General features: G+C 41.3%; 1 protein-coding gene across 1 annotated transcript; it reads left to right on the top strand.

Annotated features, from left to right (window-relative positions):
• Positions 1-51,234: 51,234 nt before the first annotated feature.
• On the top strand, positions 51,235-113,349 carry wdr11 (WD repeat domain 11). The gene is made up of 29 exons (XM_085297420.1): positions 51,235-51,451; positions 52,363-52,474; positions 53,785-53,938; positions 54,129-54,302; positions 54,650-54,851; positions 60,151-60,316; positions 63,134-63,236; positions 63,918-64,113; positions 64,849-64,949; positions 67,141-67,317; positions 82,596-82,680; positions 85,556-85,662; positions 88,788-88,863; positions 91,608-91,716; positions 92,896-93,017; positions 93,534-93,681; positions 96,478-96,584; positions 96,950-97,064; positions 98,188-98,359; positions 99,169-99,277; positions 101,012-101,074; positions 101,392-101,457; positions 103,806-103,995; positions 106,725-106,820; positions 107,375-107,540; positions 107,811-107,908; positions 110,440-110,585; positions 111,056-111,138; positions 112,578-113,349. The coding sequence occupies exons 1-29, from the start codon at positions 51,366-51,368 to the stop codon at positions 112,775-112,777; spliced, it is 3,729 nt and encodes a 1,242-aa protein (XP_085153546.1). The 5' UTR covers positions 51,235-51,365; the 3' UTR covers positions 112,778-113,349.
• Positions 113,350-122,750: the final 9,401 nt, after the last annotated feature.

The following is a 122,750-nucleotide window of genomic DNA, read 5'->3' as shown; positions in this document are numbered from 1 at the left end:
ATCAGCTACTAATCAGAAAGTTAGCAATGTATCCTGGATACACTCACTGAGGAGTCTTTTTTTTTTTTTAATCGACTGTTGTTTTACAGTTGTGGAAGTTTTAGTAAAGGTTAGAGGGGCTCCTCCAATGTGAGTTATATCCTGTGCACTTTAGGAAAACAGTCAATAATTTTGGAGTGCTCACACATCTCCGGTTGACTGGTTTCTTAAACATGACAATGAATTGACTTTACTCAAATACCCTGTAGTGTCACTTACACTATGAGACAAGATAGATTATATAACTTTTTTTTCTCATTTCTGAGATGAAGAGTTTTAAAATCAAATTGTAAACAATGCAACAAAATCTCGACATCAGCAGTTTGCTACAAAGTCGATATTCCCTGCTGTTTAGGCTCACTCTCAGGGAATTGTTATATTCTTTTCTGTTTTATGGTCTCTCTTGATGACAGAATTACAAGTAGAGCTAGAGCTGTGTGACACCAAGAGAGAACAAATCCTACAATGTCAGCACAACTGAAGTTTAATGTCTCGCCCTTCTAACCTTTACTAAAACTTCCACAACTGTGAAACAACAGTCGATTAAAAAAAAAAAAAAGACTCCTCAGTGGCAACTGATGCTCTGCTGTATTGAACTAGCACCATCAGCACCACTGACAGTGTTCTCCCCTGTAGCTCAGGCCACTGGGAAATGTCCTGGAAGAGAGCTAAAGGATTACCCAAATTATCAGCTCTCACCAGGTACAGCAGCCACAGGTGAGCTGCATTATGCTAACAGCTACTGACCTAGTTGTGAGCATTTTCAATGACGAGGAAGACCAGAAGAGTGGCTGTGCCTGCAGAGACTCTTAACAGAAAGCTTGGCTCAGTTGCTGCTACAGCTGGCTGCTCACATATAGTCTGCCACAAGCTCTGTTTAATTATTATAACCTCAAACAAGCTTTCTTTACATGCACACTTCATTCAATGTGATTTTAATACAGTGTTGTGTTTACAGGCACTGAAGCATTTAATCAGAACAATACGACACGAAGTGATGAACAGATCATGGATTTGTCTTCCTCTGTAACGGCCACCTCGTCCGCATTCGTTCGATCAGTTCTCTGAAGATTATCTGCTAAGCACACTTGTTGTGTTGCATTTCATTCTGTAACATTTTATAAAGTTTGAATGTTTGCATTAATAAAAACAAACAAACTCATTGCAGAGAACTCTGTTCTGCTCTGAAACAATGATTTTTGGGCACAAAGAAACTTAAGCTTTTATTTTAAAGAAGGAATGCGTGAAGAGGTTCAGTGAGTTGCTTGTTATAATTTTTCTGCTTTTAAAAAGTTTGAAACCAACCAAGTTTATTCTGATTGTTCTGTTAAAATAAAGATTTTGCTCCTTAAATCTTTAAACTGATTATTGTTGGAATGCTAGGATCCATGAAAAAGTAGTCTTTGATCTGCATCTATTTGAGTACTAATGCACAAATTAAGAAACTTTTTTAAAAAACTCGCTATTTTTAGATCTCATAGATTCGCCTACATGCAGCAAGGTTCACTAAAGCCATATTAAATACCCACGGGATGTGGTTCTTTGAAGAAAGGAGCTGACTGACTATTTGCCAGTCATATTTTTTCCCTTCTTTTGCAAATTTTATGAAAAGAATTACATATGCCCTAGATTTTTTTTAAACTGACATTTTTTTTCCAAACTCTACTGATTTATTTTAGGAGCTGTATTTCAAATATGACACATCTGCCACATGTGATACCAGCTCAGCTGACAGCACAAAATTATAAATCTAGGGGAAGAAAATGATAGCAGGTAATTTCTATCTGCAGTTGACACAAGGATGTCCCTTTTACACGTTGTTGACACAGTGGTGTGTATTTTTGAGATACAGAATGACAGACATGAGGTAAGTTGTTTTTTTGGGGGGTTTTTTCAGAACAGAAGTAGGGTGAACTTAATCAGCATCACTGCTCTAATGTCTTATCTGGCATTTGCTGACCCGTAGGATGGAGAAGACGGATGCCTCCTCTTCTCCATCTTTCTTCATGTTCTCCCAAACACACACGCAAATGCTCACACATGTAAACGCTATGACTGAAGACAGATTATTTTTTTCCTTTTTCTGAACAATCTTTGGGGTGTGTTAGTGCCTTTTGCTGAGAGAGAGGAAAGCTCGGTGTGGAATACATAAATATTTAATGATCAACAACATGAAGCGACATGTAACGTATAGGTAGACCTGACTGCAAATGCTGAAGTGAAATCCACGAGTTCAAAGAAACCTGTACGAGCAATCCGATATAGAAATTATAGACCTCCACAGATATTTAAATTCCAATCATTGTACAAGTAACCGATATCAGCATAGCTTGCTAGATCTCTTTAATATTCAGTACACCAGCTGGAAACACATCTGCAGTCATCTATATGTGCTACATGCTCTGCGGGGGGAAATTGGAGCAAAAATCACCTCTCACATATCAGTTAGAAAGGAAAGAATTGGATTTTTCTTTCAACCAAAATTCAATGGGCTTGTTTTGGTTCATATCAAAAGGCAAACTCACCAAAGACAAGATGGAAAGATGTATCTTATTTAATGTATTCCAGTCTATGTTTTGGTCTGAAATCTCAAGCAAAAAAAATATTTCGGAAGTTAATATTAGGCATCGGCTGTATGAGATTTTCAGATCAAGTGCTTACTTTCCAACATCTTTTTAACCCAAGATTTCAAATTCTATTGTCATATTGCCAAGTACACTGTCTGTGCCTCAGCAAGGAAACAAAACAAAGTGGAATTTGTGCATTAAAAAGAAAATAACTCTAACTTCATATGCTTTAGATTAGCTTAGATTAGCTTAGATTAGCTTTGGCTACAGACAAAAAGAAAATATCCACAGCAACTGTTACACTGACTTAAAATAAATACACAAAATAAATGTGTAAAACAAAGACAGGCTATCGCTTAAAAATGGAACCAGTTAGCTCTGGTTTTTCAACAACTTGCCAGGTGTACACATTAAAGTTAAAATGTGTAAAATACAGTAAACTCAGTTCCATCTTCTTACATCTCAGAATTCAGCCAAGAGATCAAAACTGTCTCTCACCTCAAAACCTCTGCCCACTGTTCATCTGAGGTGAGTGTACCTGGTTAGCAGTGGCTCTGGACTGAATCTGGCCTAGAGTTTTTCGCTATCTGGGTAGACTGTCCGTCTCCTTTTTACCTCAGCTGTCAATCAATATTTACTATTGAGGAGGCTGTAGAACTTTATAAAAGGAGTCCAATATGAGTCGAGGAGTCAGTGATGTTCACTTCAGTTTGATGACAGAGGTGAGTTGTTGACCTGAACTTTTGCTGCTGTTAGCATCTGTTCATTGTTGCTACCTCTCGTTAGTGACACTTGCTTTGAAGGGAACATATTTGAACATATTTGAAGTTGGACATTTTCAAATTAACATTTAAATGATGTGAGAAGGTAACCAAACTGTTTATCAGAGGGAAATTGTGATTTTTAGGACACTTAAACCTAACAGTAGCTAACTGGCATAATGTTAGCTTGCAGCCAGTTGCTGTTGTTGTTTAGCCAGCTCATTATCAGCTGTCCAGAGACTGGAGGGTTGCATGTCTAATCTAATAATAACTGCAACAATATTGGGAGTAAATAAGTGTGTTTATGCATGTTTATTTATGACTTTAGTTCAAGAGATGAGGCTTGAGGTAAAAAGGGAGGGGAACTATTATGATGATAAAATAAACATATGATCCTTCATATCTTGATTCTGAAGATGCAGACATGAATTAAAATTTGCCTCCACGGCACCACAAACACCTAGGAGTTCTCTTCTCCTCAGCCTTTGACATATTTCGTATGTGGCCGATGTCTAGCCAGATACATAAAACACAACCAGGTGGAATGATGATGTCCATCTCAGCCACTGTATTCAAAATGGCGGGGAACATGGTGGCTTCCACTCTGAAAACCTACCATACTGCGAAACCTTCAAATATTGTTTACAATGCATCTCACAATTAAATAAATGAAATGAAATACCCACATAGCTGCATACAGGTGACACTGACAAAAAAGAAATGTGTGGCTAAAGGCCTGAAATTCAATCTTCCATCTGAATGACTTGAAGAACATTACAAACCGTGGGATTACCTGTCACTGTGTTTACACAGCCTTGAGGTACATGCAGAGTTTGCATACAGAGTCTGGGATCATGCTCACTCTGTGCATTTATGCTGTTAAGTGAGCACTCATGCATGTCTGTGTATCTTTCTGTCCACCTGCCTGACTACAGGTGAGGGCACCTAGAAAAAGTGAGAAAATTAAGTCAGCAAGAAAAGCTTGACACAAGAAGTGCCATCCGCCTCTTAACCCTCCTGCCATCCTTTAAAAAACTCACACCCATCACCCTAGGGACCATTCTCAGCCACGCCATAAAAAGACCATATATCCATATTTTATTCCACTTTAAATTAGCCAACCTTGTAAAACTACTTCTCCCTGAAATATTCATGTAAAGTTTTAATTATATTTTCGTTGTTTTAACCCTTCAAATCCCAGTGTTATTACATGAGCGCCCTGTGTTATAAGCCCCAAAAACCAAAAAACGAAACTAAATATTTCCACAAAAAACCAGTTGAAGTAATATGTGATTGTCATTATAAGTAGGCCTTTAGATGGACCAAAGATTGGCACCAACATACATTTTGACCTGCCATTATTTTTTTTGCATTTTTTTTGCAATTTAAAAATTAAAACTTCAAGGCCCTGAGTCTTCATTGACATCCAAGAAAAGAAGAAAAAATAAAATCATATGATGATAATTTGGGGTTGAAAAATAGCGTTTATAATGGAAGTCAATGGGCAGAAAATGGTCCCCAGGGTGATGGGTGTGGGGATTTCTGCTGCTCAGCCATTTTAGGCTGATTTAAGGAATTCACACTGGAATATTAACATTGACAGGTAAAAACTATCCTGTGGCAAGTTTGGTTATATTCCACTGAACACAGTGGAAATGGCAGCCATTTAGTATTAGTATTTATTTATTTATTGTCATTGTCAAGAACAATGAAATTGCGTTTGGGGCTTCCATACAACCCAAAAAAAAGAAGAAAATAATAAATACCCCTTAAAACCCAAGTGTACATATTTAACCCAGTGTGACTCCAATGCAATAAGACAATCCTTAGCAATAATGTTCGTAGAAATTCAGACAAAGACCTGAGAAACATGACAAAATACAACAATGCAACCCATTCAATATTATTGTACTGTGAGATATGATATCAGATATGATAGTTATCTATTTAAGAAAGAGGGGGGGGGGGGGCAGGAGGGGGAAGAGAATAAAGATATGATGCACCAATGCAGACCAGTTCATTGCTATTAAGAAGTTGGATATGGTTATTGTCCGTGAGAGGGGGGCAGAGAGTTCAGGAGCCTCACAGCCTGTGGATACAGGCTGTTGGCCAGTCTGGATGTTCTGGCCTGTATAGACCTGTACCTTCTCCCTGAGGGCAGCAGATGGAAAAGGTGGCACGCAGGGTGATGTTGGTCCCGCAGGATACTGTGCACCCTCCTCAGACAGCGAGTGGGGAAGATATTACTGATCTCTGGCAGACTTGTTCCAATAATTCTGCCAGCTTCTTTCACCACCCGCTGGAGTGCTTGCTGATCGGCCTTGGTGCAGCTGGGGAACCACACTAGAAATCCATACGTCAGAACGCTGCTGATGGCACAGTTGTAGAAGTTCAACATCAGAGATCTGGGAATGTGTGCGCTCCGCAGTCTCCTCAGGTAGTAGAGGCGCTGTTGGGCCTTCCGTACAACTGAGGTGATATGGTTGCCCCAGGACAGGTCCTCGGTCACAGTTACCCCCAAGAATTTAAAACTGCTCACCCTCTCCACCGCCTCACTGCCAATGAAGAGAGGCAGATGGTTGTTATGACCCCTCTTCCGGAAATCTACAATGATCTCCTTGGGAAAATTTAACACATAGCAGTGGCACAAAAAGGTCCCAAGAAGGCAGGAAGGTTAAAAGCAGAGAAACATCAATAATTCAGCAGTTACAATAGCTCATTCCAAGTTACAAACTTGTGCGTCGGGTTATATCTGTGCTTTAGAACAGCCTGCCTCTGTAGCTTTCCCCGACACTTTCGGCTTGCCGTCACAACATCCAGCACTGAGATCTAACAAACGAGTTATTTGTTCTGATTAACTGTGCAGATCTTTTCCGGCATCATAACCGTATTTGTACCTTATTTCTTGAAAAATACTACCTCCCATTGTTTGTAACTGATGACGGTTAGTGGGAGCTGGTGGCAGCATAGTACAATTCATAAAGTAGTTACTTTATGAATTGTAATGAATAATTTTGACTTTTTTGTCAGAATTCTGGAAAAGAAGATAAAAAAATACGTGCCCACTTTTTTTTCCAGTGGCCCTAATCCTCTTCTGTAGCTATCAAATGAATGGAGTCAAGTTGACAATTACATGCAGCCTGTTTGTGATAATACAGCAATGACACTTTGCAAAATATGCCAGAAAACTGTAACAACAAATGTGTTTCACCACTTGAGACATAAACACAGCATCAGATACAACCAGAATATGAAGGAGGAGATACTGGCACTCTGACGTGTGACCCAAATATAGAAAACATTACTCAAACAAGCAAGTTTAACTTCTTTCTTCTAACTTTTTATTAAGTGACAATAGTGCGGAACAACCTGAAGATTCGTTAGGTTAATTGACTCTAGTTGTATTTAAACTGTAGTGTTGAGCTGTTTTTATTTTATACTTAAAATTTCCAGCGAACCTAGGTTACTTTTGTAGTTTCATTTGACTTATGCTGTGTCACTGGATACAATGATGTGCCACTACTATTACACTATAGTAATGCTGCTGTTGGCACCTTATTTCAATAGATTCGCACTTGAAATTAGGTAGTGTGTCATCGGTGACAGTAGCTCATTAGAAAATAAGGATGGAAAATGCTCTTTATTTACTTGCATTTATAAATGCTGCTGCCTGCAAGCATCAATAAAATGTTGTTTATATTGTTTTTCTATATTATTATAAATGTAATTATACAAAATGTTTCTTACATTATTTTGTTTTCAGGCTATATGTTGCTCATCCCTAGTTGCCAAACATAAAAAAAAAAATAAAAAAAAAACCTTTTCTCAATCACAGGAGGTTACACTGCTATTTACTTTATTGTCCACCAGCACATTTTCACTTGCACAATCTTCTCTTAAATCATTTGCTGTGAAGTGCCAGCTGTGCGACATACTAAACTGGTATAAAAATTACACATTATTAGTTGTTTTTTTTAACAAATGTGATATTTTTAAGCTCTAAATGTTCAAAGCTGCATAAAAATCATCCAGTATGTAACATAATTAATCTTTATTTCACTTTTATAGCAATAATAAAGGCTTTTTAAAAAACCTCTTTCTTACTATAGTATATCATTAACTGGAAAATGTAGCATCTGTGTCTAAAGCATAAGCCCAAGGAGACTGATGACTGCCATACCTCCTAATATTACGATAACACCCACATGAAAAGAAAGTATTATTTATTTGCAATGGATAGGTGGCAGTTAACTTAACTTGGAAACACTGGGAGGAGGGAAAAACAATCTACTATCATAATAATAATGATAAATATTATAAATGATAATTTTGGTTGGTAAGATAAGATAGCTGTTGCCTAACTGTAGACCTGAGAATAGTAATAGTCTTTTTTATTATGCTCTTGACCAGAATGAAAATGTCCATCACATATTTCTTTATAAAAATTCTTAATGCTCTTGAATATTTCCAGTTAAATGCATGGTGGCATAGTCTCAAAGGCCTACTTTTACATTTGTGGGTGGAATAAATATATGTAACTCTAGTATAAAAGGCAAATAAAGCCTGTGCCAGATTTCATTGGTAAGCTGATGATAACCTTGAGATGACACACAATTTTCTCAAAGACTCCGAGTGCATGAAAAAGGTTTATCACAATAACTCATATGATTTCTCTTTGATACGTAAAAATGTTTTTGTCTAAAATTACTAAGCTCACAGGCAGTGAGACACTAAATGTTAATACATATTAGTCTTGCAGCAACAGCAAATCACATCTTATTCTTTCAGTTATGGTGATTGGTACAGCGTCTTACACCTAAGTCAGTTGGATTTGCCTATAATATCAGTAAATAAAACTTCTATTATTAAGGAACTGTCACTATTTTTTCCTCAAGGATTTTTTCAATAATAAGAAGCTGATGGAGAATGAAGTCAAAAAGCCAGTTCATCTAAATATTAAGCTGTGAACACCACTGAGAATATGTTGTGTATTTAATCATCTTCACTCACACAGCATGACTAGAGCCAGCCTAAGAAAACAATACTTTTGATTTGTGTGTGTTTTTCTAAATAAACTTATTACAAAGCATTATCTTGCCTGAGGCGAAAAAGAAAAAGTCTAAAAAAAATATCTGCCCCTGAAAGACGAGTACCTTGCCTGGCAGCTCAACTGCCCCAAGGCTACCCAAAGCTGTCCGTCTCCCAGGAATCATATATCAGACTTCACAAGTTAAGGTAAATACAGCGAGAAACACACCTATATGGTTCACAAAGGATTTTAATAATACATTATAGATAAATGGTGTTTGTTTTCTACCTACTCTTACTAGAGTTCTTCTAAAATAAAAGCAGCAACAGAGAAAAGCGTGTGTTTAAGAAAAGTGTTTAAGAAGCTAGGCAAGAGTCCTAAAGAGATTTGCTGAGTGACTGAGACAGGATACATAGAAAAACTGTCTCATCTTTTCCTTACTTGTATGTTTTATTCATTGACTTGCCTTTCAGTCCGTTTGCTTGGTTCCAAGTGATGAATCCCAAACGAATTCCAATTTTCACGTTTTATTTTTAGCTTTTCAAGATGTTTTTGTTGAAGAGTTTCCCGCTTTTTTGCCACAAACTTCGGTCGAATATGTTTGAAAACTTGAGAAGAGATTTTTAACAATATAGTGAAAGCAAAGAAATCCTGTGAAAAACTTTGTAAACCAGCAATAGTTTTCTGTGTGACTTCATCAGTCTATCACATCGTTGTGGAGGACGTTTGGCCCTCTCTTCTTTACAACGTTGCTTCAGTTCATTTTCTTTTTCAACCATTCGGTTGTAGATTTGCTGTCAGACAGATGGCCTCACCTTTGACTCTAGAATACTTTGGCACACAGAGGAGTGGATGGTCGACTCAGTGAGACTCAGGTTTTGTGGGAGAAAAACGAGCCCAAATCATCACTCCTCCACCACCATGCTGGTATGCAGTATTTGCGCTGATGTGCTTGCTGTGTTTGGTTTTCTTCAGATGTAGTGCTGTGTATTATGGCAGAACATCTGCACTACTACACTAATACTCCTGGGAAGTATGTGCTATTGTTTTAAAACACTCCTGTATACTCCAGACCAGCAAACTACCACAAGTTCTGTTTTTATAGAGCTTCACCCTTGCTGGTCATCAGTTAATACAGTGCGTTTGATTAGCAGCACCTGTTACTTCCCCTCTTATTATATACCATTGTGTTTTTAGAAATGACTGAAAATGCACAAGACAAGATTTTTAAGAACTCGTAAGCTGTTTTGTAAGTCTGTGTTTTTAATCTATGTGATTTGTTGGTCAACTCAATTAATCAGGAAATAGATATTCATGAACCAGCAGCAAATGTAATGCCCCTTTCACGGCGAACAAGGTAACCACATCTCCTCCATATTATTCATGCAGAGGAATTGTATCAGATCAGTTTCTGTCAGGCCCTTTTCTTATAAAAATGATATTAATGAAATCTGTAATTGCCTCAGTTAGTTAATTTTATTCGCATAGATGTACAAACAGTTGGCTGGCTCTCTGAAGTGGGGGTGATGTGTGAATCTGGGGCATGCAGTGACTGATGTTCAGTGCTGACAGGCATTGGCACTGCCACTGTGCCAAACCCATGAGGTGCCCAGCAGAGAAGAGGAGCTGCAGCTGGCCTGGATAAGATTTGCCATCAAGTACGATGGCAACCTGGAATCCGTTGTACCTGAAGCACATACATCTGGGGACACCTGAAGGATGCTGAAGCGGCTGTTTTCTTCTCTGCTGTGACGTATTTTGAGAAAAATGATATTGGTACTACTAACGGGGGTCTGGGTTGGGATGTGATAAAGATAGACTAACTACAAGTTAAGTAAAAACAAATCCTCTGAAAGACTGTAAATAATGTTTTTAGGTGTAACTGGCGTATTGTATATCCATCTTAACAGGCCAGTGAGAAATCCAAATGAAAGATTTGTTTTACACCAGGGATCTCAAACTCAGTTTACATTGTGGGCCACATACAGCCGACAATAATCGCAAATGGGCCCCGACCAGTGAAACATCCCACACATTTAACACATTTAAACATGAGATATCTTAATAAAATAAAAAGATGCGCAGTTTTGAACATGATAAATAAATGCTGCTGCAGTGAATGAAAGAAAACTGTCAGGATGTCTCTTTGGGCCTAAAATTGTAAGAAATAAATGTGTAAAATTAAAGAAACTTATTGCCCAGACTGTCATCTAATTATACAAAGAAAGTTTTTATTTCACAGAAAATGTTCTATTTTTGTTTTTAATTTATTTATTTATCTTTACTGTGAACCCAATGTATTCAATAGCAGAGATTGAAAAACAGAAACCTTTCTACCATTTAACTGTTAAACTGTTACTTAATTACTTTGGTTTAGTGTGAATGTCCATGGTGGAAGTCTTTATCAGCAGGAAAATGCAGTTAAATAAAAAAAAATCAATGCTCTTTTTCACATTTTCCAAAGCCAAATCCAGTGGGCTGGATTGGACGCTTTGCTAGATCAATTTTGGCCCCTGAGCCTTATGTTTGACACCCCTGCTTTAGACTAATTGTCAGGTTAAGATTATCTGGTTTATTGAATGATAGTTTTCTCTTTTAAAGTTAACCTGCTTAGTAGATTTGCATCTTGATCTGAGCCAAACTGATTCAGCATCTGACAACAGCTCTCGTGGTGTGTGGGGATCACAGCTTTATGCCGAGAATGGAAAAAAGCCAATGAGAGATGAGTTCATGTTGAGGTGACTTGGGCTTTTTTCCACAGTTTTTGGTTGGATTTCAGTCAAGTTGTACTGTGCCGAGGATTAGAGAATGCGTACTGTATTAAAACCCCAGCAGGGCTTTCTTAGTTATGTCAAATGTATTTCGTGTTGCCTATTCATTTAGTTGGAACAGATGTAAGTCTGAAAGACAATTTTGCAAGTATTAGTTGTGAGTGAGTGATTTCCTTTTTTAATACCAGCTGGAATTTTTTAATGTCCTGTCATCTTCTTCTACATTCAAGCTTGTGTGCCACTTTCAGGATGGATACTCTTGCCCTACTTCCACAGCTCTATTGTACTGCCCACATCCTCTGTGTTAAGGCAATATGTTGCCCAACGGGATTAATCTGTTGCAAGTCTCTTCATTTCTCTCCAGTTCAGTTCTGTCACTCATGACTCGTTACACACCAATACAAACACGCCATATTTAGACAGCTTCACATGCCTGGCTGCTTAAAAGTGCATACGAAATGACAAACTCTATCCCCGGGCAACTATGTCACAATTGCACAGTTTTTACTGCAACTACACACCAACCAAATCCTTTAGACTGTTCTGTATGTCAGAAATGTCAGCTTCATTCATCAATCCAGCCAGCAGTGACGTTGCTCACCACAGTATAATTGGGACAACTACAGGCCTGACCTTAAATCCCCAGCCTGGACCACTGCACATTTGGGAGGTGGAAACTTGTAGGTGTCAAAGTGTGAATTCCTCACTTAAATCCAAACTTCAGTGTAGTGACCAAGAAAACATCATTGCCGGAATAACCCAGGACCGTGCGGACCGAATTGACTTTTACTGTATTGCTTGTTGATTTAGAAAGGCATTGACAAAGTCACAGTAGGTCTGCTGTAGGGTCAGTTTACCTGAAATCTTATTGCTCATATAAAGTCAATTGGTTAGTATTTTGACTTGATTGAATTACTTTTTAAAATGTAAATTCTTTTCTTCATCATCATCATCATATTATTATAATGCTGTTATTTATACTGGTACTGATGCACAGTGTGTGTTATTGTTACTGATTAATTGTGTTGTAATTGTGAGGGACAGCCTGTCAAACTGTTGCCTTAGTTACTACTATGAATGGATTTCCACTCTATCAACTTCCATGTTCTTCCTCAGTTTTAATCTTATATTATTCATTAGTGTTAAAAAAAAATTACTATTGTGTTTTGTGAAATCAAAATTGATAGGAATGGATTTCTCTTCATTTGCTCGCCTGGGTCCATTTTCTAATGGAGAGAGCTTTGTTAGATGTTTGCTTAGCAAAGGGATGGACGCTCACAGGAAAAGATAGCTTTGTTTATCCCGTCATTTCCATTTAGGCATGCATGCCTCTCATCCATCTGAGAGGCTTTGTGAAAAACGAGCAAAAGATGATGCCTGCAGGCTGGTCGATGGGGTTCTGGCTGCTGAGAGCACCTATATATTCATTATCATATAAAGCAGAAGAAGCACTGGATCTACACCCAGGCTCTAGGTTTTTATTGCTTATGAGGCTTCATTAAATATGCATGAATCATAACAGTGATTTACACATCATTTCCTGTCCATGAATCTTTAATGCCTCTTACTATGTCATCTGGCAAGTGATACACCTCCTCTGCTAATCAGTATGAAAAACCTGTTACTTTTTTCAGCACTCTGTAGTCTCGCTCTCTTCCTCGTAACGTCTCGCTCAAAGACGTATCCTCAAAGATGCCATTTTGAGAAGGTGCGATATATTTTTTCGCAAATGTCAAATTAAGGTAACCTCAAATAATGAATAGAAGCTACCCAGTAAAAGCACTCTGGGGTAGGAGGAACAACAAAACGCGAGTATTTTACAGATGCATCTTCCTAAAAAGCTAAAACATGTTAAGGGTAGTCAAGATGAGTTCAGAATTTTTGAATTTTAACTCTCCCTGAACTTGTCCTGGTTTGCAGCTTAACTCAGCAGACTCCTGAGCAATATTTCCTCTGAATTCATACTCATCAGTGAGTATTGCTAATCTTCTTATTCCACTGCCAGTCGGATTACCTGCCTGCTGATATGTTGAATAAACCCCTGTCTGTTTTCTCTCTCCTTCCTCCCCTGAGCTCTCTCATCTTATGTGTGTGTGCGTGTGTGGCCGGGGACAAGAAGCAGTCAGTAATCATTTAGTTGCAGCTGGTAGCACTGCAAAATTGCACCATATCCAGGGATTCCATCTTAGACCAGCCAATGAATACTATCTAAAGACATCCACAGACATGTTTTACTCTTTCTCGTGTCTGCTGAAGAAGCTTTTGTTTGATTAACTGTTGAGGGGAACATTTCTGCGAAAACTGATAACGCATAACAATTATGCACATTTAGTGCACCACTGCGGGATAATCTTCCGCATCTTTCAGTTTTTGTTTGTTCTTTAAATTGGGCTTGCGTGCATAATGTTAGGGTAATTCTTGTGGCTCTAACCTTGTAGTGTTAATTATAAAATGCTTTCTTGTGTACTATAAATTGCTTCTCGCAGCTGCTCTGTCTTTGTGTCTGCTTAGTGGGGAGTAGTTGCCAGTAGCTGATTGGAGGACGGCAGTCTTGGACAGTGCTGTATACTGTGACATTCTTACAAGGACAGCCCTTCAGCAGTAGTCTCAGTCTAATGTATGTCTTCCTCACTGCCCTCCTCTTGTTTTTAGGCTGGTCTCCCACATACTCACAAAAAGCCTTTAAATGCACCCACAAAAACATGCTGGCCTTACTCTTTCATCTCACTCTGCATCCACTGGCAGCCCTTAAAAACACAGGAATTTGGCATTCAACCCAGTGACTGCAAAGCGAAATCTTTTTTGTTTTGTTTTGTTTTTTGTTAATTTACCCTGTTCTGCTCTAGTTGCTGCTATGGCTAAATTGCTGCTCATTAGAAGAGACGTGTCCCAGGTCCATCCTGTTCCCCTTATGGAAAACAACTCCACTATTAAGAGGAAAAGCATTAGGAGTGGCCATTAGCGACTGCACAGAGGAGAGACATAAAAAACAAAACAGCAGCGCACACTCTGGCAGAAAGACAGAGAGTTTTAGTGTTACATTATTCTCTCTAGCGTCTGGATAATGAAATTTACATTTGTTTTCCACTGAGAGTCTCCAGCTGTGTCACAAAAAAGTTCTGGCACTGGTACTCAAAAACAAGGACTTTACCATATGCACGAGAGATAACGCCGAAAAGGAAAAAAGTTTTGACATTGCTTTTTTGAAGCAATTAGAGCAACACTTGAAGACGAAAAAAAGTTCATTAAATTTCTGATGCTTTGCACAGTGGTTGAGCTGAGTGCTTTTTAATTAGTATAGACTGACATATTGAACCATTGTTACTGTTTGTCAAGGTGTCGATCTTTAATCAGCCGTTGCCTAATAAAAAAAAAACAAAGAGTCTCATTAGACATTAACATCAATCCATTTTCTTTTTGTGCTGGAGCCTATCCCAACTATCACAGGGCAGGGTACACCAATCTGTTGCAGGGCTAATACACACAGACAGACAACCCTTCACACTCACAGCCAATTTGGATGTCTTTAGGGTGCAGAAGGGAGACTGAGTATCTGGGGAGATCCCACATGGACATGGAAAACATGAATTCCACACAGAATCAAATCAAAATGTATTTCTATAGCTCATAATAATATAACAAAGTTGACCAAAGTGCTTCACAGTCGGTCAGAGCAGTAGCATAAGACAGAATAAAAAAGAAATAGATAAAAGAGGGCAGGAAACAATATGACAATTGTTTGAAACAAAAAAAAACTAGCCACAAAATAACATACTAGTTTGAATCAAAAGCCAGACTAAAATAATACGTTTTAAGACGCAATTTAAAAGACTGGATGGACTCGGAGGAACGAATATAAGGAGGGAGGTTATTCCAGAGTCTGGGAGCTACGACAGCAAAGGCCCGATCACCTCTGGACTTCAGACGAGACCTCGGTTGCGTCAGGAGCATTTGATTGGAAGATCTAAGTGCCTTATTAGGGATATACAAATGAAGGAGTTCGCATAGATAGCTGGGAGCCAAATTGTTTAAAATTTTAAAGGTAAGCAAGAAAAAATTGAAATTGATACGATATTCAACAGGGAGCCAATGTAGGTTGGCTAAAACTGGCGTGATGTGGGCATTATTTCTAGTACCAGTTAACTGGGTTTTGAACTAACTGGAGCTGGTAAATGGAGGAAGATGGGAGGCCGAGAAGAGGGAATTACAGCAGTCTAATTTGGAAGTGATAAGAGCGTGAATGAGCAAGGTCCTTCATAAGGAGGTATGTCTTTGCTTTAGATATCTGACACAGCTGGTAGAAACTGTTTTTTACCACAGAGGAGATCTGTTTTAATGAGCTGTCCAGGAAAACACCAAGGTTTCTAACAGTGAGTGAGAGATGGCTATCAGTTAGTTGTTCCAGCAGGGTGTGACTATCAAAAACTATAACTTCTGTCTTATCCTCGTTCAGTGTGAGAGAGTTACACAGAAAGGCTGCTGGATTTGAACGCTCGACCTTTATGCTGTGAGGTGATAACGCTAACCACCATACTGCCCCCTAACATCTGCATCATAAGAAATGATTGCAACATGCTGCTAATATTAGAGATAAAATGGGTGTTTTTAGATCATTTTCACATCACTATGTTAGTTCAGGGTGTTATTATTCTGAAATTTGTTGATTAACACTAAACACAGTCTGCAGTTGTTCATAAAGCTAAGTTCTGGCCAACTTTACAGTTTGATCAGAACATAGCAAAAGTTGAAAAGTCAGTGAATCAATAAAGCGATGCAATCGGCCGACATTCATGGTTTTCAGAGGTTTTCCCGAGGGAGCCGTGAATGTGTGCACCAATCCGTCCTAAGATATTTCACAGAACTGGTAAAAATGTTAGCATCACTGGGGTCAAGGGATTTTGAAGTCTTCTGGATACAATGTGGGCAGACCACAAATATCTAGATTTTCTCAGAGCTGTTAAACTGGACTGGCTGAAAACATCAGTGGTTATTTTTCCTGTTTTGTTTTTTGTCAGCAGTAGTGAGGGGAAATCCATGTGCTTCTTGTTTCATGTGAACTTTAACAACTCCTTCCTCGCCCACTGAGCAGCGAAAAGGTCACTGCTGCTTCTCCCATCGACACCAGTTAAACATCCGACTCAGTCTGGGTCACCGCGGAACATCGCTGCTGTGAAATGTTTTCCAGTGGCTGCCTCGTTCTTAATAACTTCCCAAGTTTGGCTTAATAAGCACTGTGTTGAGATGAAGGATAGACTTGTATCTGATGACGTACACAGTGCAAGAACACTGGGGGAAAATGTTTTCTTTTGTTCAGCTTTAAAGGTTATCATCAGTCTAGGTCGGCGTCTGCGTACTGAAAAAAACCCACTCCCTCACATTTGTCCATCTTAATGTTCTTCTGCTCATAGTGACAGCGTTTGAAAATTGCAAACATTCTTTACAGACAGTTACAAATGTATTAAATTATTCATCTGAAAGAGACAGCCTGAGCTCGCAGCCTACGTTAATGCGTTTTTCCACTGAATTGTCTTTTTATATATTTAAATATATAAAAATGTTAAGCACAGTTAATGTTTTTATCATACCATTCACACAAACAGCCTAAAAAATTGTGTCGACAGACTTGCTATTTATTCATGTTTCTGACAGGCCAGATGGTGGTGACCTCTTGAAGTGCACACAACACCACATTTAAATGTGTTTCAGCACTAATATGCAGCAAACTGTATAGAAAGTGGATTAGCGTCGACACCGCTGAGCTTGACGTCATGTTTTATTCAACGCTCTTGAAAAGAGAAGACCTTGGAATAAAAACATTTTGGCTGGAGAGACAGGGAAGGGAGGGGAGGAATCAACAGAAATGTTTCTCTTTTAAGGATTCAGCAGAAAATACTCAGGTTTCTCTCTTGATGTCCAATATCACCCTCTTAGCACAAACAGTGTAGGTTAAATTCAAAAATTTATTCCTTTTGTGTACAAAAGTCCACTGCTTCAGGCAGCTTTCAGCAGAGATATTATAAATCTAAGACCACTGAGCTGCGTTCACACAAGTGAAGGTGGGCAGCTCCCACGTAAACTACACAATTAAAAACCTCCCATCTAATCAGAAAGTCGCTGGCCACAAAGTCTGGCAGGTGATGAAAAGCTCTGGGGTACAATTTGCTTTCTGAATGGCAGTAAATGTCAAAAGCTGTAATCAGATTGTTTGATTTCACAGTTTTGATAAACAAATGATGAAATTCAGTCTTTCAGAAGGGTATGTGGCTTCATTACCTATTTTGAACCAGCCCCTATTTCTTTTTCTGCTTTACATTGTCATTCGAGACAGCGCAGAGGTTTAAAGTCTGTTTAAAGTTGAAGTTTAAACTACTACTTTCTACACTACTAAGCTCCTAGCTCACTCGGTCTTCCTTGTCTGTGTGGGTCAGGCCTGGGTTCTGGTGGGGATGTGATTAAACTTTTTCTTTGTCTTTTCCACTCTGTTGCACTTTATCTTACTAACCTTCTCCCTACTGCCACCCTCGTGTCTCTTCCCTTCTCCTCCCTTCCCATCACCACCTCAGGATCACTGCAGTGGAACCTGCTCTCATCTCAGCAGTAAGGATGATTGATTAGCCATCAGCAACCAGGCTCATCTACTCTTACCATTACTGCATTGCTGCACTCTTGCTGCTCATTTTTAGGGGCTAGCATTGGGGAGAGCAGGTCGCTAGAGCCCAAAACACAGGTGTGACAGACTCACATTTGATCCCAATGATATACAAATCCTCTAATTTTGGTGGTGAATCCAGTCATGTCTCATCTACTGTGACAGAGTTCAGTCATCTTGAGCATCCAGACGATTCCTGTTATGTGTGATAAAATGACACATTCTTTAAGATTGTACTGGAGTTAAAAGGACAGAGCCAGGGCCTAGCTTAAGAGCCTTTTAGAAATGCACTCCTTTCCATTAAGCTGACAGCATCTGAAAGGGTCAAGTTTGTGTCTCTATGTGTCACGGTCCGGGGCAGCGGCCGTGTGGAGAGTGGAAGGAGGACTCAAAGCGCAGCACTCATTCAGGTGCGAGGGTGATTTATTGATAATAACAAACATAAAGAGGAGATGGCAAAACAGAACTACGGATGAACTAAACTGGGTGAAACTACACAAAGGAGTGGCAAACCTGAACACGAAGGGAGAACAGCAGGGAGAGCACGCAGAGGATTTCACAGGGTAGATGCAGAGTACGCAGGGTAACACAGAGGATGAACACAGGTAGGAACACAGACGATGCGACGAGGAGCAGAGGAAATCACACGCTATAAATACACAAAGAGACACTGGGAAATCACACACAGATGGGGGAAACAGCTGGACCTGATTAACCTGACGAGACAGGGGAACACTAACACCAGGGACCAACAGAGGGAGCACAAACCCAGAACCCAGTGTCTAAAATCCCAAACACAAACCATCCCAAAACAGCCATGAATAATAATGAAAGTAATAACAATAAGTACATAAACATAAAGTCACTGAGTCATGGTCGCAGGACCATGACAGTACCCCCCCCCCTCAAGGGCTGGCCCCCGACAGCCACAGAAACACACCACCAGATCCGGGCGGGCGGCAGGGGGCCCAGGACGGAGGGACCGGACCACGACCACGGACGGAGGCCCCAGAGTCCCAAAACAAAGATGAACACAAAACCCACAGGGGAGCAGAGTCCAAAGCACAGTTCAGGAGGCCGTCCACGAAGAAGGCAGCGGCGGCGCGTAAAGAGTTCAGGAGGCCGGCCGTGCGGAAGGCAACGGCGGCGCGTAAAGAGTTCGTTCAGGAGGCCGGCCGTGCGGAAGGCAGCGGCGGCCACACAGGCGATGGCGGTCCGGGGGCCGGCCGTGCGGAAGGCAACGGCGGCCAGTCAGGCGATGGCGGTCCGGGGGCCGGCCGTGCGGAAGGCAACGGCGGCCAGTCAGGCGACGGCGCTCGGCCAGTAGCCTAGCCAGCGGTCCAGAAAACGGCCGTTTAGCTCCAGACCCAAACGAGGCTGGGCCAGGCGAGGCTGAGGGCACGGAAGCCGGGACCGCAGCAGGCGGAGATGATGATGCAGACACGAAGGCTGGACCAGACGAGGATGCAGACACGGAGGCTGGACCAGGCGAGGATGCAGACACGGAGGCTGGACCAGGCGAGGATGGAGACACGGAGGCTGGACCAGACGATGCTGATGATGCTGATGATGGACCAGACGATGCTGATGATGCTGATGATGGACCAGACGAAGATGAAGCCGGACCAGACGAAGATGAAGCTGAAGCCGGACCAGACGAAGATGAAGCCGGGCCAGGCGAAGATGAAGCCGGGCCAGGCGAAGATGAAACCGGGCCAGGCGATGATGAAGCCGGACCAGACGAAGATGAAGATGAAGCCGGACCAGGCGAAGATGAAACCGGGCCAGGCGAAGATGAAGCCGGGCCAGGCGAGGATGAAGCCGGGCCAGGCGAGGATGAAACTGTAGCTGAAGCTGGGCTAGGCGAAGCAGACGCTGAAGCTGAAGCTGGGCCAGGTGAGGATGAAGCTGGACCAGAACCAGGCGAGGCTGAAGCTTCAGGCTGAGGCGTGGCAGTAGCAGGTGGTAGCGCTGCAGGTGATGATACTGCAGGAGGCGGCGCTGCAGCCACAGGTGGAGAAGCAGCCACAGGTGGAGAAGCAGCCACAGGTGGCCGGACGGGATCCTCGGGCCCCCCAGCAGGCGAAGCAGGAGGCTGGACGGGCTCCTCGGGCCCCCCAGCAGGCGAAACAGGAGGCTGGACGGGCTCCTCGGGCCCCCCAGCAGGCGAAGCAGGAGGCTGGACGGGCTCCTCGGGCCCCCCAGCAGGCGAAGCGGGAGACTGGACGGGCTCCTCGGGCCCCCCAGCGAAAACAGCCGCAGAACCAGTGGGCACCGGGGCCCCCGGCACACATGAAACAAAGCCAGTAGGCACGTGGGCCTCTGGCACACATGAAACAAAACCAGCAGGCACGTGGGCCTCTGGCACACATGAAACAAAACCAGTAGGCACGTGGGCCTCTGGCACACATGAAACAAAACCAGCAGGCACGTGGGCCTCTGGCACACATGAAACAAAACCAGTAGGCACGTGGGCCTCTGGCACATGTGAAACAAAACCAGTAGGCACGTGGGCCTCTGGCACATGTGAAACAAAACCAGTAGGCACGTGGGCCTCTGGCACACATACGGAGGGCTGCAGCTGCGCAGAGCACTGACCCTGCTCAGGCAGTGACAGCCCGGTGCAGTTCACAGCTGGCATCTTGGCCACCAGGGGTCCAGAGTAAGCTGAGGGCAGCAACCCCGCCTCTGGGGAAGCCCCAGAGTGAGTAACAGTCACTAATGTTGCCAGCTGTTGAGGAACAGGTCCGTAATGTAACAGTTTGTCTCCCTGCTCAGAAACGGCGGTGGAAAAACAGTGTGAAAATTGTGGCTTAAGGGAGGCTAATGGTTGAGCTACAGACTGGGAAGCTTGTGGCTGGACACAGAACTGAGCCGGAGAATGGTGATAGAGTCCTGGCTCAGAAGGAGCGGCAGAGAAACAGTCTCTCGGTTTCACAGAGGGTCTGTACACGCCCACTTGCGAAGGGTCCGTTACCACGAAGGTGGGTAAGCGATCCGAACAGTCTCCCATCCCGCTCTGGATAGCCCCAGAAAACAGAGTCTCGGAATCTGGGGAAGCCAGAACATGTCGCTCGCTCACCGCCTCGGACTGCTCGGAAGTAAAAGCAGACGGGGGGTGAAGACCGAGGTCCAGAAGGAGGAACTCCCGCTCCCACGAACAAAGCGAGCCCAGGAGCCATGGGAGACCGGTCACCAGACGCTGTAGCCGCCTCTCTACAGCGCGCTGGGACGTGCCACCCGGGCTTTCCAGCCACAGGTCGATCAGCTCCTGTGTGGCATCGATGAGATTTTCCCGTAGTTCCCTGGATGGATTAAGCGCTGCTGGGTCCATGTTGTGGTCGCGTCGTACTGTCACGGTCCGGGGCAGCGGCCGTGTGGAGAGTGGAAGGAGGACTCAAAGCGCAGCACTCATTCAGGTGCGAGGGTGATTTATTGATAATAACAAACATAAAGAGGAGATGGCAAAACAGAACTACGGATGAACTAAACTGGGTGAAACTACACAAAGGAGTGGCAAACCTGAACACGAAGGGAGAACAGCAGGGAGAGCACGCAGAGGATTTCACAGGGTAGATGCAGAGTACGCAGGGTAACACAGAGGATGAACACAGGTAGGAACACAGACGACGCGACGAGGAGCAGAGGAAATCACACGCTATAAATACACAAAGAGACACTGGGAAATCACACACAGATGGGGGAAACAGCTGGACCTGATTAACCTGACGAGACAGGGGAACACTAACACCAGGGACCAACAGAGGGAGCACAAACCCAGAACCCAGTGTCTAAAATCCCAAACACAAACCATCCCAAAACAGCCATGAATAATAATGAAAGTAATAACAATAAGTACATAAACATAAAGTCACTGAGTCATGGTCGCAGGACCATGACACTATGCACACTCTCTTTACTTTACCATAAAAGCTGTGATGAAAAGTTTGCATATTACATGTAATGTAAAGTCTGAATGCATGCACTCTGAATGCAATGTACACTTAGAGATTGCCTTTGGTGCATCTTTGTTAGTTGCTCGTTTAATATTATTAAAAGGCATGAATGTTTTCGTGGAATCCCCTTCAGCAATATGAGTAGTGACCGGCTCTCAGTCTCACTCCAACCAAACTACTGTCACAGCAAATAACAGCTGCAAGTTAAACAGACTTTTCATTTTAAAAGCTTTTCGGTGCAAACAGTGCAAAGATTCTTCTGAACACTTCTGCAAAGAAAACAGAAGAAACACAGATTCTGGAGGCACATGTAAACTTCTCCAGTATAACCAAAGATTGAAGACCAGCTGGGACACAATGACCACTGACAGTAAACCAACAGAAGAGAATAGACATGGAATATGACTTCAGACAGTGGTTACAATATGATGATATATGTAATTGACTATGTGCTACAATATATCTGTGAAGGTTCTCAGTCATCCAGGTCATCGTAGTCTATGGAAATTGGAAGGAAAAGCATCTGGACTTCTAAGACATTTCACTTCTCATCTGAGAAGCTTCTTCAGTTCTAAGAGTAATTGGTGGACAGTTCCAGATTTTAACCCTCTCAGGCTCAAATTAAACTTTTTGTTGCTAAGTCCTGCAGTGGTACTTCTGAGTAAAAAAAACTCATGAAATATGTATGTGGGGTAATCAGGTTGTTAGTTTGTTGCAAATCGGCAACGCCTGCCTCGAGAGTGTTAAGCCGTATGGGAGTGTCCCCAAGAGGGTCATGGACCCCCTATTGGTCCTCTACCTAATCACATGAGCCAAGGTCTCTACATTAAGTACTGCCACTTCATAAACGCATGGCACAACATAGAAGAGCCACCTCGATAGGACAAGACTTAGTGGTTCATCTACATCTAAAGGACAAAGGTCACTCTTCCGAGGATGCCAGTTTTCACATTTTGGACAGAGAAGACAGATGGGTGAAAGAAGCCATCTATGTTCACTGTGAACGACCATCTTTGAACAGAGGCGGTGGATTATGACACCAACTGTCTGCCATCTATAATCCAGTTTTGAGATCCCTTCTGAGACACCTTAACGCCCTCTCACATCCTGGGCCATTTGACCACAGTAAATCACATGATAGGGTGGGGTTCACCCAAAACGATGGCTGATTGTGACCCACACCTGTTTTCACACGTTGGCTCATGTGATTAGGTAGCGAATCAATAGGGGGTCCATGACCCTCTTGGGGACACTGCCATTGGGCTTAAATCTGGGACTCTCCACCAATTACTTTTAGAACTGAGAAGCTTCTCAGATGAGAGGTGAAACGTCTTCAAGAAACCTAAAGAAGTCCAGGTGCTTTTCTTTCCAAGCTCCTTAGACTGTGCGCTACAATGCTCAACATTTAAGGAAGAATATAATGCTGGTATGGAACACAACTCGTTAAAAAAGGCTATTTTCTAGCTGGCTGTAGTTGATAACTGAATTACTGGTGTGCCTGTGGAGGATCAAGGCATTATGCTGTGACAGTGTAACATAATAGCAGATAGTAGGAGGAAGCCTGACATTAATCTTGGAGGCTCTATTCTAAAGCTTTGCTGTTGGTTCACCGATTAAAGTAAATTATTATAATAGAAGAGGCAAAGAAAGATGGTACAGAATGAGACTGTCAACGTTCTAAATCCCAGGATGATGTTTAGAAAAAACAATGTTTTACTTTATGTTCACTGCCAATTTTGCCAATGCCAATTTTTAAAATGAATGTTTTCACCAGCATAGGAACATGACCATCTATGTGGTAAATAAATGTATACACTGTGAAAAATAAACTATTCTGGTGTTCTCTGGTAAATGCTAATCAATCAGTATAGTCCTGGGCTGTGAGCACAGGTCTCGGTAAAGCGCACGGGGGCCTGATGCAACCCTTGTGAAGTCCATTTCCGACGTTTTTTATTAGAAACATACACAACTAGCCAAACTGGAGGTCACTTTTGGTTACCGTGGCACTGTACGTTGTATTCCTCCTTGCACAAAGCAGCAAGTTCTGGTTCTATTGTTGGATTTATATCTTTTTGCGGCCCTGTCCACCTTTCCTCATGTAACAATCTGTCTTCTGGTATCTCTACCACACTGTGACTGTGCTGGTAGATACAGCAAACATTCTTTGCAATGTCATGTATGACTGTGCTGTCCTGGAAAAGCTGGACAACCTGTAAAACCTGAATGTGTTGCAGGTAAGATATCATGCCATCATTTGTAACAAGGATACCAACAAGGCAAAAATTCAGTCAGCAGAAATAAAAAATAAAGCAAAGGTTATAGGGTGATCTTTTGTTGAGGATAAACATGAGGTATATCTGTTACCAGCTATAACTGAATTGAAACAATTTTGCTGTGTGCAACAGGCTGAACGTCTTGTTAAATCTCTTTTAATAGCTCCTTAGAGCACTTTAATTTGTATGCCAAATTTTGAAATTGCACATTGTTTTCATTGAATTCGGTTTCAAGTGTTGTCATTATTAATGCTGAAAGAAGGGCAGCTGTGTTATGTTGTGGTTTATTTGTTAATAGAATTAAATGATGGAGATGAGAAGCTAAATGCCTCTTTGTAGTTTTACGATGTGAAAATGCACATGAAGTGATAAAGTGGTCCTACAGTAGCAGTAGATGTTTTAAAATTTTAAAATGTTTTTGAAGATAAATATTGTGTGACTCAAAATGTAGCAATTTGTGTTATAGTAATATTATGATGTTATTTTTAAAAGTTAAAGCTAATATTTTAATAATTGTAACTTTTCCAAGGTTTGCATCCAATAAATACACATGACCTGATGAGAAATCATATCTTAGTAATTAATTTGTACGTGACATGATCTATAATTAACAGTATATTGCTAAAATAATTTCTGGACATTTGTGAAAATGTAAATCCATTAGATTTATATGTGGGAATACCTTTTTAACAGTAAAGATCTATCAAATATACAAACTTTTCATGCAAAAATCCTGTATTACAGTTCATATAATTAAAAATTAAGATAGATTTACTAGTTTTACAATGGTACTTTTTTATTTATAGTATCATGTTATTATATTAAATGTGAGCTAAATGTTCAAAATATTTAACATAATATTACCTAATAAAATTCAAATAATGACAGCACTTTTCTGTAATTTTAAGCCTGATTATTTGTATTACAGGTGTGCTTGACTGTACTATTAGGGAAATTTTGAGTTTAATTGTTTTTACACGTGTAAATACCTGTCATTTAACCTAAAATGTCCACAGAAATACCAGCTATCTCAGGTAAATTAAAGATACAAAACTATTTCAATTACAGACTTTTTACAGTCTTTTTACAAGGGTTCACTTACACTGGTAAGTTTTTAATATTTTACAATATTTTTCTGCTTCTCCAGCTACAGGAATATTTTATATTTTTTATGATTTTCTCAGTTTACGGTATACAAATTAGATAAAATGTGTGTATAAATCAGATTAAATTGCACTCCCAATTAATGTGATGGGGGGGGGGGGGGGGGTTTATAAGCATGTAAGAGAAAGTAACTGTGGTGTGATACATTTTATTCATGAAAAAGTCAAAAGCCATGAGCTGCCTGTAAAAAGGCTTCCAGGCTGCTTATTCCTCTCCTGCTCCATGCAGGCAAGTTGTTGATTTTTTTGCTATTTTGATTTTCAGCACATTGGTTAAACCAGACAGGGGTGAAAAGTAGAAAGAGAAAGTTTCAAGTTCACTTTCCACCAGGCAGTGAGATTTCCAATTATAAATATTCTTTATGTACTAAATTACACCCAAGTCATCTTAGAGTAATTTACATTCTCGACACCGTAATATAGGAAGAAACCAAACACATCTCTTTGAGCAAGCACTTGACAATAGTTGTGACCATATAGACATTTGATTTGATTGGTTGTGTTACAAATCATGCCGAATATTGAGGCCAAACAGTAATTTAAAACGTGTGTCACGTAAGAAAACTACAGTGTCATCAGCATCTAGAAATGTACCTGCATATGCTGGAGTATTAAAATATCATTAACTGGTACAGGAGCTTATATACACAGTCCAGAACATCTTCCACTTTCTAACTGTCCACACTGTGATTCATGCAGTTAGCCTTAAGGTCTTTTCATCTGCATTTGGCCTGGCAAAGACTACTGTGCACAAGAGAGCACAGAACACAGAAGTTACACGAACAGCCTGAGGTGAAATGAAGAATTACTTTTACTTTTACTACACTGAGCAAACAGACTTACTTAGTGTTCTTTCACCTTCCTTCGCCTTTTTGTTTATTTCACATTGTTCTGTTTTCTTACTCCCTCAATCTTGGAGTGAAACACACAGGCTAGAACACCACAGTTGTGCCAAAGAAGTGGTCAGTTGATATTGAGCTGCCATGCATTCCTGCTTTTAGAAACTAATCAGGCTAAATTAAAATTGGGATAATTAGTACATAATTCTTCCCTCGTCTTAAATGGAGTGCTTCTAATTTGAGTCCAAATATGCACCACTGAATATTTGGTTTGCTATAATTTATGTTGGAGGAGGCTTCAAGTAAAGAAAGTCCAACAGTATATTACTGTGTAGCTAAGATCCAATAATGAGTGTCTGGCTGTATTTTTGGCATCACCCCCTCATCCTTTTAAGTAGTCAGCCCTCATCTTCCATGATTCTCTGCATGCTTTTCTTTTACTGTCTCCCTTCAATCTGACTTTCACTTTCTATTATGTTCAGTCTCATTCCAATTTTACTTTAAATCAATATTCTTTATTATTATGAAGCCTGCATGATCAGCACTGGAATGCAAAACATGTTACTGAGATAAAGAACATTACTTCACTCTTTTTCTTTCTTTAGGCATCACTCTTTATCATCATTATATCTTTCAGGGAAATGAATTATTCAGCTGCACCCCTGGTAATAGGATCTTTATTATAGTCATTACCAACAACTATAGGGATGGAGTTATTCTTTTGTCTTAGGTGTATGCAGCAAGATGACCGATGATAAAATCAGTTCAGACCATCCAGCTAAATCACCTCATTAGGAGGACAGATAAACTCAAATGAGTGAAACTGCATAAATTTAAAACATGTTCTCAAGGTTCTAAAAGAGTTTATCACAGCTGTATAATTTGCCTCCAAAAGCAATCAAGTATGCACTGATGCAAGAATGTACCCCCCCCCCCCAAAAAAAAAAATAATAATACTTGTTATAGTGGTGATTAAAGAATGATTTGCATGACTTCAAGACATCTAAAAGCTTATCATGTTATTAGTGATTCGTAGGCTTCACGTTAAGCTACTGAAATATTTGGCTTTAATGCCCTTTATCATCCTCACACTTCTCTTCCTTGCTGTAACTAATAAGCCGTGGACTTTCATCTGCCCTGCGTCTCGAATATCGTCTTACTGTTTCACTGAAACACTACACAAGGTTTCCTTCTTTTTGTTTGCACATCTCTCGGTAGAGAGCGGTTTTCTTTAACAGTGTTTTGTGTCCAACCGTCCATCACCTTGTCATTTATTAGACGTTAATAAAACATCAAGAGGGAGACCGCAGCCAGAATGGTAATGGGTTATCTTGACAGCAATATTCAGCATATGTGGTTTGTGTTGATGAGGCATCAAGTGTGGCCAGGGGAGCGAAAGAACCACTTAACGTTTCTCTCGGGGTCAGGATTACGTGACACTGAGCTACCACTACATTAAGCATTCTTATCACAGTCTCCGAGATATGACACAGACAAATATGGGCTTTAGGTCAGGGTGCGGTACATCATTATCGTCATTGTTTGTAAGGGGGGGGGGGTCTTTTGTTTCTTCTGGCCTTGGTCATTGTGTGAATTCAGTTTCATCATTCACTTTCTTATTGCTCAGTAATGACTGACTTATTCCCTCTAATATTGAATGGCTTGAGTCTGTAAATGATGATTGTGATGGCTGCAGTTACAGCCACATGTATTGGGTAATATCTATCAAACATCAGCGCTACAATAGACTTATACATAACAATATTCATATTTTCTTTCTTTAAGTATAGGATTTAATTTACAGGGTAATAAAGAATTGGCTTTAGTTTAGAATTAATTTACTTATACAATTACATGAAACTGTATTCTTAAATAAGTGTGTACATTTTAGGCCACGCTGTTATGTGTGTTAATCTTTCTTTGTTTTCTGAGTTACCTCAGCAGCAGCTTCTCCCAGTCCCTCAGTAGATGAGCTAACAGGTGGAAAGGGGGCGGAGCAAGCCTATATGGAGCCCTGTGGGTCATACCACAACTCTGGATCATGGGGGGGAAATGGAATTTTTTATGTTGGTTTCGGTTAGGTTTGCGTGTGTTCTACCCCTTTTTGTGTCTTTGCGGGCTGATCACCCACTATTTAAGTTTTCCCTTTGTCTCATTTAAGTAGGTCAGTTTGTTTGAGTTAGTAGTATTGTTTGTTACCAGCTTTTGAGTAGAGTTCTGTTACTTTGACCTCTTTCATGGGTACAAGATTTAGATTCTTTTGTATAATTTAACCAATTTTATTGTGGGAGGTTACATTTTATTGGACTTAACCTGTACCTTCTTACTTACTTACCCCACGGTCCATCAGAGTGATTCAAATGTTTTAATGGCAAGGGTCATTCTTTGGTTAATTCAGCACCATTCCACTCATAACTCCAAATAGGAAAGAGAATGATCATACTCCTCTCAAATCTATAATATGGACCCATTTTTCCATCCATCCATCCATCTTCATCCGCTTTATCCAAGGAAGGGTCGCGGGGGCAGCAGCCTAAGCAAAGAGGCCCAGACCTCCCTCTCCCCAGCCACCTCCTCCAGCTTATCCGGGGGAACACCAAGGCGTTCCCAGGCCAGCCGAGAGATATAATCTCTCCAGCGTGTCCTGGGTCTGCCCCGGGGCCTCCTCCCGGTGGGACATGCCTGGAACACCTCACCCAGGAGGCGCACAGGGGGCATCCTTGTCAGATGCCCGAACCACCTCAGCTGGCTCCTTTCGATGTGGAGCAGCAGCGGATGGCCGAACTTCTCACCCTATCTCTAAGGGAGAGGCCAGCCACCCTTCGGAGGAAGCTCATTTCTGCCGCTTGTATCCGCAATCTCGTTCTTTCGGTCACTACCCACAGTTCGTGGCCATAGGTGAGGGTAGGGATGTAGATCGACCGGTAAATTGAGTGCTTCGCTTTTACACTTAGCTCCCTCTTCACCACGGCGGACCGGTGCAGCGTCTGCATTACTGCAGCTGCAGCCCCAATCCGTCTGTTGATCTCCGGCTCCCTTCTCCCATCACTCGCGAACAAGACCCCGAGATACTTGAACTCCTCCACTTGGGGCAGGAACTCATCCCCGACCCGGAGTGGGCACTCCACCCTTTTCCGGCTGAGAACCATGGCCTCAGATTTGGAGGTGCTGATCCTCATTCCCGCTGCTTCACACTCGGCTGCGAACCGTTCCAGAGCGAGCTGGAGGCCCTCACCCGATGAAGCCAACAGAACCACATCAGCCGCAAAAATCAGAGATGAGATTCTGAGGCCACCAAAGCGAAAGCCCTCCGCCACTTGGCTGCGCCTAGAAATCCTGTCCATAAAAATTATGAACAGAACCGGAGACAAAGGGCAGCCCTGGCGGAGCCCATCACCCACCGGGAACGAGTCCGACTTATTGCCGGCAATGCGAACCAAGCTCTTACAACGGTTGTATAGGGATCGAATGGTCCATAGCAATGGGCCAGACACCCCATACTCCCGCAACACCTCCCACAGGACACCCCGAGGGACTTTGTTTACTTTGCCTTGTTTACTTTGCCTTGTTGCCCATATTAGATTCTTGATGAATGTGTGTTGTTGTTATTCAGCCTGGTTCAATGTGCCCCTTTTTAACTTTGAGCACCCGCCCCTTTAAACCTCTCTGCACGGCCCTATCCCGGGCAGGGTAAACTGTTCCCTCGATGTTCTTTTCATAAGGGTCTTCTGAATCGCTCTTTGTCTGGTCCCTCACCCAGGACCAATTTGCCATGGGAGACCCTACCAGGGGGCAAAAGCCCCCAGACAACATAGCCCCTGGGATCCCTGGGACACACAACCCCTCCACCACGATAAGGTAGCGATTCAAGGAGGATTCAAAATGGACCCATTTTTTAAAATTATTATTATTATTATTATTATTATTATTATTATTATTATTATTATTATTAGTCCACCACTAACCATGAGAACAATGTTTGGCTGTTGTAAATCCAGCACTTTTATCTGGAGTCTCTCACATGGGTTCATGTATTTTCATATAGATGATTCAGGTTTACTTAAAGCCTCTCTGTAAAGTGTACTGCACACTTAAGCAAGTCTAAAAAAAAATCATCTTAGCCTATTTAATATTTGAGCTTTTGATCATATCGGTTGACCTTCAAGAATGGCTACAGCAGTCTGCAGAGGTATCATGGGAATTCCGATTCTGCTGGCTTTAAAAGTCTGGAAATTGCTTTGACAAAATGAAACACCGTGCAATAGGAAATTATTTACTGTAGGCCCAAATAATCCTATGAGGTGAAGAATGAAGACTTGGAGTTCAACATGCAAATGACTTTTGCAAATGTATGGTTTTTTTTCTTTCTTTTCAGACCACGGAACACATGCATACAGCAACGATGTAAAGCCATTGGTAATATCCTGGAAAAGCACCATCACCTCCTAATTTGCAGTCAGATGTAGTTCAGACACTTTTAACACTCTACAGAGATGTTGCACAAATATATAGGCTTCATTTGCATTCATCTGATGGAAATTACCTTGGTGTATGGGTCATTTTGGACAATTCTGAGGTTGTAAAACATCTATGCACGCACTCTCTCTGTGGGCTTTCATGAAATAACGATGCTCAACGCTGAAGCTCATTATACAAATATATTGTCAGCCAAAAGCTATTTTCATGCCCGTTTCACTCTGGAAAGGGTGAAACTGATTCATATGCAATCATATAGCAATTCCCTGAGGTTGTTAGCACCCTCGCTTTCCACAGGTCTAGGAGGTCAAATTATGTTTTATGACCTTTTTGGTTTATGTCATTATTCACTTTATACCCCTCCAGTCATTTTTTTTATTCTGCTCTATTTATGATAAATAAAACATGTCCATCATGTATCATTTGCTCTATGTGAAGAAATTATGCAGTCAGATCATAAAAGGATGACTCATTTTGCTGTTACAAGGCAGTAATTTAGAATCAATTTCATACAAGGAGAGGTAATAGAAACAGGGCTGCAAATTACACCAACGACAATGCTATTACTATACAACTCATTCGGTCTTTCATTAATATTCATATGGCAGATGTTCAATTGCCTGGATGACAGAAGTAAATCAGGGATATCTTGTGGGGATCTCTCTTCCTAAAGTATGACATCGTAACTCATCCTGACACCCAGCACTGAAAGCATCAGATGAGACAATTTAAAATATGGAAAAAGAGTTGTGAACGCACTCACAGGAGGTACAAGTCAAAGGCTTTGTCTGTTCATGTGGATCAAAAATGCTCCGTGAGCATCGACAACAAAGTGTGCTAAGACGTGACGTAGTAAAACGTTAACTTGAGCACACCATATGGACTGCTGTGGTTTAAGAGAAATCAATGAGAATTTTATGACCCTGTTGCCTCCGCTCGATTGTTCTCATTCCCCGTGCTCCATGTGGTTGCAGAGGGAATTGTGCTGACGGTAAGACAAAAAGGATGGCAGAAGGAACGAGAAAAATGAGAGCATATGGGCACTAGAGGAGAAGCTTCCCCTTGTGATTGATTCTGTGATTTCTGAAAGCACACATGATGGGCATGGATTTTGTTGTGTGCCATTTATAAATTAGGAAGGATAAAGTGGAGAAGAGTCACATCATAAGCGTTTTGGTTTTGTGGCTCAAACATTACCCCTGTTATTTGTTTTTTAGTTTTACCATATTTTTCTATACAGTATTAAACACGGTTAAATGTTTCAAAAGCAAATATTGCTGTAAATAAATCACATTACGGTGCAATATTTCATTGTGTGTATCCTTGACACTTCAGAATCAGAATCAGAATCAGAATCAGAAAGGGTTTTATTGCCAAATGTTGAGCAGGTTTACAACATTAGGAAATTGCTGCGGTGCTTCAGTGCAAACATACTGTCATAAAAATATAAAAATAAGAATAAGAATTAAAAGTGCTAAGTGGATAGATATATACATGATATATACATGAGTGCAGGTGGTGATCAGTGCCAAACATGGAATGATGCAGTGAACACAGCGTAGGGTCATGTGTTAGTGGTGGGAACAGTCGTACGTTTATTGTTCATGTGTCCGACAGCAGAGGGGAAGAAACTGTTCTTATGGCGAGAGGTTCTGGTGCGAATGGACCGGAGCCTCCTGCCTGAGGGCAGCAGGTCAAACAGACTGTGTCCAGGGTGAGAAGGGTCAGCTGAGATCCGAGCTGCACGCCGCAGTGTCCTGGAGGTGTACAGGTCCTGCAGAGATGGGAGTCTGCAGCCAATCACCTTCTCAGCAGAGCGCACAACACGCTGCAGTCTCTGTTTGTCCCTGATAGTGGCTCCAGCGTACCACACGGTGATGGAGGAGGTGAGGATGGACTCGATGATTGCAGTGTAGAATTGCATCATCGTCCGTGTTGGCAGGTTGAATTTCTTCAGCTGCCTCAGGAAGTACATCCTCTGCTGGGCTTTCTTGATGACGGAGGTGATGGTGGGCTCCCACTTCAGGTCCTGGGTGATGGTGGTACCCAGGAAGCGGAACGAGTCCACAGAGGTGATGGGGGTGTCAGTCAGGATGATGGGGGGGGAGTGGAGCTGTGTGCTTCCTGAAGTCCACAATAATCTCCACTGTCTTCTGGGCATTCAGCACCAGGTTGTTGTGGCTGCACCAGGACACCAGACGTTCAACCTCCCTCCTGTAGGCAGACTCATCCCCGTCCGAGATGAGTCCGATAACGGTGGTGTCATCTGCAAACTTGATTAGCTTGACAGACTGGTGGGTGGAGGTGCAGCAGTTGGTGTACAGGGAGAAGAGCAGAGGAGAAAGAACACAGCCCTGAGGGGAGCCGGTGCTGATGGTCCGGGAGTCCGAGACATTCTTTCCCAGCCTCACATGCTGCTTCCTGTCCGTCAGGAAGTCAGTGATCCACCGGCAGATGGGATCAGGCACATTCATCTGGGAAAGCTTGTCTCGGAGATGGTCTGGAAGGATGGTGTTGAAGGCAGAGCTGAAGTCCACAAACAGGATCCTGGCGTAGGTTCCTGGGGAGTCCAGATGCTGCAGGATGAAGTGTAGGGCCATGTTGATGGCGTCATCTACAGACCTGTTGGCTCTGTATGCAAACTGCAGGGGGTCCAGGAGGGGGGCCGTGAGGGTCTTGAGATGGGAGAGAACTAGGCGCTCAAATGACTTCATGACCACAGATGTCAGAGCCACGGGTCTGTAGTCATTTAGTCCAGTGATCCTAGGTTTCTTGGGGACAGGGATTATGGTAGAGGACTTGAAGCAGGCAGGCACATGACATGCCTGCAGTGAGGAGTTGAAAATGCCAGAAAACACTGGGGCCAGCTCGTTTGCACAGTGTCTGAGGGTGGCAGGAGACACACCGTCTGGGCCGGGAGCTTTTCGAGCATTCAGACTCTTAAACTGCTTCCTCACATCTGCTTCATGAATATGAAGAGTTGTGGTGGGAGGAGGTGGGAGGAGGTGGTGTTCACAATGATATTTTGGTGGAGGTGAGTAATATTATGTAGGCTGTTTTTTTCCCTTTGTAGTGGAAAGAATGTCACAGTGATAAGAAGGTCACAGCCTTGTTTGTAAGGTTAAGAGTTTTTCTGTGAATTTTGAAACGATCACAAACTACAAAAGATGACTGAAATTTCTGAAATATGTGAACACTTGAACCTGTGTTGAACATCAAAAAACGATTGTAATGTACTGTAGCTGGACCGAAGCATAAACATTTGAGAATTATGTAGATAAAATGGGTGTACGTGTGATGTACTATTCAGTACGCATTACATTATGACCACCTGGCTAATACTGTGTCGGGCCCTGTAATGAAGGTCATCTTCATTGCTTGACCGGATTAACATACATGAGTAATTTTAACATTTGTGTAAAAGTAGACACTTAAATAAAAACGTTGTACTTGTTTTTATTGGTTTTTCCTGTTAGCAGTCTTCCAGCTGCTACTGGTTAATGTCAACCTAGGAACAGAGATTTGGCAAGTTCAGTTAAGCTGATGGACAGTATCACTTTAGCATTTACCTGATGATATTTATGATATTTTAATAGGTAGGAGATCTTGTCATCAAAATATCCTAAGTGACTATTTTGATGACAGGATTTTGTCTTACCTGTGTTTTCACCCAATGGTGTGCCCCAGCCTTGCTGAATGCCTTTTAACGTTTCATGATTGAAGTTTTATTGTAGATTATAGGTGGTAGAAAAAGTGGGAAAATATTTGATTTAATAATTGTCATTATTTCTACATATTTGATTTGATGTTAATAAAGGCTAGTAAATGTGATGTGTGTGTAGTTTACCATCTTAGTTTAGCATGCAACCCCAGAAAAACAACATGGCTTGAGGGTCAAATTAGCAGCTGTCTATAAAAGGCTTCCAGTTGACAACAGAGGTTGTTGGAATTATGTCTCAACGCTGGGCTGTATGTTTGTGTTATGTTTTGGAATTTGTTAATGTAGGTGAACAAACACATGGTTGATCTGCACTAGACCCCTTAAGGTGTGATGTGGTATCTGGAAACAAGACGTTAGTGACAGATTCTTTAAGTCATGCTGTAAGCAAATACTTGTCAGGATGGAAGGCATCACATTGCCTTGGCTGGGGTGTCTTCTTCCCATAGTGTATCCTAGTGTAAGGAGTTACCCAGGTAAGTGATGCACACACACCAGGCCATCCGTGTGATGTACAAGAAAACATGATTCATCAGACCAGGCCACCTTCTATCATTGCTCTGTGGTCCAGTTCTGATGCGCTTGCCCATTGTTGGTGGTCGACGATGTACAGGGGTCAGCATGGGCATCTTAACTGCTCTGCAGCTATGCATCCCCACGCGGTTGGGTATATTCTGACACCTTTCTGTCAGAACCAGCATTAACTTTATTTGAAATTTGAGTGATAGTAGCTCATCTGTTGGATCGGACCACATGGGCTAGCCTTCACACATGCGTCACTGAGCCTTGGCTGTCCATGACCCCGTCGCTGGTTCCCCGCTGTTCCTTCCTTGGACCACTTTTGATGGATACTGACGTATGCAGACTGGAAAAACCTCACTCAAACCCTTATGCTTGCCCATTGGCTTTGAATGCATCGACTCTGAGGAAAAAAATGTTCACTTGCTCCCTAATCTATCCCACCCACTAACAGATGCCGTGATGAAAAGATAATCAGCGCTATTCAGTTCGACTCTCAGTGGTCATAACGTTATGCCTGATCGGTGGATGTCTTGTTTGTTTAGTCTCCATAGTGCTTTTTTCCCAGATTGTGTGTGCTCTTTAACTGCAGTAGATCAGATGTTAACATTCATTAACATCAATCACAAATAAAATAAATAAATAGAATGGAAAGCCATCTTCTCAGCAATTTGAAAGTGTAATGTCCATTAAGCTGCAGAGAACATTTGGTCTCTATGACTAACATTAAGTTACGCCAAGCTGGTGGTCATTCCAAGTCAAGACCATAAATGTTCTCCAACTTTTTACCTCATACAAATCATTGTATTCTGCAGTAATGAGATGGGAGTCACTGAGCTTGTGTGGAATAAATGTAAAGTGCTTACTATGCATCAATAAGAGAGAAAAAAACTTCTCAGCACGTTTTGAACACTTTCCATTGGACGAAAATTAGAAGGCCAGATGGGCAGCGGAAATAATGGAGATATTTCACAAGGCTTATGACCAGCACTCAAGCACACTCAGAGCACTCAGGCTCTAATTGAGTTTTTACATGACAAGAAGTGTGATTATTCCTGCTCTCCATTTTCGTTTAAGGATCTTCATTACATACCACTGCCCCAGCAGACCCTTTGCCTTAACAAAGAAATGTAAAGGTTGCAAGAAGAAAAATAAGTGAAAGAAATAAACAGCTGATTTATGACCTTTCAAATTCTCAAATTATTCCTGTCTTGTTAGAAATGCCTGATCAAACAGTGCCTTTCCAGTTTGACCAGGACAGACCTGAAGTGAACAAGTAGGTTTTATTTTAGCAGAATAAAAAAACATCCACGATGTTTTAGCTATAAAAAAGTGGAGAGAAATAAAAAAAGACTTGTGGTGAAAAGAACTCTTCTCAACAAAAACAACAGCATCAGTCATTTCAGAAAAAGCTCAAACATTATTTGTCACTGTTAGAGTTACACGCTTTGTACAGATTAAACAAAGCACACACATTGACTACAAGCTTTAGATGTTCTGGCAGGTAGATTTGTTACTTTTTTATGTTAGATAGAGTCAGACTAGCACTCTGTATGGCTTCTAGGCTTTCATGCTAAGCAGTTAACAGCGCTCTTGTAGCTGTCATGACAGATTCCCCCCCCCCCCAAAAAAAACTCATTGTTTAATGGCATATTTTTGGATATAACATTTGGATTGTTGTCTTTTTATTTATGTTATAAAAATATCTGAATACATGGCAATTTTAAATAAACCTAAAATGTGCCTGCAAAAACTGTACATATATCACAAAAATCATCCATTTAATATTACACAGTAGAAAACCTGAAGAAATTGTTTGACTACTACAACATATGGTGAAACGCAGCACAAATAAGGATGCACATGTTTCCCTGAAAAGAAATGTGCCAATGACGTCTTAGCTGTCCTGTACATGTTTTCAGACCATAAGCTGAACAGGATAACCATGAGCCAGCATTGGTTAAAAAAAAATAAAGACATTCTGCCTGGTTTGGGAAAGAGAATGAGGAATAACAATGGAATGAAGCCATATTGCAGAATATATTAGATAAGTCCAGAAGCAATTCATTAACTGTAAGATGCTTAATTAATCAATGCCAAGCAGCAGCATGAATTATTTTAAATTAGGATGCTGCCATGCTGCTGCTGTCCTTTAAAAAAAATCCAGAATGATGGTATGTGACTTTGCATCTGATATGAATTAAATAAATATGATAGAAAGTAATACATTTAAGCTTCTTAGTAACTTCCAGGTTAAGCCTCACTATGGATGCGAATACTGGTCAAACTTTATTCAGATGAATGCATTTAACTTTAATCTAAGTGTACTTACTTAGGTTGTGCTATATGTACTGTGTGTCTGCATATTAAAGAGTGTTTTGCACGCATTTTTTTCATTTAATCATTTGGAGCTGATTTTTCTGAGTGTGGTACACTGCTCTATGACAGGTGCAAAGACTCATGGGAGTTTTAATGTTTAACTCTGTGTCCTGAATTTAGCAGTGCTGTGATCATTATTTCAGTAATGCTGGGCTTAGACTTTGATTCTCATGAACATGTGATGTGTTTTCCAGTGTTTGAGCTGCCAAGAACTGTAAAAGCTTAGCTATTAATAGGCCACCGTGACTGAGACTCCTTGATCAACGTTCTTGTTTTGAGCTTGTTGTTCAAATGTTGACAAAACCAGCATTGCTATACTGCAATTTTGTAATGCATAAGGTACATTCATTTTGCAAACTTTTGCAGATTTTGATCCTTTACCACATTCAATGCAAAAATGTAAATAATGTATAAAACTCACTAAATGATTATACATTGCATTTAATTTATAATTAAATTGTTCTCTTTTGCAATCATGTCAAAAGGAAAGTTTTCACTACAGTAAGTACACCCTTGGTAGTTTAGTAGTAGCCAGGTGCTGCTGATCAAATAAACTTTATTAAATATGAGAAGAAAAATATGTGCAAGTTCTGTCAGTTTGCTGTTCTGGAGCTTTCATGTGTGTGTTAATACAATGTCCCAAAAACCCAAGGAGTGATCATCCTAGCAAATTCACCCATTCAGTGCATTTCTCAGGAATGTTAACATTTCAAATGTACATGACAGTGCACTTGGAGAAAGATTGAAACACGGTGGTGTTTGTGTTAAATAAACATTCAAGATATGATTTAAGTACCAGAAATCAGCTTTAACTCACTGTTTTATATAAAAAATGTTGTAATAACTTTATTAATTTATGAATGACACAGTTTTATACATAGTTCCCGATTTTTAGAGCTCCAGAAGTCGTTGGACAGCTGACTGGCAATCAGTTTTATGATCAGATGAGGCCTATTCCCTTGTTGTCCCCTCTGATTATCTAATTATGGAGATAGTATGGTATGGTGGTTTGAGCAGGTTGTTGGAGGGGAGAGGTTTAAAATGCTCCTCTATAATATTAACAATATTTTTTAAATGAACAAAAACATACATACATAAATACTAACAATGAAAAGAAAATTATATTTCAGTTAGAAATGCTTAATAAGATTAGACAGCATTCCCCTAGATTTGCAAATGACCGGAAAATTTTCATATACTTCAAAAACTATTTTCATAAAAATCTCAACAATCTGTTAAGTAGATTTGGGGTATAATACAGCAAAAAGACATCAATTTTGACAGGCAGTCTCTCAAAATAAATGCCTTAGCTTCCCATATGAAAAGGTTAACTGCTTCTCCGAGCTGCAACAGAAAATGACTTTACAATGAAATACTGTCATAGCCCGTCAAAATTATATTCACAGTTTCTGTAATTTTAATATGGAAGCTAGGTTAATGTTGGACTGAAATCCAAAGTTGTGTGCCTCCAGCAGGAATAGAAAATATATGATAACTGCATTCCAGCTCAGCAGTGTGGCAGACCTGGCATAATTACTATTAAAAAGACAGATTTGTGGTGTGTACACTGAATGTGCAGACAGCCGTAACAGCATCCTGATGGACAGTCAAACATTTATAGGATGTAAGGTGAGACGCAATCTCGAGTAAACCTTCTCACAATTAACATGCAAATCAGAAAAAGATCTGGAGGGGATTGTTAGCAAAATCCAATAACAGAAAGATAAAGAACACTATCGTATATGTTCATTTAGTCTGTCTGCCGCAAAAAAATAATTAATAAATACAAATATTTCCCCAGTTCCTGGATCTGCATCACAATATGAAAAAGCTTGAAAATCTCATTGAGGTGCTGAAAATGTCAGAATTATAATTTCAATCAATTGTTGTAACAGTGTGACAACTCCCTGAGGAATATTTAGCCTAAAAAATAACAATTAGTTCTCTGGTAAAAACACCATTAACAGTACTGCATTTGCAGCCAATGAGCCATAAGTAAATTAATAGTTACCCTGAACATTTAGTGCTTTTAAAAGTGCTTGACTATTAAACATGTCTTTTTTTTTCTCCCCCACATCCAATGTTAGTGTCTCTACAGACGAAAGAAAAATGGGCTTCATTGTGTTGTTGGAACCTGTGTTTTTCAGTATGTCACAATAGGCAAGTTGGAAAAACATCTTTCTTAAAGAAAATCTCTACTTCATGAGAATAAATCAAATGTTACTTAAAAAAAACCTTCAAGCCTATAAACTTAAAGTTCCATTGTATGTATTTATTTTTTATTTCAGTTGACTTGGACTCAGTATATGTTCTTTGTGTTGCACTGCAGGCTTTTTCTTTTTTCATCCTTCACTGAAGAATGAATCTCAAAACTGAAGGCCAACGTCTCAGAGGCTGGAACAAAACCCTCCAACTGAGAGAAGTTGTTTGTTTTTTTTGCTTTTGCAGTTAATAAAGCAAATTAAGCCTCTTATCACAGAGCTTAAGGAGCTTACATTAAATAAGAATGAACCTATGTAACTCTGTTTAGCCACATAAAGTGTAATTAAATCTGGCATATTGTATATTTCTGTGGCAGTTTTATGTACAAAGCTGAAAACAAATTCTTCTGATTATCAGTCGAACCCATAAGTTTAAGGTCTTTCCCTAATATAAGAATCTGCCAGGATGCACTTCATTCCCAGGAGGATGATATAGGCAGATTTATCCAAATATCAACAGTACAGATACCAATGCTGGTACAGGTATCAAATCGATGCTAGCACAGTAGGCTCAATACTTAATCAAAGGTCAGTATGTAGCCCACTGAATTGTATTAAATACAAACATTTTTTGGAAATGGAAAAAAATATACCTCAAAACCTACGCTATGAAAAATTACTGTTGCATCTATCCATCCATCCATCCATCTTCATCCGCTTTGTCCGGGGCTGGGTCGCGGGGGCAGCAGCCTAAGCAAAGAGGCCCAGACCTCCCTCTCCCCAGCCACCTCCTCCAGCTTATCCGGGGGAATACCAAGGCGTTCCCAGGCCAGCCGAGAGATATAATCTCTCCAGCGTGTCCTGGGTCTGCCCCGGGGCCTCCTCCCGGTGGGACATGCCTGGAACACCTCACCCAGGAGGCGCACAGGGGGCATCCTTGTCAGATGCCCGAACCACCTCAGCTGGCTCCTTTCGATGTGGAGCAGCAGCTGCTCTACTCTGAGCCCCTCCCGGATGGCCGAACTTCTCACCCTATCTCTAAGGGAGAGGCCAGCCACCCTTCGGAGGAAGCTCATTTCTGCCGCTTGTATCCGCGATCTCGTTCTTTCGGTCACTACCCACAGCTCGTGGCCATAGGTGAGGGTAGGGACGTACATCGACCGGTAAATTGAGAGCTTCGCTTTTACACTCAGCTCCCTCTTCACCACGACGGACCGGTGCAGCGTCCGCATTACTGCAGCTGCAGCCCCAATCCGTCTGTCGATCTCCGGCTCCCTTCTCCCATCACTCGCGAACAAGACCCCGAGATACTTGAACTCCTCCACTTGGGGCAGGAACTCATCCCCGACCCGGAGTGGGCACTCCACCCTTTTCCGGCTGAGAACCATGGCCTCAGATTTGGAGGTGCTGATCCTCATTCCCGCTGCTTCACACTCGGCTGCGAACCGTTCCAGTGCGAGCTGGAGGCCCTCACCCGATGAAGCCAACAGAACCACATCATCTGCAAAAATCAGAGATGAGATTCTGAGGCCACCAAAGCGAAAGCCCTCCGCCACTTGGCTGCGCCTAGAAATCCTGTCCATAAAAATTATGAACAGAACCGGAGACAAAGGGCAGCCCTGGCGGAGCCCATCACCCACCAGGAATGAGTCCGACTTATTGCCGGCAATGCGAACCAAGCTCTTGCAACGGTTGTATAGGGATCGAATGGCCCGTAGCAATGGGCCAGACACCCCATATTCCCGCAACACCTCCCACAGGACACCCCGAGGGACATGGTCGAATGCCTTTTCCAAGTCCACAAAACACATGTAGACTGGTTGGGCAAACTCCCATGCACCCTCAAGTATCCTGGAGAGGATAAAGAGCTGGTCCAGTGTTCCGCGACCAGGACGAAAACCGCATTGTTCCTCCTGTATCCGAGGTTCGACTAACGGACGAACTCTCCTTTCCAGCACCCTGGCATAGACTTTCCCAGGGAGGCTCTAGGAGTGTGATCCCCCTGTAGTTGGAACACACCCTCCGGTCCCCTTTCTTAAAGATGGGGACCACCACCCCGGTCTGCCAGTCCACAGGTACTGCCCCTGATCTCCACGCAACATTGCAGAGGCGTGTCAACCAGGACAGCCCTACAACGTCCAGAGCCTTCAGAAACTCGGGGCGGACCTCATCAACACCAGGGGCTCTGCCACCAAGGAGTTGTTTAACTGCCTCAGTGACCTCGCCCCCGGAAATTGGCGGGTCATTCCCCTCATCCCCAGACTCTGCTTCCTCCTCGGAAGACGTGTCAGTGGGATTAAGGAGGTCCTCGAAGTATTCCTTCCACCGCCTGACAATTTTCTCAGTCGACGTCAGCAGCGCTCCGCCAGCACTATACACAGTGCAGGTAGAGCACCGCTTTCCCCTCCTGAGACGTCTGACGGTTTGCCAGAATCTCTTCGAGGCAGTCCGAAAGTCTTTTTCCATGGCCTCTCCGAACTCCTCCCACACCCGAGTTTTTGCTTCAGCCACTGCCCGAGCCGCATTCCGCTTGGCCTGTCGATACCTGTCGGCTGCCTCCGGAGTCCCACAGGCTAACCAAGCCCGATAGGACTCCTTCTTCAGCCTGGTGGCTCCCTTCACCTCTGGTGTCCACCATTTGGTTCGGGGATTACCACCACGGCAGGCACCAACCACCTTGCGGCCGCAGCTCAATGCAGCAGCTTCGACAATGGAGACGCTGAACATGGTCCATTCGGACTCAATGTCCCCAGTCTCCCTCGGAATGCTGTTGAAGCTCTGCCGGAGGTGTGCGTTGAAGATCTCGCGGACTGGGGTCTCTGCTAGACGTTCCCAGTACACCCTCACTACGCGTTTAGGTGCACCAGGTCTGTCCAGCGTCCTCCCCCGCCACCTGATCCAACTCACCACCAGGTTGTGATCAGTTGACAGCTCAGCCCCTCTCTTTACCCGAGTGTCCAGAACATATGGTCGCAGGTCTGCTGATACGATTACAAAATCGATCATCGACCTACGGCCTAGAGTGTCCTGGTGCCACGTGCACTTATGGACACTCTTATGTTCGAACAGGGTGTTCGTTATGGCCAAACTGTGATTAGCACAGAAGTCCAATAACAGAGCACCGCTCGGGTTCAGATCAGGGAGGCCGTTCCTCCCAATCACGCCCCTCCAGGTCTCGCTGTCGTTACCCACGTGAGCATTGAAGTCTCCCAGCAGGACAACAGAGTCTCCAGGTGGAGCACCCTCCAGCACCCCCCCCCCCCCCCAGCACCCCCCCCCCCAGGGACTCTAAGAAGGCTGGGTACTCTGAACTGCCACTCGGCGCATAAGCGCAGATGACAGTCAGGACCCGTTCCCCAACCCTAAGGCGCAGGGAACAAACCCTCTCATCCACCGGGAAAAACCCCAACGTACTGGCAGCAAGCCGAGGGGATATTAGGATACCCACCCCAGCCCGCTGCCTCTCACCAGGGGCAACTCCAGACTGAGACAGAATCCAGCCCTTCTCCAGGAGACTGGTTCCAGAGCCCAAGCCATGTGTAGAGGTGAGCCCGACTATATCTAGCCGGTACCTCTCAACCTCACGCACTAACTCAGGCTCCTTCCCCACCAGAGAGGTGACATTCCATGTCCCTATTGCCAGTCTTGGCAGCCGGGGGTCAGTCCGCCAGGGCCTCCGCTCCTGGCCGCCACCCGGCACACAATGCACCCGACCCCTATGGCGCCTCCTGCGGGTGGTGGGCCTGCGGGAGGATGGGCCCATGTCTCCTCTTCGGGCTGTGCCCGGCCGGGCCCCATGTTGCATCTAATGTATTTATATAAATATACATTTATTGTATTGCCACAAAGTGCTTTAGAGACAAGCAGATTTACATTCCAGGTCTCCAACACACCCAGTGTCAAAATACACGAAAAGCTGAATGGAGTGTTTTGTTGTATTAGCTTATTATTGTGGAAGGTAAAAATCTCAGTGATTTCCTATTAAAATGTGAACAGCATTTTCAAATTAATGATCTCTGATCTCCTCTATAAGCTGCCTTTGTAGCTTGAACGTATTCATAACTGGTATTGGGGTCAATATTGGTAGCGGCAGTTCTGGCTCTGTGTTTACATGGACTTGGATCACTACCAAAGTTTGCTGTATCACACAGCACTACCAGGAGGCACCACTGGTGTGTTCAGCACTATCAACCAGTGTGCCAGCTCCAGAGGGAGTACTGGCAAATAAAAGTCACAAAGATTTTACTCTCGAACTGCAGACACTTAAATGAGGTAGTTTATATTTCAGTTTCACAGCTTTGGTGGCCAGAAACCATTCACTGCACTCCCCTGTGTGCTGCCTCCAAGCCCATCAGACTAAAATATGATGTCACCATCTTCCTGCAGGATACTCTTCACACAGTGAGAAATGTGGGGTCTCTACTGAACATGCATCCCGAGGGGAAATTATATGAAGTTGCTGAGTTGCTGCAGTAGTTATGACACTGGTTGTTGTTAAATATTAAATAAGCCACTAAACTTAAGCACTTTATTGGAGTACATAAGTCATTTTTGAAAACACAAAACATTTGAGGCATTTCATCATTCATTTAACTCATATGACATTAAAAAGAAAACAAACAAGACGAGTATTTGGGATAGTTTATGTATTTAATCTTTTCAAGTGGTGGATGCTAAATTGTGAATAAATTGCAATTGAAAAGAGGATAAAAATGTTTTCAGTGACATTTTATAATCGAACACCAATTAAAGCAGAACAATAATAATTCCCTAGTTACTGGGTACTGGATGCTTCCACTTCAGGTTAATTTCACTTCATTTCCACTGGGGGATTGATCATTTCAGTTACATTTTTATTTACACAAGAAGTCAGTTGGCAGCCAGCCTTTAACGCTGTATGCCACAGTCTAAATCAGGGCCCGGGGGCCACTTGAGGGCCACGTCACCCTTACTTGCAGTCCGTATAATGGACCAAATTGTATGATAAAATATATCATACAATTTGGCCTTTGAAGTTACTTTTGTTCTTAGGGAGGATTTGTTTTTTGTTGAGTGCAGGGTTAAAATAAGTTATTTAAAAAACAAAAATTTGTCTGCATATTTATTTTGTTAAATATGAACAAAATTATAGCAGAAGTGCTGCCACGCATCTGGCCAGACACAGAGTACCAATGTGAAAGGATTAAGTTTGCTTGTTTGTTTGTATGTTTTTTCATACTACTTGAACACTAAAGTGGCCATTCAATCAGATGACAGTGCCAGCAGTGGCCCACAGCTCATTTAAGTTTGAGACCCCTGGTCTAAATAAACTGAGCCTAAAAAAGTCACCGGTACGTGTTCACTGGTCAAATCTGAAAAAACAAACCCCCCCAAAAAAAACAAAGAACAAAAAATTGTATGTCTGTCAACTTTGACCCAAAACAAGACTTTACCATTGGAAGTTACACATTAAAGTTATGCATTACATACCACCATCTTTGCTGTTACCAAAGTCTACCTCAGATTTCAGTTCTTTTATTGTCATGCCTCTCCATAAATATTATACTGATTTTTATTTTTTGTGAAAAATTGTGAAAACAATGCATAGTTTTCATCAACTGTTTCTCCTTCTTTAGTTTTGGATATCTCTCCCCCACATTGCAAAGGGACTATGGGCAGAAATCTGTGCCATCAGAAACTGAATTTGAATAAGTTCAATTTGAATTTGAATTGCTCAGATTGAATCTGAATTGTAACTTGAATAAATGCTTTTGAAAACTGAATTTGAATTAGTCTAATTTGAAATTGAATTTATGGTTTGAAAATGATCATCACTAAATTGAAATTGAATTTTATATTTTGAAAATGAATTGATTTGCTTTGAAACTGCATTTTATCCTTTAAAAATTCAGCTCTCGAATAATTTCAGTTTCACTTCTCACCATTCAGTTTCAGTTCCAAAATTTTGTTTTTTGGAACTTACATCCGGTTCCGGTTCAAGCGCAGATTAATAGAGCTACGTTTTACTAGCGGACCGAAAGTGTTACCGACGGGAATCTACAGCGTCTTGAGCTGAATTAAGACTTCAGAAGTCATTTGTCATGTCGAATGACCAGCGGATAAACTCTCAGGTTGGTAAATGTATTACATGTATAAGAACAAGCGTCATGTTAAGAAATGATAGCCGTACAGTAACTTTTATGCTTATTGTAGCTGTTAGCTAAAAACGCTAATTTAGCGTAGTTTGCCCTGAATTCAGCTTTGACAAACAAATATGATCGACTGTTTCTAGTAGAATTCCAAAGTTGTCATCTTGTACCCTCTCAGAATGCTTGCAGAGACCCCTACAGTAGGGAAACATGCAAAACGGTGCCCAAACCTTTGTATTTTAGCTTTATTTATGTCTTACACAGCATCCCAACTCTTTAGCTAACTTAATAACTTTAGCTAAAGTGAATAGTTAGTCTAATTCATTAGTGCAGCATTACTGGATCACCTCTGTTTGAAGTGATATACAACTATCACTGTGTTTAACTACCATAATAATTCTTAGGGTACTGAGTGCATGCTTAATTAGATTTTTTTTTTTTTTAAAGCATACTGCTCCATTAATATGTTTGACAGGCTGAAGTTGTCGGGTCACCTCCTAAATCGACCATCTTTTACAGGTGTTTTGTGCCAGAAATGGAGTGTCCACTGAAGACTGAAGATACTGAATCTCTACGCCTTGCCATTGATCCCTCTTGTGCCTTCATCTAGACAAGAGACAAACTTAACCACTCTCATATGCTCTGAACCTACATCATCTTCTCTGACAGTTGTAGCTTGGCTCATCTGAGGGTGAAATTATAAGAATGTGTTATTTTGCAAAGTGCTCTCCAGGGTTCCTAAATAAAATATGGCATTGAGGTAATTTCTTTTGAATTAATCCCTTCTTCTGAAATATAAGAACCTCTCCTGGTTTTAATGGCACTTTGGATTTCTTTACTTTCTGTTCCACTTCCAAACCCAAATAGATGCTGAGAAGCTGACACAGTAACATGGAAGAGGGAAAGAGGTTGGAAAGGACTACTACAAATAAACCTAATGCCTAACAATGAAAAGTGTAAAATAAGAACAATAATAATAATAATAAAGATAAAAGATGAAGTAACACGTTTTTAGTATTTTATTTATTCCAAATGATCATCCAGATGTCTGTGACATGTGATGACAAACACCATAATGGAAGGCCTTAGTCATCACATGCTTAAACTCATCATATATTTTTGCATATGCTGAACAGGCAGTCAGACATGCTGTAACTGTGGGGTAGAAAACAGCATGAACACCATACGGCAGGTGTCTCAAACTCCAGTCCTCGAGGGCATGGAAAAGTTGCATGACACTTTGACCCTTGAGGACTGGAGTTTGAGACCCCTGTCATATGGAATATGACAGGTGTGGTTGAACTGCATGAAGACTGAAGTTTCTCTTCTCTTCTGGCAGGACAGGAATGTGGCCTTGTCCTGTGAGCCACTGTAAGGATGTACTTAGTAGGGCTGGGCGATATATCGAGTTTTTTTTAAAAATATCGATATATTTTCATACGAGATATAAGATGTGACAATATCGTTTATATCGATATAGTCTATGTTACGTTATAATTATACTCGTGGAGCCGCAGGTTTGCCTCTCTTTCGTCCACTTTTGTCTCTACGCAACGTTACTCGGCCTCGCCTCTCCTTCACTGAACACAACTCCGCCTCCCCCATAACTTCACCTGCAGGCAATGACAAGATGAAAGCGGAAAATCTCCGTTAGCGAGTTACCGTGCGTGGGGCTGGACGGCGTCAACGTGTTAGCGAGCTAACCGCGCTAACGACATGCTGCACGGCCTAAAATCCTTTCATTTTCTCAAAACTCGACAGTGCGCCTTATGTATGAATTCTGGTTGTGCTTACTGACCGCGAACCGATTTTATGTGGTACACGGCGCTCGGCAATCTGTCAAAAAATGTTTTAATATGACTTTGCTAAGCTACGGAGCTGCACCGCTTGATGGATTGTCTTGGAGGATTACGGCTACCGGGGAGGAGCCTCGCGGAGTGATACGTACTGTGTGTGTGTATAAGGACCACAAATGGCACCTGTTCAGAGACGTGGTGCAGCTGTGAAATCTGTCTCTTTGTTATTATGCTCAGCGTCTATTAGTTTACATTTTGACTGCACAATTGTGAGCTTTTTGTTATGCACAAAAACAACATTGTTTTCTTTTATTTATGGACCATGATTATTTTAATAAATGCTGATAATTTATTTTTGAGTAATTTCTTCATGTACATCTACGCTGTATGTAAATAAAAGCGCCCACATCTGGGACACAGTGTGACTAGAACTCTCTTTTTGTTCTTAACTTATGGCTTTAAAAAAAAAATAATAAAAAATCGAGATATATATCTTATATCGCCATCCAGCTAAAAAATATCGAGATATGAATTTTGGGTCATATCGCCCAGCCCTAGTACTTAGAGTAGAACTGGACTGTCACCGGCCTCAGGCTCTTCACCCTTTTCAAAGACAAAGCAGTCATTTAGATAAAATATTAGATATTGTTTACCTGTAAATGCACAAAGTAAATTTAGAAATGTAATTATTGTGAAGAGTGAACAAGCGCTGATAGTGTAATCTACAGCTGTGGCCTAAGTTTAGAGAATGAGAAGTGTTGTTTAAGATAAGATAAGATAGAACTTTATTAATCCCTCGGGTGGGTTCCTCTGGGAAATTCGACTTCCAAAAAAAGCACAGCAACGACCGAAGTCACACACACACACACACACACACACACACACACACACACATATCTAAATACAGAGTCAAATATAAATAAAATATACAAAGGGGATAAATAGAATAAATAGGAATAAAAAATAAAAATACAAGTGAATTGCACATTTCAAGTATTGAGTCTATTGCACTGTTGACTATTTACAAAAAGTATTGCACAAGGTATTGTACAGTGAGGTGCAGAGGCACTACAGCTTAGTTGTTCCCCCCTCCTTTGTCCTCCTGTTTCCCCTCCCTCTCCCCTCCAGAGAGGAGTTAAACAGTCTGATGGCGTGTGGGACAAAGGAGTTTTTAAGTCTGTTAGTTCTTGTCTTGGGGAGAAGCAACCTGTCACTGAACAGACTCTTCTGATTGTTTATGGCCGTGGATGCCCAGCATTGTCCATAATGTCCATCAGTTTCTTTAATGTCCTTTTCTCTGCCACTGTCACCAGAGTGTCCAGCTTCATGCCGACCACAGAGCTAGCCCTCCTGATCAGTTTCTCCAGCCTGGATGAGTCCCTCTTTGCTGTGCTGCTCCCCCAGCACACCACAGCATAGAAAAGTACTCCAGCAACCACCGACTGGTAAAACATCCTCAGGAGCTTCCTGCAGATGTTAAAAGACCTCAGCCTCCTGAGGAAGTACAGTCGGCTTTGGGCTTTTTTATACAGGTGCTCTGTGTTGCATGACCAGTCCAGTTTATTGTCCACCCACAGCCCGAGGTACTTGTACTTGTTGACCACCTCCACCTCCTCCCCCTCTATCTGAACTGACAGTGGACCTTATCTGGACCTCCCGAAGTCCACAACCAGTTCCTTAGTCTTTGAGGTGTTGAGTTGCAGGTGGTTTGTGTGACTCCATGCGACAAAGTTCCTCACCAGACTTCTGTACTCCTCTTCTTGATCATCCCAGATACACCCCATGATGGCCGTGTCATCTGCAAACTTCTGAATATGGCATAATTCAGAGTTGTAGCAGAAGTCAGAGGTGTACAGGGTGAAGAGAAGAGGGGACAGCACAGTTCCCTGTGGTGCTCCTGTGCTGCTGACCACTGTGTCAGACGTGATGTCCTTCAGCCTGACGTACTGTGGTCTGTCGGTGAGGTAGTCGGAGATCCAAGCCACCAGGCAGGGGTCCACCTCCATCCTGTTCAGTTTTTCCTGAAGCATACAGGGCCGGATGGTATTAAAGGCACTGGAAAAGTCAAGAAACAGGATCCTGACCGTGCCTTTTCCCCCATCCAGGTGTGAGTGGGCTCTGTGTAGGAGGTACAGGATGGCATCCTCCACTCCGACACCCACCTTGTATGCAAACTGTAGTGGGTCCTGGGCATGTTGTACCTGTGGTCGGAGGAGGTTGAGGAAGAGCCGCTCTAGAGTCTTCATAAGATGTGACGTCAGTGCCACCGGTCGGAAGTCATTCAGCTCATTGGGCCGGTTCTTTTTGGGGACCGGGACGATGCAGGATGTCTTCCATAGGGCGGGCACTCTCCCCAGTCGCAGACTGAGGTTGAAGACTCGTTGTAGCGGCTCCCCAAGTTCAGCAGCACACGCCTTAAGCATCCTAGGACACACCTTGTCTGGGCCTGCTGCCTTTCTGGGGCGAAGCTTCCTCAGTTTGCTTATTTACAAAGTTTGCTGTTTCAGTGATAGCTGTATATCATATTATATCACTTCAAACAGAGGTGACCCAGTAATGCTGCACTAATGAATTAGACTAACTATTCACTTTAGCTAAAGTTATTAAGTTAGCTAAAGAGTTGGGATGCTGTGTAAGACATAAATAAAGCTAAAATACAAAGGTTTGGGCACCGTTTTGCATGTTTCCCTACTGTAGGGGTCTCTGCAAGCATTCTGAGAGGGTACAAGATGACAACTTTGGAATTCTACTAGAAACAGTCGATCATATTTGTTTGTCAAAGCTGAATTCAGGGCAAACTACGCTAAATTAGCGTTTTTAGCTAACAGCTACAATAAGCATAAAAGTTACTGTACGGCTATCATTTCTTAACATGACGCTTGTTCTTATACATGTAATACATTTATTACCAACCTGAGAGTTCATCCGCTGGTCATTCGACATGACGAATGACTTCTGAAGTCTTAATTCAGCTCAAGACGCTGTAGATTCCCGTCGGTAACACTTTCGGTCCGCTAGTAAAACGTAGTTCTATTAATCTGCGCTTGAACCGGAACCGGATGTAAGTTCCAAAAAACAAACTTTTGGAACTGAAATTGAATTGTAGAACTGAAACTGAATGGTGAGAAGTGAAACTGAAATCATTCGAGAGCTGAATTTTTAAAGGATAAAATGCAGTTTCAAAGCAAATCAATTCATTTTCAAAATATAAAATTCAATTTCAATTTAGTGATGATCATTTTCAAACCATAAATTCAATTTCAAATTAGACTAATTCAAATTCAGTTTTCAAAAGCATTTATTCAAGTTACAATTCAGATTCAATCTGAGCAATTCAAATTCAAATTGAACTTATTCAAATTCAGTTTCTGATGGCACAGATTTCTGCCCATAAGGGACTCCATAGTGTAGTGGTTTGTACACTCACCTTACATGTGAGACACCCTTTGAAGTTGTATCAGAAATGGCAACTCGCATGAAAATATGCCCAAGCAACCAGGCAACCCTCTGTCAATAAGCAGCTGAGAACAGCTTTCTGGTATAATATGTATGTATGTCTGTCTGTCTCAGCTGTGAAACTGGTATATCTTCTGTGTTATAAATGCAGCACTTGGTAAAGAAAAATGAAAGCAGCTGTTTGTGTGTCTGTTTGTTTTGAGGCTTATTCACTTTTGTATTTTAGGCAACTTTTGATTTCATTTCATTTCATGTATTTTATTATTTTATTGACTTATTTTTATTATTATAATCTTGGGAGGATTAAAACAATAAATGTAGCCCGTATGTTTTTCAGTTACAGTATTTACTGTAACTATTATTTACATATATTACAACTTTTTTTTTGTTTTGGGGTTTTGTTTTGGTTTTTTTTTGCTTCTTTTTCGCTTTTTCTCTCTTTTGGCGGTGGTGGGGTGGGGGATAGTACTGTTGTATTCAATGCGGAACTTTGTTGCTGGAATTTGTTCCTACACGGCATCCTATTTAGAAACACCATTTCACTTCCTGTTAATATTCACAACAGAGCCGATACAAATAAGCTAATTAATTTTAGCAGTGTTTACTCATTAAATGTTAACGTAGCAGAAATTCTTAGGAAGAGCAATGATTCCTTACACCGTCAACATTAAACTCGCGGCTCGGACGTTAACTGGCACTCTCAATTTGCAGAATAAAACCGCCGTAGATTGGTGAGTACCGCTTCTCTGCTGCTAGCATAATTTGGTTAATTGAATACGCGACTGACAGATAACGTTAAGGAACTGATGTTTGCATTGTGTCAGTTTCGTGGCTTGTCTTTATTGCTGCATGTAAAGTTGTCAGCGTGAACGGCCACTGATAATTTGTCATTGAGCTCACAAACATGCGGGGTATATATTTCTTGTGCAATGTCATGTGACATTTTGTCGGGCCTGATGAATTTCTAATGCCTCATCCTCCACAGCAATCCAGCAGAGACTGTCAAGGCAGTCGGACTCGCGTGATCAAACTTTAGATTAGAGCAGCATAGTGCCAAAGTTTAATTTCGCATACATGAACCTAAATATGATACATTTGCTTCTAAAGCTATTTTTGCTTTTCACCAGACATATTTAAAAAGAGAACTGTCCTTGTGAATATTTAACTTTATGTACGCATCATATGAGATAAATTACCTTGTGTAGTTGTAGCATATAGTACAGTCTCTGCACTGGCAGCTTTTGTCATTGGAACTGAAAGTTTAGCTTCAAGTTATGTTTGAATTTTGAAATTTGTTGTGTCATTGAGCTTTGATTTTTTTGCAGTCTGGATGCACTCCAGGCAAATATGCATGCACGTCTTGTACGGACACGGAAAGAAGATGAATTTAGACATGGAGTGGAAAGCACAGAAATCAGAATGCAGACACAGTTGTTGAATAATTCTGTGTTTACTGGAGAGGGTGCACTTAAGCGTCAGGCTGACTGGAAACATAAGTTTAAATTCATAATGTCCAGAGTTCACAGTCTGAATCATATGTTATCTTTTGTACATCAATGTCTCACATCCCAAACCATTTCACGTATCTTTCATCTGTTTCTTTCCTCTTCCTCCTATTCTGCCTTGCTAACGTGGTCTGTAGGGGCTGGCAGGGGCTCATAGCTCAGGGATGTCACTCCAGTATTCTCATAATTGATCCTAAGACCGCCCAGACCATCCAGGTGCTGGAGAGACACAAGGCAAATGTGGTCAAGGTGAGTTTGAGAAGTAAATTGGCTTAATTGTTTCCCTCCACAACATAATTGCTGTTTAATTACACAAATTAATTGACTCACTGTTGCGCCTCTGCTCCATAGACTTCAAAATATGATTTAATATATACCACTAAGTTAAGCCGTTGGAGAAAAGGCACACTAATGAGGCTACAAAGTGAACACACCTTGTGGGGTTGTATTATTTATGTCTCACAGTATTAATGTTAGCATTGTGTGACCTTGAGTGGAGTACTTTTGGCTCTCTCTGCTTCTTGTAAACCAACACCTGCAACACAGAGCATTGACAGAGAGTCATTTTGTTTGGGTCCGTGTGCGCGTGCATGTGTGTTGTAGAAGAGAAGAGTAAATAATGGGCAATAAATTCTACAGTGATTATCAGTGCCTGGGCTCAATCCGGGCCTTTCATTCTTCACTATAAAGAACACTTTAATCTTGTAAAGCACCGCTGCCACAGCAACAAGCTATTCCTCACCACCCAGCCTGACATAAGAGAACTTGCTGAATGAAGGAAAAAGGGAAATAGAAAAAGAAGTACCTACAGTAAAGGGCATGCCTACCTGGGAGCAAATAGACAGACATAATCAATTATTTAAACACCATCTTGTATGTGGAGTAATTTGTTATTTCACATATAAAATGTGCATTTCAGTGTAGGGCTGTGCGATATGACCAAAATCTCATATTCCGATATAAGAATTCTATCGTCTGATAACGATATAAATCATAAAAATGTAACATTTTCTGTAAATTCTGTGAATCTCGGGCAGCTCAACTTGCGGGAAGTGTTTGCAGCTGCGAGTCATGTAGCTGCAGTCGAGTGTTTTAACCGATGCATGAAACTATACATTTTTAGACATAAGTTGTAACGTTTTCTTTGTGAGTATTTATTACACGGCGTGCTGCGGGGAAAAGCCTGTTCTAACGTTTATTTTTTAGCACCTGGCGGCTCTTTTTTTTAAATTCTCATCCGTAAATAATCTGCTCTTTCACGTGATTCAGTTTGTTTTGAAAAGTCTCAACAGGATCTTGAGCTTTATTGTGCTATATCGTTATATTGAACAGCCCTATTTCAGTGTTATGCATTTCCTATAATGTCCTTTACTCTCTTTTCTCCCCAATGTCGCATTTAGTGAAATTCATCATACATCTTCAGACCTTGCTGTTATTGTTGTTTTTTTTTTTTTCTTTTCTGTTGTTGACTTTCTGAGCATTCTGTCAACAAATGTAGAAGGCTTACAGCTTTACCTGATATTCCTCCCAGAGACTCAATTAGTGTTTTATGTTGGAAGGTAAAATGGTCCAGGGAAAATTACTACCACAACTTGAGCTCACCCTACTGTCTGCGGTTGGCCTCGGGAGATGCCTCGGGGAAGATTATAGTGTGGGATGTGGTCAGCGGCACAGCCCACTGTGAGATACAGGAGCACTCCAAACCTATCGGGGGTAAGACAGCTTCAAGACACCAAACATGTTTGTCAGCTCAGTGGCAGTCCTGCCAAGAAGAGACACTGAGCCGATGGTTTGCTGTTGACTATTTGTTTTCATTAGGACGCTGTTACTGCCACTCCTGCTGGTGCGCACTACGCTTCCATTCTCACCTCCTCTTCTCTGTTTTGCTCGCTCCCTCTGTCAGACTTGGAGTGGCTGTGGAATCAGGATGCATCTCGTGATCTCTTGTTAGCTGTCCATCCTCCCAACTACATTGTTCTGTGGAATGGAGACACAGGCACCAAACTGTGGAAAAAAAGCTACGCTGAGAATATCCTCTCCTTTTCTTTTGACCCTTTTGACCCTTCCAACATGGCATGTAGGTGAACAAAATACTTACCAAAAGACTAACGAAGCCTTCGAATTTTTCACTTTGCCACCCACATACACAGGGCATGCTTCATCTCTTAAATTTACTGTTTATTGCAGTATGGTTGAACATATCTTATATCTGAAAGCATGTGACTGGTATTCTGTGATGCCAACAATTTAACCAGTGGTATTTCTTTCTTTCTTTTTTTTTTTTTTTTGTGGAAAAAGATAAGTCAAAGCAGAGACTTTCACAAATAACAGATGGCAAATTGAAAACAGAATATTGACATCTGACCATCTCTTATTGGCAAATGAATCTTTATAATATTCTTCTGTCCTTTTTCTCCTATCCAGTGCTGACCAGTGAAGGGATCGTCTTCATCACAGACTTTTCTTACTCCAAACCCCCAGGCAGCGCTGGCAAAAAGGTCTACATTGCCAGTCCTCATGCGAGCCCAGCGCATACCAAACCTGCACCTGCAACAGCTCCGGCCCCTACTGGTGCCAAGAAGGCCCTTAACAAGGTCAAAGTGCTGATTACCAATGAAAAGCCCACGTGAGTGAAATTAAATTAATTTTCCTTCCCTGACTTTATTTTAAAATATTTTGGATCCTTCTTTTTAGACACATAGACTGTTGTTTCAAGTTTAACAAGTCTAATGAAGCTCTTATGTATTGTATGGTTTTTAAGACGTTACTTACTGAAAAGCCAAGATCTTCATACAGTACAGCATGTTAATATTTTAATAAATGTCTGAATTTCATCTCAACACTTATGTAGGTGCTAAAGGATAATCTGTGGAATATATTTGTTTCAATAGTTAAGTCAGTTTTTAAATCAAACTTCCTGTAGGTTATGTCACCCTTTCAGTGTCATGTTTTATTGAAATGCTATGGCTCAATGTTGTTCAGTTCCCTTTTTTTGTCTCTTGTTGTTCAAAGTAAACTACAAAGTCTTATCGGTTTAAGACAGCGGTCTCCAACCCCGTTGTTTGGTACCAGGCCCGCTAGAGATGAGGCTCGGGTGTGAAATTTATGGTTTTCGGGATTTTTTTTTATCGTTAACTCTGTTTCTCTGGGTCTTTTCCCGTGTTGTAGTTGTGTGTCTTATTTTGAAAGAAATATTTACACATTACCATAGCGACCAAAGAGTATTAGGGGCAAGGAGAAGGATGTTACTCTCAATGTTGTTGATGCATTTCAGGAGGATGCTGCTAATAAAGTTACACAATTCCACAGTGAATTTGCGTTTATTATTATATTTACAAAAATACCACAGGTTTTGTCTTGGTCGTATCATTTTATTTTGTTGTATTTATCCGTGACACCTTAAAGGCCGGTCCGTGGAAATATTGTCTGACATTTAACCTGCCCGTGGCGCAAAAAAGGCTGGTTTAAGAGGACTGACTTAAGGCAGTCATAGTTATCACTGTTACATGATAGAAGTGATGTTTCTCTGATTGTAACGTATGATATGATTTCTAAGTAAACACCAAGGTTTATTTACTGTCATATGAACTAAATCTCAGTTACTAACCAGTCTTTGTAATGTACAGGGCTGGAAGCATACACTGTTTGGCCACAACATTAAAAGCAGCTGCCTAATATCAAGTCAGTGCCTGTCGTACCTGCAAAACACTGAATGATCAAACTGACTGTAAAGTTTTATCCAGTTATTTTACATTTACGAAAGTTTATTTTGAGTTTTTATATTTTAATCTGTGAAGAGGTTTACAACGAAAGCTATCAAAAGAATGTGAAATTCAATTAAGTTTTATTTATATATGTATTATTTGATCAAAACAGCGATTGACCTGCTCAATCTGACTCATTGCTGGGAGAGCACTTTAAATCAGTATTACTCCTGGATTTGTTTGTATTTTCTCAAGGAGGAAAAAGAGCCATTGTCAGAGAAGATGTTGGTTCTCTTTGGATCTGCCCTCGCATGTGAACAGATTTATACAAATTTAAACAACATTAGCCCAAAAATGCGCATTTTTGTTCACACTTAGTTTTGGAAATGTTGATTAAATGGTGATAAAGTCTTTTCTCTTCTTATGCCTATTTCACATTTTTATTGTCTGATATTATTGATGTAGTTTCTCACATGACAGCTTGAGGAATATTAATAGCTCCTGATCTAAAATAATTTTGACGTGTGAGTCCAGAACCACTTCTCCTCAGTCCAGTTCTCACATTCATTCTTCTGTGAAGAGGGGTCAGCATGAGCAGTCAGACCAGGCTGTTGTTATGCATGCCTATATACAGTGAGCTCTGTATTTTGCCTCCTTTCTGTCATAGCCAGCATTATTATTTTCATCACACTCTTGCCCCCATCAAGGTCACTAAGATCACACTTGCCCGTTTTCTGCTTTCAGGACATCATATTCAAGAACTGGCAGTTCACTTGCTGTTTAATTTCTCACACCCTTACTCAGTGTAACAAGATAATCAATGTTATTGACTTCACCTGCCAGTGGTTTTAATGTTGTGGCCGATTGGTCTTTCTGTAGAGTATATTTTACTCCGCACTGACCTGAGACCTCCCTGTTCATTCGACAGCAAAGCTCCTCCAAATTATGTGAACAGGAGAAGTATTCCAGACACTTTTTCAAGCCTAACCAATAAAAATGGCCCGACAAGCAACACTGTAAGAAGCAGGTCACGGAGCATTTTTGTTGACAGCAGTATGGACTAACACGGTCTATTTTTATGTTTGGTTTGTTTTCTTTTTTCTTTGGTCATTGCAGAAAAAAAAATCAAAACAGGAACAGCACCTTTCACTACATAGATGACCTAGTTTTGATGTAACTGTCTCTCCAGCACAGCAGTGAGATTCCTCTTTAAACTTAGATCAGATGCTAAATCAAGTCAAGGGTCCGGGAGAAGCATTTCTCAAGAGAATAAGGAAGGATTTGATCACTTGGCATATTTGCTACATTGATTTTTAATTCTGAAACGCAGCAGAAGTAGTGATGTACTTCTTCTGGCTTCTTATTCCATTAGTTGACAAACTTGATAAATTGTATAAGCGCTAATTTAGAAAAAGTTGCATGAGCTGTAGACGTGTTTGATGTGCTGGCAGCTTCCTGCTGGAGTGGTTGTGACTGTCAGGTTATTTATAGCAGCATGCCCCAGTCTCTCTGTCCACCCACCAAGCCAGTTCTGATAACAAACACTCCATTAATCTTACTTGTCTTTATTCTCTCGTGCCTTTCTCATTTTGTCTGTTTTAGTCTTCTATCCATGTGTGACAACTTCCTTCCTCACCTTTAACTGTGTGTAATTGCTATCCAGGATGCTGTATTCCTTCAGTTCGCCTTTGTCTACAGTCTCTACTCTCGCCGGTTCTGTCTGCTTGTGGGTGATAAATGGAGGATTTAAACAAGACTGTTCTCCCACAGCGTTATCAGAAACTTACTGAATACAGTATGGTATTGTGTGCATTAGTGTCCCATCAGGGAGCCATTAATCTGGGTGTTAGCCACTAGAGATTTGGTTCATATATCAAAATGAAGTCAGCTATACTAGTACATATACAGAGCAATGTCGACTAATGTATGTTTTCTTTTAAACTGACAGAAATATTTATAAGTTAGATTAAAAAAAAAATCTAAATAATTCACTAAGACGCTTGAAGTTGTAGTTCTTATGATTATGAAAAAATCATAATGATTTTGATAAAAGCAGTAAGTCTGAATAATCAGGCCTTTTTTAAATTCATGGCTTCATCTGAAATCATGTTGTGTGCAGAGCGAGTAGTTTTCCACACAACAGGGAATAGCAAAGTTAATTATCTTACCGATGAGTTGGGGGTTCTGTCTGACTGTAGCTGCTCTTCATAATGCTGATCAAAAATGGATGAAACTGAATCTCTTGATTTGGACACATTCGATGAACAGTCGCTACCCACACCGACAAATGCACAGTTAATGCCGGCTCGCTGGTTTCAGGGCAGTATGATGCTGCCCTGCGACTGCACACTGGACTTATTTCAAAATCAGAGGTTAATCAAGCAAACATTCAACCGCTTATTCCCAACACTGTTTCTTTAGGGCAGCTGTGGCTGGATAATAAATGGATAATTGAGGACTTTTGTTCAAGCTCAGTCTTCACTTCAGTCTTAGAGGTGTGATTTATGGCTTTGTACTGTGGTGATGTACACATGCAACACCTGCTTCCAAACACTACAAACTCTCGAGTTTTATTTGAAGCTCGGCTGCAGGTAGTGTGAGAGCAATCGAAAAAGAAACAACATAACATGAAAGAGAACCCGGTCATTCACAGACATGTACAAAAGTGATCAGTAATGGAGTGACGTGACCAACTGAAATGGACAGGTTTTGTTATAGAAGTATTTTAGGTTGTGGTTTGTTTGTTTTTTTTGTCCCACAGTGTGAGCATCAGTTCAGTTTTCTGCTGTATCATCTCCAGCAGCTGCCAGTGTGTGTGTAAACTGAATTTGTATTGTGTAGATAACAAGCTCAAGGTGGTGTGACTGCTGTATAAAGACAGTATTTGACTTTAATGTCCTTTGGGTGAGTTAAATAATAGAACCTTGAGAGTGCTTTAAAACTTTAATAAAGGCATCCACCTTTGCTATCAAATGTCCTGCGTCTTTGATAGCAAACTCACTGCGTGAGCACACATATGTGTATGTACTTAGCAATATGTAACTGTGTGTGATCCTCTGACCGCTGTAGCCTTCATGTCTTATTCATAACAACGACTGAGAGAGCGAGAAGGGCGTGTGATGTTTTGGTAATTGGAGAGCTGAATATTTGAGGGCTGCAGTTTTTTTTATTTCCCTTTTCTCTCTTTTTTCATTTCTCTCTGAAGATCTGTTGCTTGCAATCTAAGGTCTGCTCCTTTCTGATGTTCTGCCTTTGGTGACTCAGACATTTTAGCCTCTATCTCTTTCTTTTCTGACTTCAGTAAGCTGCTAAAAGTGTAATTTATCTCAATAACTCCTAAAGCTTCCCCTACTGAGTCTATTTTATCTGTTACACTTTCCCCAGATGATAATGATCTCCATTGTGTTATAAGGTTTGTCTCTCTTTTATTTGATCTTGCCGTGACCTAGAGGAATTCAGCTGTTGGAATGAGTTATGGCTGTAGACCTGCTCATAAGTTCAGTCCAAATCGTCTCTTTTTCCTTCTTGAGTGAACTGTACTGAACAGAAGTACCTGTGACCGCTTTGCTGTGATACGGAGAGATCAAAACTGGTTGCCGCCACAGATAATAGTACCTGTCATTAATTTGGTCACACATGAAAGAAGTCGCTGTGAATAACAAATCAGAGCAGCCAAAAGTAACGTAAAGGAAATTCTTTGCAATTCTTACAGTACCTGCTTAGTTCATCAGCCAACCAACAATAATAAGTCATTCATTCTAGCTTCTATTTGGGAAGACATGAATAAATATCAAGTTGTCCTTAGAAATGAGATTTTTATATTTTATATTGAATTTTAAATCTAGCGTCATATTGGTTTGCATGGAATTTGCATTTTTCATATGCATGTGTTGTTGTTACAGCAGAGTCTCATTATATCCTGATTTATCTGGAGAATAAGACTGACTTACTGAGCGGTATATTATCTAACCCTCATTTCTAGTCATCGTAATTTGCATTTTTCATCTTTTGTGTCCATTAAATTGCGCCGTAAACAACACGAGAAAACAGGCAATTCCAGGACATGCTTAATCCTTGGATTAAAGAAAGTCTTTTTGTCAATAAAGATTGATAGTTTATTATTTACCATTCCATCTAGTTTGTTCTCAGTTTCAGTGTCAGCCCGTTTTAACTAACTTCCTGTTCTCATTGTTGTCATTCCCCTGCTCTCTGATGCTTTAGGGCAGAGGCTGTGACGCTGAACGACTGCCTGCAGCTATCCTACCTACCTTCGAAGAGAAACCACATGCTGCTGCTTTATCCCAGAGAAATTTTGATCCTGGACCTGGAGCTCAGTCAGACGGTGGGTGTGGTGGCCATCGAGCGCTCCGGGGTTCCCTTCATCCAGGTGAGGCACGCTGCAAAAATACGCAGCAAAATCCCTTTAATATGGATCTCGGTTAAACTCGAAGAGATGAAAGTTAACCTTAAAACAGCATTAAATTTTCAGGCTCTGAGTTCTCACCAATCACTTACTCTTGACGTTATGTGCAGGACATTTTTTAAACTGCTTTGCGCTGACACCGTAGTTGGTCTAGGTGAAAGGATGGCTGTGTTATGTGGCTTTAACAAACCTCATATATCAACATCTTACTTGAAGAGCTTTACTGAAATCTGTCTTTTTTATGGATGATTCCTCCAGGAAGACAGTTCCTCCTGCCACGAATGATAAAGTTCTTAACTCTTTGCACCCGCCTCTGCAGTTGTTTCTCCTCATTGGGTGTGACAACTGCACATCAGGACTGTGTAGTCATTAGCAACAAGGGGGGAAAAAGTCCCCCCTTTTCTTTATACTGCCTCTCCACAGCAACAGACTTGACCTTTAGGTGCCAATTCACTTTCTTTTAAAGTCTGGATTTCTAATTGGAAATTGATGAATGCCGTGGGGGTATTACACTGAGGATTTGTCACAGCTCCAGTGCCAGTAATTGAACAGAAACTGTCTTAAAGTCGCACCGTTCGCTCCCCCTTTCTATACTTACTCTCCGTCTCCAAAAGATTGACCACTGTGCTGCCCTGTCATTACACAGAGTAGCTCTCCTTATTTTTCACGGCAGTGGTTCTACTGTATTTGAGACCTAATGTGCCTTTTTGAAACTCGTTGAATTTCATGCCTGAATGTACATGCATGGAACAGTTTGCAGTTATTAGTTCATCTCTGCAGTCGATGACATGTTCTGCTTCTGTGAAATTGCGCTCTGTTCTTTGTATTATTGTCCTATCATAAATCATACTTTATTTGGGTTGTCACTGATCTTGTTTTAATAAACGTCTCTATGGTTTAACAACACAAAGGTAGAGAATGAGCGTTTGTAGTCAAGGAGTAAGATCTAAAGTCACCAGGGGCAGAAGCAAAGGGGTATTACTCAGCTGCCTAGGCTCCGTCTGACCAACGCCTCCTTTCTCTAAGTGTTATAAAGTGCTTGTCTTCCAGCCAATTTGCATGACTGATGACACAGTTTAGCAAAGGTCTATGCTCGAGTGTACAGAGGCTCCACTGTCAGGTTGGGGCATACATAGTGTGCAGTTGCCAGTTTGTCAGGTCAACATGGCCTACAGTCATTTTTCCATCTATCAATAGCAAACTAATACAGAATCCATCAATTTGTTGTTTATCTGTTCATTTTCAACAAGGTGCTGATTTACTTTGATTTCAAATGGCTGCAGATTGATGTCTTGCAGTTTTTGCATTTCAGTATTTGGAATATTTTGTGCACTGGCATAAATTGAGTGAGGTGTTTTAAAATGTACAGTATGTTCAATGAAATCAGACGTTCAGAAAGCCAACAAAAGAAGCAATGTGAAGATGTCAAAATAACAATCACAACTGAATGCACATATTTGTGAATAAGATGAATTTAACTACCGGTAGTAGTTTGATTTGATTATCTGTTAGAAGTAACAAAAAAAAGTTCAGTGATGTAGCCTCACCAGTGACTGTAACGTTAATATATTAATTACTGTCATGAGTTAATAAGGTATAGAAACATGAGAACTGCACTGAAATAGAATTTATTGTTTACAGATCATACCAGGTGAGCTCTGTAGGGCTTTTGTCATACAAAATATGGATAGATTTAAATAACTGAACACTTCATTGTTATTATGTTATAGTTTTACACACAAAATTCAAATCCAGTCCAAATTTCTTTATGCAGCATATTTAAAACAACAAAGTTAACCAAACTGCTGCACATGAAACGGAGAATTACACAATAAAATAACAGATGTACATGCCCACACACATCAATAAATATATTCAAAGGATCACAGAAATGGATCTGATATTTATACAACGCTAGAACTGGCCCCAAAATGCTGCTGCTTCTTTGCACTTTCAGATAAAACTATTTTCAGAGCTGTTAAATGCAAACAAGTCATTCAGTGTTTTTGATGACAGTCTTGTTGTCCGTTGTGCTCCGAGAAATGTGAATTTTCTTCTATCCTCGCTAATGTGGAACAGCAGTCACTTCAAAGTGCTTTATATTGTAAGGTAGAGACCCGACAATAATACAGAGAAAGCCTCAGCAATCAGACGACCCCTTTTGCGACAGTGCGAAGGAAAAACTCCTCTTTTGCACGACAAAAGCTCTGGGAGGGGCAGCCATTTGCCACGACTGGTTAGGGGTGAGGGGAGAGAGTAAAAGTGTAGAATAATTACTTGAAGTACAACTGTAATGAATTCTGCTGTATATTTGCACAACTCATCAGGATAATTTTTTTGTATGATAATAGATCTTGCCTGCTGTAGTCGGCAATATTTTGAATTCCCAACTTCTTAGCTTATTGTCCATATATTTATAAAACATGACTATGCCATAACATCTTAAGTCTGCACAATAATATTTTTCCCAATCACGTCATCAGTATGTCTCAGCAGCCTTTGGCAAAAATCCCTCCTTTTCAGACTAGCATGAGATCTGACAAGCTAATGAAGCTTAGCCCCTGCTCTGTTTTCCTCTGTTTGTGCCAAACAAATTTACACATGTAGGTTTTGATGAGTGTATTAGGGGGTTCTCATGCTGTGGAGCAAATACATTGGCAAATTCATGCAGTGCTTAGAGCAAATGTAAACACCACCTGTTCAACATTAAGTCTCAAATAGACATTTGGCAAAGTCACAATCACACATGATCCCCTTTTTTTCCACTCCCTCTGTGTTTAGGTGATTCCCTGTGCTCAGAGAGACGCCCTCTACTGTCTCCATGAGAATGGTTGTATCACACTACGAGTTTGTCGCTCCACGGTTGCCACTGAGGAAGCAGCGGGTATGAAACCTTTTCACAATGGTGTATCCACTCACAATCTGCACATAGCCGTTGTGCTTTACTCACTCCTCACTTCAGCGCCTAAGCTGCTCCTCACTTCAGTGCTCCATCCCCCAGTCATCATCTATTCAGCCAACTGCACTGCAATTGGATCCTGTAGCCTTTTTCCCTATCCTCCAGTGGGCATTTAGCCCCTTACTGTCTCATTTATCTTTGGCTTAGCGTGATAGGCCAATGGGAGGCAATTGTCTCGCTGAATCTCTCTCTCTTCCTCACTTACTCTCCTTGCTATCTCCTCCACACACATCTCTCTATACCCATTTTCCTTTTTTTCCCTGAAATTTCCTCTTGTATCTCTCACCTACTCTTTTTACTGCCTTAAATCTATGTAAAGCTCTCTATGCTCTCTATTTTTCTTTTAATGTGCTCAAAATTGTTCTTTCAATCGTATATACTCCTATTCTTCTTCCTTTTTTCCCCCTCCGTTGTCAGTATTATGAACATCTACTCTGTAGACTTTGACATTTTGTATTTTTTTCCTCTCGTTTGTCCTTCTCAATCCACAATTTCCATCATGTGGTTTTTATCTGCCACTATTCTTCCTGCATGTCGACCTCGCTGTACATTTTTTCTCTTCCTAATTCTTTGTCGTATTTTTCCTTTATTCCTTTGGTTTCCCAGACCCAGAACAGAGTGTCCAGGAGCTTGTGTACGACCTGCGCTCTCAGTGTGACGCCATCCGAGTCACAAAGACCGTCCGACCATATCGCATGGTGATTTGCCCCGTCAATGAAAACAAGGCTGCGCTCATGGTCAGCGATGGCAGAGCCATGCTGTGGGAGCTCAGAGCCCACACCGGCAAAGCTGCCAATCCTAGGTACACACACGTATGCAGAAAGCCAAATAATTCTGCAAAGTTACATTACAATTTCACAGTTGAAAGCTAGACGTAATGGTTAAAAGTTTGACTACTTTGTAAGGTGACTCAAGCTGACTTTAAATAATAATCCTCTGACCTAAATGTAGTCTTCATCGTGACTGGCTCAGGTGGGCTGTGCAGAGGGGTTTGGTTGTCGTTGACGTGTCTTTTCGTTTGATGGAGCGTTCCCTCGCTGCTGTCGAGAACAGTTTTGTATTTCTCTCTTAAGTCAGATTCCTACGTGAGACAGAGTGAATTCTGCCTGCCTGTGAACAAGCCAATTTAATGTGGGCAAACAAGAGAAATCTACAGCATTAAATGAAAAAGGGATGAAAAGTTTTTGCTTTCCGTCAGTATGTGAGGAATTTTCTTATTATAGTCTTGTTTGAATTCATTTGCTTGACAGGTGGGTTTTCTGTTTCACGGCTAATGAGTTGCAGAAGTTTTCTTTTGCGGTGCTCTAAATTGACAGTCTGATGTTTCCTAAAAAGTTTTTTAGCTTACGTTTGATATAATGACATAAATTATATTCTCAGTGAGGTGGTTTTGAAAGGGAAAGCTGAGTTAACTAAGGAAGGTTAAGACGCAATGCATATAATTAGTATGCAGTTTATGAAATATCGCATGTGTTTATTCATTTATGTCACTCTGAAGTTCATGTGGTGAATGATTCTTTCTCTTTCTCCACGACAGCTCGGGTTTGTCGCCGCTCTACTCCCCTGTGTCATTTTGTGGAGCTCCACTGGGTCCAAACCAGAAAAAGATTCAGGATCTGTCTCTTAACAGCATGATTGGTATGCCTAAACACACCACCACCATCAACACTCCACTACAATGCGCATCTCAGACAATATAGTTTGCTGTTTGGAAGGCAAAACGTCACACATGTCACATCTTGGTGCAGCTGAAGCATTCTCATTCTCATCATAGAAGGATGGTTGTAATTTTTTTGAGAGAAAATGTGAAAACTCAAAAACATGGAGGCAATTAGATTATTGTGTGTGGATGCTGCAGGTCTTAGTGTATCTTTTATTGTACCTCTGCGAGTTGAGTGGGCCTCAAGGCACCCCTTCAGTTTCTGCTTTAATGTGTGACTGCTGGTTTCTCCTCTGTGCACTTCACAAGCCAGCCTTATTCCCCTGTTGAGCAGCTCTGCACAAAGAGTCCCATAGATGCATGGCCCTTCCTCTCTTTCCCTTTTTCCCCTTTTTTTTTTTGTCTCATCTTTTCTGCTTATGATGTCTCTCCTTCATTTAATTCTTTTTTTCCTCTCCACCCTCTCTCTTTATCCTCCCTGATGATTTAAGGCTGCCTGTCAAAAGATGAATGTAAATGTAAAATTGTGATAGGATGATTTTTTTGTGTGTTAGGTTTGTCATTTGTATTAAGTGAGAGTTAACTTGCATTGGGAGGTAGACCTGTGGGAGGTGGATGGCATTAGAAGGGAGGGGTTTTCTGTCTCATCCTTAATCTATATATATCTATATCTATACAGATATGTATACACACACAGACACACACAGACACAGACTGAAGCCATCTACTGCCTGGAGCAGTAGCTCTGTTTGACAGTTGCTGACTAAAGCTCTTGTTATGAGGAAATATCACTGTCATGCAGGTTACTTATAGTCTGTAAAACAAAAACATGCTTGTTATTACACTGAGATGTGGAAAGAGCTGGTAACTAGAAAACCATTTTTCCTTTGTTGCAATCTATGGTAGGCACAGTGTTGTTTGTTTGGGGGTTTTTTTTTGTTTTATTTGTAGTTATAATAATATAAGATTAGAATCTAACTCCAAGCTGAAAGACAAAACATCTCCAGTGTAAAGAAATCAAGAAAACCAAATGAATTATTTAACAAGTGCTAATGACAATTTAAGGTTTGTTCCTCGGGGAATACTAAAGCTCTCCAGCAGATACACAGATAAAGATGAATTATTCGTTCACAGTGCATTAAAATGCGCAGTCTGATGTGCAGTAATGAAATTATTTTAAGCGAATCGCCTTCACATCTATGTCTCAGTCTGTGATTTTAAAGTATTGAAGAAACTTGCTGTTACTTATCTCGTACACCCGTTCTCTGATAACATGAGTGTGGTGTCTTACTATTGGAATGCTTCCTCAGCTACCTCAGAGACCTTTACGTCATTACTCCAGTGCTGGCTGCCAGTCGTGACACTCGCATTACGGAGGGCCCACCCACATCCCAACAAAATGTTTTCTTGATATTTAAAATTGATTGTTGATTAAAATTGATGAGGGCACTAGCTACTCTTTGCCTTTAGTGCTTTAACATACCACTAAATTCTTATGATAATTACAGCTGCTCAGCCTGATAACTAAGTCCACAGCTCATTGAAATAACCAATATTAGTTCTTTTCTATTGCCTCCAGCTGTAGTTGCATTGTGTACAACGTTTCCACTTCAGACAAACATGTGCTTTGTTTTAGATCAGTAAGGCCAAGTTGAAATTTGTATTCAAAAGACTTCTATTAAGCTTCTTACAAGTACGAGGTGTCTACAGTCTTGATTTGGGATGATTTACTTCCTGCACAGTATTCAAACACTATTTGTTTCACATAATGTAGCATCTTGTTATTGCAGTTCACTTGTTGATGTTGCTGCTCTCAAGAAGCTTCTGTTTATATTTGGTTTATATTTTTTTGACTTTTTGTTTATTTTGCTTGTGTTTATTTCTTCGTTGAACATATTCATACAGATGGTAGCACCCACTGTTGCTGTCTATGCGTTATACAGTGATTGATTTACAGAATGACAGCCTTCCCTCTACATATGAGCTGTATAAGATAGAATACAATGGTGACAGTGATAATGAAAGAAAGTCTTGATTTTGGTTAGATTTTCCTAACCTGTTGTTATTTCATTATTTAAGGAGCAAATAAGAGATAGTTTTTCACATTATGTCCAACTTAACACTTGACGTCTTGTCTTTTTATTTTATCTTTTTTTTTTCCATCTCCAGGTCAGACCTTGATAGCCGGTGAGACTCTTCCTACATCTTCCCACCAGCAAGAAGTCCAGCTGAAGTTCCTGCTAACCGGTTTGCTGTCTGGTCTGCCACTGCCACCATTTGCCATCCGAATGTGTCCACCTCTTACCACCAAAAATATCAACCACTATCAACCCCTTCTGGCTGTAGGTAGGTAATAGGAAACCAGTTACTCACAGTCACGCAATTCTGCAAAACTTTATGACAAATGAGCCACTACCACTGGCATATGAGGTTTCTGTTTTTCTGGGGGGGGGGAAACCAAAAACTATTGATTTGTTATATCATTATTTAATCATTAACAACCACGTAACAGTAAATTTTACTGGACGTTGGTAAATTCTGCAGAAACTGTAAATGCAGCGAATTCTAGTCTAAATGTCCTGTTTTTGTTGAACTGTATACGTTCGATTTGCTTTCTTTTGAGTTCACATTGGCAGTCCTACAAGTCCACAAAAGATTTCAACACAGTACTGCTACTGTTTTATCATCATTACCTACTGTTATTGACAAGTCCTTGATACACAACCAAGTGAATTAGATGTCAAAGCATTTGTAAATTAATGGTGGCAAAACATTTAAACATTGACTGTATTGTGAGTAATTGTCAAGCTGGGTAAGTTAATGTTGACGAGCACTTTGGTATTTGAGACAGAGTTCGCGGCCCACTGAGGAGCGAAAAAGGACTTTGGTTCTATTATTCGGGGACATATTCTTCCTTTGTAGCTTTTGTTCATTTTTTTTAAAACGCTTCTGTAACTCAAACCGGATTCACCTTTGGTTACCTTGGAAACCAGTGCTGCGTTTTTCAAACCTCCCGTCTCTGTGTGAAGATGCATGTTGACTGCAGACGATAATTAAACATCATCGAAACTGGAATGGTAAGAAGAAAACAAGCTTTCTTTAGTTCATTTAATTTGTAATTGATGTTCTATAGCGTGGAGGGCTTTACCGTAGAAGTGCATAAAAGTGGCATAAATAGTTTTATTTTTTATGTATTCTTTTCTAAATGTCCAAGCGGCAGTTATTTAAAAAGAAAATGGATAGAAGGCCTATGTATTGTTTCTCTGTTTACTATTTACCTGGATTAGCTTTCTTATTGCTACTTACAAAAATCTTTTCATTATTAGGTTTTGTTTTTTTCAATTATAAAGGTCAGATGAATTTTCATTGACATGTTTAGGTGATGATTTTTAATGCAATTGCCGTTGTTGCTGCAGTGTTTTAGCATTTTACCGTCTTTATTATTTCTGTTTGTTTATGCCAGAGGGGATTTAAAGATGGAGGAATGCCTGATAGAAGACTCACACCAACAAAAAAAACAGATATAATTCACGGATGTAAGTTCTTTAACGAATATTTACTGTGTGTAAAATTTCCATCTCTGCTTCTTCTGTTGGCATTTAGTAGCTATAAATAGGGGTGGGTTTTTATAATCGATTTATCGATTAAAATCGATTCTGGCTTGGATAACGTAAAATCGATTCATTAAAATCCTGAATCGATTTTTTAATATTAATTTATTTTGCCCGAAATGCCAGAATCTCAGGTGAAAGATCACAAAATTTCAACAACCACCAAACAGCTAAGACAGTAAATGAGAGCAGGTACACGGCTTCTGCACAAAGACGTAAACACACAGCGCAACCCGCGGATCAGAATCAGTGAGATGTCGCCTTTCTCAGCTGACGGTCGGGGCTGAAAGCCGACAGCTCGCTGATTCTGATCCGCGGGCTCGCTCTCTCTCTCGCTCTCTCTCTCTCTCTCTCTCTCTCTCTCTCTCTCTCTCTCTCCTGCATTATTCGCTTGCTTGTTACGCACAAGTCTACCGTTGTTTACAGCGCTGTCGGCCGACGTTTTTTTTTCCCTTTTACTTACTTCCGAAAAGTAAACCTGATTTCTGCCGTTCAATATTGAACAACTTTAAACTTTTTAAAATTAAGCAAAATGCAAAACGCTTAGCCGTGTCTGTAATAAAACTGCTGTAACTTCAGAGGTAATGTTCATGTGTTGATTAATGGTTTTCTTTCGTTTTTGATGTACTGCAGATTATTTTTATAAAATCCCAGGCCAGGAAAATCACCTTCATGTTTTTCTGTGTTTTATCTTCAGCTACTTTGACACAAAGGCCTCTGCTGTGATGCTCACAACTTTGATAAAGTCTTGCGTGTGTCAGCTTCCTTTTAATAGATACAAAAATATGTAAATGTACTGATCTGAATTATAATATTTCTAACTGTCAAAATTTCCCAGATTCGAATCGAATTAAATCGAATCGTGGATCGAATCGATTCGGGACCTTGTGAATCGGAATTGAATCGATTCTAGAAATCAGTGACGATACCCAGCCCTAGCTATAAAGACATTTTATTGTAATGTCATTACAAAAGGGCTCAACAGCAGTTGTAACACTTAAAGTGATCTTATTTTGGCCCCAGTGCACTGATTGCATCCCACAGATAACTCGTATTTCCTTAAAGCAGCTAATACTTAAAGAAAAAGCTCTTATTCACTATTATTATTATTCACAGAATCTTAAGTGATAGTTGTTATATACCGCTTTATACTACAGACTAGAGACCAGTGTGTACCTGCCTATATTTATAAGGCGTCCAGAATGAGTAGTAATATATATATAATATTGTGATTTCAGAACCCCTGAGAACTGCCCTGAGCAATAAATTCCACAATCAGACTGTGCCATTTTTTTTCTTCTGTTTTTTAAGACAGAAAGCCCCTTATTCAGTTCGTTTCGGATGTAGCTGCTGCTACTGTCAGGTACGGGCACAGACATTCTTTTAGTTTTATAGAAAATTTCAAAAGGTTATCAAAAGATAATTGACTTAATGTTTCACTTCTACCATGCCCAGTTTTTCTGTGCGTCAGGAGACCTCTTCCTGTGTGATTTGCTAATCTTACTACACTGTTATGACTGGCTTTTTTTTTTTAAATTGTCCATCTCTGTTTGCTTCACAGAACCACAGCTGAAAATATCCGGACAGACCTCATGATGAGTGTGAAGATGTTTTCAGTGAATAACAGCTGGATCAGTCTATCCACACTCTAGAGAAACAGCATTGCTGTAACCAATGTGGGAAAGTTCCCTGTATTTATGAGATTGGAATTGTTATCACCTTATTCACACAGAGGCTCAGCCTCACAAGTGTAGCAAGTGTGCCAAATGCTTCCACTGCTTGTATTTTTCAAACTCTGAGTTAATAAAGAAAATACATTTCAGTTCAGGTTTATTGATATAGCACCAAATCACAATAACAGTCACTGCAAAGTGATTTACACAGTAAGGTAAAGACCCTACAGCATTCTGGAGAAAACCCAGACATTCAAATGACCCCCTATGTGCAAAGACCGCGTGAAGGTGGGCTGGAGAAACCTCTGAGCAGAACCAGGCTCAGAGAGGGGCAGCCATCTGTCGTGACTGGTTGGGGCGGGGGGGCAGGAAAAAAAAAAAAAACAAAGCATAGGGAGACAGGCAAAACACAGACTGAGAGAGAAAGAAGATGAAAAAGTAATGACATCTTGCAGTGGTAAATAAACAACAACAACAGAAAATCGTGAATCCCCAATGTGGGATAATAATATTTTCATTCCATTCTAAACACCTGGAAAGGGAAAAGAGGTGAATGGAGAAGTGCTCAGTGTGTCTGTTCTTACATAGAGAGTGAGAGTGTCTGTCTCCCAAATCCAAACTGTGAGATGGCTCCACAGGGGAGGGACCTGATAGCTGAAGCCTCTGCCTCAGCTATCAGGCTGAGGTAATTCTACTTTTATTCTACTATCCAAGGAATCACGAGTAAGTCTGCTGTCTGAGAGCGAAGTGCTTGGTTAAGAAAGGACAATGAGGTTTTTAAGATATGATGAGACCTGATAGTTCATGAGAAGGATTTAAAGTTCAATTCTGGATTTAACAGGAAAAAATATCTGAGAGAAATATGATCCTTCTCTCTTGTCCCTGTATTAACTGGAGGCTTTTTATGGAACTTTTAGAACAACCTAACGATAATAATGAATTACAATAGTCTAATTGTAATTGATTAGCCTAGAAGTCATGAATGAACTAGGTTTACGGCATCACTCTCAGTCTTACATATTTGCTTAATATGCTCATTGAAGGACATGTCCTGATCAAAAGTGACCTGAAGATAAGCACAAACTAGCACAAAATATGCATGTCACCTCACTGTTGCATGTTTAAGCAGATAGCAGCAGCTATATATATACAGCTATATATATATATATATATATACAGCAGCAGCTATTTATTTATTCATATATATATATATATATATATATATATATATATATATATATATATATATATATATATATATATATATATATATATATATATATATTTTATTTATTTATTTATTTATTAGGGGTGCAACGATATTCGTATCGATATTGAACTGTTCGATACAGTGCTTTCGGTTCGGTACGCATATCGAACAATACAACATTTGTAATTTATTTTATCAATTTTCCTTCTGACGATGCTGTCTGTGTTGAGCGCTCAGTGAATCTGTGTTCGACTACTCCGCCTAGGCTGCACTGTCGAGCGCAGATCCACTGAGCGCTCAACACAGACAGCATAGTCAGAAGGAAGAGCGCAGGGCAAGCTAGCAAGACACATGGACCTCCCCCACCCTCATTCAGATCTGGCGTTTGGAATTATTTTGGTTTTCATGTGACGTATGACCCTGAAGGTAAGCGAGTCATGGACTAAAGTAAAACAGTATGTTGGATGTGCCATGCAATGCTCAATTACATGGGTGGGAGCTAGTGTGTTAGCGCAGTTAGCTCGTTAACGTGTTGGCTGTCTAGCCCCACACACGGGGCGATCGGCGGTAGCTCGTTAACGGAGATTTGCCGTGTTGTGGCGTTAAGGTCATTTCAACGAGATTAACCTGAAAGCACTAGTGGGAACACAACGAATATGACTGCACATTTACACCGACATCATCCTAGTGCAAAGACAAAAACAACAAGCATGCTACTAACTTTAGCCAAGTCATTTAGACAGCTGTTAGCACATGATTCTCCTTATGCTGCTGAGAATATAGCCCAGAAGAAGCGGATAGTATAGCTTTTATTTTGGAAAGAGACATTTCTCTGTAATAAACTCTCTTTTCCAAAGATGAGTGATTCCTCAATCAGATACAGGGCTTGCAATATCGCTAGCCCGACGTCCTGGAGCTAGCGATTTTTTTCAGTCGGGCTACCAAAATCTATCTCTGCCCTGCCCGTCGGGCTATTGTAGGAAGGAAAAATATATGTCAATGCTTTTGCATTCTTTCAGAAATGTAGCTGGGTAATTATGTCATTGGCATCTGTGAGCCACTGTCAATATGTGACATATTGAAATCGCGTTTGAATTTGCGCTTGTTTTTTTGCTTTCACTTTGCAATCATGCGAACTGTGTATAGAGAGCGACAGCACTGATCTGTGAGTGATGATAATTTGCGCACCAATTCCTCTGACATCGTCTTATTAATCGTTAGCTTACTATGCAAACATGACAAGTGAAATCTCCCACAGCAAGCTTAAACATGTGAGAGGTTGATTGCGCAGAGAATCGCTGAGCTTATGTGAGTGCGTGTGTAAAAGCAGCAGGATATATATATTTTAGTTCTGCTGAGCCAAATAAGACAGGTCAGGGTGAAGAAGTGACAGCCAAAGAAAAGCTTACCACAAAACGGAGAAGTTATGACAAATCAGACTATAAGGCAAAAAGAAAGTGCAGCTTTATGGTTTCATGGACAAAAGAATTTCTGTGGCTGTGATATGATGAGCTAAATAACCAGGGCTGCACATAAGTGGTCCGCAGGTGCGCATTCGCTGTCAAAATAAAAAACACGCACAAGGGTTAGGGTTAAATTTAAAAACTGTACTTTTGAGTTAAAATATAAATTTATAATTTTAATAAATGAAAAATTAAAAAGGCATGAACATTTTTTTTGTATCGAAAAAATATCGAACCGTGACACCAAAGTACCGAACCGAACCGTGAATTTTGTGTATCGTTGCACCCCTACTATTTATTTATATATAATATATATATATATATATATATATATATATATATATATATATATATATATATATATATATATATATATATATATATATATATATATATATATTCATTCTTCGAGACCCAACATCCACAATGACGGCGAAACAACTAGTAGCGCAGTGTTCCAACATTCGAAAGAAGGGACTGCTCTCACAGCTAGAGATTGACGAGGTACAACACAAATGCTACGGCAAGGAGGAGTCAGGACGCCAATCAGGGGGGCGATATCATCACCCCCACCCGAGATTGGGTACATAGCCCCAAGTGCGATAGGAGAGTTGAGTGCGAGAGGAACTGACCTGAAAAATAGGATCATGGCCAAGCTTGAAACCTGGATCCCCCGTAGCCGGTTACCAAGATTACGTGAAGTACCCTCAGAAGGTCTGCTAGATGATGTTAATGCAGCACTACAGGCAATACCTACAACCACGATTACCGACACTAACAAGCTGATCTACAATACGGCAGCAGTGATCAGTGAGATGCTTGGCTACAAGTTGAACAGCCACAAGGGGCAGTACCCTCCATGGAGAAGGAGGCTAGAGGGCAAGATCAAAGTAGCACGGAGGGAGGTTAGCCAACTAACGGAGTTGCAGAAAGGTGCGACAAATAAGGTGCCTAAGAAATACAGCAAGCTGTCCATACCTGAGGCCTTGGAAACTGCCAAGCAAAGACTCACAGCCTTGGCCAGCCGCTTGAGGAGGTACACCAGAGAGATAGAAGGCAGGAGAATAAACCAGCTGTTCTCCACAGAACCAGCAAAGGTGTACTCTCAGTGGCAAGGGAACAATAAGAGAACAGCACCACCAAGGCTGGAGACGGAGCAATACTGGAAGAGCATATGGGAGAAGGACGCAACCCATAACGGCAATGCTCAGTGGCTAGAGGATCTGAGGGCAGACCACAGCGACCTCCCTGAACAGGGTCCAGTAACCATCACAGTGGCAGATATCCAAGAAAGGGTCTCCAGTATGAAGAGTTGGACAGCACCAGGGCCCGACATGGTTCACGCCTACTGGCTAAAGAAGCTGACTGCACTCCACGAGCGTCTGGCAGCACAAATGAACCAGCTGCTAGTTAACAAGAGACACCCGGAATGGCTAACCAAAGGTCGGACGGTCCTGATCCCCAAGGACCCCAAGAAGGGACCGGTCCCCTCCAACTACCGACCGATAACCTGCCTCAGTACTACATGGAAGCTCCTGTCAGGCATCATATCGGCTAAGATGAACAGGCACATGGGTCAATACATGAGCGGGACACAGAAAGGGATTGGCAAGAATACCAGAGGCGCAAAACACCAGCTACTGGTAGACAGAACAATCAGCCGAGACTGCAAGACCAGACTGACCAACCTGTGCACTGCCTGGATTGATTACAAGAAGGCCTATGACTCAATGCCCCACAGCTGGATACTGGAATGCCTAGAATTGTACAAGATCAATGGGACCCTAAGAGCCTTCATCAGGAACTCAATGGGGATGTGGCGTACAACACTAGAGGCCAACTCCAAGCCCATAGCACAAGTCACCATCAAGTGCGGGATCTACCAAGGAGATGCTCTGTCCCCACTGCTGTTCTGCATAGGCCTGAACCCCCTCAGTGAGATCATTAACAAGACTGGCTACGGATACCGACTACATAATGGAGCAGTTGTCAGCCACCTCCTGTACATGGATGACATCAAGCTGTATGCCAAGAGTGAACGAGACATCGATTCACTGATCCACACTACCAGGCTATACAGCAATGACATTGGAATGTCATTCGGACTGGAGAAGTGTAGTCGGATGGTAACAAAGAGAGGGAAGGTAGTCAGAACTGAGGGGATTGAACTACCAGAAGGCAACATTGCAGACATAGAGGACAGTTACAAGTACCTGGGGATCCCGCAGGCGAATGGGAACCATGAAGAGGCCGCTAGAAAAGCTGCAACCACCAAGTACCTGCAGAGGGTCAGGCAAGTCCTGAGGAGTCAGCTGAATGGTAAGAACAAGATCCGGGCCATCAACACGTACGCCCTGCCCGTGATCAGGTACCCTGCTGGGATAATAGGCTGGCCAAAGGAGGAGATAGAAGCCACTGACATAAAGACAAGAAAGCTCCTTACCATGCATGGAGGGTTTCACCCCAAGTCCAGCACCCTGAGGCTGTACGCTAAGCGGAAGGAAGGGGGCCGGGGACTGGTGAGTGTCAGCACCACAGTCCAGGATGAGACAAGGAACATCCAAGAATACATTGGGAAGATGGCCCCAACTGACCGAGTGCTCAGTGAATACCTCAGGCAGCAGAAACCCAAGAAAGAGGAGGGAGACGAGGAACCATCATGGAAGGACAGGCCCCTGCACGGTATGTACCACCGGCAGATAGAGGAGGTGGCTGATATCCAGAAATCCTACCAGTGGCTGGACAAAGCTGGACTGAAAGACAGCACAGAGGCACTAATCATGGCAGCACAAGAACAAGCTCTGAGCACAAGATCCATAGAGGCTGGGGTCTATCACACCAGGCAAGACCCCAGGTGCAGGCTGTGTAAAGATGCCCCAGAGACAATCCAGCACATAACAACAGGGTGCAAGATGCTAGCAGGCAAGGCATACATGGAACGCCATAACCAAGTGGCCGGCATAGTGTACAGGAACATCTGTGCCGAGTATAATCTGGAAGTCCCCAGGTCAAAATGGGAGATGCCCCCAAGGGTGGTGGAGAATGACCGAGCTAAGATCCTGTGGGACTTCCAGATACAGACGGACAAAATGGTGGTGGCTAACCAACCGGACATAGTGGTGGTAGACAAACAGAAGAAGACGGCCGTAGTGATTGATGTAGCGGTTCCGAATGACAGCAACATCAGGAAGAAGGAACACGAGAAGCTGGAGAAATACCAAGGGCTCAGAGAAGAGCTCGAGAGGATGTGGAGGGTGAAGGTAACGGTGGTCCCCGTGGTAATTGGAGCACTAGGTGCGGTGACTCCCAAGCTAGGCGAGTGGCTCCAGCAGATCCCGGGAATAACATCGGAGATCTCTGTCCAGAAGAGCGCAGTCCTGGGAACAGCTAAGATACTGCGCAGGACCCTCAAGCTCCCAGGCCTCTGGTAGAGGACCCGAGCTTGAAGGATAAACCGCCCGCAGGGGCGTGCTGGGTGTTTTTTTTTGTTTTTATTTATATATATATATATATATATATATATATATATATATATATATATATATATATATATATATATATATATATATATATATATATATATATATATATTTTTTTTTTTTTTTTTTTTTTTTTTTATTTCTCTTCTTGCTCAAGAGTGGCTTGTAGCCTAAAAAGGGGGGAAATGGACTTATAAAATGAGTAATATCAAACAGTGATGATTTTATTTGTTGTTCCCAACAGCTTAAGAATCTCCATTAAACGATTGGCTGCAAAATACAATAAAATAAAATGAAGTCCCACCGATAGCAACAGTGCAATTTCAGCTTTAGACGTGGTGTCTGGAGAAATTATAGTTTCTAGCTGTGTAGGAAAGCCAATTAAGACGAGGCTAACTCTAACAGATAAATAGATAGTTAAGGCAATGCATTTATATAGTGCTTTTCTAATCTTATTGATCAGTGAAATGTATAGAGGTGCACTGCCAGCAGTTTGATTTCTAAAAGAATGCCAAGTGGAAGACACAAATGGATGTTTATCAGCAACTGTTTGGCTCGCCGCACAGAAGGGTTCGTTTTTGTTTTTATGTTTATTAAATTTGACTCATCTATGCCGTTCTTGCCGTCGTGTGTAACTACCACAGATCTGTTTGAGGAAAAGCCTGGTTGGATTTTATCAAAGTTTGTTTGTAAATATCCAGTGAGTGAAGAATGCTTTAGAGGGAGACGAGATGAAATGATTATGCAGCTATAAGCTGCAGCTGCGCATTTTAATTTCATGCACATCGACACTCTTTGTTAACGCTCTAGGGTTTTGTTTTTTTTCCCCCCCCGTTGACTCAAAAAATATATAAACATAAATTTGATTCCGTTTGTCACCTTAAGAGTTTTTGCTGCAAAGTTAAACACACACAAAAATGAACGCTATTCAAATTGTCATCATTTTTTTTTGTCCCTAACAGGAAATTAACAGAGCTGATATGAAGCCAAGCAAGTTAAACAGGTCTTTATTTCAAATGGCAACACAATCTCAAGTTTGAGCTGGAAAAAAAAACTCAAAATTGATTTTTTTCAAATGAAGTGCATGTCAGGATTTGTGAATATGCAATATCATTGCTGTAATTTATGTCCTTGAGGCAGACGGTGAGTAAGCAGCGGGCCATCAAATTCTACTGTGCGGTCTCTGTAAACGATGGCACAAGGCATAGACTTAATCTGAAGTATCATCCTCTGTTATTACTCTCCTAAGACAGCTGCCAGGCAAAAGCGAGAGAGAGAGAGAGAAGCAGTCAAAGTTTGGATTTATTAGTTTTAGATCGGCATAGCAATTTTGTTTTCCCTCACTACAGTAATGATACATAAAATTATGAAAGTCTAAATTTGAAGGGGAAATTAAGAGCAGGATTGTGTTTTTTTTTTTTCCCCTCATTTTGCCATTGCTTTTCATGTGTGTAGACATGCGCGCACACACACTCGTGGTTCTGTGCCAAATTCCATTTTAAGTCTAGGCAGGCTGCTTTTCGCTCCCTGTTGCAGCAAACCTTCAGTTTAGTTGTCAGGCTGAAAAATAGGCTACACTTTGTCCCCTGACATTGGACACATAAATTAATCATACCTTAAAGATACATTGCCTCCTTCATACCTACAGACAGGCAGATGAATAATAATACCTTCAAGCTCTACGTCTTACAACCATTTTCTTGGTCTGTTTACTTTTGCTATACACCTGTCAGGTCCACAGTTATGGAAGACAGAACTTTCTTAAGTTCACTGCACATTATCGCCTAATTAGTGCAATAGTTCTAAAAGAGCTAAGGGGAAAACCTAAAACTGTTAATAGCAAATTGTCTTAGGTGTGTGTGTGTTTTTGTTAAGGAGTGAAATGAATGAAGAGGTAGCAATAGTAGAAAAACTGACCCTCCCTCCCCAATTTAACAAGGGATTGGAGTGGCTGCTCGTCCTGCTGCAGATGGTGTGGGGTGACTTGGCACAGCTGGCTCTCGGTAGCATTTTGAATCTAAAGCTAGAACAGGATGATTAGGTTTTCTTTGCACATCATTTGGCAAGTCCCCGTTGTCATCTTGCACGGTCAAGTAGTTAAACAGTCTCTAGCTGCATTATTGAAATGTGTCTTTTGTTCCACTTCCAGTGAAATGCCTTGTGAATAATAAGTTTGAAGGTCTGGCTAATTACACCGAGGATTTAGAAGGAGAATCGCAATCTCCGCTGAAAGGTGGAGGCAGCGTCCAGATAATTCAGAAGCTGAAGTATGTTTAATTAAAATGGTATCTTGAGGCTAATGCGTGTCATTTATAGCCACTTTATTTTATTAGTACAGTTAGAGGGAATGTGCACACAAAGTACAAGTTACAATAATATTAAATATTGCATTTGGAGAGTTGGAGCCTGTTACTCGCTGTGTCATTGCGCTCAGATTACTGTAATGTCTTAACTAATGTCATATATACAATTCCTGTATGCAAATACAAAGCACTAAACAGTCTGTCTCGAGTCAAGATCTCACTGTCAAGATTTTTTCAATCTACGGTTTTATTTTATCTTTTTGTGTCTGTTTTCTAATATATTTTACTGTTTCCTGTTGTAAAGTACTTTGAATTTGAAATGTGCTTAATAAATAAACTTTTTAAACTTACTTTACCTACTTACGCTATCATCAAATGCAAAACGAGTCAAGGTTACGTTGTCTTGATGCGCGCTCAACCATCCAGGTAAGTAAATCCCCAGGTTGTTTCTGTTTACGAGTCGTTTCTGTTCATCTTGACGCAGCGTTTTCAGTGGGAGAAATGTTTCGTCACTCATCCAAGTGACTTCTTCTGTCTCAGCTGACTGCAGGCTTCCCCAACCTTATAAACAGTACATTTGCACAATAACTGAAACCAATCCACTGAATGAACAATGGGCTGTGAGGTCAGTTCCTTGATCATTAATGATCAATGAGTCAAAGTTACAGTAGCATTTCTCACCTCCTCAGTATTGCTGCCACGGTTGGCACTGGGGCAGGTATTCTAGGGGGTGTTGGTATATTTTACCTGATCAGTAAATCCAGATTGATTCACGCATGAGTGCTTGGCACATGCAGTATCATTTTCTTGGCCTCTGTTCCAGTCGGCATTTGGCTTCTCCCTAATGTGTGCACAAGTTAAAGAGGAGAAACACTGAGTTCTCAGTTATGAGACACTAGTCAGGGGAACAGCTAAGGATACAGACTTTTTACACTTTCTATTAGTGCAATTAAAGCAGGAGATGCACCTACTGCTGATGGTGTGAAAGCACTGAGGTTTGAAATTGCCTTCCACAGTTTCATCACAGTTAGACAAAGTGCAGGGATTCCCAACTCTGTTTTCTTCATTTCCGTCTCTCACTTTCCCCTCTGCCAGTCTTTTTTGCTCTTGTTCTCCTCTCTTAGGAAAGGTTACAGAAGCTCTGCACCCAAGGAGCTTCCCAAAATCACTGCTGTCTGGTCTCCTGTTTAAAGAGTTGTAAGCCTTGGGGGATCTGACAGCTCCATTACTGATAGGTACAAGGCCCACACCCTTCTTATTCAGTGGCTTGTACAAACACTGACAGACTGATATCCCTCCCAGCCTTCTAATATTTATTTATCCACACTTTCCTGACAGCTACACTCCACTGTGTGGTTTGAACCAGAGAAAATGGATGATTTAAATAAAGTATCAATAAAGCAAAATCTAAATTTATCAATAACAAATATACAAAATAAAGCTACTGTGCTTCAGAAAGCAAAGCAATTATCGGATTGATGGATTTTAATTATCAGCTCCAGTGGCCTGTCAGAGAGGAATCGGGATTGTAGCCCACAAAAGAATCCATTCAAAGCTTCCACTTTGTCTCTTTTCTTTTTCTATCTTTCCCCCTTCTCATAATTTGTTGGGTTCATTTGCAGATGGAGTTCAGATCTGTCATCACTTGGTATTGAAACATAAATTTTTGGATTAGCATAAAATGATTTCTGGTACTCTCAAGGAATTCATGAGGTTAAATGGGAAGGTGCAAGAATCTGTCTAAATACGCTATTAATGAAATATTTTGCTGCACATTCTATACCAGCAATAAAAAAAAGAATACTATAGTATATTACATGAAAATGACATAAAATGCCAGTATGATGACACAAAACTAAAATATTTTTTTAGCTTGTACCTGGCTGAATGTTTTGCATCGTCCCCACTGATCCCAACTCTTCACTGTGATAACATCTGAATGACCATTTGTTCAGGACTGTGTGCTATGTTGCTGAATGCTAAAATGTTTTCCAATGACTTTTAATGCATTTGGCTGATCTGAGCCTTGACCTTGTTGCTGTGTTGAAATCCTCAGTAAACGCTAGCGAGGCTGTATCGCCAAGTACTATCCATGCCCAAGCCAAAACCGAATGTTTAAAGGATGAAGTTTTGATTAAAATTAATGATTCATTTTTGTAATAGTTAACTCCCGTGGTCTTTTTGATAAAGGTTAATTTATGGTTTATCAGTTTATTTTATTACAGGACAAATAAATAGAACTGACAACCCAAGACATACAAACTCTGAGATATTCTTATTATTTTAGTCTCGATAGAAACTGCAAGGCCGACACTACCACTAGCACTATAGAAATAGCTGGTCAGAAAACATCGTATTTGTATTCTACATGAAATAAACAATAGTGTGGTCTTATTGAGCAAGTGCTAGAGGAGACGTATACACTCTCATGTCTGTGTGGTTAATATGAGACTACAGCCAGTTGTTGGTTAACTGTGCATAAACACTGGGACTAGGAAAGACAGCTTGCTTGGCTGGCCTTTCTGCAGGCATGCTCACTAATATATTTCTTGAAGGAGCGACTTCTTTCAGTTTTGTTCTTCCAGTGACCTTGCCAAGCAGCTAAAGCATTGGAGTCATTATGCTGAGCCAAGAAGTGTATTCCAGATCCACATAAAACAACAACTTGACATTTTTACATGTGTTTTTAATAGATTAACAATCTCTGAAGCTATAAGGTGATAATTTGCGAGGTACAGAGCCTGACTAATCTTGCATAAAGTAAACAAACACTGGCTGTGAGGAATCACGCTGCAGGAATGTCATCTCCACTCAGTCCTTCCCTGTTCAAATCCTGCTGAAGCATCTTTGTGCCCACACTACATGCCATCTATTAGCAGCACCAGGAGAAGGAAGAGGATACACAAACACCCATGCCACACTGCCTATCACCGATTCCAGATGTTTTGTCAGCATGTGATCATAGTCACTGTGGTCACAGTCAATATAATTGCAAAAACTAAATGTGTTTCTGCACCTGCAGAAGGAATGCCCCAGACCCAGTTAAATGCTTTCCAGGCATCATTAAACTTGAGTCTTCATTAGATATTAGATGCACCGCAGAGTTTGGGTTTTTTAAATAATAGTTTGTCATTCCTGATTGTTTTCAAACTACTTGGTAGTTTTTCATAGTCTATGGTTTAAAGCAAAGAGTGCAAATAAAGGATATTATTGCATATATAGGAAAATGAAATTGGGTTTTTTGCATATGTACAATAGGCATGATGCCATTCCACTTTGTAAATTAAGCTAAGGTGGGATATAGAGGCTTTAGAACTTAAACTTGTTCACATCCTTAGAAGATGCAAATGATTCAAAGTGACGACTCAGTTGTCTTAGTTTGATTTTTTTTGTGTATGAATTTATGTCAGGGCAAAAAAAAACATTTCTTGTATTTGCTCAAAAAATGTTTTTTTTGGTTTTTTTTTTTATTTTTAGCTGCATAAGCAAACCTCAGAAAATCACATTTAAAAGTGCAATATGAGTATGAACAAATGTTTTTAAAAAAAGTTTGAGTTTGTGGGAGTGTCGACTGTCACTTGCGGTATTTAATCAGGTAAAGTTTAGGGATGGATCGAGCTGTTGTGTCGTTTTCAGCAGCAGATGAAACTGATGTTCTCAGGCTGTGAGCTGAATGACACAGGGTTTGATGTGTTGCCTCTTTCCACACCTACTGCAGTGACAGGGAACACAGGGGTGTCACACTGACACATCGTGTCTCTGATACTGCTGGAGGCTAGATGCTGCTATGATATGTAACTCTGGCTTGTGACCTTTCTTCCTCTCTGCATCAGCCTGGCTCGTATGTCTTACTCCCTGCTCTCTGTTTCCGTTTGTTCTGCTTAGGCACGAGCAACGGGTCTGTGCTGGTCTACAACCTAACGAGTGGACTTCTCCACAAAGAACTCAGCGTTCACTCATGTGAAGTCAGGTAAGACTATTGTTTCTGTTATTGTGTACAAATTTTTATTCTTATTTTTTTACACTTCAACAGTTCAGTCTCAGTAATGAGCAAGTATATGAAGTCATGGCAGTCTTTAGCTGAAACATCAGCTAAATGACATGTTAGACAAATCCCAGGAGCCAGTCAGCTTGAGGTGGATTCAGGCAATTCACTGTCACACAATTAATGTCAACCCATTTTCTTTTTTTTACGAGAAATCATTCCCTATTTGGTTTATATGTTTTTTTTCAAGTATTTATTAGAGTGAGGTGGTTTAACTAAGTACAATAACCAAATCTTGAAAAAAAAAAAGTGATTTATTGGTTTCCCACTGCCATTTACAGTAATTTACTTATTTGAGGGAGAAACTCAACACCAGTATTCAGACATGTTGTGGCACCCTTAGCTCTGAACACACACCAATCCCTGAAGTTTAAGCAGTTAATTAATTAGGCTGTCAATCACAGATCAAAGGGGCAGTTCAGGAAAGAGCAGTAATCTAAATTAGGAAGCTTCTTCCCTCTGTTATTAACTATGCATTTTAACCAGGAAAGTGATCATTAAAAACAGATGCAGTAAGAAGCTGTTGACATTTCTGCTAATTGGAACTCAAACACTACAAACACAATAAAAAGCTAGAATAAAACAGTAAAACGTTTTTTGTTTTGTTTTTTCTGTTGCATTTTTCCTTGTTGTCAGTGGCGTAGCGGTTAATGCATTTGTCTTACATGGGAAAGATTCTCAGTTCAATTGACAAACCCAGCCTCAGGAGGAGGGTCACAAGCTAGTGGACTTCTAATACCTGTCCCAAGCTTGGATAAATGGGAGCGTTGCGTCAGGAAGGTCATCCGGTGTAAAATCTGTGCCAGATCAAACGTGTGGATCCATCCACTCTTGCGACCTCTTGGGAAATAAGGGAGCTGCTGAAAAGACCTCGTCCTTCTGTTTTGTTGTTGTTGTTGGTGTAACAGAGAAATCCAGGGAGGGAGAAAGCAGTGCGTTGTCTGCATTCGTGCATGTCTCTGTGCCTTCTCAGAAAGAGATATAAAACTGTAAGACTGGTTACACATTAGGCAGAACGCTTGCTGGGCTGAATCCACATCACATATCATTTTACATATTTATAAGGGCACCATTCAGTCATGTCGAATTCATATCAAGTAAGTGTTCAGGCTGTTTATTCTAATTAGGAGACAGATTGGGGTGATGTTCTTGACTAAAATCTGACTGTGTTTCAGTGCAGTTTTCCTATTCTTTTAACTCATTTGTCCTAATGCACTTCTTTAGATCTGGATAGCGATACATGCTGTATCTTCAAATGTACAAGATGTGATCAAAACTGTCCTTGAATTGGTCTATAAAAATCAAAAACCATACCAGATTTAAATTTTGCCAGTCCTCTGTGCCTGTGTTTTCAACACAGTGGCTGTTTTTTTAATGTTTACATCACTCGGTGTAAGTCCCATTCTGACACTTTTACCTCTGTGATGCACTTTGGATCTCCTCCAGTGTGCCACTGAACCTGAAATCTGAGCTGGGCAAGCGGCGAGTGAATGTGCTGGCGCGGCCAAAAAACTTTTCAGTGTACTGCGTGCCAGCACACGATCGTACGAGTCACAGTTCAGGTGATTTGTGCTGAATGTTTTCCGCCTGGTTGCCTCAGAATATAAAACAGAACTCATTGTTAGTCACACAGTAAAGGACGAATTCACGATGCATAAATTTATGCATATTGACAAGATGACGAGTACGCTCCTGGTCCCATTCCTAACCTGCTCCGCAGGTAACAGCCACACTGGAATAAAGGCCCTATCTTTATTTACAGTCTTTGTGTAGAAAGCTGCCCCACAATGCAACCGCCAGACATCAGCACAGAGCCAACTGTGCTTCATTAGTTAGCATTCTCTAATGAGCAGCAAAACTATTTGACCAGGATTAATTAAGCACAAGATTGAATCAATTAATACTGTTAAGAGATTGATTGGGAGCAAACAACATCCGTTCAAGCAGAGCCAGGGTTTCTTTAATGAGAGAAGTTGGTATCCACAAATACAAAACTTCAGCAAAGTTTAATGAGCTGCGCAACACGAGCAGAAGTTACTTGAAACGCCTTCTGTGTATGTAAGGATTAAAGGGAGAAATGAGGCAGTGGCTTTTTCTGCCTGGTTACTGGTGACTGAGAGTTTGCTCTTCAGCAGTGACACTCAGGATTCATGTCTTCATCCGCTTGTAATTTGTCTCCTTAAACACCGCTCTGCGCTCTCAGCATACAATATGTATTCCGTTGACCTGTCCGCTGCTTAAATACGTTTGCTCGTATTAAACAGATCTCATAGATGTTTCCCCCTGTGCATTTTTTTTTATCATATAAATAGATATTTTCTTCTCTCTTCATATACAGACACAGGTGGAACACAGTGCAGTGCTGTGATGTACAATCTTAGGTTTAAAGCTGTGTGTTTTATGAGTTTGGGAGAGGAGAGATGCTTTATGTAGATGAGTCCAGCAGCCGTTGCCCTGCACAGCCATGCCGAAAGAAGCCCAGTTTCTCAGCATCTCATTTACATTTAGTGGGGAAATCGACTAATTAATCATGTGGCTATTTACCATCTCATTACTGTGGAGTTTGTGCTCCCTCCACTGGGCCAGCTTCTTCGAAAAATATCCTAATCTCACACTCTCTAGCTTCATTTTGCTCCTTCCCGATCTGTTTTGGGCTTTAACGAAACCCATCTACCTCACACCACGCTTGGATGTATTAATGGGAATGTTTTACAGCTAGGCTGCATCTGTTAGATGGCACTATTTTTTTTTTTTTTTAGTTTAACTAAAAATCTTGTGTGTGCATTGATTTATTTCACAGGGGGATAGAATGGGTGAGTCTTACCAGTTTCCTGTCTTTTGCCACTTCTGCACCCAACAACATGGGGCTGGTGCGAAATGAACTGCAGCATGTCGACCTGCCTACTGGTGAGAGACACACACGCACATATTATCATCTATACCTGAGGGTACCAACCACAACTTTTGTATTATCCTTTGTTCTTTAGAGTTTTCTTTTGGCTTTCTGCACCCTTACCAACACAAAAAAAAGAGACTTCAGTCTCTGTCGCTCTGACTTTCTCTTTTATCTGTCTCTCTTTGTCTGTGTGGTTCTCAAAGAGACACTTCCATTTTCCCTCCAGGGAATACTTGCACACTATCCAAATTAAGGTCCAAACTAAACAGTGTTAGGGCACCACCTAAGGAAGTTTAGCTCTGAAAGTGAGATCCATCATGATTTCTTACATGTCTATAGAATTATTGTGTTTCTGCCTCCCACAGGAGTGGAAATGGGAAATGCTAGATTTTCTGAGCTGAAAGAAAGCAGGATTTCTCTGTAACCTCGGGTGATGAGGAAAAGTATGTTTAATGGCTTCAGTGGAACTTTAAAAAATATGTGTTGTTGTTACTTCTTTTTAAAATATTAGAAAATCAGACACAATTTTTAGATGCAAAGAACTGATGAGAACTTTCCTCTTTTCCATAAGTCGTTTCTGCTTTGGTCAAATATTTCCAATTCCTCCAGGTTTTTTTTTATGGCTGCAATAAAAAGAATTATGGTCACTATGGTGGTTCATTTACTGAGCCTTTGCCCTGTGTTCATTAGGACAATGGCAAAGCAAGCACGACACTTTATTAACTGTCTTAAGCACCAGCATCGTCAAAGTTAATAGTCTGTGACATTACGTTTGGTTACAATACCACACGCCATTCAACACACTTTTTCATTCAGTTGTTCTTTAATACAAATTTAAAGACAGGTGACAAATTAAAGGAAAGGTGCTGGGTCACCTTGTGCTGCCAGAATAGCATCAATGTGTCTTAGCATTTATTCTACGTCTCTGGATTTAAGAGGTTTAAAGAGACGCAGAGAAAAGAAAAAAAATCAATGTGTATGTGGACACCGTTGTGTAACGTGTCAGTGTAACAATTCACAAAGACCACATTTATATTGACCTCAAAGGCTGTAGCATATGGTTCACAATGACATGCTTGAAGAAACCACATCACTCGTGACAGAGTTTGAAACAAGGGTTTTTCCTTTAATTTGTCATCCACCTGTACATGCTGGAGGTGCAGACAGGATCTTTAGCCTTCGCTGTCCAGGTTTACATCTCTGTTGTGCAGTTTAGTCTGTCATATTATGGAAAATATGTTCTGTTTGGCTGTCTTACCAAGAATTAGATGGAAAAGATCAATGCTAATTTCATCTGTTTAGCCTAGCATGGCGCTAGGTTCATGAGGAAAACGGCTCCCTAAGACCAATGAAATTATAAAAACATACCGTTCTCTAACTCAGCTCATCTTATTTACCGATTACAACCTAAACTTCTACAAAAGCTCAATGCACATGTGTTTTTCAGAGAACATTTTTAACAAAAAAAAAAATTAATACAAATCTGCCCTGTTTTCTAATTTAAAAAAATATTTTAAAATCTCAAAAGAGCTTCTGCTGACTTGAGAGATTGATTTCATGACTCGAGTAATATGTGCCGGATTTTGCAGCGTTTCTCCAGGATCTGAAATGCATTCAAATCGACAGTATCTCCCTGTATTAAACCAAGCAGTCGGACCATTATTACTCGTGAAATCAAGCTTTCGAGTTAGGAGCCTGTTTTGGGAGTTTAAGTTCTGAAAAACAGGGCAATATTTTTTTTTTTTTCAGTAGAAAGTTTTCTTTGAGTTTCTGAGATAATGATGTCGTTGATTCAGAAAAACAGGACTATTTGTTTTGTTAACTGAATGCATTATGCTTCTGTGAATTTAGTATTCACGGGTTTCAAGTCTAAACAATATCCATACAGTATTTAAATTGCATTTAAAGAAGATTTAGAAAATTTGACATTTTTTTAATGTTTAAAAGAACAATTACACAGTGAAGCTTTTACGTTTACTCCTGAACATTATGGTCTAGATTTTATAAGTCAGATTCGCACAGATTTGTTTCTGTTACTCGAGCTTATGTGTGTTCATCTCAGTTAATCAGGGAAAGTGAACATGCACAAAAGTGTGTTCTGCTCTTAAATGTTTTCACTTCACCCATTAATCCACTTAAAGGGCAACTCATGCCGTTTACAGCATTTCCTGATAAAGTTGAAGACTCATGGATGGGAAACTGTCTTCACGTTGTCAGCTGTGGTGGTACTTGGCTTCTGCAGCAGTGATAGCAGCTGTCCTAAATGGATATGCTGTTTTTCCTGTGAAAGGATTTTTCTAAGGTGCAGTAAAGATAAGCTGTGCACCCAGTTTGAAACGCCTCGTGTACAATGTAAAAATTTATTGCATAAATGTTGATGATTACTTGTTACTTACACATCCATGATCATTTCAGGCATCAACCCTTTGACTTGTCTTTCCAAAAAGAATCCATTCATGGAGCGCTTCAGGTTCTGACAGTTTTTATGGTAATGAGAAGTCGAATGTAATTTCCCTTTCTGGTGTCTCTGTTACTGTGTTTGCTCCACCCTGGGTCGTAGTTGCGATGTGTGTTTTTGTAAATGCACATTTGACCTATGCGATTCTTCCTACTTTATATAAGTAAGGAAATAAAGGCATAAATGGTGAGCAGTGCTTCATAAGCCTCTAGTGAACCACAGCTCTCACCTGCCGTCATCAACACAACTGTAGGTTAAACTTGCAACAGGCACCTCTATCACTTGCACATTTCAATCAGGCCACCTTTCCTTAGTGCCCTTCGCGAAATCTGATAAGCACTTCCGTTGGCAAATGTGATGCAGTGCACCTGAAGGGCATTCTTGTTTTGCTCACAGGGCCACTTTGATGCTCTGCATAATGTCGAATTTCGTGACCGGAAAGTTGCGAGTGTTAAGCACGGATTAGAGCAGATGGTTAGAATAAGTTGTGTACAGCTTTCTCTCCTGGCTCTGACAAAAGAGATAAAACCAGGATGCACTGGCACTAAAAAGAAAATGAGATGGATCAGCTTTTTCACAGGTATAAGGAAAGATACCATCTTCTGTCTTCGATTATCACCTCCTCTCCTTCAGCCTCTCACTTTCTCCCTCTCGGTGTGTGTTTGTTGTGCTTTCCAGGCAGATGCTTTGCATTCAGAGGCGAGCGCGGAAATGATGAGCCACCCATTGAGATGATTAAAGTGTCTCATCTCAAGTAAGTCACCAACTCTCCAAAACACCAACAAAAGTAAATACAAATAAGAGGCACACACTTGCTGATGTTTCTACCTGAGATCTGCATTCATAAGCACAGAGTGTACATTTCACACAAAGGTGTGAGTGGTCTTGTGGCTTTGCCATACTCGGATCCAATTGTAATAGAAATCTGTGAAAAGGGCTTTAAAGCTGAGAGTTGTCTTTAATTTGCTGTTTCATTCGTAATTATTCCCCGACCTTCATTTATTCATGTTGTGCAGCATTTTGGAAACTTCATTTTCTCTCTTTCATTGCCTTATCTTTTGAAGGGGCTGTGTTATTCAGTGGAAAAAAATAGAGCATTCATTTACAGTCATCACACATTTTTAAAAAAATGAAACTATAAACAAGGTTTTCATACAGCAGCTGTTTATTGCATACTCTGCTGCTCTCTGGGAGACAGTCATTTCATCTTTTTTTTCAAGGCCAACATCTTTTGTCAAGCTTCGTGTATACGTTACGAATGGCATAAGGTAGGTAATGTATTGTAATGGAAGGTGACATCTAATTATTCAGCCCACACTGGGCGACTACTGACAGCGCATTTTACTTTATTGCCAGTGGCAACAAGTTTCTCATCCTCTCATGAAAGGAACAGGCTAAAGTGGAGGCAGTAAATGTAAGGGTCAGTACAGAAGCCATGCCCACAAGAATGTTATATATGATATCACAAGCTGTAACACAAGAGGAGACAAGTAATGTACTCCTAATGGCGTTCTACTAAGTAAACTGTATCCTCTCCACGAACTGCTTTCAAAGCTTGAGTAACAAGCAGTAAACTGCCTGGTTTACACTCAATGTCACTTACCCATTATATTGTATATTATATAGCTTTCTTGTTATATGTAAAATTGTATTTATTTAAATTTTTACTTTTTAATTATTTTACTTGCATTTTTAATCACTTTTATATTTAAATATATTTAAATGTTCATTTGCTATTTATCTAGGGATTGAAGAGTAACGCAATTTCTATTCTCCGTATGTCCTGTACATGTGGCAGAATCGACAAATAAAGTTGACTTTGACTTTGACTAAACCCACATTTGTCTCAGTCTGAACTGACCAGTGCATGATCTTATTGCTCTCCTTTTAATCAGCCCTAGTCCTGGTTTATGAACCCTAGCAAATTAGGGTCCACATCCACTTGGATGAGTGACAAAACGTTTCTGCAACTGAAAACGCTACATCCAGATGAACAGAATCAAACCCTGTGTGCTAAAGTTTGTGGACATATAGGCCTGAGAATGAACCCAGAGTGATTAGACATCGCCTTTTTAATGAATATAGAAACACTCAAACTCGAAGCGCTGACACAAGCCAAACACAGTCAACCTGAGTAGCTAGTCTATGTTTAATTTTGCAAGACTTTGCTTCACCTACTGCCACCATTTTATAAGGCTTATGCTTACTGTTGGCTGATGACATGCAATTGCAAAGAGAGAGAGAAATTAAAGAAACTTAATGGTGGGCCTACCTATGCTGCAGCGCTCACATGAACCGAAACAGGAAAAAAGGTGCAGGGACAGAAAAGGTGGAGATCTTTTGCATGGACATATTAAACCTGTTGCAGACGGCAGTGTTGATAGAACTAAAGTTATTTGTAAAGCACTGCAAAGTTGAGTTTACTTATCACCGGAGTACTTCAAGTCTGAAGTATCATTTAAATACATTACATGCTATTGATGCCCAAATCACCCACCCACCCACCCAAACAAACAGTGGCGGGAGGATTCGGCAGACTTGTGGGAGAAGGATAGATAAACAAAAGCAGGACAAGCGACAACAAACGCCATAGCGAAGTGGTTAGCAACAAACTGCAGGCCGATTAGTGTTGTTGAAGATGTTGGGCTGAAGAACGTTCTTAGAGTCGCACCAAATATTTTAGTTATTTTTCTTCAATAATCAATCATTCATTGGAAAAGATTCTGAAAATGTTGACTATCCTCTTTCAGTTGCACTCACAATCTGTGTCTTGTTTTTCTGGCCTCTGAAACTGAGTTCACTCTAAAAGATCATCTGTGACTGCTCATACCACGTTTTGATTTTTGAGGGATTTTCTGCAAAATTAGTTTAAAAATGTATTTTATTTTATTTCCAAAGTTGCTTCTTTTACTCCAAATCTGCACAGCCTCACTTTAAAAGGCAGCTAGGCTGTGTGTTACTGAGGTGATTATAATAGGGAGGAGAAAAAAGTACAATTACTGGGAGACTCATCACATCTTACAGGAGGCCACAAAGCACAATCTTATAATAATTATTACTTACTGTTTGTATTTACAGTGAAAGAAGACAATGTTTTTTCATACGCTCAAGTTCCTGTACAGCAGCTGAAGGTTAAATATTGGCTTCTGTGTAATTGCACAGTAGAACAACAGCTTGTTAGCTCGGTCACAGGTTTGGACAGTGATTATTTTGTGGATTTAGTCTGATAAACATCAGGTCACACGTCAGAATGTCTAATCTGTTGTACACTGTAAACAGTGGTGTAACTAAGCTAGAAGATAATATGGAGAGTTGAATAGAAAGGAGGAGTTGTTGTACCATATAAACACAAAAAGTCTTAGACTGCATAATAAAGAAAACAACTCGTGTCTTCATCATTACTTTAGCCATACATTGCTAACTTCTTACTTTATGCTACACCACAACAAGCCTTATATTGGTTGTTCAGAATGTATGTTTTGTGTTTTTCCTCCTCAGGCAGTACCTGGTGGTCGTGTTCAGAGACAAACCCTTGGAGCTGTGGGACATCCGGACTGGGACTCTTCTCCGGGAGATGGCTAAGAACTTCCCCACTGTTACTGCACTGGTACAAACACATTTACACACTAATAAAAATTAGATTTTGTACCAAGTAAAGAACAGAGTCCAGGCAGGATGGAGACGAGTGTCAGGAATGATTTTTGACAGAAGGATAGCAGCAAGAGTGAAAGAAAAGCTTTACAAGATGGTAGTGAGACCTGCTATGATATATGAATTGGAGACAGTGGCACTGACAAAAAGACAGGAGGTGGTAGTGGCAGATTTAAAGATGCAAAGATTTTCATCGGGAGTGACCAGGACTGACAGGGTTAGAAATGAGTATACCTGAGGGACACATCAGTTTGAACAGTTGGGAGACAAAGTCAGAAGAGGGAAGCCTGAGAGGGTTTGGACATGTATAGAGAAGAGAGAGTGGATGTATTGAATGAAAGTTGTTGAACATGGAGCTGCCGGGGAGGAGAGAAAGAGGATGATGATAAAAAACATTCATGGATGTAGTCAAGAAGGACATACAGAGGAGGATGCTGGGCATAGGGTGAGGCTGATGATCTGCTGAGGTGAGCATCCGAAAGACGACGACCAGTCGACCACAATACTAAGAGAACAGATCATCATCATGCTGGAATGTATCATTTCTGCTTTTAAATGTTCATTTAACTCCACACTTTATATTTTAACTTGTGTTACAAAGTGTTGCAAACACCCATTGTTGACTCTTTCCTGCGTTAATAGTCTCATACTTTTTGGCCCATCCTCGCCTTGTGTTTGCATGGGTCATTTGAAGGATTAGTCTGGAAAATTTCCCCAAGCTCAGCAAACAGCAGTGGCTTCATTAGGCCAGAGAAATGCTCATAAAACAAGAGTTATGCTGGACAAACTTTACAGTGAGGCCGTAAAAATCGTCCACAGTGTGAATAAAAACGGCAGTAACCTTAATAATACATGCAGGCCTCCCCTAGCACCGTTTTGCTGTCTCATTTCCATATTGATTACAACCTCGACTCACCCAGACTTGTAGCCACAGTGCACCAGAATGTAGACAAGAGGGCTGAGGAAAACAAATCTCCTGCCTCCCTTAGTTTCATTTATGTGAGTGTGCAGATCTCCCTTCTCTCAGTCTGTCTTTGTCTGCGGGTCATGCTGCAGTTGTTTGCTATTGTGTCTGCAAATGTGTTGTACGGATGGCTTTGTTACAAAAACCGCAATCCCCCGGTTATGTCAACAGGAATGGTCCCCATCCCACAACCTGAAGAGTCTAAAGAAGAAGCAGATGGCTGCGAGGGAGGCCATGGCTCGGCAGACTGTATCAGATGCCGAGCAGAGTAGCGTTGAATCCTCAGTAATCAGGTGAGTGCTGTGGAGCTCCAGAATCTTGGAAGCCTTTTGACTGACATTTATGAAATCCAGCATTAAATCCATCTGGCTGAGATCGTATTTACTTTTTATGGTCCCAATGTTAGAACTTAAGAGAACAGACAGTCCAGAACAAATTCCTGAGTCCTTACTATGTTTCATTGAGAAAACATTGTAATAAAGAATAAATAATTCAACCACATGTCATGTAGCACTCATGTGTAACAGCTGATATATATATGTGCATATATGTGTCTAGTTTTTCATATTAGTTCAGCTTCTTGACAGTCTTTCTTCACCCCCTCTGGCAACTGCAGAGGTGCCTCCTGCGGTACAACCACCCCTGCTGGGGAATCACTAGGCTCCTCATAATCGTAAAGCCCTGTCAAAGTGCGGAGCCGAATAACAAGATGTCCAACCAAAAGATTTCACACGAGAAAGTGTGAACAAAGACGAGCGCTTAGGTGGGAGAATAGTCAGTATCATTTTTTTGTCGTCTTCTCCCTACAGTCTCCTGCAGGATGCTGAGAGCAAGTCGGAGACAAGCCAGGCTATCTCAGCCAGAGAGCATTTTGTATTCACTGACACAGATGGGCAAGTGTACCACATCACTGTAGAGGGCAACACAGTCAAAGATGGTGCAAGAATTCCACCTGATGTGAGTCCCGAGACTGTCTTTTTTTTTTCCTTCTTCCTCGTCTCTTTACCTTATAAGCTCTTGTACTGCTTCAAGGTCGTCCACACCGATCCTTGCACAAAGCTATTTGTCCCCGCTTTATATCGACCTCTTTTCATTTTGTTAATATCATGTTAATCCTTTTTGTACACACAGATCATAATCAGGTTTTTCCTTTACATCAGTCTCTCTTGTCATTCCTTTTCCTTCCGACTGTGTGCTTTCTCTCTCTGTGTTTCTGTTGCTGTAATAAGTTGTGAGGAAAAATGTTAAAAATTTAGTTGAAACATTTGCATTTTCAAGATACTGGTGACAGTAAAGAAGTGACATTCCATTGTGCATTCTTTTCTTTAAATAGTGTATATGCAGAATAAAATATTCTGTCACCTAACCGTCTGGGCAAATTTGGGGCCAGGTTTGCAATACCATCAGAGGTTAGCATAGCCTACGAGGAGCTTACTGTGCACTCACTTCCTCTTGTGTGCCAATGAAATCAGTGAATCCCTAATTTCCTTCGGGATTAATAAAGTATTCTGATTCTGAATATTGCTCCAACAACCTGCTGTGGCTGTGTCCACACACCCATGTTGTTGGCCATCCTTTGATTGCTGATCATTTCACAGTAGTTTCCCCCTGAAAGGGCTCATTTCAGGAAGTTTTTGACAGTGTAACTACTGATCACCCACCTTCCACCATCTGTTTATCTATTTACTCTCTGTTTCCTAACACACGTTGTTTTTTTTTACTGTATACAATCAGTGGGGGGAACTCCAGGCCTCAAGGGCCAGTGTCCTGCAGGTTTTAGAGATCACCCAGGTCAGCACACCTGAATCAAATGATTAGTTCATTACCAGGCCTCTGGAGAACTTCAAGACACGTTGATGATGTAATTTAGCCATTTAAATCAGCTGTCTTGGATTAAGGACACATCTAAAACCTGCAGGACAATGGCCCCTGAGGCCTGGATTTCCCCCACCTCTGCTGTGTACCATATCCATCACTTCCAGTCATTTTGTTAGCCAAAGGCTAATAAGTGCTCTTTTTTCTTTTTATGTTCTTCATCTACTTTGGGCTCTCTTATGTTTAGAGGCTAAATATCTCCTTGGTGTTATGTGTTTTACTTTATATCTGCACTGTCTTGTCACTTTACTCAAAAGAAGCTCTGCTTTCCGGTTGTTAGGCAGTGTCTGCCCAATTTTCCCCTCGATAAAGTAAATGCCACCACTCCCTCTTTAAAATCCTGTGTCCTTCAGGTTATTTGTGAGAACTTGTGCAGGGGATGATATAGATTTTGGCTCCCCAACAAAATGTTGCCAACCTAATGTCTCTTTCAGTCATAAACTAAATGTAATCAAAGTAAAGGTTTCAAAGATAAATTGTACAGCGCTATGTTTTTTGCCAGTTCTCTCTCTCTCTCTTTTTTTTTTCCCCTGGGAACCAAACGGCCAGCTGAATGTCTGCGAATTTGACGGTGTCATCAGTTTGTCCCAGATAGCGTTTAGCAAATGTTCACCTCACTGATAGGGAGCAATGAGTCAGGCTACAGGAAAAAGAAAGCGTGTGTGTATTTATATGTAAAGCAAGTACATGTTAACCTAGCTATTAATCCGCTCTGACAGCAAAGTGTCCTCCCTTGTAAAAAGAAACGAGCTATTACTGAAGACAGGATTTCTTTTCACCCGGGTGAATCCAGGATGCATTGGTAACATCATGACTGTAGGATGGTTTGATTACCTTACAAGTGGACATGTCACCCCTAACAAAGAACGCTTCGGATTGTTAATTAAGAAAGTTTCAGTTACCTAAGCCTCCCTTTCTTTTGGAGGACTTTGACTTTCTTGGACTCATTACCTTGTTCAAACTTGCAGTTGTTTAGAGCTTAGTCACGCTGTAGTGTAGCACCTGCTGCTGTCGGGTGTTGATTGCCCACATCTTTGTCATCACTGAAGATGGCACAATCTCATATCTTTTCATTATCATTTAATATATTATTTAACTGAGTAACATTTATCTCACTTCGTGTAGCATTTCTAAAGGGAAACCTATGGAATATATTAGTTTCCTTTGTGAACCGGTGGATTGTTTGCCTATTCAATGCTTTGCTTTCCGCCACGTAGACAGATACCGGCGGTTTACCTGGGGATTTTAAAGCCTTAGTTTTGTGACGGCTTTGAGATTTATTTCTCAAAGATTTGCATACCCCAAAGGTTTTACAGTCTTTTCGGGATGATAGAAGATCTTCATATCTCTGTCAGGGAACTGAGCCAAAGTCTTCTAAAAAGTTTTGGGCTATCACATACTGAGGATGAGCTGACACGTAACATCTTAACATTGGCACTCTGCTTCACAGCATAGTCTGGCCTTATTCAAAACTCAGATGTTGTGCTTGTTTACCACTCAGCTGCCACACATATATCAATTTATTGTCTTGTTTTCTTCATGCCCTGACATTAAATGCCTGGCAGCGAGATGTTTTATTGCAGAGGGAAAAGGGATGGCTTTTATGCTGTTTGAATTGCGCGTTTTTGTTTTTTTAACTACGCAATGGTTGGCTGCATTAAAGACGTGACTTGTGAACATAATAACCTAATTCCTTTTGATGTCTATCTCCAGTTATATGATGGGTAATCATAAACTTCAGACTGCATGTCTGAAGGATCATGGACTCAACTGCAATTTATCTTAAAACTCAGAGGACACAGCTAGAGCGACTCACGTGTGAGGCTAGCACTTTATCATCTTTGCTTTAACACCTTTTTCTTTCTTCCTGTGTTGCAGGGGAGCATGGGCAGTATAGCCTGTATTGCCTGGAAAGGTGACACCCTGGTGCTTGGGGATGTGGATGGCAATCTCAACTTCTGGGATCTCAAAGCTCGTTTGTCGAGGTAACAGCTAGACTGAAAAACCTTATGATAGCTCCAGTTTTGCTTTCTGATGCTTTGTTAAAGAAACGGTTCATAGATTGTAAACATTATGAGCAAATCGATCAGTAAAGCCCATTTCAGAGGTTGTAGGTTTCGTGTTTGAAATCGCACATGGGTCACTTTTGACCTGCTCTGAATACATGGCACATAAAATGGATTATATGGCCTTTGATGTGCTCTCAGATTTTGTGCAAAGTACATCATGTAGTGCACACAGGCTCATTTTCACGAGCATGTTTGAATGAACCTGTGAGTGATGAAGCTGAAAAGTCAAATCCACAAAGTAAATAAGGTCATTTCTTCTTATTATTAATTGACATTTTTAGGGGGATACCAACACATCGTGGTTGGGTGAAGAAGATTCGCTTCGCCCCCGGGAAGGGTAACCAAAAGCTGCTGGTCATGTACACAGATGGAGCAGAGGTCTGGGACACTAAAGAGGTAAGACTCTATACAGTAACTCCACATGCTGGTAGTTGCATATGAGATGCTATAAATTCCCAGCATGCATACCCTCACTGCACTGCGTAGCTCATAAGTTAAAAAAGCAACAGTCGTCTTCAGGTTCATAGCAGTGGTTTACGGGCTCACTGTGGCACACTTAATGGGTTTTCATAGAACGGCATTCACTGGGGCATGACAGTATTTCTATGGGGTGCATTAAACTAATGTCCTTTCTGAAGCTAACACTGTAATAATAATACAACTGCTGCAGTTCTGCTGTTGCGTTGACAAATCATTACAGTGTGTTGTATAGGTACACACACGCAGTTCTTAAAAGCTTTCTCTTGACATGTAAAAGCTCAAGCATAGCAGGATGGATGATTGTGAGTTCTGAAGGTGACTCGAATCCCTGCTTCATCTTTAGCTTTGTTTACCAAAGTCGTCAACATCCACAAGGTCCCCTCTGAGCAGTCTACTTTTCATCTTGCCCGAGATTCCTTCTGGCTTGTTTACATTTCAGTTTTTTATTTGATCTAATGTCATCCACTGCATTTTGTTATCTGTATCCATTCTACATTTTTTGTTGGCTTACCCAGCAGCAATCAGTGTTAGATATTAACTGGCAGATTAAATGACACACGCGTCGATGATTTGGTTTATTATGAAGAGCGAGGTAGAGAGAAAATGGTCATCGTGGAGCCCTATTTATGGTCCCCAGTTATAAAAGCCAGACAGTAGATGAGTCAAGCCGTAGAATAAAACAAGAAAAAGCTATAATGTAACAAATCATGAGAATTATGATTCGAAATCTAAAAGAGAATTTCAACCCCAGCTTCCAATGAGCTAATCAGCAGCTGAAGCGGGAAGCACATGAGCCATTTGGGATCTTGTGCTATCACATACAAATTCACAACAGTTCAGTTACAGGCATATCTATTTGTTACCAAAACAAATATGTATTTACTGTACTTTTTTTTTTTTTTCTTGTGTGCCTATAACATCATTCTGTTTCCTGTTTTACTTGATCAAAAAAAACCTTTCCATATTGTGTCCTTACAAATAAAAGAAGCAATTAGATTGCAATTTGAAATCAATCACCTTGGATGTCCTTTTTCTGCAGGTTCAAATGGTCAGCAGCATGCGCATTGGTCGCAATGTGAACTACCGCATCTTAGACATCGATTGGTGCACATCAGACAAGGTTGTCCTGGCATCCGACGATGGCTGTATCAGAGTGTTGGAAATGGCCATGAAGTCTGCCAGCTACCGCATGGATGAACAAGACCTGACTGGTGAGCTAGGATCCTTATGCTGCATAAAGGACTGAAAAGAAAAGGTTTATGTAGATTTTTGTTGTTGATTTTTGTTAAGTGTCAACTAAAAATGGTTGCATATACCCCGATCAGGCATAACATTATTATCACTGATAAGTGAACTAAATAACACTGATTGTCTTGTCTCTTCATCACGTAAGCCTTTTCTTCTCAAAATTGATGAACTAGAAGCTGGAAAACTGGGCAAGACGACTGGGTCAGAACATCTCCTAAACTGCAGCTCTTATGAAGGCTGGTCCATGTGGTCCAATCCAACAGATTAGCTACTGAAGCTCAGTTTGCAGAAAAATGTAATTCTGGTAGAAAGGAATCAGAATACACAGTGTCTCACAGTTTGTTGTGTATAGTGCTGCATAGCCGCAGACCAATCGGGGTTCCCATGGTGACCCCAGCCATCACCAAAAGCGCCAATAATAAGCGCGTGAGTAAATGGACCACAGAGAAGTGGAACAAGGTGGCCTGTTTTATTTTTTAAATTTACATAATGTGGATGGCCAGATGTGTGTGCATCGCATGCCTAGGGAACACCTGGCACCATGCTACTATATGGGAAGAACCGCAGCACAGTTTGGTCAAGGCTGTTTTGGCAGCAAAAGGTGGTCTGACACAATATTAGGCAGGTGGTTGTTATGGCTAATCGGTGTAGCTGTGGATTAGAGCTCCTTTACCCAGTTACAGGTTGGCATCTGTAGTCACTCAGTTTATGATGCTGATAAAACCTACAGTCTAATATTGTGTTCTTTCTTATCTGTGGTAAATATGCACAGATCCAGTGTGGTGCCCTTACCTGCTGCTGCCCCGAGCTGCCCTCACTCTAAAGGCTTTTCTTCTGCTGCAGCCCTGGTCAGGAACCTTTACCATGGATGTCACGCAAGTGTAAGTCTCACCTCTGAACAAGTGTTCACTGTGAAATCGTCTCCTTGTTTACATGTCTTTTTAGTCAGGCTAACTGATTTTGACCTGAGGATGATTTTAACTTTCACAAAGTGCTGCTGAGCTAAAGGAACTAGCAACAAGATTTAACGTTATGAATAGGTTTGGTTTGACGTGATCAGAAGCTTTACTTCTCATTTTCTTGTACATAAGGGTGCAGATACATTTTAGTAAGAGAAAGCAACTTACTGAGTAGAAGTTCATGAATTGACCTGAGGTTGTCTGCAAGATCCGTATGAGCTGTGACCATATGATGTTTGAATAAACTGTTTGAGCAGTGTAAAGATGGGTTTTACTGATGTGTTTTTAAAAATAAAAATGAAATATTGCTTCCTACCCTGAAAGCAGGCGGTTGTAAGTGAGCAGAGCAGCACATCAATTGTTGTCAGTAGTTTCAATTATTGATATCCACACAGCCTCGGTCAGTAATCTGTGTGAAATGCTCTAGGTTAAATTGCATTTAAACATGTGTACTGTGTACTGCTCTATTTGAGGAGGAAGACCAATAAGCCATCTTCTGTTGAACTGTGCTACTTTTACAGTTACAGACTGATCTCATCTCCCCACATACAGTATGTTCTACAAAAAACTAATGAATGAGTATGAGAAGGTTTTCAACTCTGCTATCTCAAAACCAAACTTTCCCCTCATTAATTCATAACGTTGACCTATTTTCAGACTGATTCACTCTGAGGAGAAATAAAAATCATCTGATTGCGAATCTTGGTTACAATTTAGTAATACCATCCATTTTTAATCTACTTTCACTTTGCATTGAAGGATGATTTTTATGTCTGTCAACCAAAAAATAGTTTTAAGAACAGTTAAAAAGTAGTTATGGAAAAGGATTAGGGCCACTGGGGAAAAAAAAGAGGGGCACTTTTTTTTTCTTCCTTTCCAGAATTCTGAGAAAAAAGTCAGAATTTAAAAAAATAAATAAATCTGAGAAAAAAGTCTGAATTCTGACCCTTTTTTTTTTTTTCCTCGGAATTCTAATCTGAGATTAAAGTCAGAATTTAAAAAAATAAATAATTCTGAGAAAAAAGTCTGAATTCTGACTTTAATCTCAGAATTCAGATTTTTTTTCTCAGAATTCTGGAAAAGAAGAACAAAAAAGTCGAGCACACTTTCCCCCCCCCCCAGTGGCCCTAATCTTCTTTCATAGGTAGCTGTGTTTACAAAACTTTGTTAGAATTTTCACCCAGTTTGCAAAATGAGAACTGAAAATATAAATATCGAAAATGTAATTAATTTTAAGTAAGATGTCTGCAAGATTAGGCTCTTACTTTTTCATCTACCACTACAGCTTCTGTCAACCACCCAGACACTGTCTGTAAAAATCACCAGTATAAACAAGTAAACAGCTCAACGCGGGATTCAGCAGAGGCCGTCCAGAGGGACACTATTTAAGCCAGATGTAGTTACAAACCCATTTAACTGAGCCCTGAGTATTTCACTGCTTCACAGCTCCCTTATCATAAGTAAGCAGCTATATTAGCAGCGTGTGTAAGGCAATACCCATCCTCAGCTTAAATGTTAGAATAGACTTCGCTTGACACCGCAGATCGACTTCTCTTAAAAAGTGTTCAGATTTCCATTTAATATCAGGTCAGGTTCTATTTAAGGTAGATGTTAAAGGAGCCGTTTGACTTGCTTTGATCCTTCCTTCTGTTTCAGAGACTACAGTGAGAAAGATGAGATAAAAGGCCTAATCCAGGAGCAGCTCAACTCATTATCAAAGTGAGTTACTGCACTGTTGCTTTGTCCTCTAATGCCAAGTTCGTGTGATAACTCGATATTAATGTAATGGCACAGACACTAACAACCAAATAACAGTGCATGTATGTGATTCCAGTTTGTGTTCATGTAGGGTTGTTTTACAGTTAGAAACTGTAAGTCCTTCCTTAGTGCTTAGACAGCGGGCCCAGAGAGCATGTAGTCTGTGGGTTGACAGATAAGACGAAACTCCTGGAACAGCCACACTGGGCCTGCTGTGTTAGAGAAGTGTAATTGGCCCTGGCTGTGTTTTGATTGTCTGTCTCTGATTGGCCCCCCAGTGATATGAAGAGTGTGCTACAGGACCCAGAGCTCAGTCTTCTGCAGCGCTGCCTCCTCGTCTCACGGTGAGTTCGAGCTCTGTGTGAAGTTGCCAGTGTTTGTCTCTGCGCAGATTGTACCGTGTTCGTGAGCGTTCGCTAGTACCCTGGGGCGGTTATTTTGTTAACATTCAGACAGTGTATCTATGTCAAAGGCTCATAAAAGCCTTGGTTACAGAGTTCCAACAGAAGTATCAGAGTATAAGGGACAAGAAAAAAAGTTGTCTAATATAGAGAATAATACTAACTTAATGATATTCTCTAATAAAAATAATAATTCTGACTTTACATGAGTTGCACAGTGAATATTTGCCCTCATTGTGCAAGAAAAGCACCTTGGGCTTTTTTGGGGTGGATTTAATATTTTTTCATATCTATGTTCACATTTTTTGTATGACAGACTAAACATTCTCAGGATGGAGGATACCAATCTTAAAAGATATTGCAGCCATCTTTTAGAGAGCTTATTTCAGCTACTCGGTGATGAAGAGGGCGACTTTCTATCTTTGAAATAACACACAGGAGTTCCTTTCATTTTTTTCATAATTTTAAAATTACAGTACAATCTGGGCAGCTACCAGTACCGTTTCTGTAATTTTACATATTTATCATGTAGTTTTAGTGATCGTGCCCACTTAAGATCAGAGAGTGGCCCATGATGATACATTTGACCAGATCATAGCTTGTGTCTTCTTTCTAAACTCCTGCGTGACTTTTTGGTGGTATGCTTTGCATTGTTAGCATGCTAGAATATTCTTCTCCTGCCCAGTTTCTGCAGATGAAAAGTGATCTCATCAGCCAGTATTGTTCTCCATAATCTCCACAGTCATACATGGTGCCTCCTATAATTATCACCTCCCCGGTTCCTTCTGCACTCTTGAAGAGCCGTATTCTCTCACCTTGGTGCATCACTCTCAGGACTATGCATTCTCGGTTCACAGAGGTTTTTGCAGTGCTATTTGTGCTCTTGCCTCTTCATCTAATCTAACAAACTTGTCTTGGTCTCGTCTGACCAAATAACGCTCAGTATTCCGGCTTATCTTCATGGTTTCTAGAAAAGTCAAATAAATGCAGTCAGTTGCTAGAGAAACGTGAATTTCCATTGTGCCTAGTCTGAAACTCTTGTTTTTCAGCTCTAGATTGCGCAAGTAGCCATCTGTCATTTTAGCCAGGCGGCCACTGCAGCTCTGTATCTCGTTCAATACCTTCTGATTACTGCTGTAACTTTCTTTCAACTGATTTTTTTGGCCCGTCTCCCCATCATCCTGTGTCCTTTTCCATCTTTTTTTTTTTTTATAATCTCACAATCAAATTTCATTTTCCCTGGCTTTTTCTTTTCCTCATGGAGCCATGCTGCAGAGTCAATTGTCAGTCTGGTTTCAGTGATCACAGGTTTTCTAACTTGACTGTCAGTGATGTATTGGCTTGTGCTACATTGAGTTTTTACCTTTTGCAGGAAGGTTTTTGTTTCCTTTCTCCTCCAAAAGCTGTTTTTTAAGAAAGTTTTTGCTTTTTTGTTGCTTTGAATAGTAGAGGAAATACTGTACTCGTCAACAGAGAAATGAGGCTGCTATTGAGAGCTTTGCTATTACACAAGGCTGGGCTCATTTTTCTACTATATTGTAAAGTGATGTTTTAGCAGGGATTTCTAGTTATTTGTGGAGGAAAATAATTATAAACATGTAACTACTTAATTTAGAACAAATTGGAAAGATGAGCCAGAAGGTGTAAAATTATCAAGCAAAGCAAATTATTTTGTTTTTGAAACATTTAAATTAACTGCCAAAGAGCATATACTTGCTGTAACTGTAAAGTGTAGTTCTGAAGCACCACAAAAAAAGTATGAGACTTGTGCTTGTGTCAGCAACTCTCATCTCATCTCTGCTTCAGCCTTCATTTCCCTCGAGCATCTGACAAATCTAGAGCAGCCAGTATGAAAAGAAAGGCAATATCATATCATCCCACCCCTGTTTGCATCCTGTTATTAATGCCATGATTTACCAGGAAAGTCTAAAAGATCATTTTTGTTCCTTGAACACCCTGGCTGCACTCTCAGTGAGAGCTCACGATTATGTCTCTACATCTGGCTGTCTCAAGTTTCCATGCCATTGTTAATGTCATAGGGTAACCTAGCAACAGCTATGTGTCTGTGCCGATATGTTAAAGGAGGCTGAGGAAAGTAAAGCAGGAGGAGGAGGAGGAGAGCTCACTTACAGACAAAGCGTAGGCTGGATGATGGAGGAACTGTGGTCATTAATGAGCAAACGAGTAGGGAAACCAGGTGCCATGATGATTCAGGCTGCAGAATCTGACTAGTCCAGAGACAAACACTGAACTCAGGTGATGCGTTTTTGTTTTTCTGTGGCAAACTGCAGGCTGTTCGGGGACGAGTCAGACCTTCACTTCTGGACGGTGGCATCCCACTACATCCAGTCATTTGCACAGGCTCGTCAGCTAACTGTGTCCGCCGCAGAGGGTCAGGCCCAAAGCGAAGGAGTCCAACCGTCACCTCAGAGCCACCTGGACATCTGCCACGATGTCTTGTGTGAAACCTCTTATTTCCAGGTCAGTATAATAAGAGAAAATGGAGAAAGTGTTTACCTGTGTTTGGTGCTGTCTCTTTGGTGAGCAGAGAAAGTAAAGACAGATAAGTTTCAGCCAACATTGGAAAAAAAAAAATCCCCCCAGGAGTCATCCCAAAGACAGTCGATGTCCTCAAGCCAGACTATGCACAAACAAACACAGACGGCCTGTCCCTTATCGTCCACGGTGTCAATATCACCTCGGTCAAACAGTGCATTCTGTTACTAATGACGCTGTGGATCTACTCTCGCCCACATTTTTAAGCCTTTAAGGTCAACTCCATGCCTTCCTCTCCTCTGAGTGATTCAAGCCCTTATTGATGCCCTCTTAAAAATGTCTAATTTGTTTGTGCAGTCTGATTGCGTAGCATCCTGCTGAAGACATTCTTGCATCAGCATCCAAGGTCTTTATAAATATGACTCTTCTCTTTTCATCTTCAGTTAACAGACTAGTTAGACGTGTTTCAGCACACTGAGCAACATTTTTCAAATGTCTCCATCGTTTTCCTATTTTGTATCTGTGAACTGACTTAATTTCCAGTCTGCAAAAAAGAAACAGTTTGAAAAACATAAGATAATTAAAAATTGGCTTACTGTGCATGTGGAGATAGCATTTTCTGGATTTTTTTTTTTTTTGGCTGCTGTACCGTTTTTTTTCCCCCACTGTGCCAACCTCCGTGTACCCGAGAAAGTAAAATGAGGAAAAAACCTTTTCCATTTTTGATAAAAGACGATTTAGCCAGTTGAAAACAGTGCCCCAGACCTTTCAGTTCAAGGTTTTAAGTAGCAACAAGCAAATGTACTGTCTAATTTCACTCAGTATAGTTCCAATTAAAAAGTCTTAACATCTTTTTCTAATGGATTATGCACCATTCCGTTTTTGTGAAAGTTGTGCTGCTTGCTAATGAGGGGCCATGCAGTGATCACAAAGTTAGGACTTTCAAAGAGCTACCAAGACAGTGTGCAGCAGCATTTGGCTCCTGTTGTCATAAAACGACTTCAGTGGCAGCAGCCTGCATGTAATTACTAATATCCCGGACTCCAGTACAGAGCACACAGCTCTGAAGTTACTAAACTCATTTGGTATCTCCGCAAGGAAGTATACCCACAGCTATGAATTGCAGAAGAATTCATCAAAATAAAGCGAAGCCAAAAAAAGAACCCTCTGTTGTAGATGTAGACGCAATAAATGTGTGCACGTAGCCATTCTTATAAAGAAATCTACTATGCTGCTATCTCTCCCGAAAATTGATGACTCAGTCTTTTGTCCATCAGCTGCTGTTTTTCTTTTTCTTGCCTATCTTTTGCTCATTGAACAGAGTGCAGTCAGTACATACAATCACACAATCTCGATGCCTGCAGTGAGTATAGCAGATTGAGCCCACGCGAAACCAACCTGAAGAATTTCTTTTAACATGCCTGTTGAGACATGCATGGGACGCCCTGCCCTCCTTAAAGAATATATCAGATCCAACGCCACCTTCACTGAACCCCCAGGGTAGTGAAGACCTGAACGTCTATCCTTCCCCCAGGGAGACAATTTTTGACTGAGTCGGGGAAGCCACGGAGACATTTTCACCAACACATCAGTGATTTTTCTCCATGTCCTCCAGCTCCCTTTGTGTCAGTACAGTCAGTATTACACATCATTATGGGGATATAGCATCACGCCCCAAGACTCCCACAGAGCTGACATGGCCTTGAAACAGCAGCTGCAGTGATGACAGCTGCATCATTTTCCCACTGACAGGACTGTTTGAGTGACTTTCTGAGCCATAGAGTGTAGGTAAAAATAAAAAAAAGTCACAAAGTCATGTTTGGCGAACCTAAGATAGCATGCTGTATCTCTTCCACAGAGATGACCCTTAAAGTCCCCAAGAAGTGACCACATACTGATGGATGCGTCCACACAAGGCAGTTAGAAAGACATCATTTTGTGGAAACCTTTTGTTTCTATCACTGCGTGATCAGTGAACAAAGAACTAGTCTTGTTTACTTCCCACATACAGTTAGCATGATGCATTAACTGGACGTGGGAAGCTGGCGTCTGGTGAAGACTGCTCATTCAGCCTTTGTTCCACAGATGGAAGAGGTGTCACCGTCCACTCAAAGACATGAAGAAGGCAGCTCTAAACTTCTCCATACATTACATGGTGGAGGTGCACATGAGAATAAAAATGTCAGACTTTGAGCAGGCTTTAACCTGCCTCATCCCGGTACAAAGTCGGCGTGATCTCACCCATGTGAGAATGGAGCAGGTCAAGTTGAATTCACAGTAGTGGGCGAGTGGATGGTGCGTTGTGTTTCCTGTGTGGTCTTGTCCAGGAGCACCTTAACCTAAACCAAACAGAGTATTTCTTCCACTGACTTCATCTTTGAAGTGAAGTATCTGACAGGGAAAAAATGAGATCTCCTGTCACCAAGAATTGGGAAACAGAGACTTAATAATGAAATACAGTACAGGGAGCACTGACACCCAAGATACTTGTGAAGTTTTTAAAGACATTATAATTATACTCTCCATCTCTGGTATATGTATTCATGTAATCCATCACTTTCTCCCTATATTAATGCATGCGTACTAACTCATATCCTCTCTGTCTCTCTCTGACACAAAGTTTAATGGATTTCTGGAAGCACTTGTTACACAAAGCAAAAACTTATTCCTACTACTCCTTAAGTTGTTGCTCCTTGTGTTTTTCTTTTTAACAGAAGTTCCAGCTGGATCGAGTTCACCTGCAGGAAGTAAAGCGCTCCAGTTATGAACACACTAAGAAATGCGCTGACCAGCTCCTCCTTCTGGGTCAGGTAAGTATGACACCACCGCACCGCCTACACAGTTAAAGTGCATCTGCATGGAGACTATAGCTGTGAGTTGTCATGTGGCATAACTGGTAGACTATGCACCACACTTTCCATTGCAAACCACACAAATCTACACCTCCTTAGCTGTGCATACATGCAAGCTAAAATGTCATAGTCATAAATAGTTCATATCGCAGTGAAGAAAATCAGCGCTGCTCCTGTCCTCCCTAGCTTCACAGCCTGCGGGGACTGACATCACCTCTTTCACCTCTCAATGTCACCACTCTCCTTCTAATCACAAGCTGCAATCAGCCGGCTGTTTGCTGGAGGTGCAGTTATCCAGCAGGCAGACAGGCAGAGGCCGGTCGGTGCTGACCCCAGCACGAGCTCCAGCCTTCATCTACACCAGATGAAAAGCATGATAATAAACATAATTTCCCCTCGCAGCTCTGTCTTGTTCAGCTCGTGCACAGTGGTTACCTATCAGAGCCACTAATGCCTTGTTTCTCTCTGCTGCCACGGTAATTACGCTCTCATCTCTTTGTTGTTGCTCTCAGACGGACCGGGCGGTGCAATTACTGTTGGAGACGAGCGCAGACAACCCCAGCTACTACTGTGATTCACTCAAGGCCTGCCTAGTGACCACCATCACCTCTTCAGGCCCCTCGCAGTCTACAATCAAGCTAGTGGCCACCAATATGATAGCTAATGGCAAGCTTGCAGGTAGTGTTCCTCTATATCTGATACCAGAAAGAACATTTTTATTTGTATAGCATACACCTGGGATCTTTTTATTTTTAATTTAAATTGGAAAGATTTATATTGGAATCAATCAATAAATCAAATAATGCTTATCTTATCAATTTGGCTAATAGCAGCATTGTGTAATGAAACCATTCTGCTGCTTTCAGGGCCAAGTTGGCCACCTTTGGTACTGATAGCTATGATGTCTCACACGTGTGTATGACTTGTCAATCTTCTGCTGTTTATCAGAGGGAGTTCAGCTGTTGTGTTTGATTGACAAGGCAGCAGATGCTTGCCGCTACTTGCAGACCTACGGGGAGTGGAACCGAGCCGCATGGCTGGCTAAGGTAACTCAGCATGACGGGATCCATCAGCAGGATGAAGATCAGATACTGAGTAATGTTTGGATAGTGTAAATCTGTGGGCATGTGAGTTGTGGATGTGTGACGCTTATGGCGCCACGATTTATTCTCTGAAGTTTGTTTTCCTGTTAGCTGTTGCACATCAGGGAACTCTCGTAGTGGTCACATATTTATGCTCCCCTAGACTTTTATACAAACATAGACTGTGTGCACAGTTATTAGGCAAACATTTTGACCTTATCGTTGTTTTTATGCATATTTTCCAGCTATAAGCTTTATAAACTTGAATGACTTATTGGATTGAAGCATATCAGGTGATGTGTGTAATGAAGGAGGGTCTGGTCTAAGGAGATCAGCAATCTACATCAGCTTCTTTTCCTCGTGCAAAATGGGCACAAAAAGATATTTAACTGACTTTGAAGGGCAAAACTTATTTTTAAAATAATCTTTCAAGGAGATGCAGAAATTGTTACAATATTAGGGCATGATGACAGAACTAAACTTATTGTTGTAAATAGTCAACACGCAGACAAGATACGTGTTGAGGGAAAAAAAGAGTCAAATTAACTGCCAAAGAAGACTCAGACATAAAGCTGTTAGGAATCCCTTATTCTGCAGCGCTGCCATATTCTAGAAGGCAGCCTACCTGCAGTGCAAGGTGTTCAGTGCTCAGAGACACAGCCACAGGCTGAACCCGACCACCAATGAACAAGACACATAAATTAATACCTCAGTACTGTGCCAGAAAATATCTAAAGATCAGATGGAAGGGACTGTTGTCAGGCCACACAGACGGGCCTTTGGATGGATCGGTAACCGGCTCTAGGCAAGGCAAGTTTATTTATATAGCACAATTCAACAACAAAGTGCTTTACAGAGACATTAAAAAAACAAAGACAATGAAAAGCATGATTTAAGTTTGATTAAAATTTGAAATTTGAAATTTAAGCTTAAAAGTGTGGATTTGGTGCTTTATTCAAATGCAGCTGAGAACAGGTGAGTCTTCAACCTGGATTTAAATAAGCTGAGTGTTTCAGCTGGTCTGAGGCTTTCTGGGAGTTTGTTCCAGATATATGGAGCATAAAAGCTGAATGCAGCTTCTCCGTGTCTGGTTCTGACTCTGGGAACTGATAAAATACCGGATCCAGATGACCTGAGGGATCTGGAAGGTTGATACTGGGTCAGGAGGTCACTGATGTATTTTGGTCCTAAACCATTCAGAGCTTTATAGACCAGCATCAGAACTTTAAAGTCTATCCTCTGACGGACAGGCAGCCAGTGTAAAGACCTCAGAGCTGGACTGATGTGGTCCACTTTTTTGGTCTTAGTGAGGACTCGAGCAGCAGAGTTCTGAATGAGCTGTAGTTGTCTGACTGATTTTTTTAAAGATGCTGTTACAGTAATCAAGCCTACTAAAGATGAATGCATGGACTAGTTTTTCCAGGTCCTGTTGAGACATCAGATCTTTTATCCTTGATCTATTCTTGAGGTGAAAGTAAGCTGACTTTGTTATTGTCTTAATGTGTTTTTCTAAGTTTAGGGCTGCATCCATCACTACACCCAAATTTCTCGCCTGGTTTGTGGTTTTTAGGTGTATAGATTGAAGTTCTCTGGTGACCTGTAATCGTTTTCCTTTGGCACCAAAGACTATTATCTCAGTTTTGTTTTTGTTTAGCTGGAGAAAATTGTGGCACAACCAGTCATTAATTTCCTCAGTGCATTTACCAAGAGCCTGTACAGGGCCACGGTCTCCTGGTGACATTGTGATATATATTTGTGTGTCATCTGCATAGCTATGATAGTTTATTTTGTTGTTCTTTATAATCTGTGCCAATGGGAGCATGTAAATGTTAAACAGAAGGGGTCCCAAGATGGAACCTTGGGGAACTCCACATGTGATACTTGTCTGCTCAGATGTGAAGTTACCTATTGATACAAAGTATTTCCTGTTTTCTAAGTATGTTTTGAACCAGTTTAGTACAGTTCCTGAAAAACCTGCCCAGTTTTCCCGTCGTTTGAGTAATATGTTGTGGTCAACTGTATCAAATGCTGCACTGAGATCCAGCAAAACTAAGACTGACATTTTTCCACTGTCTGTATTCAGACATATGTCATTAAATACTCTAAACTCCACTTTGAAGCAGACATCAGGTGGGGCTGGAGGTAGGGTACTGATATGAGCTGGTATTATTAAAGATGAGCTAATGTATCGTTTCGGGTTGAAGATAGCCTCAAACTCAACTCCCAAACAGACTGCTAGTTTTTAGAAGACACTTTCTTGAAGCAGCATACAGGAAAAGGTCTGCGTCTTTTCAGAAGATCCTGATTTTTATACAGGACAATTCTCACATATATCATCAACATTTTGGATTTACCAAGAGTGCTGTAGTTGTTCACTACTAAAATTTATATTTTGTTGACTAATAATTGTGCACGCAGTGTGTTTTAGCAGAAGAGTGACAAACCTCCAACTAAGAACAATAATTCATGCCTTTGCGTATCGCGTTTGCTTCCAGGTGCGTCTGAACCCAGCAGAGAGCGCAGATGTGCTGAAGCGCTGGGCAGAACACCTCTGCTCCCCACAGGTCAACCATAAATCCAAAGCCATTCTGGTGCTGCTTTCACTGGGCTGCTTTTACAAAGTAGGAGAGATGCTCCACAGGTAGGAACAAGCTATAGATTCAGAAATGGGAAGATAAGACTCTTGTAATTATCCCCTGTAATAAAATACATGGATGTATAAATATATTAGCTCACTTTTTCTTCTCGAAAATGAGATTCCCTTTCTTGCACTAAAGTTTTTTGTTCTAAGACGTTGCACTTTCACAGTCCTTTTCGTCCTGATTACACTGAAGGACAAACCACAGTGTAGGGTGTGGGCTGTACCTGTGTCTCTTACCTCAGCATCGATCTCCTCTGAGAATACCGGTCCCCCCTCCTTAACAGCTCATGCTCCGAGATGCTTCTGGCAGCAAAAAGCTCTCAGAGAGAATTAGAGAGACATGAGGACGACAAGGTTGATGTATTCTGTAGGAACACAGGCATCAAGGCAGGGACGATGCTGGTTTCTGATGGTCCCTCTCACCTCCTTCTCTCTGTATCTTTCTTTTCTTCCTTCCATCTCCCGGACAGCATGAGACACTTTGATCGTGCCGCCCTCTTCATCGAAGCCTGTCTGAAGTATGGGGTGATGGAGGCCAACGACTCGTCCAATATCCTTTTTGAAAACCCATTATTGTTACACGTTACAAGTATGCACCTGATAGTAGCTTCACAGTGAAGGTCAATTTAGATGCTCTGCAGAGCACATCAAGCTCTATTTCACACTTTCCCATTAGCCAGTAACACACTGTGATCACAGAACAGTTGGAAAACTTTTTCAACCTAAACTTTGAAAGCTTATTGTATATCACCATCTATGGGCACAGTTTTGGCACATACTTCTTATCTGTAAGATTTAAATATATTTACCATCTAACTCAAGTAGTATGGTATCCTGTAGTGTTCCCCTGCTCCTCTGTGACTCAACTGAGATAACCTGTAACCCTTAACAAGAATTTATGTCTACATCTGTCCTACCAAACCCTTCTTTTTATCAGCCACATTTTTAATGCGCACAGTGCTGCACAATCTCTATTTTATCTAATACACGCTGAGTATGTTGTGAGAGAAGAAAAAGAATCTGACATTCACCTAAAAGCAATATTTCATCTAGAAATCTCTGCTGTGTAATAAGATATGTTTGTCTTGTCAAAGCTGTGTTTACTCTGTGTTTTAACCACAAAGCGAGTTATGATTCATGAGGACCAGATCAAGCCAGGCTCTCTTCGAGCGCAGGTTTTTGTTGGAGAAGTGACAATAACGTCAAACAGCTTTTTAGTAAAAATATCTCTATTTTTCAGACTTTGTGAATACATGAGCCAACACTGCCTAGAAGTTAGGCCCACACAAAAGAGCAAGTGTGTGTGTGTGTTTGAGAGAGACCAATTAATCTTTGTAAATTTAGTAATCACATAAGCCAAATGTACAATGTGCAAGAGGGCGAATGCAGTCATCCTACTGTAGCTGAAATCAGTGCAGTGCACCAACCAATCTTCCTTTCAAGAAGCTTAGATCTTATTTTTGGTCTAAAAAAACATTTTGAGCAGGGAAACACAAACGGTAGTAAAAAAGGTAACCATAGAAACCCTCAGCTCCATCCTTTCTATCACCCTGATGCTGGCAGGTCCTTAGGATGTCAGGAAACCACATAAGCAGCAGATGGACCACCCTGAGCCTTTTTCTGCGAGGGGTTAAAAGGGAGTTTTTCCTTCCCACTGTCGCCAAGTGCATGCTCACACAGGGTGGTCTGCTTTGGACTGGTTCTTATATATAGCTTTTGTACTCCACATGAGCACTCAAAGTGTCTTTAAATGTAATGCACACTTTGCACTGGCAGGAAGCTAACAGTATCACTGAGCTGAGCGCCTGCATTTATTGTGTTATTCTCTAGTTAAACGCTTTTGTTTTATTTGTTACCTTTTTGGATTTGGTTCAGTGATATAATTAGACCAACACTTGATTAATCTTTCTTGAACTTCTATAGATGAGATGCCAGTATGTAAAAGTTTCAAGTCGCTCTGCTGTGGCATCTCCTTAACTCACTATGCACATAAACTTATCGAAGCTGCATTTCTGGAATACGCGCGGCTGCTGCGCACGCTGGGCCTGCGGGAGGGTGCTGCTCTGTGGGCGTCGCGGGCTGGCAGCGCTGGGGAGCAGCTGATGGAGGAGCTTTTTCAAGGAGAGGGAGGTATACCGGAAGCCATTCTCTGCGAAGAGGTCGTCGAGCTGGGCCTGGAGAGCAAAGAGTGACCTCGAAGACGGAAGATTGAGAAGACGACGGACAGCCCGCTCTTTGGTGTTTATCGAGAGTTAGCCGTTCAGTCTAACTTCAGTTAGTTAACAGTTCAAAGCATCCAGGAGCATTATGATCGTCATCATGATCGTCATCTTCACATCAATATGAGGAGTTTAATTTGATGTTGAGTCAGTGGGTTTGTCTGTGACAGTAATCAGACTGAAATGTCGTCATGTTTGGTGAGACCATTGTGTCTGTGCTCTGTCTGTATGTATCAGCCCCAAAAGAAACACTTCCCTTGTTTACCTTTATCCCCCAAAAATCTGTATATGTTTTGGTAGATTGATTGATAAATTCAAAGGATTTTTTCTTTTTTACAGTTTACTTGTTAAGCCTTATTTTCCGTGCCTGTATTAATTTCCGAGAACTGCTGTAGCTCTGCATGTTCAATTTGCCTTTAGTTTGCTGAAATTGAAAGTGGCAGAATTCATTTATTCTCCAAGTTACAGGTTCTCTATTCCTGTTTGAAAAATGCAAATCATTTGAAAGTGTCATTAAAGTGACAGTCCATTTTCAAATGACGTGACACATTCCCAATTGTTTTGTTTGTTTTGCATTTGATATAACCAAAAAGCTGCATAATTTTGATTGAAAACTTGCCTGACTGTCTTGGAAATGTACAGTAATGTTGCTGTAGACAGGCACACAGCACACTGGGGGAGGGGTTTCTGCAGCAGGTGGTGGTGCTTTATAAGTAATTGACCAAAGCCTGCTGCTGCTCTTGCTGCACGCGCCTCTGCAGCTGTAATAGTTGGATGGCAGTAAAATTGCACAGCCAGCCCACCCTGCACTTATTAGACACTTATTAGTATATTATCTCCCTTGATGCCAAGGACAGAGGAGTCTGACCGCAGCCACCTGAGGGATTGAGCACCATTTAATTAGAGTGTGCAGAGGGTTGTTTGTTAATCCAATCCAATAATCCAAATGGATTTTTAAAATCTTTTCTATTTTTAACGGAGAATTGTGAGGATACGTTGCAACATGTGTACTTTGATGTTTGTGTAGTGAAGTTGTTCTCTAGTGTGTATGTGTGTCACAAGAAGAGCTGTCAAAACTCCTTTTATTCAGACCTCTGGATCATTTACACAAATACTCTGTGCTGCTTCTGCTGTTGCTCATCACAATCACAGAACCCGACACACTGGCTGAGACGCCGCCAGCTTTCCTTTGCTTTGCTTTCACCTCGTTACATGGTAAAAATGTCCTGATCATAAAAAAACAAAACGAAATGTGCGCAACAATGCAAAGATTTTAGTGACTGTGTGTTTAATTTGCTTTATGTTCAGCAACTTCATCCACGGGACCTTGTAGTGCGTTACTGTGTTTCATAAACACGTCAGTGCCGTTTTCTCTCCTGTGTTACAGTAAACCCCAGGCTGTGTCACTATGGCAACCCAGTCCTATTTTAGGGGGGGGGGACTGCATGTTTTTCCTGTATATCAATTTTCACACGGCCTCCCCATAACGTGCTGTAGGATCCCGTAGAGTCGCACAATCCGACAGACAACGTTATGATGTAGCTGACCCGAAGCTGTGTCATCTTCTTCCAGTCGTAAAGGTATTGTGGAAGCAGCGTGTACTGTACTGCCCATTTGTGATCGGGCACTGGTTTGATTAACACTTGCTGCTTTTCTTTATATGTAGATGAACTCAACAAAATAAAATAGTTGAAAATTGAGGCATGTAGATGGGAGACGTGCCTTTAGCAGTATATTTTGTAAGAAATGATTGTAATGGTGTCAAAGTTTAGTGGCCCCTCTCCTCTCCCTCATTGTTCTTTGATCACGGTTTACACGGTGACCCTAATGCTTTAAGTTATATAGATATTGCAAGAGAATAGAAATGTATGTGTGTATATATATATATATATGGATGGCAATAAAATCGATATTAACTTCCATGTTTTCTGTGTGTTGCTACAGATCTGAAGACACAAGAGGGCGCTTTAATCCCTCAGGAGGCAGGGTGACTGGTTTCTGTAGAGATCCATTATAGCCAGTGTTCCTTTTAATTTTCCTCGTTTAATTTCAACCCAGGTAGATTGAATTTGAGCGTTCGTTCATTCATCAAGCTGTCCTAAAAGTTAATTAGTTCCTGTTTCAGCCACTTCCGCGATTAATTACTCCCTTTCTGCTCACAAGGAGGGCCAACAGCTGGCTTCAGCTCTGTGTCCAGGTCTAACCGTTTTCACTCTTTTCTTCGTCGCAGATTTATTCATTGACGTGTATTCTGCTTTTTCTCTCTGTCCTGCACACAGCCCAGAACACAAAGGGAAGAAAAACAGTCTGGAACAGAGGGGCCACACAAGCGCCTTGGTTGTGCTCCTTTTAATGGCCTAATGAATAACTGCCGGAGAGCCGATCCAGCCGTTACAGCCAGGTCATCAGTATGCGGGGCCTCGCAGCAGCTTTTCTTTGCTGTTCCACTGCTTTCTACATAGGCTGCCACCCCAGCTTACCCCAAACTCCCAGTTTCCACTTTACATGCTCTCCCTCGCTCTTCTTTCACCAGAATAAACTCATGCCAACTCATGTTCTTGCTGCTCCCCATCTCCACTAATTTCCTGAAAGACTTGTTTCCGTCTGCTGCTTAGCTTTCACCTCTTGGATCCCCATTTTCCTCTAAATAAAATTCAAAGCCGTTTCAGCTGACACAATATTAAGGGGTTGTTAGCAACCGGAGCCGTGAGGAGCACTGGAAATTACCCGCCTCCACTGTTTTACGCACATACTGCAAGAATTAGCAGCCAGCTACAGATCAATCATATGCAGCACTCTTGCTGTTCCTCATTTTCAGTCATCTGTATAAGTAGCCACGGAACAGGGGCCTGTGTGTGCAGCAAGCAGAGAGGTAAAGCCAAGGCGGCACGGTGGGTGGATTGATATCGAAAGTATCGATAACAGCGCTATAGGATCGATACTTTGTTTTTATCTTCATTCCTCATTATGAAAGTTGTTACAATGTGACCCACTGGATTTCATACAATCTCTGGCTCCAGTCTACATTCGTTTCCCTTCACTCCGTTGCTGGTGGGGGGTGTGGTTTAGGAGGTCCCCAACCCCTGGGCCATGGACCGGTATGGTCCACGAGAGTTGAGGCTCGGGTGAGAAATTCATGGTTTTCAGGATTTTTGTCGGTTTTTAGCTTTTTTTTAAAAATCATTTTTATTGTTAACTCTGTTTTCCTCTGTCTTTTTTCCGTGTGTTATGGATAAATAATTTTTTTTTTTTTTTTTTTTTTACCGGTACTGGTTTCATTTTTGTTGTATTTATCCGCGACACCTTAAGGGCCGGTCCATGAAAAAATTGTCGGACATAAACTAGTCCGTGGTGCAAAAAAGGTTGGGGACCGCTGGTTTAGGATGATGAAGGGGGGGACGTTTACAGATGTGGACGCATGTTTATTTTTTTCTGCAGGAGAGCTAGGTGGATCGATCCAAATATCGCTAGTATCACATCGATACTAGTGATATGATCAATACTTAGTTATTCATACTGAGAATAGCAACAATGTGAATTTTTTTGTAATGACAAAATACATCTCAAACATACAAAATATCTGAATCTTTCTGTGTTTTTGTCACGTCTATTTTAACAGCCTATTGCTCATTTAAACATCAGAAGCTGACCCAAAGTGTCCAATTTCAAAATACAGGAAAAGCTGAAAGGTGTGTTTTGTTGTGTTACCCAAGTATTGTGGAAAGAAAAAAATCACAGTGACTTAAAGTGTGTTCAGGATTTGCAAGCTGATGATGCAGCTCATAAATCATGACACGCTGCTCTCCCTTAATTAAGATGTCTTTACAGGTTAAAAGGATCGGTATCTGTGATACTGACCCTGTGATTATTTGGTGTTGGATCAATACCAGAATTCGCAGTATAGCACAGCACTGCTGCACGGTCTGTGAGCTGCAGACAGTGACATACACCAGGGTCATCCAGTTCCCATGAGTATGTTCCTCCTGTGGTGCTCCTGACAGATAGCTTTATCTAGGATGGGCAAGTCCAAGCTCGCTTGTATCCCTTACTCCTTCTTCATTTGTGTGAGATGTTTTGAGATTTTCCCCTCACTCTCCCTCATCCCCGTTCCTCGCTGAGGGTTACCACTGAGTTCATTCCTCATTTTCTGTGTAATTATCCTTTCTTCCATTGTTTTCTTAACCTCCCCCAGACATTTCTGAGCATTCTTCACGCAGCTCACACCCCAGGTAGTGGAATAATTTGGGGTTTGAGTGGCTGCCGCATTTATGAGGATAATTATTTTTATGGGCATGATTATTTCTTTTTCAGTGATGTCCTTTTAACCTTTCCACAAAATGCCAGCTTTCCGGGACGCTGACTTGAATACTAAAGCCCACTCTACATCAATGCCCACTTTTCTTGCCTTTCGCCTCACTGTTTTTTTGTGATCCCACTCCACTCCTTGGGAAACCCGAGCTATACATGTAAAGGTCATATCTGTTTCTCTCAAACAATCTGCCTCCCCTCCCTCTCACATCACCTCTCATCGCCCACATCTGGGGGTATCACCTGGCGTGGAATGAACCCACAGGCTCGATCTCATCTGAGTTTCTTTCCTGGTAAGGAGGCGGCTTCCCTCCCTCCCTCCTTTCAGTCGCTGCTATTGGTCGAGTTCACTGTTCACCCTCTGTTTGCGGGCTCTGACTGGCTTTGGAGCAGTGCTGGGGGCTCTGCTTAGGAGGCTCCAGGTGATGTTTATGTTGCAAGTCTTCAGGCCCCATGCTTTATCTGATTCCATTTGAATGAATCCCACAGTGCTCAGCAGACCATGTCCTCACCTCAACACAGCACCACACTCTCCCATTTAAGAAAAAGGGCATGAATGAGACAGTAAAAGAAAAAAAAAGTGGGGACAAGGGGGCCAGGCAGGAGCAGCAGAGGGGAACCACAGGAACTCTGGAGCATTACCACATGATGACAAACTCTTATCGCATCCCGGTAATGACTTGTGGACGGGGTAATCTTTTTTAAAAAGCTCCCCTTATCTCTAAAGCAGCTCTTTTGTGGCTTCCATGTGTGCAGGTTGTGGTCGGGGACTGTTATTTACAAAAAAAAAGAAGAAAGCGGTCTCTGAGCGCATGGTGTCGGGAGCGTGAAGCCACTTCTGCCGATCTGCATCCGCCAAAGATACTTTTGAATAATCGGGATTAGTAGTTTCAGAAAGAGGTGCGTGATTTCAACTTGCATTGACGTACCTATTGTGCCAGGGTGGGGAAATTTCCAAACTGGGAATAGCAGGTTCATGTAATGATATTAATACCAAATATAATAGGAAATCCACACTGCTCTGTCAACAAGCCAGACAGACACAGTTGAAAGATCTCTTCCCCCACTGTTGTTGACAAAGCTTAAACCACATCCAGACCCTTTGTGACTGCATTTCTGTGTTTTTATGAGAGAAAAAAGGGCAAATAGACACTGGCTGCGGAGTAAATTCCTGGCAAGTGAACAATAAGGTGGTGAGACATCAAGAAAGAAGAGGCTTAAAGGAACAATTAACCAAACTGTATGTATATAAGGACGAGACAAAGTTAAGCCTGGACTATTGTATGCATTTAAATGTCTCGAAGAACACTATAAATCCACACTACCCCTCTGCTTGACCCCAAAATGTGCGTGTAGGTGCTCTTAATGTGTTTATTTGAGGGTCATGGGGTAAAAGAGATGCCGCAGATGCCCTAGCTACAGTGAGGCCCTCGCTGGGCTAATTGCCACTGTCGTTTGAGAGATTAGAGCTGGAGAAGGCAGGGACGATTATGAAGGAAATGGCCTCTTATAAGCTGCTGTGCACGAGGCCAGCCCGACTCAGGAGTGGGGAGTATTCCCTTTCACCGGCTTACAGTGGGAGCCAGGAGAGGATGTAAAGGATACCTGCGCCGCACTCGACCCATTTCCTAGTTGCATATGTGCATGTATGTGTGTTTATATGAGCATGAACTTGTGCTCAGTTTAAGAAAGTACAAGAGTGCTCCCTATTTAGCCCGCGTGGCCTCTTTCCTGTGAGTGCACAGGGGCAATGCTGCTGTGTTTGGGTCTCTTGCTGAGCTGCGTGTTTTTATTTCTACCCAAGCGTAGTATATGCGTTTCCTCTTCGTGTAGTCTAAGCAGACACACTGGGCCCTGTGTCTGCCAGAGTGGAACTGTGGGGGTCGCTGGAGGGGTGGGCTGTTTTGCTGCGACCCGTGCAGTCTTTCACTCCTGGGGATAAGCACGTGCTACGCTGCCAAAAGAGAACCAGGTCCAGGCTCGATTTTTCGCCCCCATGGATTTAAAAGGAAAACATCCGCCGTTCCTTTAAGTTGGGCTGGTAATCAAAAATGGAAAAGTCATATCTACAGTGTGGAGCGCAAAGCCTTTGTTTTAAAGCTGCAGTTCCTGACTTTACTCAGATGGGGATAAGTACTCTTGACCCCTTATAGTCTACAACTGTCTGGTGTATGTAGTAGATTCAGCAAAGATAAGAGGATTAATAAGTCTGGTGATGGTCTCACAGTGTAATAAGTCACTTTCACCCTCATCATCAACACATGTCTAACTGTTTCAGGCTGTAGTTGAAGTAAAATCACTCCCTGAGCATGTTACAGTTCATTCATGTTTTGAGCTAAGTGCTAAAGTAGTGTTGTTTGTCCATTAGATTGTGCCATAGTGTGCACATAACTTAATCCACTCCTGACACATCCACCCCACCCCAGGGACCCCTGAAATGGATAAGTGGAAGAAAACTGATGGATGGATGTTTACCATAATTCCACTAGGAGGCAGCAGAGGTCTGTGAAAAGTGAGCATCAGTGAGGCCCTTGTGCAATCTAAGTCCAGTTTTAGATTAGATGGATTTGATTCCCCAAATGCAGTTACCAAAAGTACTCTACATAAACAAGAAATGAGAAAAGCTTGGAGTTTAGAGGCCAAATGCATATATTCACTGTTATGTATTTGCCAGCAAGTTATTCCACAGCATCATCCCCTTTAATTAAAATGCACCAGTGTTTATTTCAACACATTATTTAGTCCTTCAAGTGTCGTCCACATATGTGATATAGTTTTCTGTTTTTGAAAGGAAAAAAATAGTCCCTTCACGGCATCTGAAGCAGCAGGATGAGGTGCGGGTTAATAAGTTGTGCAAGTAGAACGAGGCAAAGAAAAGTTGCAGGTCCGTTTCATAACAACCCACTGTGTTTGTGCATCGTGGCGCCATGCCCCCCCACCCCCCCATATCAACAGAGAATCTAACACTAGTGCTGCTGCATGTTCGCTTATCTGGGAATGAACACAGCAGCTATTCCATGCAGAAATCCCTCTCAGGTCTTGTGATGAATATTTAGAGGTCACTGTTCACTGGCACTCAAGCTCAATCTTGGCTGGACTTTGAGTGATATTCGATTCAGCACAGCTGGGAGAAATGTTAGCGTTCTGATAATGTATTACATCATACTGGACAAAAGTCTAACAGACAAGGAGAAGAAAGAGAGGCGGGAGAGGAGGTCTGCAAGTTGAAAAAGCGATGAGGAGACCGAGCGGGGAGAAAGGCAGATGACAGGAGAGGTGAAAGGATGGGTGGATGAGGGAGGGGCAGGGTGCTGACAGTGTTTTGTAGGAGTTATGTAGATGTAATCCCTTCTGATGGGTAGGTCAAACTGCCTGCTGAATTCTGAGGCACCAGCCAGCCTTGGAAGCGCAAATGCTGGCACTCAGTACACATCGGAGCATGTACATCTAGCATGTCAAATGTGTGTGTCTGTGTTTGTGCTGGTCTTTGTGCGTGCGTGTCTACTATGCCCCTTGATGCAGTCTGGCAAAAGTTCCTGAAAGGGGGACTGAAGGGTAGATTTTCTCTTTCTTTAAGCGTCGAGGGCTGGCCTGCTGAGGAAAGAGAGATGGATCTTCTCCAAATGCCACCGTGGGCGCACTAATGCCTGCTTTGTTCGCCACGGTAATTCTATTATAGTAATGTCGGATGAATCCCAGCTTTCGTCTCCTCCTTGCTCCATCCCAGTTCCGAGTCGCCTGTCCTCCTCACACCAGCACCAATGAGCTTCCAGCACAAAAAAACAGGAGTTAAAGGGCCTCAAGAGTTCTAAGAAATCAGAAGCAAGGTCTTGCTGTAGATGTACATTGTAGTAAAATGTTCTTTACAGTGCATGATATTTGTCTGCATCCCAAACAGTTTCAATTCATCACAATAGTTTAGTGAGCTCACTTTTTTGTGTGTTTCTGATAGCAAATTAAATAATGATACACTAATGATGTTCGTCCTCGATATCTGAGATCTAAAAAACATTCACGGCACTACTTTGTTCATTAAGCCATTCTCTGGTCTGCTGTTGTGAGCGTCATCAGATCCAGGCTCAGTACGTATCCAGCACTGTTTTCTCCACTGGGACTGGCCTTTCTCTCCTCTGAGGAAAACTTCACCACTTTACCCAGCAGCCCCTAGAGCCCCTAATCCCTACAGCCTGGGAACAAGTCCAGCTTGCAGTCCCTTAAAATGTCTTGGGTTTGTGCATTATTAGATGCTATGAATTACACTAGGACCATATGGAAGGAAAACATAGCAACTGGCAAACAGGGCAGTGATAAATCTGAAATAATGAAACAGGGCTCTAAGTGAAACCAGGAGAGCTCTGCTGACCCACAATCAGGGAAACCCAATAGGCCTGCAAAACTGCTGGAGGCATGGCTGTGGGTGAAGCCCGGCTGGAGCTGCGAGTACCTCAGAATAACATGGAGCTCTTTGGATCTTTGGAAGATCTGCAATGTGTTCCAGTCCTGGTATGTCGGCGAAGGTGTTACCGAGAATGACGTTTTTTATTTTTTAACGGCAGTTTATCTTCCTCGACTTTGAGCTTGTCATGAAGAGTTATGATTATGTGCCTAAGTGATGGCAAGTTCGAGGTAGAGCTAACAAATGACGGGATGTTTGGCTTTGAACCAGCAATAATTTACTCCTTCAAAAGGATAAAAATAAATTACTTAACCAAGATAAATGTCCTGCCGTCATGCCCAGAATGCTCATTTTTCTGTCTATTCGTGGAGACACGGGAATGCTCGATAAAGAGCCTTTTGATTTTTTCTTTCCTTGCGCACGTGTGTACAGATGATGTGGGATAGTCAGGACTTTCCTGCTCTAATTTCCTGCATGTGTCGCAGCTTTGGCCGCATTCTGGTTATACGAGGGGCCTTGCCATGAAAGACCGTGCCTGTGCAGACGAGGGCTGGAGACCTGTGCCCCGACTGAGTCGTATTATTGTTTTGTTTTTTTCACTGTAATTCTGAAACGGTAATATAACATGTTTTGGTTGGTTTGTGTGCGAGAATGAAAGAGCCATGTGCATAGTGTGTGTCAGAGAGAAAGGGTAGAGTAGGGCAGAGAATGAATAGCTCTGTCACAGAGGGGCCAGCTAATAAAGTAGGCAGCTGAGGGAGGAGGGTAAAAAAAAAAAGAATGTGTCTCGCCTTTCGCCCATTCGCTCTGGGTTGTCATCGAGGGTGAATTAGTTTTATGCCAAGTCGAATGCATCCAATAAAGCTCCATCCACTGGTCAGGTCCTTCCCACCGTAACACACACACCCGCCTGCCTGCCAGTGAAAATTGCATTGGCCATGGTTTAGTGGACGCACGCAGCTCAAGTTTCAGCCCTTTTGAAGTTTTTCTCGTCAATAAATTGCTAGATCAAGAAGATTAGTTAAGTGTATGTTGGCTTCTTTTCACAGCTGGGTGACCTTTGTGTGTGTCTGTGTGCATGTGTGTTGAGCAATCTGACCAAAAAAAAACCTAAGGCATTTAAATGCTATCGTTTTAAACTAATAGCATTGTTGCATTTTAGGTTTTCTCTGAGGTCACCAGCTATTTGTCTTCTTTTCTTTTTCTCTCCAGTATGAGAAAAAGGATTTTAGCTTAAAATGT

Source organism: Mchenga conophoros, linkage group LG13 (genome assembly GCF_057382185.1).
Source record: "Mchenga conophoros isolate Kocher_MC1m ecotype Shallow Benthic linkage group LG13, M_conophoros_male_GT1.1, whole genome shotgun sequence".
Lineage (NCBI taxonomy): Eukaryota > Metazoa > Chordata > Actinopteri > Cichliformes > Cichlidae > Mchenga > Mchenga conophoros.
The sequence above is the reverse complement of the archived record's forward strand: the minus strand, read 5'-3'. Positions and strand labels throughout refer to the sequence as shown.

Coding starts and splice junctions, on each gene's coding strand:
- wdr11 (XM_085297420.1), top strand. CDS start 51,366: ATGATTCCTTACACCGTCAACATTAAACTCGCGGCTCGGACGTTAACT. Junction 93,682..96,477: donor GTGCAAGAATTCCACCTGAT/GTGAGTCCCGAG, acceptor CCTGTGTTGCAG/GGGAGCATGGGCAGTATAGC. Junction 99,278..101,011: donor ACCATGGATGTCACGCAAGT/GTAAGTCTCACC, acceptor CTTCTGTTTCAG/AGACTACAGTGAGAAAGATG.